This window comes from Malus sylvestris, chromosome 16, assembly GCF_916048215.2.
Source record: "Malus sylvestris chromosome 16, drMalSylv7.2, whole genome shotgun sequence".
NCBI lineage: Eukaryota > Viridiplantae > Streptophyta > Magnoliopsida > Rosales > Rosaceae > Malus > Malus sylvestris.
The window spans coordinates 32,647,526-32,791,704 of NC_062275.1; the positions used below are offsets into that span (position 1 = coordinate 32,647,526).

Below are 144,179 nucleotides of genomic sequence, written 5' to 3' on the forward strand. Positions count from 1 at the left end.
GTTACGAGATACAAAATTCATTTGCATAAAAGAAATGCTTGCAACATTTTTGCTTATTGTTGGACACAATAGTAGGTATTGTCTACTACGTGATACGTTTCGGCGATCACATTGGACTGTCAGTAGAAATTTTAGCAAAGTTTTGAAGGCCTTGGACACAATAGCACTGGAGATGATAGCCAAACATGGATTAGCAATGCCATCTAAAATAAGGGAAAGTACGAGATTTTACCCTTGCTTGAAGGTACGTATAGTGTGTCGTATTTTTATTTTTTGATTTTGTATCATTCTAATTTATTCCAAATGATAAACTTAACACTCTTTTAGGATTGTATTGGAGATATTGATGGCACACATATCCCAGCATCAGTGTCCAAATGCGATGTAAGCAGTTATCGTAATCATAAGGGTGTCATATCACAAAATGTATTAGATGCTTGTAACTTTGATTTGGAATTCATGTACGTCCTTAGTAGGTGGGAAGGACAGCTCATGATTCAAGAATACTAAATGATGCTTTAACAAGAAGGAATGGGCTTAAAGTGCCACAAGGTATCAAATTATTATTTATCATTTTTATTATTATTTAATTTCTCATTAATCCATTGAGTTGCATACTAAAATATATATTATCAGGTAAATGTTTTATGGTAGATTGTGGATTTCCAAATATTTTCTTCGCAAGGAGTGTAGATCGGATGAGTTTCCTATTGAACCAGATGATGAATCTTCTTCGTCTCCACCATTTTCAGTTTTTGAAGGGGATCTTGACCAAGATTTTCAAACACAAGAACAACAACGGAATATTGCTAATGAATGGAGATATAATATAGCTTTAGATATGTGGAGAGATGCTCATAATGATAACAATGTGAATAGAGAATAATGAGTCACAAATAATTCTAGTGTGGTAGTGATGAATTTCTGATGATGTTCTTGTAATGTTAGGTTTTGTGGTTCCGTTCGAGAAAGCAAAAAAGAAAGAAGAAAATATTACTTGTAATGATGAATTTTTGACTAATATAAGGTTTTTGTGGTTGTGTTTGAAACTTGGAATTTGGATTTTCATCTGATTGCTTAGCTACTACGATTACATTATTATTCTGTGTATTTGAGTTCATGATTGTGCTTGCTAACACATCAAATTTATTGTTAATGGATCTCCTTTAATTCAAAACGTTTATGTTTCTTGTGCATTATTTCATTTTATATTATAAGATTCAACTAATAAATCCTAAGAAATCCAAGAAAGAAATCCATACAAATCCATACTAATCTATAATAGAAATCCATATTAATCTGTCGAAATCCATATATAATTGAGAATCTTTTAAAATCCTTTAAAATCTATCACTTAAAAAAAGTCTATTAAAATCCTGTAAAATCCAAATCGACTACACCCCCCCCTTAGATTTAGGTCATTTATATTTTGGTACTCCTCCTTCTTGTTCAGTTAGTTTTATTTGTGAGAATCAACTTGGAATGCCCTGGTCTAGATTTATTATTGAGTAGGTTTGTTTGGGCTCTTGCTTTTAGCCCTGTTTTTCAACCAAAAAAAAAAAACATTAGGCTTGACAATTTCTAACACGACACGTTAACCTGACATGAAACGACATGAAATTAACAAGTTTTCAAGTCGACATGATAACAAATTAGATCATTATCGAGTAACCCAATAAGCACCTGTTAAGATAACGGGTTGATCTAAGTATACACATTGGTAACCCCGTTACGCGATAAGAAAAATATTAATTTAATAAGTTTATACTACTAACAAAATACTATAATTAACAGCAATAAGATTTAATCCTGAACCAAACAGAAAGTTAATATATATTAAATTAAATTTAGAAAATTGGTGACTGTAAGATCGGTTGAGATTTAACTCCCAACCGTCCAATGTTTTTCTCAGCCCTAAATCAGACTATCTCTCTTATTCTCGAAGGCTCGAATCAAAGCAGCCGCTATTTTTCTCTCTCTCGAATTGAACGCTCGAATTTCAATCTCGAACTTCAATTTCGGCAAGCCCCGAATCCACAACCACCCTCTCTAGTCTCCCTCCACCACACTATTGTCACCACATATGACCTAGTAACCGACAACCAGTTGATCTGCTACTTTTGCCTCTAATCTATCTCTAGATTGAGCGAATCTCGAGCCCTAATCGAGGTAATTGTTGAAGGATTTTGTAAAAAAAAAAACAACATGCAAGCTTTGAGTTTCATTGGCAAGGTTTTGACTTCTGAGAAAAGCTTTACAACCTTGAAAAGAAAAACTTCTTCATTTTGCATATCCTGCGTGTTTGTACCATACTTAACCAATCCCGAAACTACTGAGCACCGATCAACGTTATACCGTCAAGGACCTAGAAGAGTTTCCCTCCAACCAGGAGGCCAATCACAGCACGACACGTGTCAACATCAGAAGCCAATCATAGCGCAACACGTGTTAATATCAGAAGCCAATCACAACACGACACGTGTCAATGTCAGAATGAAACTAGAAACTCTCTTCTATAAATAAAGATCATTCTCTCACAATATTTCCTAATGTCATTTGTACTAAATCATTCACTAGTACTCACTAAAGGAGAGCTTGAACCTATGTACTTGTGTAAACCCTTCACAATTAATGAGAACTCCTATACTCCGTGTACGTAGCCAATCTGGGTGAACCACGTACATCTTATGTTTGCTTTTGTCCCTATCCATTTACATACTTATCCACACTAGTGACCGAAGCAATCTAGCGAAGGTCACAAACTTAACACTTTCTGTTGTACCAAAGTCCCCACTGATTTTGTGCATCAACATTTGGCGCCGTCTGTGGGAATGACACTTATTCCCACTCTCTTCAGCTTTGTCAAGCTGGTTTCCACCATTCATACACTCTCTTTTGACCAGGCATCCCTCTCCAACATGGGAAGCGAAGGAAGCCACAACACACAGACTGACACCCCTCTTGCACCTAGCGCGAAGCAACGAAAGAAGGAAGGAAAGAGGGTTGCTCTTCAAGCTAAAGTCGATGAGCTAAAAGCTCAAAACAACAAGATAGCAATGAAGAATGAGGTTCTCCAAGAGCAGTATGAGAAGCTCTTTGAGATGCTCCACGAAACTAGGCGTACTCAAACACTCGAACTCGTTACCCTTATGGACATCAACCATCATCTGGATGCCTCCCAACAAGGAGGGTCACCTTCCTTTGACATGGGTATCCCTGATGAGGAGTGGGCTAATCATCAAAACATTGATCAACATGAGACTTCTCTCAACCCAGCTGCTTCGACCCGAAGCAAGAGAAGTGGAGGAAGACACATCATTGCAGAAAGGTTGGAAGGATCGAAAGCCGTTTATCGTGAATGTCGAGACTTCCTAAAACAACATCGAGAGAATCCCCTCCACATAAGTTTGAAGATCAATGACCCAAGGGTTTCTGAAAGACTCGGTCCCCTCCCACGTCCCAGGTCGGCTACCAATTTGAGGAAGGGGCAACAAGTCCTAAAGAAACACGAAGGTATAGGGGACTCAGAGATGTTTCGACAGACATACCTTGAAAGTCAGTACAGCAAGTCCAAGGGAAAAATCTCAGTGGTACATGACTCCACTCAAGACCCCCTTATCCTACAGCTCCTTGAGAAAGTAAACAAGTTAAAAGCCAAACGTCAGGCCGAGATACCTGACTGGAACCAACCCAGGCCTGGCCCTCTCACAAGGAGGATCCTTGACACCCCCCTTCAAGCGAAGACAAAACAAAAGCTTGGTTTACAACTCTATACTGGAAAGAAGGACCCAATTGAACACCTTAACCTCTTTGAGTCTACCATGGCATATCGGATGCACACCGACAAAAAGCGACGTCTTCTCTTCCCCTCCACCCTCTCTGGCGGAGCTCTAAACTGGTATTGTCGTCTTCCACCTGAGACAGTAGACTCATTTGAGGAACTGAGGAAACTGTTTGTCTCTCAACACATCTTCCAGACCAATCGCTTGCATTCTGTAGATGACTTGTACACTATTCCCCAAAAGCCAGACGAGTCACTACAAGAGTATGTTGGTCGTTTCATGCATGAGTATTCTCGCTGCGCTTAGACAGATGACAAGACCGCCCTCAAGGCCTTCACAGTAGGCCTACGTGATTGTTTCTTCAAGTACATGATCAATGCCAACACTTGGAAGACTTACTCTGAGGTGATGGCACAGGCTTACAACCATGCATCCGCCGAGGCAAGGACATATCAAAGGAAACTCCCCACAACCATCCCTTATTAGCAAGTAGGGAGTGGAAGCCAGATCCAACCAAATGAGAAGACCTTGACATTCCAAACGACAGCAGTGCCTCCCTATACCTTACTTAATACTTTGCCAAGTCAACAGAAATATCAATCTCAGGGCAAAAGGAAAGATTTCCATCCTCACCAATCTCATTTTAGTAAAAGGAGTAAGGGACACTACCACGATAACCAAGGGTATCGCCATGATAATCCCCGACCCCAGGCAGTTAACACAGTGGGTCAAACACATGTCAGGACAGCCCCTACCCCAAGGTATGAGGCATACACACCTTTGAACGCCACATGCGTGGCCATTTACCCTAGCATAGCACACTTGATACCGAAGCCAAAGTCGAGGCACTCAGATTACAAGCCCACGAAGAACACAGGCATGTTTTGCTGCTACCATAAGCATATCGGCCATGACGGCGAGAAGTGTATCACCCTTTGTGATCATATTGAAGCTTTGGAACGTGAAGGAAAAATTGATCAATTCCTCATTCACCCTCCAAGGGTTAACCGTAACCAACGCCAGGTAAATGTGATATATTCCATAAGTGGTGGCACACCCATATCTAAATCTTCCAACAGGGCCATGAAAAGTAGTGAACAAGCTTTAAGGTCTGGCCACCAAGTGTTTCACGTGGAAGACATCAGGGGAGGTAAGTATCAAAAGCCTAACTAGGATCCAATATGTTTCTACCTTGAGGAAGAAAGAGGTATCATCTACCCTCACAACGACTCACTGATCGTGGAAGCTCACATAGCCAACTTTGAAGTACGACAAATCATGGTAGACACGGGGGCTTCGGTCAATATCATGTTTACTGAAGTTTTCAAGGCACTTAATGTAGCTAAACACTTGCTCGACCGCTCAATTTCCCCTCTGATAAGCTTCTCCGGTGATATTGTGTAACCTTTGGGGAGCATACACTTACCTTTCATCATTGGTACAGGCCCTTATACAGCTACCATTACCACTAACTTCCTGGTGGTTTATTGCCCAACGGCATACAATGTCATCTTCGGACGCACAGGCATCACTGATCTCAAGGCCATGGTATCCACACATATGTTGTTGATGAAATTTCCAACCCCCTATAGCAATGGTTACATCAGAGGAGATCAACTTAGTGCACGATTATGTTACAACACTTCGGTCAAGCAACAACACATGCATGTGCCCAAGGAAACCCTTTCTATACATGACCAAGTCATAAAGACCAGCCCAGACGAAGCCAACTTAGATCTTCATGGTGGCAACAGTCAACCCGACGATCCTCGAGATGACTTTTTCACCCAGCAAGCACAACCCTTGAAAAGTTGGAGAATGTCTCTATCTCAAAAGATTATCCGGATCGCATGGTGAAGATTGGTACCACCTTGTCACCACCCATTCGGTTGGCATTGATCTCTTTTTTGCAAGAGAACATTGAGGTCTTCGCCTGGTCATACGAGGACATGCCAGGCATCTCTCCCGATATAATCTATCATCGCTTAAGTATTGACCCCAAGACCAAGCCAGTGAAACAGAAGCGAAAATCTTATGACGCTGAACGGTACGAGGCAATGAAGGCAAAAGTTGAAAAACTCAAAGGCATAGGCTTCGTCCGCGAAGTCAATTATCCAACGTGGGTAGCAAATGTTGTCCTTGTTAAGAAGAATCCGACCAAGGAAAGTCTCCTGCTCCAAAAGGTCTTGTGGAGAATGTGTGTCGATTACACCTACCTAAACAAAGGATGCCCGAAGGATAGCTTTCCTCTTCCTCTCATAGACAGACTTATAGACTCTACGGTAGGGTGTGAACTCTTGAGCTTCATGGATGCTTACTCAGGATACAACCAAATCCTCATGAACTCTCCAGACCAAGAACACACAGCCTTCATTACTGACAGGGGACTATATTGCTATAAAGTACTACCCTTTCGGCCTAAAGAATGCAGGAACGACTTATCAGAGACTGGTCAATTCAATGTTCGCCGAACAGATTGGAAAGAGCATGGAAGTTTACGTTGATGATATGCTAGTCAAGAGAAAACATGCTTACCAACAGATCACCAACCTATCTGAAACTTTCACCATTCTGAAGAGGTATCGAATGAGGTTGAACCCCAACAAATGTGCCTTCGGTGTAGGCTCTAGCTAATTCTTAGGCTTCATGATAAGCCAACGAGGCATTAAGGCTAATCCAGAGAAAATCAAAGCAATCCTCGACATGAAGAAGCCAGTAACTTCAAAAGACATCCAGAGCCTTACTGGCAAGGTGGCAGCCTTAACTAGGTTCATCTATAAGGCTACAGACAGATGTGCTCTTTCTTCAAAGCACTGAAGGGAAGTAAGAAGTACATTACATGGATTGATGAATATGCTGAGGCATTCAAGAACCTTAAAGACTACATGAGTAAAGCCTCTTTGCTCTCCAAACCTGAGGTTGGTGACACTCTCATTATCTATCTGTCGGTATCGGCTTCAGCAGTAAGTTCCATTCTCATTCGAAATGATAGTAATGTAGAATGGCCTATCTACTACGCTAGCAAGGCCTTACAAGATGCGGAGACACGATACTCCAACATTGAGAAATTGGCTCTAGCATTGGTCATGTCTGCTCGAAAACTTCACCCTTACTTCCAAGCACACTTCATCATCGTGCTTACCAATCATCTTATTCGACAGATACTCCAAAGTCCTGACATTTCCGGACGAATGATCAAATGGGCGATAGCATTGGGTGAGTTTGACATCTCTTACCAACCAAAGCCAGCTAAGAATTGCCAAGTAGTGGCAGACTTCATCGTCGACTTCACATATCTTGTTGACATTGTTTCTACGCCTAAAGAAGTGGTTTCATTACCCTCGGAAGCTTAGAAAATAGAACCAACAGCCCCAACATGGAGTCTATATGTTGATGGCTCGTCCAACCAACAGGGTTATGGAGCAAGACTAATCCTTACGACCCCTGACAAAGTGGCGATGGAGTATGCTCTTTGTTTCAAATTCAAGGCGTCAAACAATGAGGCCGAATATGAAGCCTTCCTAACAGGCTTACGTTTGGCCAAACACCTTAAGGTTAAACAAATTGATATCTTCAGTGACTCCCAATTGGTGGTTAACCAGGTCACTAATAACTTTGATGCTAAGGATAGCTTTATGGCAGCATATCTAGCACAAACACAATTGTTGCTCAAGCACTTCCACTACCAGATCACCCAAATTCCTCGAGTGGCAAACAGTCATGCAGATGCTTTGGCTCGCCTCACCTTAGCAGTGGAAGACAAGATTGGGAGAAAGATTCAAGTCGAATTATTGGCAGCACCAAGCACCATGGCTGCGGAAGTGTGCAACTTACAACAAAGAGATAGTTGGATTACCCCGATTTATAGATTCCTTGCTCATGGCACCCTTCCAAATGATAAAGTCCAAGCTAAGCAGATTCGATACAAGGCTACCCATTACTTGATCATTAATGACCAACTCTACAAGCGGGGTTTTAACCTACCATACCTAAGATGCCTTACGCCCACAGAGGTGGAAATTGTCATTCGGGAAATATATGAAGGAGTCTACAGAGATCATGCTGGATCTCGATCCCTAGCACACAAGGCTTTTTACCAAGGATATTATTGGCCAACACTTCACCAAGATGCCATCAGAATATCCCGCTCATGTGATAAGTGTCAACGCTACGCAACTATTCCTCACTCCCATCTCGAGCCGCTCACTCCTATGATCAGTCTTTGGCCCTTAGCCCAATGGAGACTTGATTTGATCGGCCTAATGTCTGCAGGGAAGGGCAAGGTTCGCTATGCAATCGTTGCAGTTGACTACTTCACAATGAAGGGAAAATTATGAGTTTAACAAAAGGGATTTCTAAATGACTAGCATGCATATACAATTCAAAATTTATATACATGAGCAACGGAAGCAATTTATCAAATAAAATCAAAGCTATAGTCATGCAAATCCCCTTCAAGGTTCATAGGTTTATATATAATGCATCAAAACATTTTAGTAAAGAACAAAGTGAAAGTTTAGACTTATACCTCTTGATCTAGACTTGAGGCCAAGGATGGACCACCTCCAAGCCCTTTGTTCCTTGAAGTCCTTGAGTCTAGCCTCCCTCCTTGCCTCCTCCACTTTGTTAGTAAGAGTGCTCCAAGGTTCTCCTTTAGTCTCCAAAGGAGAAGACCTCTAAAGATCCACACCCACTAGTGTAGTGAGATGGATGAAGGAATAACCAAAAGGGTGAAAGATTGTTAGTTAATTCACCCTCTAGGTGGCCGGCCTTTGTGGTTTTAGAGAGCTATTTTCTTTTGCCTCTTTGTTGTTCAAAAACACACAAAAACCCTAATGAACTTTGTGCAATAAAGTTCCTTATATAGACAAAAAGAAACCTAGTCAACAACTTGACTAAATATCTCTCCCAAACCCTTTAAGTGGCCGGCCCTTTAGTGTTTGGTTTGGGCTTTGGGCTTTTATTATTTCAAGTCATCCTATGCAAGAATAAAAGCCCAATGGGTTTAGGCCCAATGGGCCCAATTAAACCCGAACGTTTCTTTAAGCCCAAAACGATCTTTTATCGCTTTTATGATTTCTTTAGACTTTCTAAATTAATCACAACACTTAATTAATCCAATTAATTATTTTCATCATCCATTAATTACTCACTACAAGAGTGTATCGGTGTACAATCATTTTAGGTTCTAATTAGCAAGGCAGTGAGGTGATTGACATCAATCAAATTGATTATATTTAATCCAATCACTTAGTGAATTAAAACTTCATTTTAATTCACCTTTCTTCTTTGATGACTACATTTAATCATCTAGAAGAACTCACAAGCTATGAGTGACATCTAACCATATGTCATAGCTACCCAAGCTAATGTAGAAGTTGTTCGGAGAACCTATTCAGTTGGAATTACAATGTAATTCGATCTTTCTCTAAAACAATACTCTCAATCACATTACTAGGGTATGGATATATTATGTCAAACCCCTAATGTGATTATTCCTTCTTATATGATTCTATTGAGTCGTATAGGAACGCTTTCCTTTATTACGCTCGATACTTCGGCCGAAGATTCCCGAATCATATCTTAGAGTATTCTTCCTCTCTAATCGAGGATTAGAGATTCCTTGTTGCGCATTCACTTGCCTTCATGACTAAGTGGCTTAACCCCAATTATGCCGTGGACATCTGCGAATGGGGTGACTTTGACATAATCAAAGATTAAGTACTTAGCCACAAGACAACGACGATGCCTTAGGTCAAAGGACTACTTACATTATTCCAACCATTAGAGTTACTTGCTTGACATGTGAGTAGACCTCCATGCAAGTACTCTCGTTCGATTGTGTTCAGTGAACTCATTCTCTTAATGAGCACCTACATACTTGTCTTAGTGTCACAACACGAATGGGATGAGACTTTCCATCCTTCCATTTGAAGCGGACATAGTATGTACCGGTCTAAGCATTGTCAGTTTCCCTCCGACAATCCAATGACTAGGAACCTTTTGGACATAATGGTTATGTGAAGAAGGTCTCTGTAGTCTAACATCATTAGATTACTTCTTCAATCGATCCATTATCCATGGATACACTATTTAGGACATATATCGTTTATTGAGATAGTCCTAATTCGTGTCTTTGCCATTTGATGTATAAGAGTCATCCATACATCGATTCATTTGTCCTGAAAGGCTTCTTCCAAAGATTGACTTTCAGGGCATATTTCCAACACACAAAGTAGGCCGAAGTTGAACCCTTGGCAACCATTACTGAGGCAAAAATAGAAGACTTTGTATGGAAGAACATCCTTTGTAGATTCGGCATTCCCAATGCAATAGTCACTGCCAACGGGTGACAGTTCAACAACAATAAGTTCAGGATGTTCTGCTCTAAGTTCAACATCAACTTATGTTTTACCTCCCCAGCTCATCCCCAGTCTAATGGACAATTTGAAGCTATCAACAAAATAATCAAGCGAACTTTGAAAACCAGCTTGGACAAGGCTAAAGGTTGTTGGCTAGAATTTGTACCCCAAGTTCTTTGGTCATACCGCACTTCATATCAGACATCAACAGGAGAAACCCCATTTTCACTTACCTTTGGTACAGAGGCAGTTGTCCCAGTTGAGCTTGAGCAAGCAACGTTCAGAGTCCAGAACTACGTGCAAAGTGAAAATGACAAACAACTTACCCTCATTTTAGATCTAGTCGAGGAACATAGAAACTAGGCTCACTTGAGGAATGTCGCCTACAAGCAGTGCATTTCCAACTACTATGACTCAAGGGTCAAACCTCGTTCTTTCAAAGTGGGGGACTGGGTATTGAAGAAAAGATTACTCTGCGACAAAGTCCTGAGTGAAGGAACACTTAGTCCAAACTAGGATGGACCGTTTGAAGTTGTTGGCATCAGTCGCCCTGGCTCTTACAAGCTTAGAAGCTCCGATGGCAAGACCCTTGGCCATCCATGGAACACTGATCACTTGAAGTACTATTACAAGTAAACTCACATTGTACAAGTGTTAAGCTTCAGCCATTCGGCATCCTATGTAACGAAGACTATTTGGCATGAATTCAATAAAGAGGTGATTTAGACAACTCGGTCCTAATCCTCTTACATTCCTAGCAATGAAACACTCGGGTTCAAAGCTTCGACATGAATGCTTCCAACATGAAACAAAGTCTAAGTATATGTCAACAAGACTATACAAATAAACAAACAGTTTCACAGTATATTCGTTCAATCATACATTCCAACACATTCCTACATAAACCAACTGTGCTTTGAAAGGGTTCAACATCCTTTGTGTCATTCGACACTTGCTACAATATGCCTAGACACCTTGCCCTTATTCTCACCAACCAGGTGATGAAATGCGAAGAAGGAACTCATCTTCATGCCACCAACCAGGTGATGAAATGTACAACCCGTACTCTCCTTCATGCCACCAACTAGATGATGAAATGTAAAACCCTTACTCTAATATCATTTGGCAACTTGCCACTCATGCCACCAACCAGGTGAAGAAGGAACTCATCTTCATGCCACCAACCAGGTGATGAAATGTAAACCCGTACTCTCCTTCATGCCACCAACTAGGTGATGAAATGTAAACCCGTACTCTCCTTCATGCCACCAACTAGGTGATGAAATGTACAACCCGTACTCTAATATCATTTGGCAACTTGCCACTCATGCCACCAACCAGGTGAAGAAGGAACTCATCTTCATGCCACCAACCAGGTGATGAAATGTACAACATGTACTCTAATATCATTTGGCAACTTGCCATTCATGCCACCAACCAGGTGATGAAATGTACAACCCGTACTCTCCTTCATGCCACCAACCAGGTGGTGAAATGTACAACCCGTACTCTAATATCATTTGGCAACTTGCCACTCATGCCACCAACCAGGTGATGAAATGTACAACCCATACTCTAATATCATTTGGCAACTTGTCATTCATGCCACCAACCAGGGGACGAAGGAACTCATTTTCGTGCCACTAACTAGGTGATGAAATGTGATGAAAGGTGATGAAGGAACTCACCTTCGTACCACCAACCAAGTGATGAAAGCAACTTACCATTCATTCCACTTACCAGAAGACGAGTGGTACAACTTGTACATATGAACTCCTAGCATTCACAAATAATAAAAAACCCTCAAGCTTGACAACTTAACTAGGGGAGCACTTATGCCCAACAAGAGTTATAGTCACCAACAAAGTCTTATTGCAAGCCAACAACAACTTCAATGCATGGCATACGAAGATTAAGCTATTCAACCCTCTTGCATCTGCTTTAAACATTTCCCCTCTATAACAATGCAAACACTACAACTCGTAGAAAGCTTCACACACTCTTGATCAAGATAGTGTGAAGCAAAACCAATTTATGGTGCCAACAAGAGCTTCATCAAAGGAGTTCAACCACAATTCTCAAAAGTTTCACACACTCTTGATCAAGACAGTGTGAAGCAAAACCAATTTATGGTGCCAACATGAGCTTCATCAAAGGAGTTCAACCACAATTCTCAAAAGCTTCACACACTCTTGATCAAGACAGTGTGAAGCAAAACCAATTTATGGTGCCAACAAGAGCTTCATCAATAGAGGGCAACCACAATTCTCAAAAGCTTTACACACTCTTGATCAAGACAATGTGAAGCAAAACCAATTTATGGTGCCAACAACAAGAGCTTCATCAATGGAGGGCAACCACAATTCTCAAAAGCTTCACACACTCTTGATCAAGACAGTGTGAAGCAAAACCAATTTATGGTGCCAACAAGAGCTTCATCAAAGAAGTTCAACCACAATTCTCAAAAGCTTCACACACTCTTGATCAAGACAGTGTGAAGCAAAACCAATTTATGGTGCCAACAAGAGCTTCATCAATGGAGAGCAACCACAATTCTCAAAAGCTTCACACACTCTTGATCAAGACAATGTGAAGCAAAACCAATTTATGGTGCCAACAAAAGCTTCAACAAAGGAGTTCAACCACAATTCTCAAAAGCTTCACACATTCTTGATCAAGACAATGTGAAGCAAAACCAATTTATGATGCCAACAAAAGCTTCATCAATGGAGGGCAACTACAATTCTCAGACCTTGAAGCAAATTCAATTTATATGGTTCATCCAAACCTTCGACTACTACAAGGTGTGGCTTGCATCACAATTTCTTGCTCAATAGTGTGGAAGCAAAATTTGTATATGTTGTCTCTCTCACATTTTCAAATTTCTAGTTTCCCAAAAAAAAAAAAAAAATTGGGAAATTCAACAAAGCTTCATCAATGGAGGACAACTACAAATTCTCAAAAGCTTCACACTATCTTGATCAAGATAGTGTGAAGCAAAATCAATTCATGGTACCGAACAAAAGCTTCAACTCCAAAGCTTCACTTACAAAGCTTCAACTCCAGAGCTTCACCAACAAAACTTCAACTCCAAAGCTTCACCAACAAAAGCTTCATCAATGGAGGACAACTACAAATTCTCAAAAGCTTCACACTATCTTGATCAAGATAGTGTGAAGCAAAATCAATTCATAGTACCCAACAAAAGCTTCAACTCCAAAGCTTCACCTACAAAGCTTCAACTCGAAAGCTTCAACACAAAAGCTTCACCCACAAAAGCTTGACCTACAAAAGCTTGACCCACAAAAGCTTAACCCACAAAAGCTTAACCCACAAAAGCTTGACCTACAAAAGCTTTACCCACAAAACCTTCACCTACAAAAGCTTGACCTACAAAAGTTTCACCCACAAAACCTTCACCTACAAAAGCTTGACCCACAAAAGCTTGACCTACAAAAGCTTCACCCACAAAAGTTTTACCCACAAAACCTTCACCCACAAAAGCTTGACCCACAAAAGCTTGACCTACAAAAGCTTCACCCAAAAAAGCTTCACCTACAAAAGCTTCACCCACAAAAGCTTCACCTACAAAAGCTTCACCCATAAAAGCTTGACCCACAAAAGCTTGAACCACAAAAGCTTGACCCACAAAAGCTTGACCCACAAAAGCTTCACCTACAAAAGCTTCACAAACAAAAGCGCTTCACCCACAAAAGCTTCACCGACAAAGCTTCAACACAAAAGCTTCACCTACAAAAGCTTCACACTATCTTGATCAAGATAGTGTGAAGCAAAATCAATTCATGGTGCCCAACAAAGCTTCAACCTCAAAGCTTCACCTACAAAGCTTCAACATCAAAGCTTCACCTGCAAAGCTTAAAATATATATATATATATATTCGAAAATTCAAAATTTCGAAAATTCGAAAATTCGAAGAAAAAAATTCCAAAATTCGAAAATTAGAAAATTAGAAAATTAGAAAAAAAAAATTGCCTAGGCCTCCTCTTCTTTGGGGCCTAACAACTTTCATAACAAATATATACGAATGAGGAGTTTTGGGCTACCACTTAAAAAGGAAATGCCTCATTCGTCAACTCCCTCGACAGGAGACTTGGGGAACACCTACCATATGCTACTGCACCTTGATACTCAGAAGTCTCACGACCACTCAGTGACTTATATTTTTCAAGTCTCCAACCGAAAAGTTTTCCTCACTCGGGAAATTAAGGGAGCACTACCTCAACATACATGTTTCACTCTCAAAGCTTCAACATACAAGCTTCAACAAAAGAAAGAATTCAAAGAACTTAGTGAAGAAGGCCTTGGTGTATTAACACAATACGTTGAAAAAAAGCAAAGCTTGTTTATTGATATCTCTGATAAGTTACATATATGTACATATACATGAATCAAAATAAACAAACAAGAGGGAGCCTTCACAAAGGTTGCTCATGAGAAGTCTCAGCAGTCGGCAAAGCCCCAGAAAGAGTAGGCACCAGAGGGTGATCATTCGGAGCCTCAGTACTGAGCAGAACTCCAGAAGAAGGAGGCACCGAAGGTTGATCATTCGGAGCTTCATTACGTAGTACAGCCCTAGAAGACGAAGGCAATAAATGCCTTTGGAACAAACCCACAAACCTCTGATGATCAAGCAAAATCTGACCATCAGATTCCTGCAGCTGGTCAAGCTTCCTCTTCATGTTTGTAGCATAGTCATGTGCAAGCCTGTGCAACTGTTTATTCTCATTCTTTAGCCCTCTGATCTCCTGTTTGAGACTTATCACTCAATCGTCAATGATTCAAATTGGCGGGTTCGAGCAAATAAGCGTTGGGCCATATTATACACAGAACTTGCACACTGAACACTGAGAGCCAGATAATCCTTAACAGCCAACTCATCAGACCGTTTGGAAAGTAGTCTGTTATCTTTAGAAGTGAGAAGGTTCCTGGCCACCACCGCAGCGGTCATATCATTCTTCATCACAGAGTCCCCAACGGTAAGAGGACCAGTAAGGGATAAGAAGGATGGGTGCCATATGTTGTTTTGAGAAGGCATGGCTGCCTTTTCACCAAAGTTCAAGTCAAAACGACGGTCGGATGGGCCAGACATTCTTATAAATGATGAAGGAGAAATGAGGTGCAATAAATCTCTGAAGTAAGGGGAAAATTCCTACAAGTAATAACTCTTTGAATGTACTTCTTGTACACAATTGGTGCCCTTATAAAAGAAAGGGCAACATAGCCGTTGGTTCAAAAATCGAAGAGGCACCACTTTCCACACGCAACATCAGTTCCTCGGGTACCACAGATAACTTTGCCAAAGATCTCTGACAAAGTTTAAACACATAAATTTTGAAGGTCCAGCTACCCTACTATTACCCACAAGGGTAAAGGAACAACACCACTGCTTGATAACTAGAAAGTCCCAATGTGTGTCAACTGTGCTCCGTGGCAAGGCAGACTGGCAAAAATGCCCCACCTTTACTCATATTCGAGAAAACACTCCCAACAAGATTGCTTGCTCAAAAATCGAAGAGGCACCGCCCTCCGAATCTCGAGAGCCAAACTCCCAACAGGATTACTTTCTCAAAAATCGAAGAGACACTGCTCTCCGAATCTCAAAAGTCAGAATCCCAACAGGATTGCTTTCTCAAAAATCGAAGAGGCACCGCTTTCTGAATCTCAAGAGCCAGACTCCCAATAGGATTACGTGCTCAAAAATCGAAGAGGCACCGCCCTCCGAATCTCAAAAGCCAGACTCCCAACAGGATTACTTTCTCAAAAATCGAAGAGACACTGCTCTTTGAATCTCAAGAGTCAGGCTCCCAACAAGATTGCTTTCTCAAAAATCGAAGAAGCACTACTTTCCAAATCTCGAGAGCCAGACTCCCAACAGGATTACGTGCTCAAAAATCAAAGAGGTACCACATTCCGAATCTCAAGGGCCAGACTCCCAACAAGATTACTTTCTCAAAAATCGAAAAGACACTGCTCTCCAAATCTCGAGAGCCAGACTCCCAACAAGATTGCTTTCTCAAAAATCGAAGAGGCACAGTTCTCTGAATCTCGAGAGCCAGATCCCCGACAGGATTGCTTGTTCGAAAATCGAAAAGGCACCGCTCTTCGAACTTCGAAAGCCAGATTTCCTTGGATAAAGCTTATCTGCAATCTTCACACGCAACATCAGCTTTCCAGATACCACAGACCACTTTTTCAAAGTGTTCTGACAAAGTTAAAACACGTGAAGCTTGCAGCTCCCACTACATTGCTATGACCAAGAAGGGTAAAGGAATAGCACTACTACTTGTTGTTAGGGAAACTCCTATATATGTCGACCTCCATCCTCCACAACTAGGCAATCCTGCAAATAAAAAAAATGCTCAACTTTTCTTCACATCCTAGAGGGCACTCTCAGCAGAGTCTCTCGAAATACTCAGCTTCTTTTCCTCCAAATAATACCTCTGCAAACAAGCCACACCAGAGCAAGAGTATCTCATATCATCAAGGTTAAAAGCAAGAGTATCCCATATCATGCTTTTTCCCTGTCTTTTCCTTTGGCCTTGTTCTTACCTGCAAGACAAGGAGAAAGAAAGCAATCAGTCAGCACTTGGAATCAAGCTTCCAGTCAGGAACTGACTGCCTGGAACCCCTTGCTTGATTACTTACCTAGCATTGCTCTCGAGTACTCATCTTCAACATCTTATGCTTCCAGAGAAGATATCACATCTGCTTGAGGAAAGATAGGGCAAGTGAGAAGGATACAAGGAAGCATGTGGAGACAAGCGTAACAGAACACGTGCCGATACATCCACTACTTTGTCAACAGCAAAAGTATCCCATATCATCAGGGTCGAACGTACTCTAGCTTTGATGGACTTGTTTTGACCCTCAAATTCTTGAGTCAGCCTTATACTCTGGAGGAAACCAGAAAACCCTCCAGCCCAGTTCAAGAATAAGCCTGTGGAAAGTTACTTCTTCAAAAGAAAAAGTATCTCATATCATCTCTTCTCCATTTGCTTCTACTTATCCTTGGTGCTATTTACGACACAAGGAAAAGGAAAACAATCGACCGAAAGCCGAAGTCGAACCTCCGATCCAAGTTGCTTGCTTGGAAGTCTGATTGCTTACCTTGTCTGTTACCTCCTTCGGCAAATCTCCTAGCTCGGCGACTTGGGGGACTCCTACTATAGGGTTTTGTATCGCACTTGACCAAGCCCGAAACTACAAGTAAGCTTCAAGTGAAATTGATACATTACCTTGTGCATCTTCATCAGTTAACGATATCACCCCTGAATGGAGGAAAAGTACTTCCAGAGAAGATGCCACATCTACGTATGAGACACATAAGGCAAGTGAAAATGATACCACACTTCGGTACTTAGAAGTTTCATGATTACTCAATGGCTTGGATCTTGCAAGTCCCCAACCGAGGAGCTTCCCTCACTCGGAAACTTAGGGGAGCACTGTTTGTACCATACTTGACCAATCCCGAAACTATTGAGCACCGATCAACGTTATACCGTCAAGGACCCAGAAGAGTTTCCCTCCAACCAGGAGGCCAATCACAGCGCGACACGTGTCGACATCAGAAGCCAATCATAGCGCGACACGTGTTAACATTAGAAGCCAATCACATCACGACACGTGTCAATGTCAGAATGAAACTAGAAACTCTCTTTTATAAATAGAGATCATTCCCTCACAATATTTCCTAATGTCATTTGTACTAAATCATTCACTAGTACTCACTAAAGGAGAGCTTGAACCTATGTACCCTTCACAATTAATGGGAACTCCTCTACTCCGTGGACATAGCCAATCTGGGTGAACCACGTACATCTTGTGTTTGCTTCTCTGTCCCTATCCATTTACATACTTATCCACACTAGTGACCGAAGCAATCTAGCGAAGGTCACAAACTTAACACTTTCTGTTGTACCAAAGTTCCCACTGATTTTGTGCATCAACACTGCGCATTTGATATTTTATGTTTGAAGTAGTATTTATGTGGCAATGTGGTATGTGCAAATTTAGAGAGAAAAAAAAATTCTTAATGGGTCATAACGGATCGAGTCATTTTTACTTGTTTGTTAAGAACTCGTTAAGTTAATAGGTGTGACACGACACAACCCGTTAAGATAATATGTGTTACACGAAAATGACACAAATACAGCAAATATGGCCTATTTACCAGGCCTAAATAACATAATGACCACACAATGATAATATAAGGATGACATGATAAAAATGGTAAGCCTTTAAAGTGAAAGGCATAGTGTGTCTTATTGATTTTTTTTTGTTTTTTTTAACAAACAATATTATTTAGCCTCACAAGGCTAGGAATAATGCAGTTCAAATTCATTTTTTATAAAAATTAAATCTAAGACCTCTCACTTATAAATGAAAAAAAATAATACTATTAGACCGTAGTATTAAGTAAGGGTGGAAAAAATTCCCAAAAATCCCGAACCAAACTGAAAAAATCCGGATCCCAAACCAAAAATTTCCCAAACTGAAATTCCTGAAATTTTCGAGATGCTATCCCGAACCGATCCCGAAATTTCAGTACGGGATTCGGGATTGGCTCCTCGATGTTTCGGGAATCCCATACCGAACCAAAAATATATAATATTAATTATTATTATATATATATTTATACATATATATTATATATATTATTCTTTTATAATTGATGCTAGTAGTTTCTAATTCATGCTTTGCAACCTGGAATGCCTTACACCTTGCATATTTTTCATGTTCTGTTTGATATTCATTTGGATTTTATTATTGCTGCTACAATGACTGATGATTTTAGAAGGCTTGATTCTTTTGTCTCTTAACAGATTGCAAAAAGGGTTTAATTAATTTGAATTTTGAGACTGATAAAAACAGTTAGGCATGCCAATGTTCGATTAAATGGTAATGTGAATAAAATGACATTCCTAGTTCATGAGTGTGTTCTTGAATTATATATTTGAAGAACAATTCATAATTTCATATTTCAATTTGGGATTCCTAATTTGTCCCGAAATTCCAAAAATATTTCGAGATTTCCGAAATTTGGGATTCCCGAAAATTTGATTTGGGAATAGTCTTCAAATTCCCGTCCCGAAAATTTTCGGTTTGAGATTCGGGACACTAGTTTTGGAATGGTATCCCATACAGAACCATCCGTAGTATTAAGTTGAGAAAAATGAGAAAATGGGCATCATGCGATCCAAGACTTATTGTTGAGGTCCGAATTCTGAAGCAAAAATGAAATTGTGGAGCCCCGATCCATTTCCTGTTCGGGTAATCTTTCTCCCGTCAGCCTTCTCTAATCATCTTCTTTGTCTTCATCGTTCTTTCTTGTTCTAGAGTTAAGCTCAGCTGTCGACTCCGGACGGACTCCGAATCACCAACCAACTGTTTTCGCCGCCTTGGAATCGGATGGCTGAGCTCGATTGATTGAAGTAACAAGTAAGGTAAATTCTTCAACCTTCCTTTGTGATTGCATTTTGGTTGAAGAATTGTCATTATTTAATATGGATAATGAATATTTTGGATTAATTTAGGATTTAACTGGATAGATCAAGGAGTAGATACTCTTATTAGGAGTTAGAATCCTAACCCTAACCCTAACCCTGATTTGATGATATACATAATATGAACACACTAGATTGAGTTAATACGTATTACTTATTAAGATGTATAATTCAGGTAGTAAGAATTATTTTGTTGGAATTGTGTTTGTTCTGAATGAGATTATATAAATTTGGACTAGCGTTCATGATTAAATGATGAGAAACTGTTATACTATATATATGTATTATTAAGATTGAGGTGGTTCAGATTAGTAAGTTTGACAGGTAATACGAATAGTAATTTCGAGATATTTATGCAAGAAGCTCTGGAATTCATCTTTCATTTGATGTTGTTGGTTCTCTTTGTATTTGTATCTGACATATAAATTGCAGTAAGAAAGTCTATTTTTTTACTACATGCATTGTTCCCAACTTCAAAAGACTGGGATGTGTAGTTCCTTAGCTGCATATTAGGTCTGAACTATGTGTATTTGTATATCGTGGTCATTGATCCGGTGATCGGCAATGAGGAGCATCTTGCATTGACATATGAACTCTTTATGTATGTATATGTATGTACGAGTATGAAATAGGCACTGGACGCAGTTCTTTTGCTGTAGGTCTCTTTGGAACAAATAACATGTCTTGTAGATTTTGCAATGATTTTGCAATTATTGAACATTTACTAGGGAAGTAATAAGTCATGATAGTTGTGAAGGAAATCTCAAGCAAGAGAATTAACATCGCCGCACACACATACATGTATGCCATGCTTCAGGGTGGTTCTGTAGCTTACTCTATACTTATGTACTAACATTCAGAGATTGATGCTGATCTATGGGGAATGAGCATAGAAGGAGTGGTTTCGATTCTAGAATCTGTACATCCCAGATTACTCGAGTGAAACGAATTGAATCATCAATTTACCCATAAATCATCCTCATCCTTCCATTATCTCAATCACTGGGGTGACCTTGCAAAGAATTGCTAGGCCTAATAACAGTTCTATGGAAGTTGTCTTTAAACTATTTGGATTCTTTTCTTGCATAGGATAAATAGTTTTCATTCTGTCCATCATGTTTCAGTTTTAATATGTGTATCTATATCACCACCATTTTTCATTACTTTGTATGTATGATTTGGGAGCAGCCTCTCCATAAATGGGGGTAAGGCTAGCCGACATTCACCTCTCCCAGACCCTGCGTAAAGCGGGAGCCTTGTGCACTGGGTACGACCTTTTTTTGTATGTATGATTTGTTTGAGTGATCCTCAACTTAATAAAGAATTACACTTATTGAAAGAATGCCTGAGAAGTCAGATCAATATTAGCGGTTACTTCCTAGACCTAACAGAGTCAAAGTAGGAGACCAACAAATTATTATTTCATAGCAAACTTTAAGCATTACATGAATGCAATTTTTAATTGTTAGTTTTTTATGATGAGTCTCTTCTTCATTTTCCTTGATCATTGTGGCGTGAGTTGTATGATTTCTGAATATTTCGTGTACTTTGTTTATTTATGGACTGCTTTCTTTTATTTGCTATTGTCAATTTGCTGAGTTATGCAATCCATATATTTATTTTAAGCACCACATGATTTCAGGTGTTCCCCATCTATGCGGTAAGTACTTGATGGCAGACATAACAGTCTATATGCGTGCTTGCTTGCACACTGGAAAACTTGCTGCCTTGGCAATTTTGGTCTCTGGAGGAATTGTATTGCAAATTTTGGTGGGTAGTGCTTCTTATTGTCAATTATGCTCAATTTATGTGTATCAGTAAGCTTCTCTCCATTGTAAGGTTGATAGTCATACTAGGTTCTCATCTATCATGTTTTTCGATGCAGGCATGTGCCTTGTACAATAATTGGTGGCCAATGCTAACTGGTAGGTTTTGAACTGTTTGATGTGCTTGTAAGACGATAAGTATGACAGTACTAATAAAGATTTCAATATTTTATTCTTTAGCTCCTTTAAGAAATAATCTTTAAGGGTTCTATTCCTTTTTCCCAAAATTATTATTCCTTTAATTCCCATAACTCAAATCCATAAAATAGATCTGAATATGTTTTATTTTATATTTTAATTTTTTCATATTTGTCTTGACCTGATTAGAAACAAGAGCCTTTGAGCCTTAGGTCAGGTGGTAAAAGGATAGTGATATGGTTAGATGGTGGCTTTAAATGACATCTAGCAACATGTACGAAGATAGGTTCAGGAATAAATCAGGGTTGGATATTTCTGCTTTCTTGTATATGGTAACGGTTTCGATGATTCTGCACAGCTAACGCTTCTATTCGATTAATGGTTTAAGGTAATTAGTAATTCTGCTATATATGCAAAAGCTGTCATTAGAAATAATAGCTTTCTGAGCACTATAATGTGCGAGGAATGGAATTCCACGATCATATCATCCACTTATTTGCTGGTATCAGAGTCGTGTGTTACATGGTCATCATTGGGCTGTTCAAACATACCTTTTTTTTAATTACTAAAACAAGATAAATATTACATTTCTCAAGAATCTTAACTCCGTCTAGTGAACATCCACTGCAGGTAGGTTTTTATTTTAATGATTTGCATGAACCCATGCACGCTGATGGTGTGGTCATCTCATGATGTTTTGCAGTAATAATGTATGTGCTCCTTCCCATGCCATTGCTGTTCTTTGTGGGATCCGATTCTTCTATATTTTCAGAATCTGAAAATGGGTTTGTCTCTCTCCCCTCAACTTACATACTGAAATATGTATCGTTTAAGTCGAAAGCTGCATCAACAGTATTCGTGTTCTTAATCACTTAATAAATAGCGGATGATGAAACAGCTGGGTAAATGCAACCAAGTTCCTGACTGGAGCTTCAGCTATTGGAAGCATTGCAATCCCTGCAATCTTAAAACATGCTGGTGTTATTGGTTGGGGAGCCTTGGCAATGGAGCTCTCATCCTTTTTCGTATTTATACTGGCAATAATGTGTTACATTCGGACGATTGATGGTGATGACAGCTACAGTATCATCTGAGACATGGTTCTCCTGCAGTCCTGCCAGATTTTTGTAAAGACGTGTTATTTTCCCACAAGATGTTTCTACTTCTTGGTGAGCATTACCTCTAATATCAGCTTGATTTATAATCCGAAAACTGTCTTCCCCATTCCCTTTTTTCCTGTTTCAGTGTAATTCTTTATCCGTGTAATTGAGTGTATATTGTATTAAATATGTTCTCCGTCGTTAAGAGTTCTTCAACCCGGATTTAGGATTTCTTAACAAACACTTGGTCTAGTGGCATCGCTCTTTCTGACTAACTGCCCTTTTTGTCCAGTAGTATTATCCACTTACAAGGGAAGAGGTATAGCACTAGATCGTAATGCTAAGTGACACTTCGGTATCAGAATTAAACATGAAGTTTGAAGTACCTTCACTTCCTTACAATCAGTAACTATTGATCTATGCCGCTACACATCATCAAAATAGGCGAGATCATCGAAACCCCGCAACGTACTGTAATTTCAACTCAAGTACAAGTAATAAGTAGCATGGCCGCTAATCGAACAAATTTCAAGTCGCATGCATTCGTCTACCGTTGAGGTCAGAAAGCTGAGAAAAGTACAAGATGCCTCAATGAGATATACGTGGTAAAAATGTGTGATACATAAAAAAGATTAGGATTTTTATTACAACTGGTTCCTCAAATTTACCTTCACCATCAAGATGATCATTAAAATTGAAAATCAATTAATGTAGTTTCCGAAAATAGGTGTCGCAAATTAATGTGGTCCTTCCGTCATAATTTTGTTAAAAATTCCATTATGTACTGATGTGGCGCATAATGAGCCCCACAAGATTTACGGATTTTTATCACAAATGGTTCCTAAAATTTACTCACACTATCAAGATGGTTCTTAAATTTGAAAATTAATGAATGTTGTCCTTGAAAATAGGTGTCGCAAATCAAAATCATCATTCCACGACAATTCTGTAAAAAAAAAAATTGTTATGTGCTGATGTGGGTTTAATAATTAATTAAAAAAAGTTGTTTAAATACCTTTTTGCACAATAGAATTTTTTTCTTATAATAGAACATACTCCGAAGAGAGACCATTTCCATAAATTCTCAAAGGTACAAGGCTTAACCAAGGGTTAAGAGGGGGTTTGAAAATAGTTTTCAATCAACAATAGACACAACTTAGTTATATCTTCATTATCTCAATGGAGACCTTGCCGTTCTTTGAGTTACCAGACCACTAGGGAAGCATTGAGCAAGCTCCCCAAAATTAAGGTTGTGAGGATGTTGATCACCTAAATGTTAACGATGATGTCATAGAAGTCATTGCCAATCAGCTAAACCGTCACCAATGGTGATCTCGATCCAGGTTCAGTTCGGTGAAGAGTGTTGAAGTGCGTAAAGATGGATGTATTGAGATTTTTTTTTTATATATAATAGACAGCAAATGAGGTAGAGAAATGTAGACTGGGATCGGAGGTGATTGTAGGACTGAGCTTTTGGATTCACAATTTTTTATTAACTATTAAATTATTAAACCCATTTGTAATTTATTTTATTTAATTAGACTTATGTGATCTATTTATGTGTCACACCAGCATATAACAGAATTTTGGACAAAAAAACTACATTGATTTGGAACACTTACTTGCAGGACTATAAACCATTTTGATGTCGTTTGTCAATTTCAAGGACTATTTGTGAGAGAAAAAAGCTTATGAGACCCCCTTTATGTGCCATATCAGCACTTACGAAATTTTTAAGTATTGATTTGCGACACCTATTTTCAGGGATTACATTGATTGATTTTCAATTTCAGGGACCATCTTAGTGGTGAGGGTCAATTTTAGGGACCATTTGTGATAAACCCTTTTTATTATACAATGTACTAAAATAATCATTATTCAAAAAATCAAGTGAAAAAATTATATGTAAGCACCTATTAGGACTGACCTAATTACCTCCTCGTCTTAGCTATCTTGGAAGCCAGTGCACAAAAGCCGTCGCAAAACTATTATTTCACCATGAAAGAACTTTTACAACTGCACCCCCCGACTGCACTTGGATTTGTAGTCACCTGAACATGAAACCAGGATTCGATTAATTGTACAGGAAATCCTCGTGTGAAAGATGTGATATTATAACTGCACTTCTCTAGCGGCCTAGAGGCTATTGACTTTGATTACACTACTTCAGCATCATAAAGTTACGACCCAAAGACAGACATACAGGCAATCGCATATCATACAAGATGCTTCCTCTTGAGGCATCAGACACACTATAACCAACGAAAAGCAAATACAGAAATAAATTGCTTCCGTGGATCTTCAATCTTAATGAGTTACAACCAAATTCTAGGCTCTAGCTTTATTACTTTGCTCCATTCCACAAGACCAATATACTAATGGAACAGATGGATTTGTGCTTCAAATTCAGCAGAAGACTACTAGAGTGAGATTGCTATTTCTCCCAGTTAGACGGTAACACATTGACATCCAAACACTCATCAATAGTTCTTAGCAAAAGTAAAACTTATATAGTTAATATTTTAAAAAGAATTAACTTCGTGACATGATACCTCTTAGTATTAAAGAGTTTTTTCTGAAGAGAGCTGAACGAGTAGAATGTATAACAGGTCTACTTTGAGTACTATAATGGTGTATTTGAATGAGGGGTTTCCAAGTGCCAAGAGATTTAGGCTTCATTAGTAAGAAATGCACTATGGCACATGACATAAAGGGAAGAAATGCAGTACAGCATTACAACGGCCACTAAACATAGAATTTTCAATTCACTCCCTTCAGGTAGTCTTGGGAGCAGCCTCTCCATAAATGGGGGTAAGGCTAGCCGACATTCACCTCTCCCAGACCCTGCGTAAAGTGGGAGCCTTGTGCACTAAGTACGACCTTTTTTACTCCTTTCAGGTAGTCATTTACAAATCCCTCTAAGTGCATTGCATCTAGTCGTTTCAAATCCCTCTATCCAATGCTTTGTAGTGCATTTTTACAATTGTAGCCTAAATCCCTTGCTACTTTGGAAATCCCTCATCCAAATACACCATAAGATTCTTGTCCTACCAAATTTAGAAGCAATTCAGCAGATTTCAGACTTTAAACATCCCCATTTGTTTGACCAAACCCGTAATGGGTACACATCAAATCTAAGCAACCACACACAAGGGCATAGCCATGTTAAAGGCACCCCTGTTCTATAGCTCCTCCTAATCCCACCTGTAACATAGTCCACTCATTTAAAAGAACAAAACCGAAAAACCCAGCTTCCATATCCCAACTAAACTTACTGCAAGATTCTTCCATTCCTTATGGCTCTTCCTAATCAATTACCTCCCACTCATTCACATTCAAAAACGATCTCTCAATTCTTACAAAAGTTTCTTTATTGTAACTCCCCTCCCGAAACGAAAAGAACCCTTGTTCTCCTTGACCAGACAACACCAGTAACAACCAATATGTCGCATGACAGAAGAGCACTGCATTGCATTGTCAATTATCTCTCATTTACTGCAACCTAATTAGAAAAAAAAAATATAGGAAGTGATCCAAATGAAGGAAACACCCAAACAAGACCACTAGTGTACCACAATAATATGTTCCTTGCATGGTAAACACGCTAACTGAATTATTGGATAAATCGTCAAGGGAACCATTATGATATTTTCTAACATGACCACCAGTGTACCAAGGTGAGCCAAGACCTACACAAATATCTATAATTGTTATATTTGATACACAGAATACCATTATGCTAGATTTTTATATCTAGCACATGGTTCTTACTTATGCACCGATGCTCACCATTATATGCATCATTTAGCTAAAAGAAAATATTTCAGCAGATCTTCAATTATAACAGAATGTATTTCTAATTGTCAGAAAAGAAGACCACTGGCAGATGGTCCATACTTTTCTTATGCTCATCAAGATAGGCATAGTTAACAGAAAGAATTTCAAGCACATCTTCAATTCTTAAGAATATAATTATTGATTACTTATTCTAGTTCACATATCCCGAACCGAGAAATTACATGCGGGGTCATGTGTGTAAAATTTGATGTGCACCACGGACAAGAATATTTAAAGAATAAAGCATGAAAATGGAATGAGATAAATTGACTCACTTGGAAAGCGGAGCGAATCAGCTCCTCAACATAATCAACAGTTGCTCCTTTCACAAAATCATATGAAATATTGTCGACCACCAACTTTACTCCTTCCTTCTCAAATACTCTATTATGGAATGTATGGGTCCCCAGTTAACCAAGCACACTTAATAAGCAAAAGCGTTTTTAATCAAGAATTATTATTACAGAGATGGACTATAAATACCTGTCATCTGGGTGGTGTTTGTCGTCAAGATCAAAAACATATTGGAACCCAGAACATCCACCAGTTTCTACACTCAAACGTAGCATCTTTCCCTCTGCTTCACTGGCTTGCAGCTGTTTCATTCTCTGCAAGACAGTCGTTGAGAAACCAAGCCCAACACAATATTCGTTGAGAAACCAAGCTCAACAAAACAATTCAGGATTACAGACGCAAAATGTCATAGGTTGCATTAAACTCTCTTCACCAGAAAACAGCATATTACGAGCATGATAACCGATTCAATAAGAACGAAAAACAGATATGCTACTCAAATTATATGCTAGAATAAAACCGTTTAGCCGATTAGTCTTCGTGCATCCACTAGAAATTTTGAAGAAAAAAATTCCAATTAGCACAACCCATTTCATTTTTTTTCTAGTCTGTGTTTCTATTTTGTGATTCATTCATAAAATCATCGAAAATGGTTAGCTAAGCAACAGAATTAAAACCATTACAGATTAATAACCCAAAAATAAAAGTGGAAAATACATGCAGCCCAAATGTCAAATCGCACCGAAAAAAATAAGCGAAGGAGAGGGAGAGAGGGATTACTTGAACACAGGTATCGGTCATGTGAACGGAATCGAGGTCGAGGGCCGGAGATGGAGAAGAAGAAGAGGCTTCTTCGACAGCGGAAGAGGAAGAGGAATAGAAGAAAGAAGAGGATAGAAGCCTCTGGTTCTGCCTGATTCGAGCTGCAAAGTAGGGCGCGAGCCGGTGAAGAATCAGAGATCGCGGTGGACCCATCGCCTAATAACGGACCTGTTGGGATTTTGGACTACAAGATTTGGGCGGTTCGGGTGATCGTCGGCGAATACGGGGGTCCGGGTGGGGGACAGCGGGAGGGGCTGGCTGGGCTGTGGTCGGGATGAGGGGCAGAAGGGACACGCTGCAAGGAAAGGGAGAGGGCCTGGTGAGGGAGAGGACTTGTAAGAACGGATATAACGTCACGTGTCGCTCGTTATAATTAGTTTTTGAAATTTCTTTGTGCTCACCTCGGTAGAAATATCAAAGAAATCACTTAAATTTTGATTGAAATCGACAGATTTCGTCAATCTTTGTTATATATCGGTTAAATATTGACAAAATGTCATATGATATTGTCAAAGTTTCATTTTTAATTCTGCATTTTTTAGCAAATTTACATTATTTTTATCAAAATGGATGATATCGATATTTTCATAAATTGCATATCGCTATTTTCACCGATTTCAATACTTTAACCACTGCTTATAATAATATAAGACCTACTTTGGTGGACCCAAACCCAAATATTTAAGTCCACTAAAAGACATAATTTAAGCCTTTAAACAATGAATGTCACCCAACCATCCAAACCTAAATTTCAGGACCTAAAATGTGTTAATTGTTGTAGATGGCTTTAGCCCTATTATTTTCAGTAAGGATTTTTTTTTGTAACTTTGAGTTATATTATCGTAATTTAAGTTTACAAATGTTTAACCTAAAAATTTAAATTCCGACAAAACTTTCAAAACCGAACAAATCACACTAACCAACAACTTGAACAATAATAAAAAAACATAAATGATAGTTCATAACATAAATGATAGATCATAACATAAACTAAAAACTTGAACAATAATTGAAAACATAAAATGATAGTTCATATAAGCTAAAACTATTCACCTTTGTCCTAGTGATGGGATTCAAAAATAATCGTCGGGATAGTTTGCAACACTTGAACCTGAATCTTATGCATTATGAGTCTTCATAATTTCATCTTGCATGTCAACATAATACTTCTTCTTTCTTGGAGTATATTGGCTGAGGTTCTTGGACAGGATTGAGTCCTCATAAAAAAAAATTCTCCAACGTCATTTGCTTGTCAATGAGATCCATTTTTCTTCTTCTATCTACCTCATAGTTACCCCATTCTTTGCCTCTGAAACTTGACAATGTGATCTAAATAAGTGTGGCGCACTTGACATAGGGTGGTTGTGTCCTTCATTGAAAACTATTACACCAAACTTTTTCGGATTAGCGTCCACCCTCTTCTTGTCTTGTTTGCAACAAACAAATTATTTCCTTAACCAAGATTCACCATCACTGGACTTTGTACTACTATGATGCTCCCGAATGCTAAATCTGGTTGCAAGTGCGTAATTGTTGTAAAAAGTATACCCTTCATACAATGACTCAAATTCCATTTTCAATTTCGGTTTCAATTCATTGTCTACCGTTGGAAAAACTAATTCAACCCTCCCTGCACTAAATTGATCCCCTACATCTACATCCTTTCTTTCCACCACAATTTCTTCTATTCCTAACTCACCCCCCCCCCCCAATCGAATTACACTTCTATGTCTACCTGCTACAAATCTACACAACCCAGCACAAGTTTTGCACCTATATATCTAAAATCCAATTTTACGATTTCAGCCACGTCCAGTGGTAACCATCCACCATTGTGGATTCAAACCTAGAATTACAACCAAAATGGAATGGAAATGGATTATTATAGAGGTTCTGGATTTCTTCATAAACTAGCCTTCACGTTCTTAGTTTCCTCAGACCTTCTAGATAAACCCCCATTGTCAACTCCAACCCAAGCACGTCTTTAATCCACACCAAATCAAGATATCACACCCCTGATCAGCTCTTTCTCTGCGTCTCTTTCTTAGGGAAGACAACCCCAATATCTCCCTTTTCTCGAAGACAAAAACATACCCAGTGAACCAAAACAATTAAAGGTACAAGATTACCGGGTCACTGTCGCAATGCACCTTCAATTCAACTGAAATCGATTCCTCACCCCAACTCCCTCTGTCTACCGCTCTTTCCCTTTTCAGCACACCAAGAATCCCTCAGCTACCCACCTCCTCCTTACTCTCTGACCAAAATATGACCAATGCAAAAAAAATTTAAAATTTTTTAATTGCGCTAGGTCATAACAACCCAGTTCTATCGTGAGCTCAGCAACTTCTAACCGTCCGATTTTCATCTGCACCTTATAAATGCCCATCTTTGATAGCTACTAGTTTTATGTGAATCATGTGGGCTATTTGTTTTGTGATCAGCTTATTAACTATTGAAGGATATAGGTGGCCCTTGTTATGATAATTGTGAATCAAAATTATGTAGTATTGATTCTTTAATTTAAGTCTTTTGATCTTGGACAGACATGTATCAACTTTAATTCATATGTTGTTGGTGGTGCTTTTGCTGCTATAAATCTTGATGTGAAGTCTAAACTTTTGTGTTTGGCTTTCCTTATCAATATTGTAATTGTACCACACATGCTCCAATTAGTTTTTAGAATATCTCCTTAAGGGCTTTTGTTGTTGGGAATAAGTGTTCAAGGTTGTGGCACATCATCTCAAAGGTTTGTTCATGCATATGCATTTCATGTTTAACTTACTGATGCATTTCGACTAGTAACCTTGTTTCGTCAAAGTTGCTTGCTGCTGACACCTTTTATACGAGATTGAGCTTTTCACCATTGATCTACTTAGATTGCTTGTACATTTAAAAGTCTTTTTGTACCTTGTTTGCAAAAATCAAAGGTTTTGTTTTAATAGGGTTAGAAGATTTCATTTCCTCTTTGGAGAGAGTGTCTAACCCTCAACTAGCTGCCTCTTCCTCTAGCACTCCTCGCAAACCTAGAATCTGCTCTAAGAGCTATGTCCCTAGTTGGGAGAATCCTTTTCATGTTCCCGCTGAAGGAATTATTTTGAGAAAACATGTTCATTTGAGCAACATCATATAGCATGCAATTAACAATTAAAGGCGGAATCATGCTTGTATGTACTCAAAAACAAAACATGACCATGAAATTCAAAGCCTAGTAGATTGGTGAACCAATAATCAACTCAAAAATATAAGTGAGTTGAAATTAATACCTTTGTAGATTCCTCTTTGCATAAGCAAAGGCTAATCACCCAAAGAGATAGGGGCCTTCATTCCTTGCTTCTTAGATCCATGGATTTGGATGGAAGAATAGGTTCTCCAAGTTCCCAAAATTGAGAACCTCTAATTTTCGACACCAAGGTTCGATTGTAGAAGAAATGAGTGACCTTGGAGTAGTAGGATTGCTAGATGTACCCTCCAAGGTGTTGGCCTCTTTAGAGAGAAAATGGAGAGACAATTCTCACCTATTTTCCCCAAAAATAAACCCATTTTTCACTTAATGAATATTTGGCTATAAAGTCATTTATATAGTCACTTCTTTAAGTGACCTAAATAACCAAACAACCCTAATTCATCTAATATGGCCGGCCACCTTATGGGATTTGGGCTTTTGGGCTTTAATGAATCTTCATTCATTAAATTGTCATACAACTTAACTTAATGGGCTTGACGTTCGAAGCCCATTGGGCCTTAAGGTCCAAAACTATCCCGAAGTCTTTAACGAACTTATTCGTTTGATTAATTAACATATTAATTAATCCTTGCCATAAATAAATGATTAAACCATTTAATCATTCTTACTCATTTCCGTTTAATCTCCAATCTCCACCTTTCACGGTGTGCGATCCATTAGGTTCCTTTTAGCGAGGCAGTGGGCGATTAAAACCATTTTACATCGATTGTGAATTGAAACTATTTTCAATTCTCCCTTTAGTGATTATACACGTCTAGGGCTTCCACAAACCATGAGTGACACCTAGCAGCATATCATGGTTACCCAAGCTAATCAGAAGAGGTTAGAGAACCTATTCAGTTCGAGATTACAAATGCAATACGGTCCTTCTCTAATCTAATACTCTTGACCACATTGTTTGGTTTGATAGTTTATTTTCTCATGTCTACTATCCAATGTGTGCCTTGTGCTTATATGATTACCTTGAATGTGATTAGGAACACATTCCCTAATCTCATTCATACTCTGGCCAGAGATTCAAATCATATCAGAGAGTATTCTCCCTCAAACGGTTTGAAGGTTAGAGATCCCTTGTTGCGCATTCATTTGTCTCCATAGCTAAGCGGCTTGACCCCAACGATGCCGTGGACACCCTCCTGGTGGGATGACTTTGACATAATCAAAGATCAAGGTCTTAACCACAAGACAACTATGATGCCTCAGGTCAAAGGACTACTTTGCATTATCCCAACCATGAGTTCTCATGTGACATGGCATATGAGAACTCTTCGTTGATCGCGTTCAGTGAACTCATTCTCTATTGAGCACCTACCGTACTTGTCTTGATGTCACACACACCAATGATTCGAGACTAATCACTCTCCCTGAGAGAAGACATAGTACGTACTGATCTTAACGGACTGTCAACGCCCAATTGGCAATCCTATGATCAGGAACGTTTAGGATGTATCTACGAAAGAATGGTCTCAAGAATCTAACTTCATTAGATTACATTCTCCCAATCACATATTCCTTGGACTTTATCGTTTAAGCATATAACATTTATATGAGACGGCTCAAACAATAATCTATGCCCTTTATATGTTAAACTAGATTAGTTTAACATGTGAAATGTCCGTAAAGTATCATCACATGATTGGCTTTAGGGCACATTTCCAACAATCTCCCACTTGCACTAGAGCCAATCAGCTTGATCATCAATGATGATATCTCTTCTGTAGTCATTTCATAAATGGCTGAATAGTAGGCCTAGGCAGTGGATATCTATATGTGTTATCCACAGAAGCAACCTTGAGAATAACGACGTCACCATTATACATGATTCTCAATCATGTGGTTCAGTCTCTCATTCGTGTTCGGATCTTTGATGAGACCTTGATTCCCAGGCTTGAGCTATCGCCCCATTAGTGTCATACACTTTCTGGTTGGAACCGAATAGAGAGTTCATAAATGAACTTTCCCATCCAAACAACATTGTTGTAAACTTCTATATGGCAATATATCTTGCATTCATAATGGAACACACTAAAGTCATTACTTTAATGTTTCCATCCAAATATCTCTTTAGTCATAATAAAGAGATATTCGTTTATCTCTTCATTCATAATGAAGAAACATCCAATGATGGATTAGATTCATAATCTAATACATTTACGCTTCCTTTACGTTACTTTGATTCTTCCTCGATCTTTGAGGAATTTATCCTTTAGTATTTCTCAAATACTTAAGGACTAACTTGACAGTTGCCATGGTTCTGATCCTGGGCTTGCACTGATATCGTCTTGTACCGTTCTAGGTACAACTCATATCAATGTTTTTCATACAATATGAAATACATAAATCACCTTTCTGCTTATGCATAAAGGATTCAATTTACGCATTATTTCTTTGGGAGTCAAAGGGTACATTCCCTTTGAGAAGGGCAACTTGCTAGTCTCACTAGAATCGTCCTTCTTATTGAAATTTATCATCATATGAGAAACTTCCTAGCATCCATTGTCTATTATTAGGCATTGATATAATCCAATTATATCATGAAATATATCATTATAGATTTCCATCCCATGTATATAGACTATATCTCCCAAATACATTCTATCTTCATATAATGTATTAAAGTCATGACTTTAACGAAGAAGTATTCTTTTCATTTCCAAAATTAATATATCATATATATTTAAATTTTTAGGAACATGATTAACTCCCACTAATCTTTTGTAAAACTAGTAAACAAAAGATTCATTTACATCTTTATGAGAAATCAAACGATTTGAACCTTTTCTCATAAAATGCAAATAGCTCCCACTAACTTGCTAAGATCCATGATGGATGGATCTCTACAACTTACATGTCTTGTGATTTATAGTTTTAGACATATATTATCAAGACTATCTTAATAATGGTTTCGGAAACCCATATTATGTCAAAACATTGAATCACCATTTAGTTGTAGCTAACAATCTTCGAATTAATTGAAACTAAGACTACGTCAAAAATGGTTCCTTTAAAGTCAACCATTCTATTTGATTGTAGTCACCTTAAGCTACCAATTAGCTTTGAAGGTTTCATTATTTCGAGTCAAATGGTACTTTACCATTTCCTTGAGTATATATCGTATATGCACTCAATGTAGTCATAAGGATTTTCATTCTTATTTCTTTCGAATTAAGAGGTGCAACTCTATGACATAGTCATAAAGTTCAAAACCATTCAACTGAGACGGTTTATAAATCCTTATCGACTACCTTGAAGCTTGTGGTATAGGAACTAGGTTGTTATATTTGTTGATTACTTTCTTGTCTCTCAGAGAACCCATTCTTTGAGTTCTATCTCTCGTTCATTTGCTTTTAGGCAAATCACATTGTAGAATTACAATGAACTACCCAACAAAACAACATTTGTTAGTTGGTTTATAGAAGCGATATCCAAAAGTTATTTTAAGGATATCCTACAAGATTGTTATCAAACAAATATTGCTTGTTAGCACACAACCCCAAATCTTTAACATGCTTAAGATTTGTCTTTCTTTCCAACTACATCTTATGGAGTCATGAAAAATATTGGAATATCTTCTCATTGACAATCATATTGTTTTAGAAGTATATATCCTATATATGGGTAATAGATAATATCTAACGAACTAAATCTTATTCAAGTTCGTTCTTCTCCTAATGGAGAAATACATTATCTTATGATGCTATTTTCCTTGATATCTTTCAAGGAAACTTATCTAAAGTGTTACCTTTCCTTGGATCAAATCTAAGGAGGTAAATACTTTAGATGTCTTACTCATCAACTTACATTACTTGAATTCTTTGAAACATTTTGCAAAGTATTCGGACTTGTGTTTATTCAAAATAAACTATAGTCCAACCGAGAGTGATCTTCGGTGAATGTTATCCAACATGAGTAGTATTATGTTTGTGGACAAGTGCCACTAACATTTAAGTGAATTAACATCAACAACTTTGTGATTCTTTCTTCTTTCCAAAAGAATAAAGATTCGAACATTTCGCCTCTATACAATTTTAACAAGAAGGTATTGGATCCGGATCTAACGATCCAAAGCGTCCATCTATTACCAACTCGTAATTTATGTTTTAGAGGTATCACAACTTTAGTTGGGATTAGTCACTACCTTGCAACCTTTTGGGTTTTGAGCATCATTATTTTCTAAACAGTTAACACTACCATATTATCTCTACTATAGAGATAATTAATTAGATTACCATAATCCAATCATTGATTAATAAAGAACTTTGTTTTGTCAAACAAAACATTTATCCATTTCACATAGTGACGGAATTTAGTTCCTTAAAATTGGAATACAAAGACAATCTATGTTTTTCCAATTTCTTTGGTAGTTCATATGAGGAAGTAAGTACCATCTGCTTTCGCAGAGATCTACATTTGATTCACGTTTCCGAATGTGAAGCACCTTCTCTTCTCTCATATATCTTCTACTTCTTATTAGTCACACTTTTACAACGATTGTAAAACTTTGTTACTAATACGGAATCATGCATTCAAGTAGAAGAACCAACTGTTTTGAACTATTCAAGAACAATTTACAACACCTTCGAAAGGTGTGTCCTTGACACTTGCAAGACATTTCTTGCAAATACCCCTTCCAATATCCATCCTTTCATAAAGAAAGTTTGTTCCCTTTGAGTTATTTATCTTCTTTATTTGACTTTCACCTTTGACTACATTAGTCATGGTCCCTAAACTCCCACTATCTCTCTTGAAACCTTTTTCAATTGTGTTATACACATCAAACATTTTGGAGAGCATGTGGTTATTTTTCACTACATAGTTTATAATAAACTTAGTGAACGATTAGGATAGGGAAACAAAGGTGAAGTCCTTGCCTAGTTTCCGTCTCGTTAAGTGGTTTATCACTTCAACATTCAATGATTCAAAATCATCATAAGTCCATGTTAATGGACTATTTTTGTCAACCAACCATTATGTTCTAAACATAATTACAAACCTTCAAGAGTTGTACAAGGCAACTCTCATTTCTTCATACAACAATTTGTAAGTGAAGAAACATGGCACATAAAGTTTTCATGCCTTTGTGCTTTCTTCTCAAGTTCTTTGTTCATTTAACAAAGAAATAAGCACTAGTGTTTGCATTGACTAAGAGTTGTTCAAAGCAACTCCTATTTCTTCATACAACAAATTGTAATTGAAGAATTATGACATTAAAAGTGTTGTCCTCTTTATGATAGACCTTTTCTAACATATTCTTCTAATGATACATTATCAATAGTAAGATTGTGAGGATGAGACTACTTTGGTACTTTTACAAGCCATTAAAGACAATCTATGGTTTTGTAGTACCAAGTCCGTAAACTAAACGTTCGGTTTTGTCAAGTGTTGGATAGCGTTTGCAAATATATTGGTAATCAAATACTTAACGAATATAGATTGATTGATTTTAAGCCATTTGATTTGGGTCTTTAAATCAAATAGCACCACCCACTATTTTTGGCAAATTCCATATCCCTCATAGGAATTCGAGAGTTTTGGATGAAACTCCTAGTAGGTTATGGGAGGCTCACTATTACCAAGCCCACCTCACGATGATACGATATATGGCTAGCAACAATAATAATGAGAGAGTACGCTTACTCATTTGCAACTCATGCAAGTACCCATCTTATTTGGCCTCTAGAGAATGTAACCTCACAATGATATGATATTGGTTCCATTGCACTTAGTTAAGTTCTTCCCACCATGCTTAGTGTGTGAAGGGGTTCAAGAATAGCCTCACGATGATACGATATATAGCTATCCTCGTTGCCTACACTCACCTCATCATATGTATATGGATTCCTCCTGAGTATAAGCATGCACTGTGTACTCCCCCATGATAGGGTGAAGCCGGTGTACAAGTCATAAACGATTGGATCCCACCACGGTGGAAGGCCACGAAGAGATATTCTAAACATCTCTCGCTTATCAACTTAATATTGGTTTGGTTGAGGGTTTTGTGTCTCATCACATATAAACATACATTTTAATCTCTATTAAAACTATTTTGGTCCTATTACAACTATTGGTCCATCTCATTGTTTTAGTTGTACATAATACTCCCACTATGCTTTTAAAACGATTTTAAAGCAAGAGTATATGATACTACTAACATAAACTTTGCATTCATTTGATGGACTACATAGTTGTCTTAGGGCCTAAGGATGATCATGAACCTTTGTTTAGATTCAACACGAGCCTTGTGTTGAATCTCGGTCTAGGAATGAAGATTGATTTTAGTTACGCGTTTAATCACATTAAGGCGTGTTGTCTTATGGGCGTTGGACCCAACTACTTCATTTTCATGCATATCATATAAAGCAAGAAAGAAGTACTTCAAAGTAAAGGTGAGCTTATGCTCATTACAACATTTGCATATAACAAATTACTTTAAAGTAAAGAAGAGCTTAAGCCCTTTTACAACATTTGATCAAATCAAATTACAACCAAAATCTAATCTACACATTCCCATGGTTCAAACAAATTTGAAACGCCTTTCACATAGCTCAATTATATTAGGCTTAGGTTCATAATCACCCTTTAATTAATTAACACTTTAACTAATTAATGAATGCAACATTTTCATTTGGTTTTTGTATCCATAAGATTGATTTAAATGGAGCTAAACAAAATGAAAATCCAATTCTCATTTAAAGAGACAAAACAATTTTGTTCTCATCCTATTTGGGCCATCTTGCAATTAACCTCAACTTTTGGGCCATATTGCAAATACAAAAACTTTTGGGGTCACTTTGTATAATACACAAAAGTCACAACTTCATGTAAATACAACTAGAACCCAAACTTTTAATAATGCAAAAACATCATTAAAGGAACAAAACAATTTGTCCTTTAGCGTTTTTGGACCTAAACGTAAAAACGTAAACTTTTGGGCCAAAGTGCAAATACACAAAAGTATCAAAACTTTATGTAATTGCATAAAAGCCCCAAAAGTACTCCCTTTGAGGGAGTGGCCGGTTTTAGGGAAGATAAGGTGGGAGTGTGTGTTGATTTGTGAGTTTTGTCAAAAACAATCATGCAAGTGTATGTAAGATAAGTTTTTGAAATAATTCAATCACAATTATTTCAATCATCATTTATACAAATATCTAACACTTTAAATACATAATAAATCATTTAAAAACATATCACATATACTTTATGAAATAATTCAAAACTTTGAATCAATACACCAAACCTTTTTGTTCTTGGCAAGAACATCAAGAACAATGAAGAACATCCATGAAAAACCCAAATTTTTTCATGAACTTTTTCCACCCAAAAACATTCCAAAACCATTCTTACTTAAGGGAAATAACATCTAACCAAACTAGGGTACTTAGGGGTTCCAAAGAACACATTAAAACACTTTTAACAAGTCAAACAAGAACCCAAAAATTCACCCTTTGATTTTGGCCGAATTTTCCCAAAAGCATGGCACCAAATTTTAGCTCCAATATTCATGCTCATATGAACAACATCTACAACATTTGAGATAGCAAATTTTCCAACAAAATTTACTTTCAAAGAAGCAAGAATAAAGCTTGTAACAATTACAACTTTTAGATCACAAACTTATGAACTACAAAACACAAAAGGATTCACCAACTACTAGACCTAGGCTCTGATACCACTTGAAGGAATTATTTTGAAAAAACATGTTCATTTGAGCAACATCATATAGCATGCAATTAACAATTAAAGGCGGAATCATGCTTGTATGTACTCAAAAACAAAACATGACCATGAAATTCAAAGCCTAGTAGATTGGTGAACCAATAATCAACTCAAAAATATAAGTGAGTTGAAATTAATACCTTTGTAGATTCCTCTTTGCATAAGCAAAGGCTAATCACCCAAAGAGATAGGGGCCTTCATTCCTTGCTTCTTAGATCCATGGATTTGGATGGAAGAATAGGTTCTCCAAGTTCCCAAAATTGAGAACCTCTAATTTTCGACACCAAGGTTCGATTGTAGAAGAAATGAGTGACCTTGGAGTAGTAGGATTGCTAGATGTACCCTCCAAGGTGTTGGCCTCTTTAGAGAGAAAATGGAGAGACAATTCTCACCTATTTTCCCCAAAAATAAACCCATTTTTCACTTAATGAATATTTGGCTATAAAGTCATTTATATAGTCACTTCTTTAAGTGACCTAAATAACCAAACAACCCTAATTCATCTAATATGGCCGGCCACCTTATGGGATTTGGGCTTTTGGGCTTTAATGAATCTTCATTCATTAAATTGTCATACAACTTAACTTAATGGGCTTGACGTTCGAAGCCCATTGGGCCTTAAGGTCCAAAACTATCCCGAAGTCTTTAACGAACTTATTCGTTTGATTAATTAACATATTAATTAATCCTTGCCATAAATAAATGATTAAACCATTTAATCATTCTTACTCATTTCCGTTTAATCTCCAATCTCCACCTTTCACGGTGTGCGATCCATTAGGTTCCTTTTAGCGAGGCAGTGGGCGATTAAAACCATTTTACATCGATTGTGAATTGAAACTATTTTCAATTCTCCCTTTAGTGATTATACACGTCTAGGGCTTCCACAAACCATGAGTGACACCTAGCAGCATATCATGGTTACCCAAGCTAATCAGAAGAGGTTAGAGAACCTATTCAGTTCGAGATTACAAATGCAATACGGTCCTTCTCTAATCTAATACTCTTGACCACATTGTTTGGTTTGATAGTTTATTTTCTCATGTCTACTATCCAATGTGTGCCTTGTGCTTATATGATTACCTTGAATGTGATTAGGAACACATTCCCTAATCTCATTCATACTCTGGCCAGAGATTCAAATCATATCAGAGAGTATTCTCCCTCAAACGGTTTGAAGGTTAGAGATCCCTTGTTGCGCATTCATTTGTCTCCATAGCTAAGCGGCTTGACCCCAACGATGCCGTGGACACCCTCCTGGTGGGATGACTTTGACATAATCAAAGATCAAGGTCTTAACCACAAGACAACTATGATGCCTCAGGTCAAAGGACTACTTTGCATTATCCCAACCATGAGTTCTCATGTGACATGGCATATGAGAACTCTTCGTTGATCGCGTTCAGTGAACTCATTCTCTATTGAGCACCTACCGTACTTGTCTTGATGTCACACACACCAATGATTCGAGACTAATCACTCTCCCTGAGAGAAGACATAGTACGTACTGATCTTAACGGACTGTCAACGCCCAATTGGCAATCCTATGATCAGGAACGTTTAGGATGTGTCTACGAAAGAATGGTCTCAAGAATCTAACTTCATTAGATTACATTCTCCCAATCACATATTCCTTGGACTTTATCGTTTAAGCATATAACATTTATATGAGACGGCTCAAACAATAATCTATGCCCTTTATATGTTAAACTAGATTAGTTTAACATGTGAAATGTCCGTAAAGTATCATCACATGATTGGCTTTAGGGCACATTTCCAACACCCGCTGAACATCTTTACCATGGAGTGTGGTGTGACTCACGTTAAAACCTACTAATGCTCGTCCATCAAAGTTGAGCATATGCTATCTAGGCTCTCATAGGGAAGATGTTCAGTCAAACCCTTGACTCTCGCTTGATCAAGTGGAAGCTAGGGCTGTATGGAAGAACGAGGTGAAGATCACCTTCTATTTGGACCATTTTGGTAGAAAGTTGTTTGCTCTTGAATTCATGGATGAGGATGACTTAAAATTCGTCATGAAGAATCGACCATGGTACATTCGTGGACAAATCTTCCACTTGGAACGGTGGACAACAAACTTCAAGGACACGGACGTCATTACCAAGTTGGTTGTTTGGGCTCGGCTATCTTGAGTCCCTGTGTAATACAAAAAGGAGAAGATTATCATGGATATTTCGTAGCCGCTAGGTCATGTGATCAAAGTGGATGAGGTAACTTTGGGTTTAAACAACCTGTTTGTTAAAGTTCTTTTAGAAGCTGACTTACGTTTCCCCCTGAAGCGTGTCCTCATTGTTAACCATGAGTATGACTACCCAATCTTTATCAGTTATGAAAAGATTTTTGAAGTCTGTTTTTACTGCTGGAGAATGAGGCTTGAGGGGCATGTGTGCCCTGAAATTGAAGCGGATGGTGGTGTTTCATGATTGACAAGGTTTTTTATGATGACCCGTCTGTTTATCTGGAAGACGTGGTTGTTGATAATGATGTTAATGCTAGTTTGCAAAATGATGTGATGCTCTGTTTTCCAAATCCAACAATTGTCGAGGAGTACACGAAAGTTGAGGAATCTGGGCAACATGTTGAGGATATGAGGCCTGAAGATGAGGGTTGGACTATAGTTGTACCAAGATGGAGGAAAAAAGTGGACAAGAGGAAAATGGGTGATAGTTCTAAGGATGACAGGTCGTATAGAGAAGTGGTTGCTAGCCCTAAGCCAAAATGGGTAGCAAAGGCTAATATCGTGCATGATTGGAGAAGGGCTGGGAAATCAAAGCAAAGAAAGTAGCAGGTAAGTGGGAACAAAGATGATTATCGGGACAATGCAAATCATTATTCTCAACTGGCTACCGATTATATAACTGATTGGAATCTGTCTGATTTACAAATGTTTGATGATTTGGTTGAGCTTTTGTTTCCATTTGAGTCTTACTATAATAATGATCTTAGGCTAGGCAAGGTAAATTTCTTTGATGCTATGTGTGTTTTGTTAAAAAATCAAGTTATGATGATGTCAAATGTGGGAAGTTGTGAGTCCAAAGCTAGGGAGAACTCAGGAAGCTTTGTTGCAGTCGTGCTTGTGGCTGAGGTGGCTTCCGTGAGTGCTAGGCCAACTGTGGGAATGATGAGTCCAAGAAAATGTGTCCGTGAAGAGGAAGCTGTTGAGGCTGGTCCATCCGCTTATGTTGAGGAAATAAACTGATGAAGGGTATTGTTTGGAATTGTAAGGGTTGGGGAAGACTTGATTTTACTAGTAATTTTAGCTTTCTTAATAGCTTGGTTAAGCTAGACTTCTTTTGTTTTGTATAAACAAAATCTAATGTGGATAAAACCCCTATTAGTTGTTTTAGAAGGTTGTTTTATCAATCTTTTGGTTTTAACCTTGAGGGGAGATCGGGTGGCATATTTATGTGTTGGAATCAATGTATTAAAAGCGTGTGGGTGAGGCGTTCGAGGGATAACCCAGCCTAGGCATGAGGCAAAGTCTCACGAGACTTAAATTTTTTAATATATATACTGAGTGTACACATATATTATATTAAAAAAGAAGAAGATTATTAATCAATAATCACTCTGAGTACACATATATTATAAATATACACACACACAAATATATATATATATATATACATATATTATATTATATATATAATAGACGATGTAAAGCATCGTGAGCACACATATAGCAATGCACGAAGACAGTAAACACCTCTATTATATAAAAAAAATAGGGAGACGATAGTGCAAGGAAGAGGTATGAGGTAGTTAAAACTCTACCCAAAATTTGGGTTTGGGAGTTTGGGAAAAAAAAAAAAAAAACCCTGAGGCGCCCCTAGGTGGCTCCGGCAAAGCCTTTCGCCCACTCCAGCAAAATAGAGGCCTTCGTCTTAGCGCCCAGCCTCAAAGGTGCCCTAGGCGTGCCCGGAGGCTAGTTTTCTTAAAACATTGGTTGGAATGATAGTGCACTTAATCTGAATGTGATTGATGTTTCTCCTAGACATATCCATGCTCTAGTTAAAGATGTGCGTGCAAACATTGAGTACTATGCTATTTTTGTCTATGTCTATCCTAAAAAATCTCTCCAAGATAGTTTGTGGGAGGAGTTTTTATCCTTAAACCCCGGCGATAAGCCCTGGATGTTGCTAGGAGACTTCAACAATATTACATGCATTCAGGAAAAATAGGGTGGAACCAAAGAGTCAATGCTCGTATGACTAAATTTGTGGACTTCTTGAACAATGATGGGCTTATTTTGTTACAAGCTTCGGGTGTTCCTTTCACTTGGACTAACAAACACAAGGATGACTTGCTTATTTTTGAGAGATTAGACAGGGTCATTGCCAATTCCTATTGGTTTGAATTGCACCCAAGCTATATTCTTCACAATTGTCCTATCCTGGGGTCTAACCATAGTCCTGTGTTTATTGATACCGTTGGTTCTCAAGTTAGTCGAAAAAGAAAGTGCTTCAAATTTGAAGCCATTTGGAATCTTCACCCTGAGTTTAAACAGTTTGTTAAGGGGGCTTGGAATGCAGTAAGGGACTTCTCCCTCTTGATCATTTTAGAGGTTACTTAGGTACTTTCGCGTTTCTTGTTAAACGTTGGAATCGTGCTATTTTTGGGTCAGTTAGGGAGAAAAAAAGATAAAATCTTGAAGGAGCTTGACACACCCCGACCGAGATCAAGGCATGCTGGCCGTTACGTGAGAGTGACGTAGCCATGTGCACAGTGCGGAAGCAATAAAGATAGCAACTATACGAATAATTAAAAACCAGATTACTAGAGTGCACTACTAAACGAAAATGATAGGAGTTAGTTACAACAGTGAACGTTCCTAATCAGAGCATAAAGTCTAGGTGCAGTCCAGTAAGACAAGTACTAGTTACGCAGTACCAAGAATGTCCTACTATTATTCAAATAGGTCAGAACTGCCGACGATCCCAAGCCACCAACAGCAAGCTTACTTAAAACCTAGAGGGGCGCAAAACAGAAAATGTGAGTGGGCAAAAACAAATGTTTTACAAAATCGTTTTCTTATCAACATATCTAACCCCTCGTTGTAAAACATATATAATTTTTCCTAGAATCAGAATGTAAGCATATGCATAATATATATATACACACACACACATATATACATATATAGGAATTCATATCAATTCAATTCATGCTTCACATAATCATATTTAGATATATATACCATGCCCATATATAACAGAGTAAGCAATTTAGGTAAAAATGAATTCATAGAAATATGATATGTTAGCCGAAACCCCTGTGGTAGTTTGTACGGCTGAATTCATAGCTCAAAATCAATCTAGTCAGAGTCACTACAATGACTTATACGGCAATATATTGCACATAAATCAGAACCCCTACAAAGGTCTGTACGACAAGATTGGGTGTAATATAATTATGCTCAATTTTACTCTCTCATAATAGCCGGGCGATAAATCGCTAGTCACATACGAGTCGGAACCATAAATAAGGTATGTACGACAAGACTGTGTACTTAAGTTGGATCCAATATGAGCATATAGTGCGGGAGGTGACGTAAATAAACAGGCCTGTACTTTATATCTCTGACTAAATCATAAACACCCTAGGTGCAGTTTTATGAGCTCAACATTACTTAATTACATATCACATATCACATCATCGATGATTCACGCAATCAAACATAACTTACCTGCACTCACTTGTGCCTCCACAGCACCTTATTTATACATATATGCAACCATGCAATGCATATTCAAAATATAGAAGCATTTGGCATATTATTTCAAAGCATACTTTCCTTAAAAATGCATTTCTGGGAAATATACCAAGTATATAAATATATACTGAAAACAAAAGTCCACTCACTAATATGTCGAAGGGTCGTAGCCCTCGAGTCACCCGTGGATATGCTCGTCCTCGGGATAAGCTTCACCTATATGCGAATTAACTATAAAACATAGGCAATACTAGCTAATAACTTCTCATACATTGCTCAAAATAGGTCTATGAATATACCACATTGATCTACATAACCTTAGGATCATACCCATATTTTTAGAAATATTTTTGGACCTCCCACGCGCCGCCACACGTCGGCGGGTGCACGGCAAGACGCGCCACCACGCGCAGGGAATCCTGACGGATTCCTTAACTGCCGTTAGGAATATTCCTCAGAATATTCCATTAAAACCCAATGGAAACCGTCCAAATTAACTGACGCCATGAGAATATTCCGTCTTCGTCCCCGACGAGTCACCAGTCGCCGGAAAACTGGTTAAAACTTTAAACTCACTATTCTCACTCGTTTCTTTACCATTTTTCATGAAATTTGAACCAAATGAAAGCTTAGAGTGAGAAGAATGGCATTATACCTATTTGGAGCTTCAAATCTCATGAAATCACATGGGGAAGCTTCGAAATTCCGACCAAACCTACAACTCTTCGTTTCCCGCGATCCCGACGTCCAAATTCTTCAAATGAACTACCCCAAGACTCATGAGAACCTCATTAAGCTTCCTATGAGCTTAGAATTCCTTGAAAATAACATATTTACGTGTGCATGAACAATGCACAATTCGAGGGTTAGGTTTCACGGGGTTTTCGAAGGTTTCAGGTTCTAAAACTTGTACCAATGGACTCCTGAGGTCAGAAGGAACACGAAATTGCTTACCTTGGTTTCGATCTGCAAGGTTGGAGATGCTTCTTGGATTTCCCATACGAAAATGCCGAGAGGAAGAGAGAGAAAAGTCCACGGGAGAGAGAGAGAAGGTATGTGTGTGGTCCAAAAGCCACCAATCAAAAACCAATAATTCCCTTACTTCCAATTGGGTCCAAAAACTTAGGGAAAAATAACAAATGGGTCCAAATCCAACTTAAATCACACAATACACTTTAACGTCTAAGGGTAAAATTGTCATAAAAAATAATCTTTCGAGACGGGCTGTGACAGAGCTGGACTGTGTCTAGAAGGAACTTATATCTTTCAACTATAATGCTAACTCCTCAAACAATTTCAGTGAAAAAGTTCACCTAGAGGCTCAAATTAATGAAAGTCTTGCTCAAGTCCTTAAGGAGGAGGAAATGATGTGGGCGCAAAAAACAAAATCTAATTGGTTAAAGCATGGTGATAAAAATACAAGACTTTTCCAACTTTGTGCTACAATTAGAAGAAAGAAAAACAAAATTAATAAAATCAAAGATGGCAATGGTATTTGGTGGTATAGAGGTAAGGGCCTGGAGCAAGTTTTTGTGCAGGAATTCAAAACGAGATTCACCAATCGATCCAACCCCCCTCCTCACTGCTGAGCACACCAACTTGATCTCTCATGTAATAAAACCATGCATTTCGAATTATCATAATACCATGTTAATTGAGGCTCCTTCAAGTGACGAGATTTGGAATGCTATTAAAAGCATGGAGGCTCTTAAAGCCCCAAGGGCGGATGGTATCCATGCGAGTTTCTTCTAGGAATGTGGGAGGAGGTAGGGCCTTCAATGTGCAATGTGGTGAAAGACTTTTTTGTAATTAACACAAGCCTAAAGTTAATCAACCATACCAACATTGCCCTAATCCCAAAAGTGGAGAATCTGGAAACAGTCAATAATTATCGCCCAATCAACCTCTGTAATGTTAGCTACAAAATTATAACAAAAGTAATGATCATCAGGTTAAGGCCCCTTTTGCAGGAGTGTCTTTCGCCCAACCAATGAGCCTTTGCTTCAGGTAGGTCAATACAGGATAATATCTTTATTGCTCATGAATTGTTCTCAACTTTTAACAGGAAGAAAGGTAGAACTAGGTAGCTAGCTATCAAGCTAGATTTGGAGAAAGCGTATGATCTCTTAAACTAGGACTATATTAAATGTGTGTTGGAAAGGTTTGGGTTTTGTACTAAGTGGATTAACCTAGTTATGGAATGTATATCTTCAACTTCTTTTTCCATTAACATTAATGGTAAGTCTCATGGACATTTCAGTGCAAGTAGAGGTATTAGGCAAGGGGACCCATTATCCCCCTATATTTTCATCCTTTGCATGGAACCCTTGATTAGGAAGTTGAATGAGTTAGCGTATACCCCAAAATCCCATATTGGCCTACTCAGTTCCCTGTTTGGCTACAAAGTTTCTAATCTTGTTTTTGCAGATGACTGCCTTATCTTTGCCAAAGCATCTCCATGGGTACCAAAAAGGTAAGGCAGTCAAGTGATTCTAAATTGTTTTGCAAGTGCTTCGGGTCAACAAATAAACTTCAACAAGTCTTCTTTATACTTTCCCTCTAATACAACTAACCAGTTACGAAGTGAAATTGTTAACATTCTTCATATTCAACATAAGATCACCATTGGAAAATATCTCGGTATACACAACATTGTGTTTTGGAATGACCATTTAAATGGGAACGAGATAATTAGGAGATTCAAACAAAAACTTGCTGGTTGGAAGGCCAACACCCTTTCAAAGGATGGTAAATCGCCAAAATGGTCCATAAGATTTGCATAACTCATCACTTTGATCCCTGAGATTCCAAATCGATAAAAGTGGTCCCTGAGATTGTCCACCATCCATCATTTGGTCATTCTGTTAAAAACTCCGTTAAGTGTCCCGGAGCTCTTAGCCAAAAGTTTGGGCAATTTTCAAAGCTTCATAACTCAATTGTTTCTTAACCAAATTCGACCCATAATTTATCAAAATGAAGATAGAAAAGTGTAGAATAAGATTATACCTATTTCAAAGTTGAATGGTTGCCAGAGATGGCAGGAAAATAGCCTCAAAGTTGACTGGTCCGAGTGAAAACTTGAAAACTTGCCGGAAACTAGGTAAACTTTAAACGTTCATAACTTCTTCAATACTCAACGAAATCAAGTGATTCAAAAACGAAAATCATACATCTCGACGATAGAAAGAGAATGGTACCCTTTTTGATGGCTAACTCGCCGTAGTTTGGCCGTAAAACGGCTTGAAAGTGGCTAACTTGAGACTAAGACAGCCACTTTCGAGCTGGTTTCTGGACAAATCATAGTGCGTTAGCCATCAAAAAGGTACCATTCTCTTTCTCTCGTCGAGATGTATGATTTTCGTTTTTGAATCACTTGATTTCGTTGAGTATTGAAGAAGTTATGAACGTTTAAAGTTTACCCAATTTCCAACGAGTTTTCAAGTTTTCACTCGGACCAGTCAACTTTGAGGCTATTTTCTGGCCATCTCCGGCACCATTGGGCTTCAACATAGGTATAATCGTATTCTACACTTTCTTATCTTCATTTTGATATATTATGGGTCGAATTTGGTTAAGAAAAGATTGAGTTACGAAGCTTTGAAAATTGCCCAAACTTCCGACCAAGAGCTATGGGACACTTAATGGAGTTTTTACTGGAATGACCAAAATGATGGATGATGGACAATCTCAAAGACCACTTTTATCGATTTGGAATATCAGGGACCAAAGTGATGAGTTATGCAAATCTCAGAGACCAATTTGGTGATTTACCCTTCAAAGGCAAGAAGACTCACTCTTGTCCAATCAAACCTTTCAGGTATGCCTAATCATATTATTTCTTGTTTTAAATGCCCTTTAAGTTAATAAGCAAATTAAACAGGGATTGTAGGGATTGTAGACAGTTTTTATGGGGCAATAGTCATAAATGTAATCCTGCGAGTTGGAAGGAAATTTGTAGACCAAAGAGTGCGGGTGGCTTAGGTATCAGGAACCTAGACCATTTGAATAAGGCTTGTCTTGCTAAACTAGGTTGGAAAGTGCTTTTTGATAAGGATAATTGGTGGGCTAATATAGCCAGACGAAAATACCTTAGATACATATGATGGGTTTCTAGACACCAAAACTAAGCAAAACCACTCGCTTGCCTAAAATCCTGGGGTCCCGAGACATTATCAGTAGGGGTATGAGGTGGGTGATGGCAAGGACATCATGTTCTGGACTTTCTGGACTCACAACTGGGTTTTTCCTCACCCTCTCTTTCATCTCATCCCAGAAAATCAAGGACATGAAATTCAATAGGGAGATCAAGGTTGCTGATTTTATTGTTGACAGGCACTGGGATAAGAATAGGTTAAATCAAGTAATAGACACCTATACAGCAAATAAAATCTGTAATATTCCTATTCCTATTCATTCTTCCAAGGATGCAGTTGTCTAGGGGCCTAGTAATAATAGTAAGTTCACGGTAAAATCTGCAACTTGGTTTCAAATGGAGGATCTTGGCCATTCCCCATCTCAAAACCTTATAAATAGAGTGTGGAAGCAAGTCTTGCCTCCCAAACTAAAGTTATTTGCGTAGAGTCTCATCAAAGGTAAACTTCAAACTAGAAAGAAGCTAAGCAGGTTCGTTCCCAATATAAATACTCAGTGCCCCATGTGCAACAACCAAGAGGAAGATATTGATCATCTGTTCCTCCACTGCCAGTATGCTAAGTAGGTTTGGAGTTGTGCCACTGATATGTCTTTATCAAATTTTGATATCAACCTCAAGATAAGTGATTGGCTTGTGAACCTCTCTCACAAAAATTCGAATGCTGTAAGCAATTTTAGCAAAGCTATTTCTATTTGCTGGCAGATTTGGAATGGTAGAAATGGATGCATTTTCAGGAAAGAAAGGCATATCCATACCAGAGCTTTTATCCGGGCTATGGCTATGGTTAATGAGTATTTCAAGGATAATGTGAAGAGCTGGGAAAATACGCTGGTAACAAGTGATGATAAAGTGATCAAATGGAATTGTCCATCGTACCCATATGTTAAAATAAATTTCGACGGTTCGGTGTCAAACTCCTTGGCGGCGGGAGGTTTCATTATCAGGAACTGGAGCGGTAAACCTATTCTCGCTGGTGCTATGAGTTTGGGGTCTTCTACCATCAATGTTGCTGAGGCCATGGCGCTGTGTGAGGCACTAATCTGGGCTAGGAGGAGAAACTTGACGCATGTGTGTGTGGAGGGTGACTCAAAACTTACCATTGATGTTGTTCGTGGTGCTTGCGAAACGCCGTGGAACTTGAGGTCTATCATTGAAGATATCAGGTGGTGTGCCTCTTTCTTCCAGGATATCAAATGGGGGCATGTTTTCAGGAAGACGAATTTTGTTGCAGATGCTATGGCGTCTATTGGGCTGAAAATGGATAATCTTTGTATATGGGATCCTTGTCTTCCTGTCGAAGCAAACTCAGCCCTGTTATTTGATTGTAATGGCTCCGGCTGTGTGAGGGGCTTCTCTCTTTAATGAAGTTTTATTTTTCCATAAAAAAAATAATTAAAAAAAAAAAGAGTTAAGTTCTGCTGTGACTCTAGTTTTATGGACAAGTAATTTACCCAGATTCAAAAACATTGTGTTTCATCTGAGAAATGTGACTCTAGGTTTTCATACATTTTGCTGATGCATTTCCTTAGTTGACACGACAAACTTTTTTCCGGGAGATTATTGTGCCTGTATAGTGAACAAGAACTCTCAAGTTTGTTAATAAAGATGAAACAAATCGTAGGCGAAACTGAAGAACAAGAATCTACACATCAACAACTAATTTTTGTGACTTGTGAACTGGGAACATGCATCAGTAAGAAACAATGTAAAAAGAAAACAAATTATAAGACGCATTCAATGTTTTCGCACTTCTGGATTTTTGTCTGCGCCTTATATTACATGTCTAAGAATCATACAAGCTAGGGAAGACGCCGTTCTCTACATTTACAGGTTCAATCCACCGCAGTGACAACAAGAATAACAGAAAATATGTAAGTCAGCATAAATCCTCATCAACATAATAATTCGGTCAGTTTTGGTTTGAAAAAGGAAGTTGATCACTAGGAGCTTCCAAACCCAAGAAACTGGTCTACTAGTTTTGCTACAGACTTTGCCAAGCTGTCTGCTGCATTCTGTGTGGATGCCTCCGCATATACGCGTATAACATCTTCTGTTCCTGATGGTCGTATAAAACATCGGCCTCTAGGGTATTTAACCGCAATCAACAGGGAAAATCCTCAAAAATTTGTTTGTAAATTGTATATACCAGTAAAATTAGGAAAAATGGCAAATTTTCCTGTGCAACAAACAAATACTGCTAATCAACTTAACGGTGCAGACCAATAATCAACACGGATATCGTGCAGAGCAAAGGACTGAACTGTATGAAAAATAAAAGGAGAAATCTACTTACCGGTTTCAGCGTCAATGGCTTCTTGAATGCCAGGGGGTGTCACAGCCACAGTTTCTGCATTTTCTGTAACAACAGCAGTTCTGTCCATAACCTTGACCTGATAATTGTGAAGCAGAAGAATTAGATTCTAGGCACGTTGCGTCCAACAAGAATACGGAGGAAACTCAATTAATTTTCAAAACAGATAACAAGAAAGCCCGAAAAGAAAACAACCATAAAGACAATAAACTGACCATAAGATAGACAGATGACCAAGGAAACTTGCCTTAAGCTGCCTACTGGGTAGATCCTGATAAAGCTCATTCCACCTCTGTATCGACCACCCCATATGTTTCAGAATGACCTCAACCAAGAGTACCCCACTCAACGCGTCCCCAACAGCCTGGTTAATTAATTCACTAACAGCCAAGATTCTCAAAGCTGCCTTATGCTGTTCTGAACCTGAAAAGAAACAATCATGTTCTTCATTTAGATAGGTAATGGACAATCATGTCAGCACTAATGTAGTGGATAAAGACTGCTTTAACCTTTAAATGCATCAGAAAGCTCAGTAGTCCTGGTCTCTAACCAGCGTAAGTAATGTTCTGAGAACAAGATGGTGCCATGACCATTTGCTTCAAAGTAAATCCCAATATCATACTTGGCAGCTTTCTCATGAAGGTATTTCACTCCTGTAGGAGTAAAAGTGACTTCTAGGCCTAACTGTTTGAGATAATCCATGGATGATAATCATTATTTCCATTAACATCTATTTCCTTACTCTAAATGCTTAGTTGCTCCTTGATGAATATAGCAAACAAAGATAAAATCTTGTCCCCATCGACGAGTTCAATCTTATTACTACTTCTAGATGGCACAATAAAATATACAAGCTGATCAGCATCACCATCCAAACTAGCACACCTGAAAAGCTAGAACCATCCATACAGTTAGTCCCTGCCTTTGACATCTAATGTAACACTTTAGATCAGTAGTTGAGCATTACTAATTGACCAAATAGAAAATTTAAGTAGTTTGAAACCCCGAAACAATGGTTGGATATTGCACACTGGCATCCTTTGGTACCAAACTAGTATTGGGGTAAAAAATATTTAAAATAAAACCAAACTTGTATCGTAGCCAACAAATGTTTGCATCAATGAAAAGATACATCCATTGTAAGCAATCCAACAAGTTGTTAAATCGGATCAAAATTCAAGTTTTCCAATAGTAGTATGCTAGTACGACAAACTTTAGTAATGTTTTCCAATGTGTTGCAATAAAGCATACGATAATAATAACAAATCAACAAGCCACCAAAATTCAGGGTTTCTCCCATCTATCTCATAATCTCATTAACGTAGTATATGTACTTGCATCCATATGTACACAACAGAATTTGTCAGGATAATGCAATCATCAGTCATTCTCCAGCAATATCTCTATGATGCAGGCATTTCAAGCAAGTTACTTTAAGTAACTGATAATCAAAATTCATTTCACAATCCACAGATAACTGACCTAATCCCAACATCCTGTGAACCAAAACTACAAGGAACGACCTTTTCTTTCTGCACATGATCAGCACCAACTCCTTCATTCAGTACACCAGCTCCTTCTTTTCCGGAGTTCCGAATCTCAATAACCAAACCAGTCAACATCGTCTTCAAAAGTTCCAAGTTTTTCTCCACCAACACCATTTGCCCCATCCACAACCAACTTGTCATCCACATCACTGGGATGAGTTCCACTAGTAATCAAATCTACCAAGCACCTAACCAGCCACACAAAACACTTAATGAAGGCATTCAAACAACAATGAATTTTTTTAAAGATCAAACTAACTCATTACACAAAACTCTAGCTCCAACTAACCTAAATGAGCTTGAAAACTGCTTGAAGTAATCGTTGTCTGATACTTTCAAACCCTTATTTCTAGCACGAACCATCCAGTGTAGTTGTGGAGTAGTTAAAATTCCCAAGTCATGGGCAACCGCTCCAATAATTGAACTGATTCCCTTTAAAGGAACAAATGCTAAGAAATGAGGAGCGTAAAACGATTTAGAAACTGCATGGTATGCAATGGTAAAAGAGAAGATACCTGTTTAGCAGCCTCAACCAGAGATTCTCCACTGGATCTTGTATCTCTTGCCAACAATATCTCCACGGATTTTGCTCCATCGACTGCGATTTTTTCATTTTCAACAAATTCAGCTATCAACTGTTCAAGAGTTCAATCAGCCTTGTACACAAATTCACAAGAAGAAAAGAAAGGAGTGAGCACGCGCACACACACAGAAAGGCTATATAGAAAAAGAAAAACAGACATGAACAAGCTGTTGGGGATCACGAGCATTGGTGAGGGTATCAGCGAATGGCTCCCAGTCTTGAGAAAGCATTCCACCACTCGGGTCAGCAACTTTGACTCCATTATCAGAGACTTTGTTGTGAGATGCTGTGATCATCAGGCCGATCACTGATTGGATCTTGAGGGCCCTTGGAGCAGCCAAAATTCCCACCCTGTAAAGTGTGGATTGGAGGATTGAGGCATCAGCTCTGAAGCCAGCCGTTCCATACGATAGTTTCACACCTGGTGTCAACATCTCAAAATTAACAAACCAGAAACCGAATTCCGTTGAGAGGAAAGGGAAAATGCGAGAGAGAGAGAAATGTGGACCTTGTGGAGGCGGGAAGCGAGATGAGGAGCTGAGGAGGAGTGAACGTTGGTCTTTATTCATGGTTTGTTAATCCTGATTGAAACTAACATCAAAGAGTTTGAGTTTCAGGCATATAACTAGCAGTTCCCGCGTTGCTGCGGGTCTTAAAACTACTGGACATAAAAGAAGAAAACAGCCAATGCAAACTTGTAATGGATAGTTTGTAATTAATAGGTTTTTAGTATGTTCATGCTATTTAAACACAAAAAATATAATAAGAAAAAGAAGTTGAGTGTTGGCAAAAAGTGATGTAATTTGTGGCATACCTGTAGTCAGGTCTGTGTAATCGATTTAGTTGTGAACACTGGTAACATGTATAACTCAGAGAACAAAAAATAGCAGAAACTGAAGAAGAAAATGATGTGCACAGAGAATATACTGCAGTAACTATAAATTAAGGTTAGAAGTGTTTTAATTTTGATATAAATTTGTGGTCGAGAATTATGCATAAGAGGATAACTGCTTTTATGAGTGAGCATATAATAAGTCAAAACGATTATTAATAATTAACGAAATGTTTGAAGTAAAAAAAATATACATTTGATGTTGAAATTCGATATCATAATGTAACTGTAACTTATTAGAAGGGTTTAAATTGGCATTAACTGGTCTATAACAGTTTGTCCAATTATATTGAATATCATTAGACCATGTTGTGATACGATGTTACTGGAAAACGAAGAAAAAATTATATAAGCTATTAGAAACAATATACAATTGTAAATGTAAAGTTGTGTAATTTGATTCTTAATAAGCATGCATATATACCGTTTGGATATGAAGAATTAAAAAACATATAGAGCTGTGCACTTAGTTGAGGTAAGAGTTTAGATGATGGGAATCCATGCTGATAATTTGTTGAGGAAAACAAAACTTTAGTTTGATGTTCAAGCAGATGGGAACAGACAGAAAGAACAAAAGGTACAATACATAATAAAAAGAAGATGATGTCCAAAGATTGGAAAAGCAGGTTAAGAAGTAAATTTATGTTTTATACCGACTAAAATGATTGTCAAATTTGCAGCAAGCTATCTTTGAATGAATAAAAAATAGGGTAAAAATTGTAGGCAAATTTGATCAGGTGAACTGGAGAAAATTGAAAACCAGTATTAAAAATGCATCACAAATGAGAATATGGTGTAAAATGATATGTAAGCCAGTTTTGTACTGATTCTAATGTAAATATGGGAAAAAGGATGTTCAAAGATGGATCCGATAGAGCTGATTAGGTGTCTCTGTGTAACACAGAGATACTATTTGCTCAGTTATTTCAGCTTTGATCATTTGGATAAATAATCATCACTTCCATATTTTCCCTTCAGTGGGATGATCTTTTTGTTTTACAATGTTATCTAGGAAGAAACTCATTGGATCATGCAATAACAAATAGAAAAACTATTTAAAAGAAAAACTAAGTGGGGTCGGCTATATGAATCCTAGAATGTCATTGCGCTCGGTTTTGTGTCATGTCCTCCTTTAGATCCAAGTACTCTAAGTCTTTTCTTAGGGTCTCTTCCAAAGTTTTCCTAGGTTTTCCTCTACCCCTTCGGCCCTGAACCTCTATCCCATAGTCACATCTTCGAACCGGAGCGTCAGTAGGCCTTCTTTGCACATATCCAAACCCATTTTGTGTACGTGTTGATGTTTCACCGCCCAACATTCTGTGCCATACAGCATCGCCGGCCTTATTGCCGTCCTATAAAATTTTCCCTTGAGCTTTAGTGGCCTACTACGGTCACACAACACGCCGGATGCACTCTTCCACTTCATCCATCCAGCTTGTATTCTATGGTTGAGATCTCCATCTAATTCTCCGTTCTTTTGCAAGATAGATCCTAGGTAGCGAAAACGGTCGCTCTTTGGTATTTCATGATCTCCGATCCTCACCCCTAACTCATTTTGGCCTCCATTTGCACTGAACTTGCACTCCATATATTCTGTCTTTGATCGGCTTAGGCGAAGACCTTTAGATTCCAACACTTCTCTCCAAAGGTTAAGCTTCGCATTTACCCCTCATGAGTTTCATCTATCAACACTATATCGTTTGCGAAAAGCATACACCAAGGAATATCATCTTGAATATGTCCTGTTAACTCATCCATTACCAACGCAAAAAGGTAAGGACTTAAGGATTGTTGATGCACAAAATCAGTGAGGACTTTGGTACAATAGAAAGTATTAAGTTTGTGATCTTCGCTAGATTGCTCTGGTCATTAGTGTGGATAAGTATGTAAATGGATAGAGACAGGAAAGCAAACACAAGATGTACGTGGTTCACCTAGATTGGCTACATCCACGGAGTAGAGGAGTTCTCATTAATTATGAAGGGTTTACACAAGTACATAGGTTCAAGCTCTCCTTTAGTGAGTACAAGTGAATGATTTAGTACAAATGACATAGGTTCAAGCTCTTGTCTTCACTTGCCTTATCTGTCTCATAGGTAGATGTGGCATCTTCTCTGGAAGTACTCTTCCTCCATCCAAGGGTGGTATCTTTAACTGGTGGAGATGCACAAGGTAATGTATCAATTTCACTTGAAGCTTACTTGTAGTTTCAGGCTTGGTCAAGCGCGATACAAATCATGTAGTAGGAGTCCCCCAAGTCGCCGAGCTAGGGGATCTGCTGAAAGAGGCGACAGACAAGGTAAGCAATCAAAGCTCCAAGCAATCAGTCCCAGAACAGAAGTTTGATTTTGAGTTCCGGCTGATTGTTCTCATTCTCCCTATCTTGCAGGCAGCATGAAGGATAAAGAGAAGAAAATGAGAATAGATGATATGAGATACTTTTGCTTTTGAAGAAGTAACTTTCCACAGGCTTATTCTTGAACTGGGCTGGAGGATTTTCTAGTTTCTTCCAGAGTATAAGGCCGACTGAAGAATTTGAGGGTCAAAACAAGTCCATCAAATCTAGAGTATATTCGACCCTGCTGATATGGGATACTTTTGCTGTTGACAAAGTAGTGGATGTATCGGCACGTGTTCTGTTACGCTTGTCTCCACATGCTTCCTTGTATCCTTCTCACTTTCCCTATATGTTTCTCAGGCAGATGTGGTATCTTCTCTGGAAGCATAAGATGTTGAAGATGAGTACTCGAGAGTAATGCCAGGTAAGTAATCAGGTACGGGGTTCCAGGCAGTTAGTTCCTAACTAGAAGCTTGATTCCAAGTGCTGATTGATTGCTCTCTTTCTCCTTGTCTTGCAGGTAAGAACAAGGTCAAAGGAAAAGACAGGGAAAAAGCATGATATGGGATACTTTTGCTTTTAACCCTGATGATATGAGACATTCTTGCTCTGGTGTAGCTTGTTTGCAGAGGGATTATCGGGGGGAAAGAAAGCTGAGTATTTCGAGAGGCTTCGTTGGGAGTGCCCTCTCAGATATGAGGAAGGGTTGAACATTTTTGCAAGTCTGCCTGTCCGTTGAGGATGGAGGTCGACATATATAGGAGTTTCCTTATCAACAAGTGAAGGGAAAATTATGAGTTTTCACATATAGGAATTTCAAAATGACTAATATGCATATACAAATCAAATTTAATATACGAAAGCAGCGGAAGCATTTATAACAAATTATCAAAGCTATAGTCATGCAAATCCCCTTCAAGGTTCATAGGTTTATATATAATGCATCAAAACAATTTTAGAGAAGAACAAAGTGAAGGTTTAGTCTAATACCTCTTGATCTAGACTTGAGACCAAGGATGGACCACCTCCAAGCCCTTTGTTCCTTGAACTCCTTGAGCCTAGCTTCCCTCCTTGCCTCCTCCACTTTGTTAGAATGAGTGCTCCTAGGTTCTCTTCAAGTTTCCAAAGTAGGAAACCTCTAAAGATCCTCACCCACTAGTGTAGTGAGAAGGATGAAGGAATAACCAAAAGGGTGAAAGATGTGTTAGTAAAAACACCCCTAAGGTGGCCGGCCTTTGTAGTGTTAGAGAGCTATTTTTCTTTTGCCTCTTTGTTGTTTTAACACTTCAAAAACCCTAATGAACAATATCTCTATAAAGTTCCTTATATAGACAAAAAGAAACCTAGTCAACCACTTGACTAAATATCTCTCCCTTTCCACTTAAAGTGGCCGGCCTCTTGTGTTGGATTTGGGCTTTGGGCTTTTATATATTTCAAGTCATCCAATGCTTGAATAAAAGCCCAATGAGTTTAGGCCCAATGGGCCCAATTAAACCAGAACGTTTCTTTAAGCCCAAAACGATCTTTATCGCTTTTATGATTTCTTTAGACTTTCTAAATTAATCACAACACTTAATTAATCCAATTAATTATTTCCATCATCCATTAGTTACTCACTACAATAGTGTATTGGTGAACAATCTTTTAGGTTCTAATTAGCAAGGCAGTGAGGTGATTGGCACCAATCCAATTGATTATATTTAATCCAATCACTTAGTGAATTAAAACATACTTTTAATTCACCTTCTTCTTTGACGACTACATTTAATCATTTAGAAGAACTCACAAGCCATGAGTGACATCTAACCATATATCATGGCTACCCAAGCTAATGTAGAAGTTTGTTCGGAGAACCTATTCAGTTGGAATTACAATGTAATTCGATCCTTCTCTAAAACAATACTCTCAATCACATTACTAGGGTATGGAAATATTACGTCAAACCCCTAATGTGATTATTCCTTCTTATATGATTCTTTTGAGTCGTATAGGAACGCTTTCCTTTATTACGCTCGATACTTCGGCCGAAGATTCCCGAATCATATCTTAGAGTATTCTTCCTCTCTTATCGAGGATTAGAGATTCCTTGTTGCGCATACACTTGCCTTCATGACTAAGTGGCTTAACCCCAATTATGCCGTGGACACCCGCGAATGGGGAGACTTTGACATAATCAAAGATTAAGTACTTAACCACAAGACAACGACGATGCCTCAGGTCAAAGGGCTACTTACATTATTCCAACCATTAGAGTTACTTGCTTGACATGTGAGTAGACCTCCATGCAAGTACTCTCGTTCGATTGTGTTCAGTGAACTCATTCCCTTAATGAGCACCTACATACTTGTCTTAGTGTCACAACACAAATGGGATAAGACTTTCCATCCTTCCATTTGAAGCAGACACAGTATGTACCGGTCTAAGCATTGTCAGTATCCCTTCGACAATCCAATGACCAGGAACCTTTTTGGACATTTGGTTATGTGAAGAAGGTCTCTGTAGTTTAACATCATTAGATTACTTCTTCAATCGATCCATTGTCCATGGATACACTATTTAGGACATATATCGTTTATTGAGATAGTCCTAATTAGTATCTTTGCCATTTGATGTATAAGATTCATCTATACATCGATTTATTTGTCCTAAAAGGTTTCTTCCAAAGATTGACTTTCAGGGCATATTTCTAACAACAAGTAGTAATGCTATTCCTTTACCCTGCTTGGTCATAGCACGGTAGTGGGAGCTGCCAGCTTCACATGTGTCAGAGCACTTTGAAAAAGTTGTCTGTGGTATCTGGAAAGCTGATATTGTGTGTGAAGATTACAGACAAGCTTTATCCAAGGAGATCTGGCTCTCAAAGTTGAGAAATCGGTGCCTCTTCGGTTTTCGAACAAGCATACTGTCGAGGATCTGGCTCTCGAGATTCGAAGAACGGTGCCTCTTCGATTTTTGAGAGAGCAATCCTGCTGGGAGTCTGGCTCTCGAGATTCGGAGAGCGGTGTCTCTTCGATTTTTGAGAAAGTAATCATGTTGGGAGTCTGGCTCTCTTGATTCGGAGGTGCCTCTTCGATTTTGGAGCAATCAATCTTGTTGGGAATGTTTTCTCGAATGTGAGTAAAGGTTGGGCATGTTTGCTAGTCTACCTTGCCACGGAGCATAGAGGTTGACACATAGGGACTTTCCAATTATCCAGCAGTGGTGCTGTTCCTTTACCCTTGTGGGTAATAATATGGTAGCTAGACCTTCAAAATTTATGTGTCTAAACTTTGTTAGTGCTGTTTCTTTGCTATTATTTTGCCCTTCTTGGTCATAACGATGTAGTGAGAGCTGCAAGCTTCACATGTCTAAACTTTATCAGAGATCTTTGGCAAAGTTATCTGTGGTACCCATGAGCTGATGGTGCGTGTGGAAAGTGGATGATTGAACAGTAAGATTCACATGCTTTCTACTTCACCAGAAATCTTCAACAGAATGCCCGTAATTTCAGCAAAGCTGAGTGTGCATGTGACAGGTGCTGACAAGGCTGAGAAAAGCAGGTGCCTCTTCGATTTCTGAGATTGGCCCTCGTGGTCTCTGAGCAGCCTAGCTTTTGAGAAAGCAAGCGTCTCTTCGATTTCTAAGATCGGCCTTCGTGGTTTTTGAGCAGCCCAGCTTTTGAGAAAGCAAACGCCTCTTCGATTTCTGAGATCGGCCCTCGTGGTCTCTGAGTAGACCAGCTTTTGAGAAAGCAAACGCCTTTTCGATTTCTAGGCAGGCGCCTCTTCGATTTCTGAAGCTCCGTCGAGTGCAGATTTTTATAGAGGTTGGCATTAAGTTCCAAAGCACACTTGAATCTTCACCAGTAGAAGCTCCATTCTTGCACTTCTAAGATCTTGATTTGTCCGACCTTTTCTCTCTTCAACACCTTTGAAAATGTCTGGCCCCTTCGACCGTCGTTTTGACTTGAACCTTGTTGAAGAGGCAGCCACGCCTTCTCCAGACAACATATGGCGCCCATCCTTCTTATCCCCTACTGGTCCTCCTACTGTTGGGGATTCCGTGATGAAGAATGATACGACTGCTGCGGTGGTGGCCAGAAACCTTCTCACTCCCAAAGATAACAGACTACTTTCCAAACGGTCTGATGAGTTGGCTGTTAAGGATTCTCTGGCTCTAAGTGTTCAGTGTGCAGGTTCTGTGTCTAATATGGCCCAACGCCTATTTGCTCGAACCTGCCAAGTTGAATCATTGGCGGCTGAAGTGATGAGTCTCAAACAGGAGATTAGAGGGCTCAAGCATGAGAATAAACAGTTGCACCGGCTCGCACATGACTATGCTACAAACATGAAGAGGAAGCTTGACCAGATGAAGGAATCTGATGGTCAGGTTTTACTTGATCATTAGCGGTTTGGGGTTTGTTCCAAAGGCATTTATTGCCTTCGTCTTCTGGGGCTGTACCGCGTAATGAAGCTCCAAATGATCAACCTCCGATGCCTCCTCCTTCTAGGGTTCTGTCCAGTACTGAGGCTCCGAATGATCCCCCTCCGGTGCTTTCTCTTTCTGGGGCTCTACCGACTGCTGAGACTTCTCCTAAGCAACCTTTGTGAAGGCTCCCTCTTGTTTGTTTATTTTGACTCATGTATATGTACATATTTGTAACTTATCGGAGATATCAATAAATAAGCTTTGCTTCATTTCAACGTATTGTGTTAAATACACCAAAGCCTTCTTCACTGAGTGGGGTCGACTATATGAATCATAGAACGCCATTGTGCTCGGTCCTGTGTCATGTCCTCCGTTAGATCCAAATACTCTAAGTCTTTTCTTAGAGTCTCTTCCAAAGTTTTCCTAGGTCTTCCTCTACCCCTTTGGCCCTGAACCTCTGTCCCGTAGTCGCATCTTCTAACTGGAGCGTCAGTAGGCCTTCTTTGCACATGTCCAAACCACCGTAACCGATTTTCTCTCAATTTTCCTACAATTTCAGCTACTCCTACTTTACTTCAGATATCCTTATTCCTAATCTTATCCTTTCTCGTGTGCCCACACATCCAACGAAGCATCCTCATCTCCGCTACACCCATTTTGTGTACGTGTTGATGCTTCACCGCCCAACATTCTATGCCATAAAGCATCGCCGGCCTTATTGCCGTCCTATAAAATTTTCCCTTGAGCTTCAGTGGCATACGGCGGTCACACAACACGCCTCCACTTCATCCATCCAGCTTGTATTCTATGGTTGAGATCTCCATCTAATTCTCCGTTCTTTTGCAAGATAGATCCTAAGTAGCGAAAACGATCGCTCTTTGGTATTTCCTGATCTTCAATCCTCACCCCTAACTCATTTTGGCCTCCATTTGCACTGAACTTGCACTCCATATATTCTGTCTTTGATCGGCTTAGGCGAAGACCTTTAGATTCCAACACTTCTCTCCAAAGGTTAAGCTTCGTATTTACCCATTCCTGAGTTTCATCTATCAACACTATATCGTCTGCGAAAAGCATACACCAAGGAATATCATCTTGAATATGTCCTGTTAACTTATTCATTACCAACACAAAAAGGTAAGGACTTAAGGATGAGCCTTAATGTAATCCTACAGTTATGGGGAAGCTTTCGGTTTGTCCTTCATGAGTTCTTACGGCAGTCTTTGCTACTTCATACATATCCTTTATAGCTTGGATATATGCTACTCGTACTCCTTTCTTCTCTAAAATCCTCCAAAGAATATCTCTTGGGACCCTATCATACGTTTTTTCCAAATCTATAAAGACCATGTGTAAATCCTTTTTCCCATCTCTATATCTTTCCATCAATCTTCGTAAGAGATAGATTGCCTCCATGGTTGAGCGTCCTAGCATGAACCCGAATTGGTTGTCCGAAACCCGTGTCTATTGCCTCAATCTATGCTCAATGACTCTCTCCCAGAGCTTCATTGTATGACTCATTAGCTTAATACCCCTACAGTTCATGCAATTTTGTACGTCGCCCTTATTCTTGTAGATAGGCACCAAAGTGCTCTTTCGCCACTCATTTGGCATCTTTTTCGTTTTCAAAATCCTATTGAAAAGGTCAATGAGCCATGCTATACCTATCTCTCCCAAGACTTTCCACACTTCGATCGGTATATCGTATGGGCCCACTGCTTTTCTATGCTTCATCTTCTTCAAAGCTACAACCACTTCTTCCTTCCTGATTCAACTATAAAAGGAGTAGTTTCTACACTCTTTTGAGTTACTCAACTCCCCTAAAGAAGTACTCCTTTCATGTCCTTCATTGAAAAGATTATAAAAATAACCTTTCCATCTGTCTTTGACCGCATTCTCTGTAGCAAGAACCTTTCCATCCTCATCCTTGATGCACCTTACTTGGTTTAGGTCCATTCTCTTCTTTTCCCTTGCTCTAGCTAGTTTATAGATATCCAACTCTCCTTCTTTGGTATCTAGTCGCTTATACATGTCGTCATAAGCTGCTAACTTAGCTTCTCTCACAACTTTCTTCGCCTCTTGCTTCGCTCTTCTATACCTTTTACCATTTTCATCGGTCCTGTCCTTGTATAAGGCTTTACAACATTCCTTTTTAGCCTTCACCTTTGTTTGTACTTCCTCATTCCACCACCAAGATTCCTTTTGGTGTGGAGCAGAGCCCTTGGACTCTCCTAATACCTCTTTTGCTACTTTTCAGATACAACTAGCCATGGAATCCCACCTTTGGCTAGCTTCCCCCTTTCTATCCCACCCACACTAGGTGATTACTTTCTCTTTGAAAATGACTTGTTTTTCTCCTTTTAGATTCCACCATCTAGTCCTTAGGCACTTCCAAGTCTTGTTCTTTTTTCTCACTCTTTTGATATGTACATCCATCACCAACAAGCGATGTTGATTAGCCAAGCTCTCTCCCAGTATAACTTTGCAATCCTTACAAGTTATACGATCCCCTTTCCTCATTAGAAGAAAATCTATTTGTGTTTTTGACGACCCACTCTTGTAGGTGATCATATGTTTTTCTCTCTTCTTAAAGAAGGTGTTGGCTAAGAAGAGATCATATGCCATTGCAAAATCCAAGATAGCTTCCCCATCCTCGTTTCTCTCCCCAAAACCATGGCCACCATGAAAACCTCCATAGTTGCCTGTCTCCCTGCCCACGTGTCCATTTAAATCTCCTCCTATAAATAACTTCTCTGTCTGGGCAATTCCTTGCACCAAGTCTCCAAGGTCTTCCCAAAATTTCTCCTTCGAACTCGTATCCAACCCTACTTGAGGTGCGTACGCACTAATCACATTGATAAGTTCTTGTCCTATTACAATCTTGATTGCCATGATTCTATCTCCTACCCTCTTGACATCTACAACATCTTGTGTCAAGGTCTTATCCACGATGATGCCAACACCGTTTCTCGTTCTATTTGTGCCCGAATACCAAAGTTTAAACCCTGAGTTTTCTAGATCCTTTTCCTTAAGACCAACCCACTTAGTTTCTTGTAGGCACATAATATTTATCCTTCTCCTCACCATAACTTCCACTACTTCAATAGATTTTCCCGTTAAGGTTCTTATATTCCACGTTCCTAAACGCATTCTACTCTCTTGAACTCTACCCTTCTGTCCTAGCTTCTTCACCCTCCCCCGTCCAATAGGATCAAAGTACTTCTTTTGTGTGTCCTGTGTAAAGTTGATAGGAGCATATGCTCCCAAACAACTTTGAGTGGAGTCGTTCGAAAAGAAGTTTCTATGGCCCCCTTGCTCATTTAACACTGCATCCGGGTGCCGATGGAGATACAGCGACCCTTGCTCACTTATCACTGTGCTCGGGCCACACAACGCGCCACTTACGGGTGACGCCCTAGCTTTAGCGCGATTTCGTTCTGGATTTATTTTCATAAGGATTCGATGTAACTGAGGAGTGCCGGATGTCGACTACCTGACGCCCTCCCCCTCCTCCTTTACCCGGGCTTGGGACCGGCAATGTAAGATAAACTTACACAGACGGAGTTAAAAACTATTTAAAAGAATAACAAAGATAATTTTTGCAGTACATGGAAAATATAAACTTGTTTGAATAAAAAGCCTAAGATGAAAGGGTCATATTACGTACCTGAAGTACAAATGGTTTTAAAGGCTGTACATTGAAGCTGCAAAAAATAAAGAGCATCACATGCTGAAAACAAAAAGAAAACCAAATTGTTAGCGTAGACAGAGCAGGCAAAACATAAAAGAAACCAAAATTTGAAAAATTGTTCCATGCAGACACCAAATGTTTCAAAAGGTTATCAAAACGGAACAAAATTGGTTAATTTGTTATGTAAGCAAAGCAAAGAAAGGAGTTGGATTGAAGCTGATTTAAGGATTTTTCTGACTTGGCCAACCTATGTGGCTAGGGCTTCAAACACTAAAACCCCGTACAATGCACATAAAAGTAACCACCGCCGGGTAAGCAAACATAAGTTACTTTCATAAAAAATTAAAACTAAAAACATAAACTTCAAACAGGCAAAATCTGACAACCAGCATATCAATCCAAAATAAAAACTTCTACCACCAACAGCATAAACAAATTTAAAACCACAATTAAAACTAATGTTGACTGTCCTCCTTTCCATGTTTGTGTTCCCTCTGCCGGATAAAAGCGACGAAGACAAAGCTTTCCAAAATTCTAATAAGTCTACATATCATCAATTTCCCAACAAAACACATAGGTTCCAGCACTAACAACACAAAAAGTTTTAAAATTCTTCCTCTCCCTGTTCTTAAGACAGAAAGACAAAACTTTCCAAAATTCCAACAAATCCTCTCATTTCTTCCCAAAAATTATAAATCCATTTTAATCCTACAATTATTAATGCATTTCGAAACTGTAAAAAAGCAGGACATAAAACTTACCCAGAATATAAGAGCAGCGTCACAGGTGCTAGCAAATGTCAGATTTATTAACAGAGCAACCAAAATGCAAAATGCTCTTTTAGCCGGGAAAGGCCTAACAGAGCACCACAACTGAAAGAACAATGAAATCGTTAGGTTTTTTTTTTTCCAAATAAGCAAAAATCCAAAATAAAAATTGAAAGACAACCATTATAAAATATACCTTAGCTGAATAACATCTGTTCTGCAGCGATCTGATGACGGGCCGCGACCAAAACGGGTTGAAAATCGGCCAAAGTTCAGCCACAACCCAAAAATCTTAGGCAGAAAAAAAAAAAAGAATAACACTCTGAATTATTGACCCCCCGATCGCAACTTTGGAAACCTTGGAAACCACTTTTTTGTGGGGAAGAAGACTCTCGAAGTCGAGAGAATAAGGATGGCGGACACGCGGACAACACGGGTAAAAACGTCATTTCAGCATACGAAGCAGGCCAGACAAAGGAAAACAAATGATTGACCCAGGGGCAGTTCCGCCCTTTCACTATTTATGAACAGTGCCGGTTTCAACTAAGTTTTAGTATATATAATGTATACATTCACATACAGTTAAATATACATACATACATACATATACATATATATAAAATCTCGTTACTGAAACCTGCAACCATTCTTTCTAATAAAATAATCAACAGATGAAATTTTGTTCTTTCTAATAAAATAATCAACAGATGAAATTTTGTCCAATCAACCAAAATTTACCCAAAGATAATAACTATCCAGATAGAACAAAACCCAATTAATTAATTTTCACAAATTACTGAATCCAGATCAGTTTACAAGAATGATTTCAGGCAATACTAAGGGTTGGTTTGGTATTGCTGTACTTTGAAAAAAAAAACTGCTGTGAGAATAAGCGGTTGTGCTGTGAGAATAAGCGGATGTGAAATAAATCAGCGGAGTGTTTGGTAAACTTTTTTGTAAAAGTGCTTTTGGAAAAAAAAAACAATCTGATAGTGGGTCTTTTCATTAAAGGAGCACTGTAGCTCCGTGTACTTTGAAAAAAAACCAGTTTTCCAAAGCTGCAAATAGCAGCTTCAGCTTTTTCCTTTGATTTCAGCTTATTCTCACAGCAGCTTTCAAAATAAGCCTTTTTTTTAGTTTACCAAACATCTAAAACCCTCACAGCTTTTTTTTATGGATGTTTTTTTTTTTAAGCACCTTACTTCCAAACCAGCCTTAATATGCAGAGAGAGATGCACAAAATCGGATTACAATCAAACACTTACCTGCACCTGCAGTATCAATGAACTCCCTCATTTTGCTCCAGTTGAAGGCTTGAGACTTCTCAGAGCGTTTAAATAGCCAATGGCATTTCCGTAATTTCGTGGATTTTCAAGCCCAATAATATTTCCTTTGTTCTTAAAAATCCTACCTGCGCGGAGTGTGGATGGATATGCCGCCAATGTTCCCAAGCAAAGCATCAAAAACTCCATTTTACCCCACAATTCACAACAAGAAGAGCAGCAGCGACAAAGTCCAAGGGGGAGCGATGAGTCTGCTCTCGTGGTGGAAAGGGAATGAGTCTACACCCCTAACCAAGACCAGCCCGGATCCGAAACCGGCCGAACCTGCTCCCGGCATGAACGGCGCCGTTGAGGTGCCTCGACCCCCCGCCGCCGCCAACATCACCGTCTTCGAGTTCGGATCAGTCGCGGCTTCAGCCGATAAGGTCACTCTCGCCGGGTACTGTCCGGTCTCCGAAGACCTGGAGCCCTGCCGCTGGGAGATCCTCCCCGCTAGTGGCTCCGACGCGCCCCAGTTTCGAGTGGTCTTCTAAGCACTCACCCCTGTGTCTCTGTGTATGTGAGCAGTTAATCATTGTATGTTCAGACTCAGTAGTGTAATTTCCAGCTATGAATGATATGATGAGAATTTCAGTTGAGGTTTTGTCGTAGACAATTTCAAGTTTTTGGCTTTGGATTGTGTTCATGGATGGACAATTTAGAGGGGGGTGGTATTCAATTTGGATTTTTAGAGAGTTTCAGGGAATTTAAATCTAGAATTTGAGAGAGTTTGAGAGAAAAAAAAAAGGAATTCTCAGAGATTTTGAGTGAATTTTACATGAATTGTGAGATAATTCTTTACATGGGGTTAGAGAATTGCAGAGAATTTGATCAACAATTTCCTTCTCTTTACGAGCTAAATTTTCATCCTACTAACACCTGAAGGTGACGAAAGTCATTAATTAATACAAAAGGTAAGAATAAGAAGTAAATATGATTGTGAATTTAAATACAATGAGTTAAAAATTTAGAAACGTGTTCAGAGCATACAACTAACTACAACTCTAAAAGAATTAATATAAAATTAAATAAATAAGAGGATGTAGGTCCTAAATCGAGAGGACTCGAATATGCCAATGCGAAAGCATTGACGTAGGGATCGTATGTCTCGATTCTAAATCCTGAAAGGAGGCGCAAAATAAGGGTAAGTGGACTAAGTTTATATACATACATAATATAAAAACAGGTATAAACATACTAACCCCCAAAGTTTTAATAATAAAAAAACTACTAGCATAATAAATGATAGGTTTCTTTGAAAACCCTAGCATGTTATCAACATCTCAAAAGACACATCGCGGAAATCAAAGCATCAATAGTCTCACAAATTGTCTCGTAAGCGAAGTGTGTTGCCATTAAGATCACTGAATAATAATACTCCCGGCCCAATGCCTGCACCTAAGTCTCTGTGCCTGTAGCCAGTGATAACTCCCTCTCGGCCCAATGCCTGTCTCCATGTCCCTCAACCTTTTGCTAGGGATTATTTCTAACAGCCTAACTGCCAACACCAGATCCTCACCCCAGGTGGCATAGTGTCCACTAGGTACGCACAAATAGTTACGCCTCTCATAAATAATCACTTCATAGTATAAAGTCATCCATCGTCTATACTATAAAGAGGGATTTCTAAAACATGTTCTAGCATCATATTGTCATCCATCAGATAGTTTACCAGTTCATGGTTTTTATAGAAAATACGATATATCAAACTATAGCTCAATATAGGCCAACAATTAATTCTTCACTAAAAACATGAGACGAAAATCAACAAATTCAATAAACATGCTTAACATAAAATCAAATTATAAACTCGTAAGACATGCTATTCATTTATGCAGTTGAACCAAGGAAGAAAATATCGGTAATATCGAAAATATCGGTAGTCCGAAAACACGGAAATATCGATGGAAATATCGGGATAATATCGATATCGATAAAAATTACATGGAAACCACGGAAATTGTAAGAAAAACTTGGAAATTTTTATTGAAACTTTGCAGGATGTTTATTTAGTCAATTATCTATTAGTTTATCACAAAAAATTGGAAGGAAATGCATTGCATGATGGATTTAACCGATTTAAGTTGATTATATAGCGAGCTGGCAAACATTGTGAGTGTAAAAAATATGTAGTAATTAATAAAAGAAGTTTAAACACACCATAATCATTTATATATTATGAATTAGTATAACATTTTACACTTTATACATTGCATGGTATGATACATGAGTGACTTATTACCCTTTATTTATTTATTTAAGAATTATATGGTTGTGGGGGTTTTATTTAAAATTTATATTGAAGATGCTCTTAAATTATGTAAAATTGTAATAAAAAACAATAATTTATAATTTATATAAGATATATATATGTATATATATATATATTCCACTTTATAAACCGTCCACCTCACCTTGCTATTTCCCATCACCCATCCACCTTGGGTGGTTTTCATGATTAAAACCATCTCAAAGTCCATGGTTTTCAATTTTTAAACTATCCAAAAACGTCAACATCTGCTATCTCACATTACCCAATTTTTTGTGTCCTCAACTTGCACAACCACCGCATATTATTCACACTCTTTCATCTCTGCTCTCACTCACTCTCTCTCTCTTCGCACTCTTTCACCTCCGCCTCTGCCTTCGCACTCTTTCACCTCCGCCTCTGCCTTCGCACTCTCTCATCTCTGCTCTCACTCTCTCTCTCTCTCTCTTCGCACTCTTTCATCTCCGCCTCCGCCTTCCTCACTGATCCCACCGACGACAACCCCACCTCTGTCGTTGACTCCAGCGACGACCACCACGACCCCCAATCGCCCCCAAACCCCAACCTCAACCTCCACAATAACCACCCATTCTCCTCCCCCCCGGAGCCCACCCCGCCGGCGCCACGCTCGCCTCCGTCTCTGTTCCACGTCTGCTTCAACCAAGACCACGCCTGCTTCGCCGTGGGGACAGACCACGGGTTCCAGATCTACAACTGCGATCCGTTCCGCGAGCTCTTTCGCCGCGACTTCGACAACGGCGGCGGAATTGGCGTCGTTGAGGCGCAGATCTTAGGTCTGAGTCTGCAATAGATCTGGGTAGTGCGACGACGCAGCCTTGGCTGCCTTTCCGACGAGATTGTTTCGATAATATCGCATATATCGCGATATTATCGATATTATTGATAATATCGCGATATTTTGACGAAAACCATTTGGATACCTATTTAAATATCCATTGCGCGAAAAACCGATAATATAGGCGATATTTCGCTGATATTATCGGCATTTTCTTCCATGAGTTGAACTATAAAATCATGTAGTTTTAGAAGAGGTCTACTCACAGATACTCCTTAGCAGTAGAGTTGTGCGAATAAGGATTAAGAATTTCCTCACTAGCAACTTCATATAAGCACAAAAAGGTAATAAATAAATAAAAGGGTTTTCTAAGACCATCTCCAACCCTTGGGCTAAAAACCAAATTTTTTAGCCCGAAAAATTTGGCTTTTAGCCCAGAAACATTTTTTCTGCCCCAACCCTTCTGCCCTAAAATTTTAGCCTGTAATTATTAAAGAATGAACTTAGGCTAATTTTTTTCTTAAATCAATTTAAAAAATAAATAAATATGTAGATTATTGTAAATTAATTTTATGAACATTTTAATCTAAAAAAAATTTAAATTCCGATAAACATTTGACATTTAGCCCGGGGGGAAAGCTGGGGGGTATTTGGCCCAGAAATAACATTTGGCATTTAGCCTAAAATTTTAACATGGGTTGGAGAGTGTTTTGGGGGGGGGGTAATTTGGCTTTTAGCCCAGGTTTGGAGATGGTCTAAAGGATTTGGGTTGGATGGTTAGAGCCTAATGGGTTTAGAGTAAGGGTTTTGGGCTTAGAGTCCCAACATAAATGGCCCAAGGGCCTCATTTTAAAAAAATTGTAACAAAAATAATTAAAATAAAAATTGGAAAAGGAAAGGGTTTGGGCTTGGATCCGGATTAGAGCTTAGGTCTTAAAGCCCAAAGGTTTAGGGTTTTGCTCCACAGGCCGAAGGCCCTAGTTTTCCCAAGGCCCGAAGGCCTGTTCTGAAAGGGTTTAGGATTTCAGGGTTCTCTGGGCTCAGCCCAGACCCACACAGCCCTAAGGCTTGATTTTGAGAAGGTTTTGGGGTTAAGCAAAATGGGCTTAAGGCCCTTGGCCTTTTGAGAACGGCCTAAAGGCCTGGTGCTCACCGGAGAAGGAGACCGGAGCTTCTACAGCTCCGACCGACAGCAAACACATGACTTAGGCTCTTAATTAGGTACCAAAACGTAGAGGAAGGTAAGAGGAGTATTTCTATACCTTGGGTTTGCCATGAAAAGGCCGGAGGTGACCAGAAATCCCCTTGACAGCCACGGGCTCATCAGAGATGGGTTTAGCACACTCGAGCCAATTTCCTTTAAAAACCTTGTAAAATGACGAGTTAAAGCTTAATATATCTCAACCACGCAACAACCAAGACAAATTTAAGGTAATACAAAGCTTACCTAATCAGAAAATCAAGGGAACTCGCCGGAGAGTTCCTGGGTTCCACAGTCCCAGCTGCGCCTAGAGAGAAAGGGAGAGAAAGGCGAGGTTGATGGTGATGATGCCTTCTTCGCAGGTGATGCAGCTGTGAGTGTGTGTTCACGGGAAAGAAAATGAGAGAGACGAGAGGGTTTAGAGAGAGAGAGAGAGATAGAAGTGCAGAGAAAGAGAGAGAAGGAAAGAGGGGTCACGGGGTGGGGGACCGAAGAAAGAAAAGGGAGGTTAGTTAGGGTGCTGCCACATTGCAGTTTGAGGGAGTTTGAGAATCAAGATAGAGGGTCCATATTTGGTTAAGAAAGGGGACTAAAATGATAAATTAAATAAAACTTTGGAAAATTATAAAATTACATATAAATTCGCGGGTGGGGTTTAACAGTTTTCAACTAGCTATAAGAGTTAATAATAGCTAAGAATATGCTTATGAAACCAGTTTAATCAAGACATGGTTAAGATAAGTACTAATTACTAACCTTAAAATAAGGGTAAAATCTTGTACTTTCTTTTATTTTAGTTGGCACCATGGATCTAGGTTAGACCATCAAATCTGGTGCAATTGTGTTCAAGGCCTTCAAAACGTTGTTGAAATTTTTGCTTGTTGTAAAATGTGACCACCGAAATGTGTCTCGAGTTTGGCAATATCGAGAATTTTGACCAATAATGAGTAGAAATGTAGCAACCATTTCTTCAATACAAATAAATCTTGTACCCTTCAAATGCGTCTTTTCCGTAAAGACGTCACATAGCTTTAAGAAAACATTCGGATACATCCTATATAGCACTCGAAATTCTTGAGGATCCTCATTCAATACCTTGTTAATATAATCATATCCAATTCTACTAATAGGTCGTCGAGCCAATGGACGTTCAATATGATCATCATGTATAATAACCATTAACGCATTTAGCACTTGAATTTTTGCTTGTACTGCCATCAATAGTAACTTAATGGCTTCATGATATTCTTCATCTTCCCTTTCCATTTCCTCTTTAGACATGTTTTCAGACATTATATAAAGAATCACCTAAAAAAGCAAAACTATATCTATTAGAACATAAGACCAACTCCAATGGTTGGGCTAAAAGCCAAATTTTTTAGCCCATAAAAAACATTTTTAGCTCCAACCATTTGGATTAAAATTTAGCAGGAACTTTAATGAAAAAGGCTTATAGTAAGTTTATTTTAACAAAAAACCATGCTATAAACTTTATTTCATGAAAAAGAACTAAATTTTAATAAAAAGGACAAAAAAATTAATTTTTAATGAAAAGAACACAATGTATAATAATAATAATAAAAAAAAAACAAGATGCGAGTAGTACCTCTACACTGTTTATGAAACTGAACACTATTTATGAAACTACACTATTTATGAAACTTACTACACTGTTTATGAAACTTACTACACTATTTATGAAAACTTACAACACTATTTATGAAACTTACTACATTGTTTATGAAACTTAACTTATTACACTGTTTAAGAGGCACCGTCGTCACATCCATCTGGGTTCTTTTCTTCTCAACTTGTACTCTACTTGGATCAACATGGTTAGTATCGATCTCCAGGTAAAAATATGAGCCGGTTTGAGGTCCATATGAGATAGGCATAGCTAATCCAAATAGTAAAAATTCAGTTTGATAACTCCACTCTTTCAACAGGTAAAAATATGAAGTGCAGATGTATGGGTATAGAAGTTTACTTGCTTTTAAAGAATTTAAACTCTGCAAGCAGAAAGTGTAGCAAGCAGCAAAATATAACATCTAGGAACGATGACGAGAGAAAGAGAAAAATTGGACTACTAGGATAAAACAACAAAAGAACAGATAAGAACATAGAGAAAAACCAAAAGGAAGAAAAAATATAAAAGAGTATTTTCCCACGTTCATCACCCTCGTAGATTGACCCATACAAGAATTAGAAATTAAGTAGTAATTTCATGATAATTGCTCTGCAAATGTCAGTTCTGGCTCGTAATTTGGGAACGGTTGCTAAAAAAACCCTAGAAAAAGAACTGAACTTTTCGATTGAGCATGAAAATATTTATACTTTCTCGTGTGTTTTCTCGACAAACAAACAAGTTGATGTAAAAATTAAAATTTCTTGAGAGAGAGTACGGACTAGCAAGTTGTAGGCAGAATGCTTTCTATGGAAGTTCTTCTCCGAATCGATTTCCATGGCTTCCATGGCGGGAAAATAAGAAAGAGTCAGGGTTGTAAGTGGTGGATCATGTATTGACAGAGGTGCAGGGCTTGCATGTGTTTTGTTAGGTATTTTTTAATTGTTTTTCTTTCTCTTGTCCTTATCATTAAATAGAGTTAGTGGGTGCTTTTTGGTTAAAACTTAAAGTTTTGAAACCTTTTTCATTAGTTTTCCTTTTAATCCCGGAATCATTAAAGAATGAATTTAAGCTATTTTTTTTCTTAAATTAAATTTAAAAAAAAAATATGTGGACTATCGTAAATTAATTTTATGAACATTTTAATCTAAAAATATTTAAATTCCGATAAATATTGAAAAATCACTAAATTTTCCACAAAGCAAGCCTTCAACTTTCCACCAATCTTTCAACCTTGGGCTAACTTTCAATTCACCAACAGTTCAACACCAAATTTTCAATTCACCAACCGTTCAACACCAAACTTTTAACTTTCATCAATCATCCTCTATATAAACATATGTCCAATATTAGTTGATCACACAACCTTTCAACCTTCAATCATCCTCTATATTCACCAATCTTTCAACTTTCAAAGAGTTTTTGTTTCCTAAAAATCCTCAACATCTCATCAATGGGTGATAGAAGAAGGCATAGCATGACAATGTAGATGGCACAAAACCAACCAAGGAATAATAAGTACAATAAGGCATCTAGATTAATAGAAACAATAATTAATAAGACATAAATTGAATAAAGTACATAAACCACATAAACTTAATACAACCGATAATTCATAAACCACATAATTATTAAACTACATAAACTTAATACAACTGACAATTAATAAAGCAACATCTTCGCTAACACAAACCCATGCCAAGCATAAAGCAACATATTCCTCACAAGTCCAATTACGACCTTTAATATGCTCTATTGCCATGTTGAACAATTTGGAAATGAAAAGAAATGGTAGAAAGATAAATTGGAAGAATTGTAGGAGAAAATTGAGTTTTGTGTGAATGTTTGAACAAATACATAGGTATTTATAGAGTTTTTGGGTGAATTTTGTGTTAAATATTTTTTTTTATAATTATTTTAGCCTTTGGATTTAAATTTGGGCCGTTAGATATTTTTTTTACCGTTAGATTTGATTATATTCGATCACAGCCGTTGAATTCAATAATATATAAATATAAAATAAAAAAATTTGAATCTAAGCCATTGGATTAACCAACGGCCTGATGATCATAGCCATTCGATCGAAAGAGCCGTTGGAGCTCTGGGGAACAAGGCTGACAGGCCCACGTGGGTGGGTCCCGGTAGGTCGGAAGGAGCGCGCATTTGGCGAGTCCACAAGCTGGGTTTGGAGCCTAAACGCTGAAAACCACTCTCTTTGGTGGGGCACACTCCGATTTTGGGCTAAATTTGGGCGGTTTCTGGCCTTACTTCCTTTTTTAGCATCTAGCCCACATTTTCCCCTTGGGTTGGAATGAGTGCCGGGGGGGAATTTTGGGGGGGAATTTAGTATTTAGCCCACCATTGGAGGTGGTCTAATAGAGAGAAAGGTAAAGAAAAAAACTACTTCTCATGCAAATAACTCATTCTTCTGCAAGATATCAAAAGATAAGCAGTGGGGAAATATCGAAGTACGATACATGATTTTGCTTTCACAACACGAATCAAGCAACCAACTATTCAACATCGTAGCTTTTAATGGTCGAGCATTCATTTAGTATATAGTCTCTCTTCATTTATTAGCTAAGGAAATACAGAACGAGATAATTAAAGCCAATTCAAACTAGTACCACACCTTGCAATATCAAGTGCAAGTTTTACAGCTATGAAATATACTCTTCGTACTATTTCGAAATACAGAAAAATAAGAACTCAGGAAATAACCGAAACTTATACAAACCATGGCATTAATATTCCATATTAAGAATACCAATGGAATGGGAAAATACCTTGGGCAAATAAACAAACTACTTCTTCTATCATTTAAACCAAAGTCAACTTATTATCAAACAAATTAGATACTCCAAGATCAAATTTGAAATAACCAAACCAAAGTCAACATGTTATCAAACAAAAGTAAATACTCCAAGATGTAAACAAATCTAAAATAACCGCATTCACTCCATATTGTATTTTCCACTCTGAGCGTTCTTCTGGTGTCATTTTCAAGAACTCTTTTTTCATTCCCAATTTTTGAACCAACGCAACTACTTTGTAATGACTAGGAGCATCCAAGTTTGGAGTCTCTTTGATAGCATCCCACACAATGTTGATTTTCTCCTCTTCTTTTTTCTCCATTTCTTTTTTTTTCTCTATCTTTTTCTTTTTTCGCCATTATGCTAAGAATTCCTTGAATTTCAGTGGCAATTGCAGCAATCGAATCCATTTAATTTGGTTCGGACATAGGTTGAGATCTTTTCCTTGGAAGTAGCTTTTCTATGGTTGTAGCAGCGAGAGCCTCAAAATTTGCATCTAGGAAAGATGATGCATATGATGGCGTTTGGAATAATGGATCAAGTTGCTCGACGTTCTCATCAAAGGGAGGAAATTCGTCTACTCTAACTGGCCTACTTTCTTCAACTCTATATGTTGTGGCATCAGTATCATCGCCCAATCCAATCAAGTTATTTCCTTTAGCTGTTCCATCACCAAAAACAGTCATCAAATCTTCATAGTCTGCAAATGTCTCTTTGCAAATACCTTGACTCTTTGGGTGAGACTAGCAAAAACAAAAACATAAATTGTTAAATACCAAATGTATAAACATGAAAGATCATCATGTGTAAATAATATATTCTTTAAAGAAAAAAAAAACTGACCCTAAGGAAGCCTTCCCATACTTCATCACTAGCTGTGAACTTCTTTGTGATAGGGTCCTAACCAAATCCAGAACTATGTCCAAAAAGCTGGCAAATTGATTGAAATCGACCCTTCAATGTTTTCATATGGTTCTTAACATGATCTTTAGTTTTTTTACACCCAAGTTTTTCATTGAGCATGGGAACAATTTTGGCTTCTATGGTCTACTTACTTATTATGCCATTAGCATCACACCATCCATTGTTTACCGCCTCAACAAGTAGTTGTAACAACATGTTGTTCTCTTGCACGGACCACTGATTATAGTTTTCTTTTGTCTTTTCTTGTTGTGAATCTCCCATTTATAATCTTACTAGATGATGCATTATAATAAAACAATGAGATATGATAATAAAAGCATAACATGATAATGGGGATTACAAGCATAAATGACTATAAAAAGGATTGGAACAACAGATTGATATATTATTAACGTAACAAGTATAATGTGACACACCCCGATCCGAATTAGGGCATGCTGGCAGTCACGTAAGGGTGACGTAGCCATGTGCATAATGCAGAAGCAATAAAGATAATAGAGAAAACGAATAAATGAAAACCAACTCATAAGAGAACTAGTTAAGACAAGTGCTAGAATATGTGTGAATACACAATCAGAGCGTGAGTAGCCTAAGTTCATTCCAGAAAACAAGTACTAATTAAACGACACCCAAAGATCCCTACATTTGTGATAGTCTATCAGAACCTCCAATCAATCCTCGTGAGCCACCCACAAACAAGCTTATCTAAAACCTAGAAGGGCGCAAAACAGAAACTGTGAATGGGCAAAAACAAAGCTTTACAAAACCATTTTATTTATCAAATGCTCTAACCCCTCACCCTAAAACATGTATAACTTTCCCAAAAATGGAATATATATATATATATATATATATATATATATATATATATATTTCAAATCATGCTTCACATATCCATATTCATAAGTATGCCATGCCAAAATATAAAACAGAATAAGTAACTCAGGTGAAAATAAATTCATGGATAAATAACATATTAGCTGGAACCCCTGCAGAGGTATGTACGGCTGAATTCATAGCTCATTAGTCAATCTAGCTGGAGTCATCGCAAGTGACCTATACGACACTACATTGCACATGAGTCAGAACCACTGCAAAGGTCTATACGACAAGACTGGGTGTAATATAGTTATGCTCAATGCTACACTTTCATGATAGATGTGCGATAAATTGCTAGTCACCTACGAGTCGAAACCACCTATGATGGTCTGTATGACAAGACTGTGCACCTAAATTGGATCCAATGTGAGCATATGGTGCGGGATGTGACATTATAAATAGGCATGTACTATATCTTTGGCTAAATCACAATCACCCGAGGTGCTGATTTATGAGCTCTCAATCACGTGTCACATTATCAATATCTCATATAACAAAACAATACTCACCTGGTACTTACCTGAGCGCCTACATCACCAATTCATATTATGCATTATATACTAATTCATATGCTGAATATAACTTTATATGCATGGCATTTCAAAGCATACTTTTATTTAAACGCATTTTCTGGGAAAATATCAAGTATATAAATTTATACTGAAAACCAAAAGTCCACTCACTGATATGTCGAAGGGTCGTAGTCCCGAGCCGCCCTTGACTGTGCTCGTCCTCGGGATAGGTCTCACCTATATGCGAAATAACTGAATAAACGTTATTTAAAGCACATAGACAAAACTAGTTAATAACTTCTCATACATTGCTCGAATGAGATGTTTGAATATACCAGCGTGATCTACACAACCTCATGAACATCCCCATATTTTTAGAAAAAATTTCCGACATCCCACGCTCCTCCACGCGTAAGGAATCCTAACGGAATCCCTAACCGCCGTTAAGAATATTCCGTTAAAACCTTAACAGACGTTAACGGCGTTACCTTTTTCGTTAGAATATTCCGTCAGACTTGACGGAATATGCTCCTTCGTCTTCCTCAGCTCGTCGGAGTCCGGCGCTTGTGACCTCTGCGTTACCGGTTTCTGGAAAATAATAAAACCTTCATTTCTCACTCAATTTTCCACCAAATTGAAGCTTAGGACGAATAGAAAACAACCATACTTGTTTTGGGACCTAAAATCCACAGAAATTTGCAGAAGGACCTTCGATAATCTGGTCAAACTTTAAATGCATCGATCTCGACTTCCTGATGTCCAAATTATGTCATTTTTCTTCTCCGAGCTTCGTTAAGAGGTCCCTAATCTTCCTATAAGCTTGAAATCCTCTAAAAATCATGCATTTACGACTGCATGAATAATACCTCAAAACTGGGATCTTGGGTTCTTGGGTTTTCTAAGCTTTCCTTTCCTATAAATGGTATGATTGGACTCAGAAGCCTACAATGAACTCAAAGGTCATATTCTCCTTGTCGATCCGTGCCTAAATGGAATGGTTTGAGAATTGTTCGTACGCTTGTACTGACGTTGCAGAGAATTGAGAAATGGAGGAGAAAGAGTGTACACAGGGAAAGGGATAGGTGTGTGTGTGGTCCTAGTTGGTTACTAATCCACAAAACAAAGTAACAAGCCTAAGTCTTTTTCCAAGAACTTAGAATATATTAGAATTGACCAACTTAAGTACATAATACACACAACACACTTTAACATCCAAGGGTAAATTAGTAACTTCCACGTTTGAGACCAATTAATATTACAACATTTCGGAACGGGTTGTGACAATCTACCCACCTTAAAAATTTCGTCCTCGAAATTCATACACAACAATACATCCACTAATAACCATAAAACAATCGTGGATACGTCTCTCTCATTCGATCTTCTGTCTCCCAGGTAGCCTCCTCCACAGAGTGATTTCTCCATAATACTTTCACCAGATGCACTGTCTTATTTCTCAGAACCTTATCTTTCCAATTCAAAATCGTCACAGGCTCCTCATCATAAGTCAAATCCGGATTAATTTCCAAAGATTGAGGAGGAATCACATGTGAAGGATCTGCAATATAATGACGAAGCATAGAGACATGAAAAACATCGTGCACTTTGGACAACTTTGGAGGCAATTCAAGTCTATAAGCAACTTCACCGACTCGCTCGGTGATCATATATGGTCCAACGTACCAAGGACTCAGCTTGCCTTTCTTTCCAAACTGCACAACACCTTTCCAAGGTGATAACTTCAGAAATACCTAATCACCTACATTATACATCCAGTCAGTGGCATGTCTGTCTGCTAGACTCTTCTGTCGATCTTGAGCCGTTTTCAGGTTAGACTTAATCACCTGAATATTCTGAGTAGTCTCCTCCACTATCTCATGACCCACTAAAACTCTTTCACCAACCTCTAACTAACATAAAGGTTGTTGGAAATGTGCCCTAAAACCAATCATATGATGATACTTTACGGACATTTCACATGTTAAACTAATCTAGTTTAATATCAAGGGCAAATATTATTGTTTAAGCCGTCTCATATAAATGTTATATGCTTAAACGATAAGTCCAAGGAATATGTAATTAGGAGAATGTAATTTAAAGAAGTTAGATTCATGAGACCATTCTCTTTCATATACATATCCTAAACGTTCCTGATCATAGGATTGCCAATTGGGCATTGACAGTCCATTAAGATCAGTACGTGCTGTGTCTTTTCTCAGGGAGAGTGACTGGTCTCGAGTCATTGGTGTGATTGACACCAAGACAAGCATGTAGGTGCTCAATAGAGAATGAGTCCACTGAACACGATCGACGAGGAGTTCTCATACTCATGTCACATGAGAACTCATGGTTGGGATAATGCAAAGTAGTCATTTGACCTGAGACATCATAGTTGTCTTGTGGTTAAGTCCTTGATCTTTGACTATGTCAAAGTCACTCTGTCAGAGGTGTCCACGGCATAGTTGGGGTTAAGCCACTTAGCCATGGAGGCAAGTGAATGCGCAACAAGGGATCTCTAACCTTCAAACTGTTTAAGGGAGAATACTCTACAAAGTATGAATGAGATTTAGGAAGTTGTTTCAAATCACATTCAAAGTAATCATATAAGTAAATGAATCACATTGGATAGTAGACATGAATAAACTATCAAACCAAACAATGTGGTCAAGAGTATTGTATTAGAGAAAGACCGTATTGCATTGTAATCCTAAACTGAATAGGTTCTCTACCTCTTCTGATTAGTTTGGGTAACCATGACATACTGCTAGGTGTCACTCATGGTTTGTGGAAGCCCTAAACGTGTATAAACACTAAAGGGAGAATTGAAAGTAAGTTTCAATTCACAATCAATTTGAAAAAGTTCTAATTGCACACTACCTCGCTAAAATGAACCTAATGGATTGTACACCATGTAAGGTAGAGATTGAAGAAACAACGGAGATGAGTAAGGATAATTAAATGGTTTAATTATTTATGGCAAGGATTAATTAATATGTTAATTAATCAAACGAATAAAGTTCGTTAAAGACCTCGGGTTAGTTTTGGGCCTCAAGGCCCAATGGGCTTCGAACGTCAAGCCCATTGACTTAAGTTGTATGACAACTTAGTGACTAAATATTCACAAAAGCCCAAACAGCCCAATAACACCCTATGGCCGGCCATATTGATAAAGGAGTGGGTTTTGGACTTATTACAAGTTTGCCACTCCAATGAAGGTAGGTATAAATATGACTTTATAGCCTTTTCTTCATTAGGGTTTCTTTTAGAGAAAAGATGAGAACACAATGTCTCTCCCTTTCTCTCTAAGAGGCCGGCCACCTTAGAGGATTTTAGCTAGCAATCTTACTTCCTCTAGGTCACCCATTTCTTCTTCAAGTCCTTCCTTGGTGTGGAAAAATTAGAGGTTTTCAATTTTGGGAACTTGGGGAATCCTTTCAACCATCCTCATCCAAGAAATCCATGGATCTAAGAAGCAAGGAATGAAGGCCCTCTCCTTGGGTGATTAGCCTTTGCTCATGCAAAGAGGAATCAATAAAGGTATAAAATCTCTCAACTCACTTTGTTCTTGAGTGGAGTCTTGGTTCACCTTTCTACTAGGCTTTGAATTTCATGGGTAATGTTTTGTTTTTGAGTGCATACAAGCATGATTCCGCCTTTAAATGTTAATTGCATGCAATAGATGTTGCTCAAATGAACATGTTTTTTCACAAAATTTCCTTCAAAGGTGTGAGACAAGATTTACCATAAAGAGCCTTGAAAGGTGACATACCAATACTAGAATGAAAACTGTTGTTGTAGGCAAATTCCATCAAATCCAACCGCTTATGCCAAGCGTCACCAAACTACAACACCGAAGATCTCAACATATCCTCTAACATCTGAATAGTCCTATCAGACTGCCCATCTGTTTGAGGATGATATGCCGTACTATAAAGTAATCTAGTACCAAGAACTTCCTGGAACGCTACCCAGAACTTAGAAGTGAATCTAGGATCACGATCCGAGATAATACTAATTGGAAATCCATGGTACTTCATGATCTTCGATACGAATAATTCAACTAATCGGCTTAAGGAATACTTCTCCCTCACAGGAATAAAATGTGCTGACTTAGTAAGCTGATCAACTATCACCTAAATACCATCATAACCATTCTGTGTATGAGGAAGCTTGATGCGATGAAAGTTAACCATTCTGTGTATGAGGAAGCTCGTTGGGCAATTGTCAGGGTTGTAACTAGAATGTTTAATGTCGAGGCTCTTTGATCCATCATGATGACGTGTATTATTCTCCATAACATGATTGTTGAAGATGAGTATGATTATGATGTCGTCGATGAATACGAGCCGGATCTAATCAACAACTCACGAACACATATCTACTGTGCTCATGACAATACCGAAGATCCCGTGCAACACGACCCGTTGGAACAGGATGGACATTACAATGAATTGATCGTTCAGCGGTACACGAACTTGCAAGAGCCATACTGGCACGTAACCCGCCAAAATGACTTGATTGAGCACCAGTGGGGATTGCAAGAAGGTGAATATAATTAAAATGAGGCTTGTGGTTGAAGAATAAAGTGTATTTTTTTTTTTAAGTTTATGTAATTCTATGTAGTGTGTTTTGTTTTTAAGTTTATTTGGTGAGTTTATGTAATCTTATTTGGTGAGTTTATGTAATCTTATTTCATGTGTTTAAATAAAGTACAAAAATAAATAAATAATTACATTAAAATTGCATAATAAATTAAATAAAAATAAATAAAGTTCTAAAAATAAATAAGAAATAACATAAGAAATTAAATAAAGTTCAAAAGAAAAAAAGAAAAAACATAAAAATTACATAAGAAATTAAATAAAATTCTAAAAAAAAAAAGAAATTACATAAAAATTATACAAAGTCTCTGGAGCTAGGATATGTGGTGCTAGGATCTTGGTTGCTATGATTTGTGTAGCTAGAACCCCCTTGACTTGTTTCCACATCTCTTGCACGCCTCATTCGCACAACATCTCTTTTTTATGATGTCCAAAAATATTTTGAATTCGAAGACAGTCCTACTAGAGACTTGCTTATAGTGTCACGATCTGCTTGAGCCATCATTTCTTCTCTAAGCATTTCATTTTCTCGATGAAGTGCTTGTCTAACCAGCTCGTTCTCTCGATTAACTATTTCTCTTTGTCTCTCAGCAGCCGCATCACGGGTCTTAGTAGCTGTTATTATTGCTGCCATAGCAGCAACTTTTTCCTCATCTCTTGCCTTTTCTCGTGCCATGTTCAGTTCACCTTGGCGAGCAAGTTCCTCCATATATTTAGTGTAGTCATTTTTGGAAGAACTACCTTTTTTCTTTGATGCCTTTTTACCTTGAGGCCTGAGGGATTGACGAGTCGGTTGGGTCTCGGGCACTTGTTCAGGCATCCCTTATGTGTCTTGAAATGTGTCGACTTCTTGTTCAGCCGTGTCTGGTTCTGGCGAACTATGTAGACCCATGCCGTGCATGACAACTTCTGGACCAGTTGCCACAATTTTGTATTTAGGGCAATCTTTGACAATTTCCCAACATTCCCATTTTTTGAATGATTTGTTCTAGTTCTTTGAATTGTAGAATGCTTGAGCTTGTAGTGTCTATAAAAATGTGGGATAAGATAGTGTTAAAAAATGCAGGTGTAACACAAATAAATAAATTAAAATATTGATGTGGATGGAATGCATATAAATTACATAATGACATAAGAAATTAAATAAAATTACATAAGAAATTAAATAAATTAAAATTTTGATGCGGGTGGAATGTATATAAAAATTACATAAGAAATAACATAAAAATTACATACGAAATTAAATAAATTAAAATATTGATGTGGGTGGAATGCATATAAATAAATAAAAATATTGTCACTTGATCCGCTAAACTTGTCCCACTACGCAGGTTACCGGAAGCATGAGAGATGGCGTTTTTCCAACAAGTAAATGATGCGTTGAGTTTTTTCCAACGGCCTTGAAGACCTTGACTAGTTCTGGCGTCTTTTCCATGTACATCGCAAAACGCTTTCGCAATTTTACTCCATATTTCTCGCTTATCCATCTCATTACCCGTAATCGAGTCATGAGTAGTGTGAACCCAACATTCACACAACGTAACATCTTCAATGAGCTTCCACGAAGACATTTTTTCTCTCTTAAAGTGTAGAAAATATTGAAATGTGGTGTAAGGTGGAAGATGAGGGTTAGGTATTTATAGAAAAGAAAAAATAACTTTTTTAATATTTTACTGTATTTAAAAAAAAATTGTATTTTTTTATAATTTTAATTAATTTTAATGTAGTTAATTAATCTGGACCATTGGATTTGAAAAATATTCAAATCCAAGAGCCAAGGATCTAACGTGGCCAACGGTCATAAATCTGACCTGTTGATGCACAAAACCGGAGGTCTTGGAACAACGTAAATCTAACCGTGAATCTGCAAGTAATGTAAATAACACATGATGTATCATGGTTCACCCCAAGGTTTGGGCTACGTCCACACTGATTATGTATTTATCTAAGAGGTGAGGGGAGTGAGGGAGCTCTGTAATGTGAGAGCTTTGAGAGGATGAAAGAGCCTTAAGAAATGACTCCCCCTAATTGTGAGGGTGAGGGGTCCTTTTATTGAATAAGGACTTCTCACTTATTACATATTTGCCCATTGCTTTATCACATAATTACATTTAAGTCCCCCGAGTATTTGTACGAGATCTAAATACGAGGCCCTAAATATGGTATAAACAGTAGTCCCCCAAGTCTTCAGTCAAGAGAGTATTTTGGCTGGAGACTTGAAATTCAGTCCATGTGTGGGCCGAAGTAACTAGATGTTGTCTTGAACTGATGCTCGATATGAGGCGGTGCTCAATCTGAAATGATGCTCAACTAGAAGTAGCATATGCTGCGAAGCTGCTCGACATATGGCTTATGTTGCCTTGGTTGGCTCAGCTTGTGGCGTTGAAGGTGAGGGAGTCCTTTTTATAGAATAAGGGCTCGCTCCTCAATACATAAGTGATGGGCTAAGAGTTGATGCTCGCGGCGAGGCGGTTGCTCAGTTGGCGGCGATGCTCTTCTAATGATGGTAAGGGAGTCCCTTTTATAAAATAAGGGCTCGCTCCTCAGTACATAAATGATGGGTTAGGAGTGATGCTCGCGGCGAGGTGGTTGCTCAACTGGCGGCTATGCCCTCTAACGAAGGTGAGGGAGTCCATTTTATAAAATAAGGGCTCGCTCCTCAATACATAAGTGATGGGCTAAGTCCCCCAAATATTTTTCATGAGTGCTCTCTAATGAAAGTGAGGGAGTCCCCCGAGTATTTTTCATGAGGCCCAATTGAGGCCCAATATATGGTACATAATGTAGTCCCCCAAGTCTTCGGTCAATAGAGTCTGTTGGCTGGAGACTTCAAATTGAATCCATGTATGGGCCGAAGTGGTGGTTGTTAGGAGGTGGTATTTGTATACCCTGCACTGAAGCTTTGTAAGTGACGCTTTACAAGTGAAGCTTTGAAGCTGGAGCTCTGTAAATGAAGCTTTTGAAGTTAGAGCTTTTGTAAATGGAGCTTTTGAAGCTAGAGCTCTGTAAATGAAGCTTTTGAAGTTGATTGACTTGAGTGATGCTCATGAATGTTTATGTATGATTGGATGAGTGATGCACATTAATGTTTATGTATGATTGATATGAGTAATGCTCATGAATGTTTATGTATGATTGACATGAGTAATGCTCATGTATGATTTGAAGTACTGGATGTACTTTTGATCACCTGGTTGGTAGCATGAAGGAGAGTACGGGTTGTACATTTCATCACCTGGTTGGTGGCATGAATGACTAGTTGCCAAATGATATTAGAGTATGGGTTGTACATTTCATCACCTGGTTGGTGGCATGAATGGCTAGTTGCCAAATGATATTAGAGTACGGGTTGTACATTTCATCACTTGGTTGGTAGTAATAGCGGCAGGTTGCCGAATAATTTTTGGAGTACTGGGCATACTTTTGGTCACCTGGTTGGTGATAATAACGGTGGGTTGCCGAATAATTTTAGAAGTACTGGGCGTACTTTTGATTATTTGGTTAGTGATAATAGAGGGCCTGGCTCTTTTGGGCATATGGGCCTTCGCCCTCCACATAACATTCCAGCCCATTACTTTGGGCTTTGCCTTTTTTTTTTATTTTTATTATTACCTTCTGATAGGGTTTATACAGATGTTTCCGAAAGATATGAAAAATAAATTACATCATACAAAAACAAGAAAAGTAAACTACATCATTCTGGTGGGGTGTTTATTCCTTGCTTTTGCCTGTGTTTTTTTTTTTTTTTTTTTTTGCTGCACTCTCTCTGTCTATTCATCTGGCAAACATAAGGAATCATAATAATACGAAGATCTTTTTTTTCTTCTTTTCTCTCTATTGCGTCTCTGTCTTTTGCTTTTGTGCCGCAGCTCACTTGATTGTTTTTCTTTATGCTTTCTTCTTTTGCTTTTCTTTCTCTTTTCCATTTCCTGCATGTACCACCCACTTGCTTTCTTTTGCTTTTCTCTAAAGTGACAAATGCTTGACAATTGATATTTCAGTGGTAATAATTGCAGCCAAAGTGACAGCTGCATCCCCTTCTCCACCTGTTTCCTGCTCCTTTCGCCGCTGATCTGCAGAACCCTCCCGTCTTCCATCTCCATTTTCACCTCCTCCTTTTTGATCATATGCCATGACCATCTCCGTCAAATGGAGAATAGAAAACTTACGTGCCATGACCATCTCCTTTAAATGGAGAAGCGTGGTCCAGAGAAGCCAAAGAGATATAGGGGATGTTGGCGACGGCGGAGCTAATGGCGTCGAGCTCGTCACGTGAGCTGCAGCAGACCACCATGGGCAACCCCGGACGTCGACCCGCCATGCCCAATAAGTCCATTAAAGTCTCTATCTTGAACTGGTGTCTGTCGACGGCGAGGTAGAAATGGCGTTGCGGGTTGAAATGGGAAGAAGGGGAGTAAAACAGAGGAGATGGGGTTTCCAAAAGCTGCATCCATCACCATGGCTGAGGAGTCGGAGAATCTGCCGAAGGACTTGGCGACGGTGATATAGGCTACGTCCAAGGATATGAGATTGAAGAACAGATTCTGATGCACAAAATCAAGCTTCGTCGATCCGACCTGAGAGGTCGTCGATCCGACCCGAGAAAAAAGGTAGGCCATGGTGGACAGATTCTGATGATGCGGTCCAAGTTGATTCTGAACTCTAGGACTGGTGGACAGAGCTTCGCAATGTAGGCCATGGTGACAAGAAGAATGAACCATGGTGGCTTGGTTAACCGCCAACTCTAAGCCGACACTTCATGCCTGAGGTAGACACGGTGGAGGAGGTCCCCAGCAGCCTCATCAACGCCCTTTCCAAGTCCTTACCTCTGGGGTCTTCGTCCAGCTCGTACATAGTGGGGTTGATACCCAGGTCGCAAAAGAGGGGCTTGACGACATGGCACATGCAGCAGCTACTTATACTGAAACTACCGCTTCTTCTTGCAGGGCTGCCAAACCTGAGACTTCGTCACGCTCATTCCTCCCAGCTTCTGAACGCCATGTGGGATTAAGTTGTCGAGGAGTTTCGAGTAGCAGGTTGAGCATTTTGGCTGAGTTGCCGAGGAGTTTCGAGTAGCAGGTTGAGCATTTTGGCAGAACGACCCAAATCGTTGCAGTAGCACAACGTGCCACACATTGAAGATCCCACGACCCAGCTGTCTCTCTGGGCTGCTTTTTTTTTTTACTGGTTTTCTCGGCTGCCAAACATTGACTGGAAATAGAGTTTGATTTGTTGTTTTTTGGGTTCTTTTTCTCTAGGAAAGCTTGAGTTGTTGGGTTTTTGCAGATTTTGTAGATTTTGCAGATTCACGGTGGAGGTGAAAAAATGAAAGAGAACCGACATAGTTTTTTGTGTTGTTTCCCACAGACGGCGCCAAATGTTGATGCACAAAACCGGAGGTCTTGGAACAACGTAAATCCGACCGTGAATCTGCATGAAATGTAAATAACACAAGATGTATCGTGGTTCACCCCAATGTTTGGGCTACGTCCACACTGATTATGTATTTATCTGAGGGAGAGAGAGCTCTGAGAGTGAGAGCTTTGAGAGGGGGTGAGAGGGCCTAGGAATTGGCCTCCCCTTTTGTGAGGGTGAGGGGTCATTTTATAGAATAAGGACTCCTCACTTATTACATATTTGCCGTTTCCTTTATCACATGATTATATTTAAGTCTCCCTAGTATTTGTACGAGATCCAAAGAGGATTAAAGGATTGATGGGTCCTCCCTCATAAAGCCTTTCCTTCTCACCCCCCTCTCCTTTCTCTCTTAACAAACTCTGAAACTAGGATGGTGCTGATGACGTGAAAGCTTTGCTGGGAATTTGGGAAGCGTGGAATATGGAAACTAATCTTATCCCAAGTTAAAGTTCCCAAAACCCAATAATATGACCGATCCGAACTTTTTAACTTCTGGCGCTTTTCGTTTGCTCAAAGGGCCTCGTATTTAGATCTCATACAAATATTCGGGGGACTTAAATGTAATTATGTGATAAAAGAATGGGCAAATATGTAATAAGTGATGAGTCCTTATTCTATAAAATGACCCCTCACATTCACAATAGAGGAGGCCAATTCCTAGGCCCTCTCACCCCCTATCAAAGCTTTCACTCTCAAAGCTCTCTCTCCCTTAGACAAATACATAATCAGTGTGGACGTAGCCTAAACCTTGGGGTGAACCACGATACATCTTGTGTTATTTACATTTCATGCAGATTCACGATCGGATTTACATTGTTTCAAGACCTCCGGTTTTGTGCATCAACATGACCGTTGGGCCCTTTTGGGGGGGGGGTGGGGAACATGGACCGTTGATATGTGATCGGACGGTCCAATTTAAAAGTAAAATTTAAATTTTTTTAACTGTTGGAAATCCAACAGTCTAGAAAAACTAGCCGTTGGAAATCTAACGGCTCTGAGCATGCCACGTCGTTGACTACATCTAAGGCACAAGTAGGCTGACAACGCTTGCCCCCTTGTCCCCTACTTGCGGCCACGCGTGAGTGTTGTGCACGCACCAGCCAAATAGGTTGGCTCTTGGGTCTGTAAAAAATGGGTTGGTCTGTTGCCTAGCTTGGGCTAGGTGCCATGCAACTTTGTAGGCTGGACTAAATGGACTGACCCTCAACTTGATATTTGGACTAGGTGCTGGGCAATGTTGACTTCGGTGGACTTGCTCTTAAGATCTTGGGTTACATTGGTTTTTGCATTTGAATACTCCTTTTCGAAATTGCTTATATAAAAGAAAATTAGAGTTTGTTTGGAGTCTTGAAAAACTGTTGTTCATTTTATGGAACCAAAACCATTGTAAAATCCTTTTGGTATGTTGTTTTAAAAGAATAAAGAATGAAAAACAGAAAATATAATATTTAGCCTAGCTTGGGTACAACATCATATTGGTTTTTTGTGTCTTTCAAGAATGACTTCCAAATAAAGTAGAAAACACATGTATAAGATAAAAATCAAAGTTTAAGGCAAGCCTGATGGAGAAGCCAAACAATAATCGTCTGGCCCAGCTGACACACCCTGACCCGAATCAAGGCATGATGGTCATCACGTGAGGGTGATGTAGCCATGTGCACAGTGCGGAAGCAATAATGATAACAGAGAATATGAATAATTAAAAACCAATTCATAAGAGTATTAGCTAAGGTAAGTGCTAGAAAATGTGTGAATACACAATCAGAGCATAAGTAGCCTAAGTTTAGTCCAGAAAAAAAGCACTAATTAAACGACACCTAAAGATGCCCTACATTTGTGATAGTCTGTCAGAACCTCCAGTCAATCCTCGTGAGCCACTAACGAACAAGCTTATCTAAAACCTGGAGGGACGCAAAACAGAAAGTGTGAGTGGGCAAAAACAAAGCTTTTCAAAACCATTTCATTATCAAATACTCTAACCCCTCGCCGTAAAACATGTATAATTTTCCCATAAATGGAATATAAATATATAAGTATATATACACATATATTTCAATTCATGCTTCACATACCCATTTTCATAAGTATGCCATGCCAAAATATGAAACAGAATAAGTAACTCAGGTGATAATAAATTCATGGAAAAGTAACATATTAGCCGGAACCCTTGCAAAAGTCTATACGGCTGAATTCATAACTCATTAGTCAATCTAGCCAGAGTTACTGCAAGTGACCTATACAACACTACACTGCACACGAGTCGGAACCACTGTAAAGGTTTGTACGACAAGATTGGGTGTAATATAATTATGCTTAATGCTACGTTCTCATGATAGCTGTACGATAAATTGCTAGTCACCTACGAGTCGGAACCACCTATCATGGTATGTACGACAAGACTGTGCACCTAAACTGGATCCAATGTGAGCATATGGTGCGGGATGTGACATTATATACAGGCCTGTGCTATATCTCTGGCTAAATCACTAACACCGGGGTGCAGGTTTATGAGTTCGATGTTTCTCAATTAATCACAACCGTTATTCATATTCACAATTCATAAACTCACCTGGGGCTTACCTGAGCGTCCACAGCACCACAATTATATATATATATATGCAAACATCATATGCATATTCTAAATGTAAAACATTTGGCATGGCAATTTAAGTCATAACTCATTTAAATGCATTTTCTGGGAAAGATACCAACATATACATATATATTTAAAACTAAAAGCTCACTCACTGGTATGTCGAAGGGTCGTAAGCCCCGAGTCACCCTTGACTGCGCTCGGCCTCGGGATAAGTCTCCCCTATATGCGAAACAACTATAAAAATGTTAATTTAAAGCACATAACCAATATTGGTTAATAATTTCTCATACATTGTTCAAATGAGGTGTTTAAATATACCAACGTGATCTACACAACCTCAGGAACACGCCCAAATTTTTAAAATAATTTTTAGAGCCCTCACGCGCTGGCAAGGGCATGGCCCTACTCGCCCCCACGCGCGGACAAACCTTAACTGAGGCCTAACGGCTGTTAGGAATATTCCGTTAAATTTAAGGAATATTCCATTAAATTTAACTAACACCGTTAGTTGTTATTAGGAATATTCCGTCATCACCTACATTCGAACTCCGGTGACCATCGCCGTCGTCGAAAATTGAAAAATCTAAAAATTCTTTTAACTTCTTCATTTTGCACCAAAATTCATGAAACTTAAACCAAATTGAAGCTTACAACGAGTAGAACACATTCTTACCAATTTCAAGCTCTAAAAATCACGGGATCTCGCCAGAGAAGGCACGATAATTCCAGCCAACTTTCAAACTCGACTTCCCGATGTCCAATTTGCTTGGTTTTTCTTCTCCGAGCTTCGTGAGAATGTCCTAAAGCTTCCTATGAGCTTAAAATCCCCTAAAACATCCATAATTACGACCACATGAACAATACTCAAATATAGGGTGATGGTTTCTCGGGGTTTTGAGGGTTTCATGATCTAAAAATGGCATACATGAACTCAGAGACTTGCAAGGAGTTCGAATCTTACCTTCTTAACATCGATTTGTGCGTGAAATGTGAGTTTGGTGTTCGTCCGTACGTTTTGTACGAAAATGGTAGGAAGGCCGAGAGAGAGAGAGAGAGAGAGAGAGTGCATGGGGTTGTTTTTGTGTGTGTGTGTCTTCACTTGATCATCAACCAAAACAAACAAAAGTTTAACTTTTAATTGAGTCCAAAACTTAGGAACTCAACATATTGGTCTACATCCCAAAAGCATGTCACACACATCACAATCTCAATGTTCAAGGATAAAACCGTCATTTCATACCGTCAAAACTAAATATTTCGGGATTGGCTGTAACACTAACGACCTGTCTATGTGATGCAAGATTGACATCATCATGACATCAACCACAATTTAAATTACTAAAAACTAATTAAAAAATAAAAATTATATATTTTTCTATAAATACCTAACCATGTTATTTTAGTTTACACTACATTTTAGGGATGGGTTCGGTTTCGAATCGGTTCGATTTTTTGTAAAAATCGAAACCGAACCAAAATTTCAGTTCAGTTCGGTTCAAATTTTTTTTTTTTTTTTGGTTCGATTTTTTTCCCTTTTTTTTATATATATTAAATCTGGAGCATGAAGCAAGCATGCTTCCTGCCTTGAACAGAAATCAACCTGCAACTCTGCAACATGGTTTGGAAGAATAGCGAGAGAATCCAAGTATAAAATAAAATAAAAGAAAAAAATAAAATAAAGAGAATTGTGGATGCAAATTTTCTCCTCTTCGATCTTGGACGATTTTGCACCTACAAAACAACTAGGACCTTAGGTTAAGGCCAAGAGCCTCACGCGCCCACGATGAATTGGGGGCGGCTTTGGCCGAAGAACCTCCGATGCCAAAGTTAGAATTTTAGAGAGAAATAGTGTTTAGAATATTTGGGATTTTTTGCAAGAGGTTTGGAATGAATTTTTGGTGAGAATAGGTGCCTATTTATAGGGGTAGGCTTTGCCCCATTTTGAATAATGGGAACCGGCCATAAGGTTTTTGTGGGGGTCAAATTCATGTTTAATTAGCCAATTTATTCTAATTAAATATGAAAAGAATAAATGGATGGTTATAAAAATGAAGGACTATTTTAATAAGGAAAATGGGAAAGATGAGGATGTGAAAAGTGGGGGGCCGGTTTTGGCTATTAATTGGGTGATTTAATTGACTATTAAGGATGATTTTAGGAGATATGGTAGACATATATTATTTAGCTAATTGATTAGCTAAATAATGAAATAGAAAATACTAGGTCTTGGAAATACCTTATAGAAAGGATTTTGATGAAAGAGGTTTTTAATTGTTACCTTTTTTGGGTACTTTTGACTTGATTGAAAGATGATTGCCCACTGCTCGCGCGTAGGAATCCTGGTATGCCTCGAGGGTATTTTTGTCCTCTTTTGTCCAAAAGTCCACGTGTCGCCTAGTGAATATATTTGGCTCTACAAATGCCCCCACACCTGTTGGGCTGCTTGCAGAAAATGGCAACAGGTGTAGAGATTTTCTTGCTTTAGGAAACTTAAGATTGCTTCCTATTTTGATGTTGATTCTCTCTTTAAATGGAAATTAGATCCTTCTAGGAAAAGGAAATAAATTTCTCTCAAAGCCTATTTAAGTCCACCTTAAGTGGGTTATTAAATCAACTTTGGAGAGCGATTTATTCTACCCTACAGGAGAGAGATAGCTTAGAGGATATTTGTTCCCCCTCCTCTAGCAATCTTCTACATCTTGCCCGTGCAAAGAACCGTCTTTCGTTGCTTTATTCGTCTTCTTCGTGCCGCACCGATGCAAGAAAACTTTAATTTTTCTTGCCTTATTCTTGGATAGTGCTATTGCGGGGTAGTCGTCGGGGTGGTGCGGCACATCGGCTGGCAGGGGCCAGGAGCTGGCTCGGCATGGGCTGAGGAGATGTCGTGGCAGGGACCACTGCTTGGGTAGCTTGGCTTGGCTTGAGCCAAGGGCAGCTTATGCAGCTGGGGTCGAGGATTGTGGCGCTGGGGCGCAGTGCTAGGCGAGCCGCATGGCTCATGTCCTTTGGGCTCTTGGACCTGACTTAGGCCAGGCTGGCGATTGAGAGAAATAAGGAGATTGCGGGTCTCATGGGCTGCTGGAATGTTGGGCATGCAGGCCTCCTGCCTGCTGGAATGCTGGGTTGAGCTCCCCTGCTGAGTACCATGAATGTCGTTGGATGTTTAGTCCTCTTTGCTGAAAGAAAGGTGGGCTGCTCCGGAAAGAGGAGGTAAAGAGGATCAAGGCGGATGCATTGGCTCGTCTGATCGTTGTCGTGGAGCTTACTATGAATGAAGATGGAAAGAAGAGATCTTCCCCGCCTGCTCATGAGATGCCAGTTAAGAAAAAACTGAAGACTTCTTCTGCTGCTCATGAGGGTCCGCTTGCTACCGAGAGGTATGTGATTGACATGACTTCTTCCAATGGGAAGAAAAATAAGGCTGCTAGATCTGAGCATGTGGCGTCTTCCATGTTGAGAATGGCTAGTACAATTGTGGATAAGATTGCTCAGCGTAAAGGTTTTATCATGCCCCCAGTGCCGAAGTCTGTACCAGGACGTTCTTTGGGAGCCAAGTCCAGTTCACTTTTGTAGAGACTTGCTATTATGAAGAGTGGTAAGGTGGATTCTGTTGCTAAAGTGGCGCCAAAGCCTGCTCCCTTTGCTGCCGAGATTGATTCGCCTCAGATTCAAGATCTTAAGTTTGCAATTTCTGAGCTTCGTTTTGCTGCTTATGCTAAGAAGGGAGTGGATAAGCTGCAGCGCGTCCGTGTTAGTCTGCTTAAAAAGAATGCGCAGCTGAAGGGTGAGAAGGATGGGCTTGAGGTTTTAAGACCTTCTCTATTTCTCCAGAAGACTTGCTTGCTTTTACTTTTAAGGCTTTCATTGGTGAAGTAGTTGGAGAAGTTAGTGCCCATACTGGGGCAGCCGGGGGTGAAGCGCCAGATGATGCCGCTGCTAAGAGCGTTACGGCTGTTGAAGGTGTGGCAACCCAGTAGTCGTGGGATGTCCAAGCTGCTGTAGTGTAGTATTTTAGGTAGCCTTTAGGATTTTCTTTGTTTTTCCTTGTAGCTCTTGTTTTGCTTGAACTCCTTCGGCCTTTGCTAGTTGTTTATAAACATGTTTTCCTTCGTTTTTCTTTATCTTCACTTCTTTTGTTCATGCCCTAACCTTTAGACTTGATAGACCAGTGGCAGGCATGCTACTTTTTTATAAGCAGACAAGCTCGCGTAGCCTATGCAGCCGTAGGTGTTGGTGTAGAACTTTGCAAAGTTGTTAGCCATAGGGTTGGCAGCCGGATGCCTTACTTACAGAAGCAGACAAGTCCGCGTAACCACTAGGCTGTTAACCTTGACTTTCTTCAATTCCGTAGGTTGCGTAGCAAGTATCACAACACTTTAGGACTTGGTGTAGGTTGTTCCGCGCTTGGCAGAGGTGAAGCTTATCGACTACGTAGCATGTCGGCAGTGGATAAAACTTCGTATATGCGCGCTAGCTTGTTTAACCTTTCACAAGAATGTGCGGTTGTATAAGTCTAGTGCGGCTTTACTGCTCGAAGGGCAAGCCGTAGGCAGTCTTCCAGAATCCGTAGGCTACCTTAGTGCACTCGGTAGCAGCTTTAGGATTCCAGGGCAGCCGTCCATCGGATGTACTGCGTAATGTGCCCTCTCCGTCTCTAGGGCCCGGTTCCCCACGGATTAGGCCAAGAGACCCAAAATCCTTCAGTTAACTAAGCCTTGAAAAAGACCATTGCGGCTACTTCTAGGAATCACGGCGCAAGCCATCGTGCATCTAGTTATACTAGGGCAGCCAGGCTCATCCACGTCTGGATATTCGGAGTGTAAAGTTTATCCTCCCGTCTTGGAGAGCTGACCCATATGGGTGTCGGAGAATTGGTTTACCCTCTCGCACTGGAGAGCATGGTTGGTCCCTCGGGGGGCGCAATTCCTGCGATGAGTCCCTAAGAAGGGCGCAGTCTTCTTTTGAAGTGCAGGAGTGATTAGTTGTTGTAAGCATGCAGCCAAGCCAAGTTGTGATTACTTCTAAATTCCTCATTGAAAAAACGAGTGAAACGAACAAGAACTTTAGCTGTAAGGTAGGAACTGCATAACAACTGGATAGTCCTCAGCTTGTGAGGTGGTGCCCGTCGAGCTTATTGAGTCTTCGGGTTTTGATGTAGCGGGAGGTCACACATGGTACTTCTTCAGATTGTAGGCCATCCATTACTTTTCAATCTTTTTGTCGCTTCATGGTGGCGAGGGTGTAATTACTCTTGCCCCCTACTCTGCTGATCTTGTACGGACCTTCCCAGATGGGATCCATCTTTTTGGAGCCTTCTCTGCCGGCAGTGATGAAGGCTTTTCTGCGCCGTCGACATGCAAATGCCAGAAGTCTCCATCGGGTGGAGTAGGCGCAGCTAGAGTGTGCTCGGCTACTTCTGAGGCATCGTTAGGCCGCTCTGTTGCGTCACCTAGGCCCGGTGTGAAGGCGTAGTAGGGAGCTGTGGAGATGGGTCCATGTCATACGCAGCAGGAGATGCTCAACTACCGGTATTGGGCCACTCTAGAGTTGAATCATTGAGCAAGGGTCGGTTAGGGCCTTGTGATGCGCAGCAAGAAATGGTACTCAATTGCCAGTACATGTTGCTCCTATGTAGAATCTTTTAGGGTGACGAGGACAAAACTTGCTTTCGAGTGTGTCCTTCCAGTGTTGCGTTCGTAAAAAAACTTTACATCCGCCAGGGTCTACGCCTTTATCGTCGCGCGTCTGGTTTGGGCAGAATAGTACGTCATGAGGATGATTACATGCGTTTGAAAGTAAAACTTGTGCTTCTGGGTTGCAACAACTATCGCCAAAGTTAGCTTTTGAATTTTTTAATAACATCGAGGAGAGCTTTTGAACTGTAGAATACAGGTAACTGTGGAATACAGGTAGTCGGAACCCCATCTCTTCTCGCATGATGGTAGAGCTTATTGCTACTTTAGATACCGTCAAACATGTGAATAAGTCCTCCGCTGCTTCTAGGGAGGTGATGTCGGGTACTTCTTCAAGTCCTTGAATGTGCATTGGCGAGCCTCATCCCAAAGTGCATACTTCTCTGCCAAAGCAAAAGAGTCTGCCAGAGTTAGATCTTCTTTCATGATCAATTTTCCGAATAGCGGGTGGTCTGCTGGAAGTCCTTTTTGGAAGGCTGCTCTAGCTATCGAGTCGTTGCATCCGACTATTTTTGCCTTCTCTACTTTGAACCTCCTCACATAGTTGCGAAGCGACTCATTTGGGTTCTTCTTGACGTTGAACAAATGATCAGACTTCGTTTTTATCGAGCGATAGTATGAATATTCTTTGGTGAAAACCAAAGAAAGTTCGTAAAAATTCCGGATGGATTGTGGCGGCAGGGTGTAGAACCAATCTTGCGCCTCGTCTTGTAGAGTGGTGGCGAATATCTTGCACATGAGATCATCGTTGTTTCGATAAAGGATCATTGCGCTTTGGTAACGTTTTAAGTGTCTCTCCGGGTCTTCATCCCCTTTGAAAGATGTGAAATGTGGCATGCTGAACTCTCGTGGAGGCTCTGCCTGCTCGATCTCGTCCGTGAAGGGTGACTTGCTTATGTTGGTCATGTTCCGTCGTAGCGCCTCGTCGGTGACCTCGTTGCGTTGGAAATCATGCAATCGCTTGGTCAAGAGTCTCTCTACTTCTTCCTGAATTTGCCTTTGTTGGGGTAGCGGAGCTCTCGGCTGCCCCCAGCCATAACTTGCTGGTCTAGGCTGCTCTTCCATGTGTTTGGCTCGTCTATGTCGCAGATGCAGTGCATGTGGTGCGTTCCTAGCAGGCGAGCGAGTTCTTCGCAGGCTGCTGGTTGAACTTGAGCTGGATTGAGTGACTGTTTCTCCCCGTCCGTCGTGCTGCCTACTCTGATGTGAGGTGGATGATGCTCCTTGTGGGCTTAGCCGTGAATGAACACTTTGTCCGGAAGGTTGCTCATGTTGACTATTGGAATGTGACCCCAACCGTGAATGTATGCTCATCCGTGGGCCTAGTCGAGAGTACACGCTCCTCCGCGCGCTAAGACGGGAGTATACGCTATCTCGGGGGCCCAATCGGGAATGTACACTGCCTGAACGTTCGGCTCGTGGCTGGTCGAATGGCTGCTTGCCGGGACGCTGCTGGAAAGGTTCGTCTGCCCTTGTCCTACTTCGGGATACCTCATCTTGGGCACGTTGGATCCCGATGCGTTGCAAAAGTTGATTCACCAAAGTTGCCTGTTGTGCAAGGGCGCTCGTTAACTCTATGACTTGTCGAGACAAGTGTTGTTCGCCATTTGGATTGGAAGAGCTTGGAAGGAATGCGCCTTCTTGGGCAGTAAAAGGGTGGTAGACTTCGGGCGCGAGATTTGAGTTGGGAAATGTCAAACCCGCGAAAAAATGTGGTGAGAATGCCCCCGGCTCGATGGTAGGTCCGGATGGTTGAGATAGTCTTGGGCCGACTTGGGCTGCTTGGAAAGCCACTGGAGCATGATAGGCAGTGAGAATGGGCTGCTCGATGGAAGCAGGCTGGACCACGGGAGTGGGCTGCTCGTCGGGAGTAGGCTAGGTCATGAGAGCAGGCTGCTTGGCAGGAGCAGGCTGGGCCACGGGAATGGGCTGCTCGACGGAAGCAGGTTGGGCAACGAGAGTGGGCTGCTTGACGGAAGCAGGCTGGACCATGGGAGTGGGCTGCTCGTCGGGAGCAGGTTGGGTCACGAGAGCAGGATGCTTGGCAGGAGCAGGCTGGGCCACGGGAGTGGGCTGCTCGACGAAAGCAGGCTACTCAATGCGCGGTGCATGTGAATGCGAGGCTTGAGCTTGGGTCCACGTAAACTTGGATGGCACGGCTTGGGTCGTGGTCTTGGTACCGTGAGCCTTGGATGGCACAGCTCGGGCCGTGGTGAAAGCTCCATGGACCTCGCCGTGGGTGGCTACCGAGGTAGCCACCGCAGTGGTTCCCATGGTGGAAACTTGTGGTGGTGATGCCGCTCCCCTTATTATCGCATTTTGCCTCACGGATCTCCGCAATCTCATTTCTTGTATATTAGAATTTTCACTTATGGAATTTTCTAAATTTCTAGCCATTATATTTTGCTTATACGTTTTATCAAAGAACCTTTGCAAGTAAAAAATTTTAACAATAAGAACGTATGAAAAATATTCAAATGGACTAGAAAATAAAGAAAAAACCTTTTTGTGCGAGAGTCTTCTACGAGTATGGATTTCAACTCTCAATGAAAGCACCAATTTGTGGATGCAAATTTTCTCCTCTTCGATCTTGGACGATTTTGCACCTACAAAACAACTAGCACCTTAGGTTAAGGCCAAGAGCCTCACGCGCCCACGATGAATTGGGGGGGGCTTTGGCCGAAGAACCTCCGATGCCAAAGTTAGAATTTTAGAGAGAAATGGTGTTTAGAATATTTGGGATTTTTTGCAAGAGGTTTGGAATGAATTTTTGGTGAGAATAGGTGCCTATTTATAGGGGTAGGCCTTGCCCCATTTTGAATAATGGGAACCGGCCATAAGGTTTTTGTGGGGGTCAAATTCATGTTTAATTAGCCAATTTATTCTAATTAAATATGAAACGAATAAATGGATGGTTATAAAAATGAATGACTATTTTAATAAGGAAAATGGGAAAGATGAGGATGTGAAAAGTGGGGGGCCGGTTTTGGCTATTAATTGGGTGATTTAATTGACTATTAAGGATGATTTTAGGAGATATGGTAGACATATATTATTTAGCTAATTGATTAGCTAAATAATGAAATAGAAAATACTAGGTCTTGGGAAATACCTTATAGAAAGGATTTTGATGAAAGAGGTTTTTAATTGTTACCTTTTTTGGGTACTTTTGACTTGATTGAAAGATGATTGCCCACTGCTCACGCGTAGGAATCCTGGTATGCCTCGAGGGTATTTTTGTCCTCTTTTGTCCAAAAGTCCACGTGTCGCCTAGTGAATATATTTGGCTCCACAAGAATTAACAGAGGCGGATGAGCATGAGTCGAAATCGTAAGAGATCCATCTCGACATGATTCACACGCCGTAAAAATATTATTATTATTATTTAAGTTTTCAGTTTGGACCCTACCCTGAAATCCTCCGCATATAAACCCAGTTGTTCGCCATTTTTTCTTCCTCTGTTTACTCAGTTCGGTTGCGCTCGCCGCCAATGGTGACGGAAGACAATAGCGAAAGTTGCAGGAGTAGAGCGCTGGGAGAGATCGGAAGGAGCGGAGGGAAATTCATGGTTTGGAAGAAGGAATCTGCGACCGCGAGGATAGGAGAAGACGGGAGAGAGTGCGATTTGGAGGAAGAGAGGAAGGAAAGAGAAAGACTGAGGAAGCAGAGAGGATGAAAGCAGCGGATTGGAGAGAGAGCGAGAGAGATTTTGAGAAAAGCAAGAGAAAACTAAAATGGGAGTGACGGCTAGGGTTAGTACACTTTAGAAATTTATAAAGCATTAAAGATTAGAATACTTATAAATATTCCCAACCTGGAGGAAAGGGGCTTGAATCCTCATGCCACTGGGAATTTACATATGATTTTCATAAATCAAATCGGTTCGGTCTGGTTTGGTTTTCAGACCTTAAAAATCGAAATCGAACCAACAAAATTTGTTCAGTTCGGTTTGATAGTTGCAGTTTCATTTTTTTCGGTCTTGGTTCGGGTTTCGATCCGATTTTTTTCGATTTTCGGTTTTTCCAACCCATCCCTACTACATTTCAATATTTTCAAACACTTTTAACCAATTTTTAATTATTATCTAAAAATAAAAATATAAGTTGTTTTTTTATTATTTTATAAAATAAAAAATATACTAATATTTTAATACGAATTATTTGACTATTCACTTTATGAGTGGAAATGCACTTCGACATTTACCATTCACTACGGACCGTTACTGTTTATTTAAAGAAATTAAGTTGCCTGAGGCCTTTTTACACTGGAAGATAGATTTATCTTTATTTACTAGATTTGAAAGATAAAGGAACTTGCTGCTGGTTTGGAAGCGAGACTTGTGGTTAAAAGAGGTTGGAATGCCTAGTCTTCTAGGTAATCGTTACTTGCTATGAGTTATCCTTTTTTTTTTTGAACCCCGGGGGGGGAGGAGAAGGATGAAGGAACAGGTCATCGGGTGCTCCAGAGGGTAGTGAATTACTTCGCTGTGTCGGCGGATAACTCAACAGGTAATTCCATTTCCACTAGGAGTTGAGGACCAAAGTCATCAAATTTCTACTCGAATAGAATGCCACTGATTTGCCACCACCTTTCCTCTTCTTCCTCTTCTTCCTAATTATATATAATCTCCTCCTAAATTCTCTCCCACTCACTCTCTCTCTCTCTCTAGCTTCCGCAGATTCTCTCACTACTCTCTAGCACTCACTACCACTGTGGGGGATGCAGAGCGAGAGAGAAGTTCAAATACAATAAACCCACTTGAGAACTCTCTCACACAGCTTTCTCACCAATTTTCAGGTAACCAATTTGATCTGTGCTTGCACTTGCTTTTTCTGGGGGTCTCTGGAAAAACAGTGCATCTGTTTTTGGCTTAAAAGTTTTCAGATTTAAATTTCGTTGTTTGTTCTTCTTGCATTCATATCCAAAGTTGTTTTCTTTTTTTTGAGTAAGATCCAAAGTTTTGTTTGAGGTGAAAAGGATTCAAAATTTAAAGATCCAAAGGGTGAGCTCCATTTGAGGAAATAGGTTTAATGATGATGATAAAATTTGTTAACTGATGGGAATTTAATCCTATGACATACTTAGAAGCAGCAATGTCTTTAAGTTTAAATTAACTGGTGGAACATGATATGGGTTTGATCCCACTTATTCGTCACTCCATTTAATCCTATTGTGATTGCAAAATGCAAACTCACACTCTTTTCAGCAAATCTAGTTACTGCTGATTTCTGCAAGTCCTTAACTAGTTAACCATAACAATGTATGCACAGTTGCCTTTAGAAACGTACCGTATTTGGGAATCCATCCCCGTTCTCATGTCTCAAACTTTGTACAGTGGTGCCATCTGGATTTCTTTTACTATCATCCAGGATGTTTTATGTTAATTAAGTACTTCTTGGTTCGTATGTGAAGATACACACACACACACACACACACATATATATGTATATACTTGGAATTTGTATTTTCAAGATTGGCTAAATGTAGAATGAGCAACAAGTTATCGTTGTGTAGGTTATTTATACCAGAAGCCTTTCGAATTGAAAGCCTGATGCATATTGACTACAACTTTAGCTAGAGAAAATTAACGGTACTTACTTTGGAACAAATAGTCGAGTTATTCTTTTTAAATTTTAATAGGCATGCGTATTATATTCTTCGATAAATAGCTGTCTACTTAATACTGTTCATGAATTTGCCCTTCATTACATTTTGGTAGGGCTTGGCTTCATCTTGTCAACCATTGATCATTTACTTCAAATACCTGCCTCTCAATTTTCTATTAATTGTGCAGGTTTGAGGGAGTTATTGCAAGAATATCATGGGCCCCAAGCATAATTCTTCAGGAAACAGAACAAGAAGCACATTATCTATATTTGTTGTGATTTCTCTTTGTTGTTTCTTCTACCTTCTTGGAGCATGGCAAAAGAGCGGTTTTGGAAAAGGTGATAAGATAGCATTTCAAGTTACCAAACAGAAAGATTGCAATGTCTTTGCTGAGTTGAACTCTGATTTGAACTTTGAAACTCATCACAATGTCGTGGAGATAGTTGAACCTTCTGAACCTAAAGCCAAAGAGTTCAAACCTTGTCATGTGAAATATGCTGATTATACCCCTTGTCAAGAGCAAGACCGAGCAATGAAATTCCCCAGGGAAAATATGATATACAGGGAAAGACATTGTCCACCAGAAGAGGAAAAATTGCATTGTCTTATTCCAGCACGGGAAGGGTATATGACTCCATTCCCCTGGCCTAAAGGCCGTGACTATGTCCACTATGGAAATGTACCTTATAAAAGCCTCACAGTTGAGAAAGCTGTACAGAACTGGGTGCAATTTCAGGGAAATGTTTTCAAATTTCCAGGTGGAGGAACAATGTTCCCCCAAGGCGCAGATGCATATATTGATGAACTTGCATCAGTTATTCCAATTGCAGATGGCTCTGTCAGGACAGCATTGGATACCGGTTGTGGAGTATGCTTGTTTTCTAAATTATTTATGTGCTTTTATTATTGCATATGCATGTCTACATTAATTTCTCCACTCTGCGATTCTATCATTTGCATTCAGTTTGAGCTTTTTACCTTCCTCCAGTCAATCCAAGACTGACAAGAGCATTAGCTTTTCACCCTCCAGAGAATATTGAAGAACCTGTCACTTCCGACCAACCTGTCATTTAAAAAAGCACTATGCATATACTGACTGCAAATGCACATTCAATCAGTACCTATATACTTGTGACTAGATGATTTATGTGCATGAGCAGTGATCTATAATAGTGTACATGTTCACAGAGAGTCAGTTCATTCATTTGGTTGTGGTTCCGTACTAATGAGGCCAAGCATAACCCAGGTTGCAAGTTGGGGTGCATACTTATTGAAGAGAAATGTATTAGCCATGTCCTTTGCACCGCGGGACAATCATGAAGCCCAAGTGCAGTTTGCATTGGAGCGAGGAGTACCTGCTGTTATCGGTGTGCTTGGATCGATTCGTCTTCCATACCCAGCTAGGGCCTTTGATATGGCCCAGTGCTCTCGGTGTTTAATTCCATGGACTGCAAATGGTAAGATCTTGGAGTAACCAACATTAAGCTTGAGCAATCACATTTGATATCTTTTGTTTTGTATTATATACTGATAAAATATAGTTGAAATTACAAATTCTAAATAAGATATAAAAAGTAGAAAAACATATCTAAATTGCTAAACATTTATACTTGATTTCTATTTGTATAAGCAATTACTGATTTGCAAAGTTAACCATTTTCCTGAAACTCTTACATGTCTGGCAGTTAATTTAGTTACCAACCCTGCTAATTTCCCTTTCCCAATTCTCTTGTTTGATAATGAATTCCCCCCAGTTGACTTCTATATAAAAGAGGGATTCTCATTGGAGTTCCATCTTCTACTTTGTTTTCCATGTTTTAACATGCAAGAATAGTTTATTTACTGAATATGGTGAAATTTTATGATTCAAATATGAATGCCTTTGTGTAGATGGAATGTACCTAAAAGAAGTTGATAGGGTCCTTAGACCTGGTGGATACTGGATATTGTCTGGACCTCCAATTAATTGGAAGACCTACTACAAAACGTGGAAGCGGTCTAAGGAGGACGTGCAGGCAGAGCAAAAACAGATTGAAGCACTAGCTGAAAGTCTTTGCTGGGAGAAAAAGTATGAGAAAGGAGATATGGCTATCTGGAAGAAAAAAGTTAATACAAAATCCTGCAGGAGAAAGTCTGTCGATGTATGCCAGACAGAGGATACTGATGATGTCTGGTGAGTCTCCAGGCACTATGGTTGCTTGTGATATTACTTTGGTATTTAATAACCCATTTTTTTAGCCTTGTTTAGTTGTTTTAAACCTACCCTAATCATGTATATAGATAATCTATAGTCATCGATATGTAAACCTCCCACTAAATTTGAGGTTTGGTCGATCTTTCTGAAGTGGTACAGAATCAGTTAGGGGAAAGAGCCCCATGCCTTTGCAGCAGATGACAGGATAGCGCAAGAAAAACATTTTTGAAAATCTCAAATTGTATGATATTGGGTAACTTTCGTCCAGCAATTTGGTTTACTTATCTAGGAAAATGCTAAATATAACACAAGTTTTACAAGCAGAAGTAGTTGAATTGGCATGCTGCATATCCCACATTCCCAATCCTATGTACGGGTGCTCTACTGCTACACATGTTTGCATTGTTTAGTCTGCTTGTTCAGTATTAGACTTTTAGCCAAAATTCATTGATATAAGCGGAATGATTGTATAACTTAACATTCCATTCGTTAAAGTGAACATTTTTCTCTTTTTTACTTTGTTACAGCCATCCTAATTGTTACTTTTATGTGGTCTGTTCCAGGTACAAGAAAATGGACACATGTGTAACCCCTTCTCCTGAGGTAACCAATGCAAATGAAGTAGCTGTAGGGGAGTTGAAGTTTCCTGCAAGGCTTTATGCAGTCCCTCCTCGAATAGCTAATGGTTTAGTTGTGGGGGTTACAACCAAATCTTACCAAGAGGACAATAAACTTTGGAAAAAGCATGTAAATGTTTACAAAAGAATCAACAGATTGATTGGCACTACAAGATATCGGAATGTGATGGATATGAATGCATGCCTTGGAGGATTTGCAGCAGCCCTTGAATCACGAAAATTGTGGGTTATGAATGTTGTGCCTACAATTGCAAAGAATACTTTAGGTGTTATTTATGAGAGAGGTCTAATCGGCATATATCATGACTGGTATGTCCTTGATAATCCTCTCTCTCTCTCTCTCTCACACACACACACACACACACACACACACACACACACTAACACAAACACAAGCACATCAGTGTTTACCGAAGTGTATGAGTGTCCTTCAGGACTCGTTAACCTTTATGCTTTTCCTATGAAGACTTTCAGTATTTTCGTTGATTATAATTTACAGTGCTGAGACCTAGGTAGCAAATACATATTTTCTAGTTACTAGTCCATGTCATGACCAGAAAAAGAAACTTGTTTCAGGTGTGAAGGCTTTTCTACGTACCCAAGGTCATATGACCTTATTCATGCTAGCGGTGTGTTCAGCTTGTACAAGAACGAGTAAGCCTCATCATTTTCTTCCTGTGTATCTGTGTGCCTATATCATACTTAGTGTTTGCACCATTAGATTATTTTATGAGATAGCAATAAAATCATGAGATGCAATATCTTGTCGTTAAGATTTCTAAAACCTTCATATTTTAGACCTCATTTGTACAAATGTGTATAGTTTGGTAAACATCAAGATGGAACAATCTTTGATTCACTAAATCCAAGAACTCTTTTAAGTAATTTTCTCAAGGACTATTTGAACAATGGTGGATTTTTAGTGATAAAGTGAAAATATACTAAGCTAAGCAATTACGGGCTTCCTTAATGACATAAAGTTTTTTCATGCATAAATCTAATCTAATAGTAATAACAAAAGTAATGTAGTTTACCAATTTTCTAAACTTACAGTAATACAGTCACTCTTTTCTGTTTTATTCTAAATTGAGATAATTGGTCTTGAACTTCAGTCCCTGAATTGAAAATCCGTAAGTAGTGGTCCTTGGAACTTGTCACATAGTGGTTCAATGGTGCTTTTCCGGTAACTCCTCCTTAAGAACTTCTGTCCCTTATTTTCCATTTACAACCTTTTTTCTAAAGGAAAACTAACGAAAAGTCCAAAAAAAACTTCTCTTTTAACGAAAAGCCCTTTTTAAAGGTATAGTGAATAGTGACAGGTAAAGGTAAAAATGTGGTTTTTCGTTAAAAGTGAACAGTATCGGGAGTGTTTTATTAAAACTCCCTTTTTCTAACTCTACTAATTAATAAAACACTCATTGTCAATCAAAATCATATGAAATTATCAGTTTAACCCTCTAATTAAAACAAAACATTAATAAGAAATATGAGGTAGAAATATAATTTTACGCAACCAAATTTTGTTTTTTTTTTTTTCAAAGCCTCACCCACATATAATATTAACATATCTCTAATTACAAAAAAAAAAAAAAAAAAAAAAAAATCCCACTCCCACATTCTCTATCACTTTCTTCCTCTCTGCTTCTATTTCAAAAACAACAACAACAACAACAACAAAGCCTTTTCCCACTAAGTGGGGTCGGCTATATGAATCCTAGAATGCCATTGCGCTCGGTTTTGTGTCATGTCCTCCATTAGATCCAAGTACTTTAAGTCTTTTCTTAGGGTCTCTTTCAAAGTTTTCCTAGGTCTTCCTCTACCCCTTCAGCCCTGAACCTCTGTCCTGTAGTCACATCTTCGAACCGGAGCGTCAGTAGGCCTTCTTTGCACATGTCCAAACCATCGTAACCGATTTTCTCTCATCTTTCCTTCAATTTCGGCTACTCCTACTTTACCTCGGATATCCTCATTCCTAATCTTATCCTTTCTCGTGTGCCCACACATCCAACGAAGTATCTTCATCTCCGCTACACCCATTTTATGTACGTGTTGATGCTTCACCGCCTAATATTCTGTGCCATACAGCATCGCCGATCTTATTGCCGTCCTATAAAATTTTCCCTTGAGCTTCAGTGGCATACGACGGTCACACAACACGCCGGATGCACTCTTCAACTTCATCCATCCAGCTTGTATTCTATGGTTGAGGTCTCCATCTAATTCTCCGTTCTTTTGCAAGATAGATCCTATGTAGTGAAAACGGTCGCTCTTTGGTATTTCTTGATTTCCGATCCTTACCCGTAACTCATTTTGGCCTCCATTTGCACTGAACTTGCACTCCATATATTCTGTCTTTGATCGGCTTAGGCGAATACCTTTAGATTCCAACACTTCTCTCCAAAGGTTAAGCTTCGCATTCACCCATTCCTGAGTTTCATCTATTAACACTATATCGTCTACGAAAAGCATACACCAAGGAATATCATCTTGAATATGTCTTGTTAACTCATCCATTACCAACGCAAAAAGGTAAGGACTTAAGGATGAGCCTTGATGTAATTCTACAATTATGGGGAAGCTTTCGGTTTGTCCTTTATGAGTTCTTACGACAGTCTTTGCTCCTTCATACATATCCTTTATAGCTTGGATATATGCTACTCGTACTCCTTTCTTCTCTAAAATCCTCCAAAGAATGTCTCTTGGGACCTTATCATACGCTTTTTCCAAATCTATAAAGACTATGTGTAAATCATTTTTCCCATCTCTATATGTTTCCATCAATCTTCGTAAGAGATAGATTGCCTTCATGGTTGAGCGCCCTGGCATGAACCCGAATTGGTTGTCCGAAACCCGTGTCTCTTGCCTCACTCTATGCTCAATGACTATCTCTCAGAGCTTCATTGTATGACTCATTAGCTTAATACCCCTATAGTTCATGCAATTTTGTACGTCGCCCTTATTTTTGTAGATAGGCACCAAAGTGCTCTTTCGCCACTCATTTAGCATCTTCTTCGTTTTCAAAATCCTATTGAAAATGTCAGTGAGCCATGCTATACCTATCTCTCCCAAGACTTTCCACATTTCGATCGGTATATCATATGGGCCCACTGCCTTTCTATGCTTCATCTTCTTCAAAGCTACAACCACTTCATCATTCCTGATTCGACAATAAAAGGAGTAGTTTCTACTCTTCTGAGTTACTCAACTCCTCTAAAGAAGTACTTCTTTCATGTCCTTCATTGAAAAGATTATGAAAATAACCTCTCCATCTGTCTTTGACCGCGTTCTCTAAAGCAAGAACCTTTCCATCCTCATCCTTGATGCACCTCACTTGGTTTATGACCCTTGTCTTCTTTTCCCTTGCTCTAGTTAGTTTATAGATATCCAACTCTCCTTCTTTGGTATCTAGTCGCTTATGCATATCGTCATAAGCCGCTATCTTAGCTTCTCTCACAGCTTTCTTCGCCTCTTGCTTCGCTCTTCTATACCTTTCACCATTTTCATCGGTCATATCCTTGTATAAGGCTTTACAACATTCTTTCTTAGCCTTCACCTTTGTTTGTATCTCCTCATTCCACCACCAAGATTCCTTTTGGTGTTGAGCAGAGCCCTTGGACTCTCCTAATACCTCTTTTACTACTTTTCGGATACAACTAGCCATGGAATCCCACCTTTCGCTAGCTTCCCCCTCTCTATCCCACACACACTGGGTGATTACTTTCTCTTTGAAAATGGCTTGTTTTTCTTCTTTTAGATTCCACCATCTAGTCCTTGGGCACTTCCAAGTCTTGTTCTTTTTTCTCACTCTTTTGATATGTACATCCATCACCAACCAATGATGTTGATTAGCCAAGCTCTCTTCCGGTATAACTTTGCAATCCTTACAAGTTATACGATCCCCTTTCCTCATTAGAAGAAAATTTATTTGTGTTTTTGACGACCCACTCTTGTAGGTGATCACATATTCTTCTCTCTTCTTAAAGAAGGTGTTGGCTAAGAAGAGATCATATGCCATTGCAAAATTCAAGATAGCTTCCCCATCCTCGTTTCTCTCCCCAAAACCATGGCCACCATGAAAACCTCCATAATTGCCTGTCTCCCTGCCCATGTGTCCATTTAAATCTCCTCCTATAAATAACTTCTTTGTCTGAGCAATTCCTTGCACCAAGTCTCCCAGGTCTTTCCAAAATTTCTCATTCGAACTCGTATCCAACCCTACTTGAGGTGCGTACGCACTAATCACATTGATGAGTTCTTGTCCTATTACAATCTTGATTGCCATGATTCTATCTCCTACCCTCTTGACATCTACAACATCTTGTGTCAAGGTCTTGTCCACGATGATGCCGACACCGTTTCTCATTCTATTTGTGCCCGAGTACCAAAGTTTAAACCCTGAGTTTTCTAGATCCTTTGCTTTAAGACCAACCTACTTAGTTTCTTGTAGGCACATAATATTTATCCTTCTTCTCACCATAACTCCCCGTTAAGGTTCCTATATTCCACGTTCCTAAACGCATTTTACTCTCTTGAACTCTACCCTTTTGTCCTAGCTTCTTCACCCTCCCCCGTCTAATAGGATCAAAGTACTTCTTTTGTGTGTCCTGTGTAAAGTTGATCGGAGCATATGCTCCCAAATAACTTTGAGTGGAGTCGTTCGAAAAGAAGTTTCTATGGCCCCCTTGCTCATTTAACAATGCATCCGGGTGCCGATGGAGATACAGCGACTCTTGCTCACTTATCACTGTGCTCGGGCCACACAGCACGCCACTTACGGGTGACGCCCTAGCTTTAGCGCGATTTCGTTCTGGATTCATTTTCATAAGGATTTGACGTGACGTAGGAGTGCCGGCTGTCGACTACCTGACGCTCTCCCCCTCCTCCTTTATCCGGGCTTGGGACCGGCAATGTAAGATAAACTTACACAGGCGGAGTTTCTATTTCAAAAACAAAAGTAAAAAATTTTATCACACATTTTGTGTGTGCCCATATGCTAGTATATATAAAGTGAGAAGGCAAAAAATGAGAAACATTCAAAATGGCAAGAAATGCCCTCCCCTAATTAAGAATTTCAAAACAAAACAATTTAATTAATAAGGGTAAAATGGTAAACTACATCATTTTGAAGATTACAAACAAAGCACCCACTACATGGGTGGTTACCTAATAAAATTAATACTAATATTTGACATAAAAAAAAAACTAATACATAAACATAATAAATAAAAAGCCAAGGGGCTAGTTTTGGATAGAAATTTGAACATTTTTACCCATAAGGACCAATACTCACGGATTTTTAGTTATGGTGAAAGCTCCAATCGAGCCAATGTTCCAATTCTCTTGTAATTTAACAGCTAATTTTGGATAGGGTTCCGTGTAAGGTTCCACATTGTTGCATGAAGCATTTAACAATCACTTGTGTGCTGAATATTTATCAAATGGATTAAGCAGGTGCAAACTGGAAGACATCCTTTTGGAGATGGATCGCATTTTGCGGCCAGAAGGGACAGTCATCCTCAGGGATGAAGTCGATGTCCTTAACAAGGTTAGGAAGATTGTCGGGGGCATGAGATGGGATGCCAAAATTATGGATCACGAGGATGGGCCCCTTGTTCCTGAGAAGATATTGGTCGTCGTTAAACAGTACTGGGTTGCCGGCAGTGGAAACAGCACATCCAGTGATGAGTAAAACCGGGTGATCATTTGGTTCTGAATAGACAGAATATAGCACAAGGAAGGGCCGGCAAAGTCGAGCTTTCTTGGTCACAAAACCAGAACTCAACCTAACTCAGTCCGAGTTCGAACGGAAATCACCTCACCTCTCTTTGGCCAGAAGTTTATAACACAAAGAATTCTACTAAGGGAGACAATAGAACCTTTAAAGTTTCTCTTAAACTTTGAAAACATAAACCTTCAAAGTTTCTCTTTAAATTGGCGTGTTCTACCACTCAGTACTATGGTTTGGTGTTATTTCTCTTTACTTGGAAGTGAGAGGTTTTAGGTTTGAATTTTGTGGATGGCGTACCAAATTAAATTGTTCATTGTGTGGTTTAACCGAACTTCCGTTCATTTCTAGTGTAAAAATATATTGATGTACAACAAAAAAAAAAAAAAAAAAAAAAAGAAGAGAGAAATTGGCGTGAGTCCAGACTGGAGCCTGGAGGCCATGGGAAACTTGTTACTTATCTACAAGGAACAACTACAATCAATCATGAAGATGATGTAGCTTTGACTAAACAAAGATGAACAACGTTGAGGTTTTAAGGAATAGGGCCTTTATAACTACTTTCATTTTAGTAATTTTTTTGAAATGTTATATGCTGGGACCTCTCCCAAGAAAGCTTTTTGCATCCACAAGGGCTTGAAACCGGGATCACTTGCTTAAGCGACAAGAGCCCCTTCCACTCTGACCAACCTTCATTGGTACCGTTTTTAATTTTTCATCTACACTAGAACTTTAAGCAAATTGTCAATGTGGTAAACAAATTTTGCAGGCACCAGAAGGGATGCCACGTGTACTAAAGTAGAGTCAAGTTACTCACTTAACTTTTACAAGGGTTAAGAATTAATGAAGGAGGGGACGTCTCCCCATAAATTACGTCTGGTAGAGGTGAAAAGTCAACGTGTTCTCCATGTCACACGTGATCGACTCACATAAAATGATGTGTCGGGCCACACCCACTCAGTAGAGTAATTGGGCTCAGTTGGCCTTGCAAGGCTCAAAAAGGATATTGTGAGCCCAGTTGGACTCACAAATGAAATTAGACTCAGAAAGACTAAATAAGGTAAGATCCAGTAGAATCTTCAAGTGATAGTCATCCCTATAATCATGACGCAGACATAGCTCACAATCACTGATGCTGTTAAAAATCATCCCTAAATGAAACTCCTCATTGGTACCCTTCATCATGTTTCCCATGTCAATTGTTGTTGGCTAAATGGGCGGGATTACATGGGGTTCAATCCAACCATTTAGGTAGCACCACGCGAGACCTAATAAATCATCTTCAAGCCCTTGCATGCCCCTATATAAAAGCATGATCATTTCCATGAAAAGGTAATCATTCCTTAGCCAAAAAACTTGTGGACTATAGCTTGATATTCTTCCTACAATTAAGTCTAATTTAGGCATTGAAGAGCCTTTGGTTCACACCACACCGATGTGACAGGGTCTCACTTGTCTTGTCTTTCTTGGTTGCATGTACACCAGAGTAGTTCTAGGCTTGTGTGAAATTCGTTCCCCACAATCATCCAGATCTTGAAATTCTTAATTTGTAGATTTGATAACTTTCATATAAATTGTACTTTGCACTTTAATTTCATGACTTGTATTTATAGTTAATTTAGACTTTTAAGTAATCTTTGGTCATGATCAGACAAGTGGTATCAAATTATATTTTTGGTATCAACTGCCCTAAGTGCTACCATCTTTTGTAAAATCATTTAAGTGCTATTAATAAAATTTAAATACTTTGTGTAACTGATTTTAAACAGAATCATGGCCTTCTCTGCGATTTGGACATGTAACTGTTACACCCACATCATTGGGCCTCGTAACTCCCTTCCAGCCCACACTTGTTACCTGTTATTTTGACCTTTGACTCAAAGCCCAGGCTGTTAGGATGACACCCAGGATTGCGTTTCATCCTTCTAGCTAGGGTTTCCTTTCATCTGAATACAAATAATATGGCTGTACTATGTAGAGGGGCATGATGAATGAAATGAGCTTTCTTTTCCCTTGAATCTCCATTTTCTTCCCTAACTCTTTAGAATTCCTGCATTGTTTATTTCAATTTTTGCTATCTGAACCGATTGGGCGTACCAATTGGTATCAGAGCCCTTTGTTCGATGGGTAAAAACACCCAATCTGCCACCTCTTCCGACCCAGATGGGGGTAGCCACCGCGATGGATTCTCGTCATGAGCACCTGTGCACTCAAGTGGAGGGCGTCTGTGACTCCATGGCAGCCTTGGAAACCCAACAAGCTACTCTCCAAAAATCGTTCGATCACATGAACACGCCGACCTCCACCTTTCAAAACCACATGACATCCCAGTTCGCAGCCTTTCAATCTTTGCTGCTCGACGAACTTCGTCTTTTGAAATCAGCCAACCCCCCAACAACCCAACCCCAACCCCGGTGCTACCCCGTCCATCCACACCTATTCTCGCACCGTCTTTTCGTTCCTTATTCGCTCCTCCCCCCACCACATTCTCAGGTTTGGGTCTCTCTAACCCTCCTTCACCGAACCTTGCCCCTCTTCCCCCCTATTTATCCGCCACCTGCACCACTCCATCACCCACCACCATCCACAGTCCCCCATCCTATTCCCCACACCAAACCGCATCTTCTTTTTTTTTTTAACCCAAACCCACTTTCCCCAACTCCTCCCCAACCCCCATCCTTCCATATAACTCATTCTACCACCCAGATTCCCACACAACCCATCCCACCCATCCCAACCACACCACATCACACGCCCTCGAATTTCAAGACCATCCAAATGGAACTACCTCGTTTTAATGGGGATGATCCATATGGTTGGTTAGCCATGGCAGAAAGGTATCTGGACTATTATGAGGTACCACCACATCAGTGGGTGTTGGTGGCAACCTGTAACTTTGGGGTTGATGCCTCTATCTGGATGAGAGGGTTCGAACAACGTTATGCCCGAGACAATTGGGGTCTCTTTGTGGATTTATTGTTGCAGCGATTTAGGGGTGGGGATCGAGCAAACATCGAGTCCCAACTCACCCACTTCCAACAAATAGGCTCGGTGGATGAATACATAGCTGATTTCACTAAACTCTCATGTCGAGTGCTCGATTGGACAGAAAGCCAATTGAAACATGTTTTCCTTGGAGGTTTACGAGACGACATTCGTCATGATGTCCTTGCTCTCGAACCTGATTCCCTTCACCAAGCCCAAAAACTAGCCAAAATATTTAAGTCCAAAAACCAAGCCAAACGTTCTTTCCGTCCTAGCTTCGCTCGCCACCTCCAACCTTCGGCAATTTCCAAACCCCCTAATTCTCCCACTTCCCTACCACACCAAATCCGTCCGTCACCATCCCCCTACCCCCATGCTCCCTTCAAATATCTAACCCTAGTTGAGGTACAAGACAAAATTAAAAAAAAAAAAGTGTTTCCATTGCACAAAACCCTTTACCCCAGGTCACAAATGCAAAACCCCCATGATAGTGTTATTGGACATTGATAACCAAGATGACGAACCCACTGAGTTCCATGACTGTCCCTTTAAGGAAGACCCCACTACTGACCACTCGTGCCATATGCTTGAACTATTTTCCATTCCGGGTCTTGGCATGGGTCACCCCATGTGCCTGCAAGGCTCTATTGGATCCACCACTATCCGAGTTCTTATCGATTCGGGCGCTGCATGCAACTTGTTGAGCCTAGACATTGCACAAAAATTGGATTTAGCCATCGAGAATATCAACCCAGTCCAATTCACTACAGCTTCCCACAAAAAATTCCATGCCCACATGAGAGCCCACAATGTTACCATCAACCTACAAGATTACACACTTCTTGGTTCATTTCTCCTTTTAAACATCCCAGGCTATGACTTGATTTTGGGTGCGAAATGGTTAGAGTCACTCGGATACATCGAGTGGCATTTTCGGAACAAAACAATGCTCTTCACAGTGAATAATAAAACATACACCCTGCAAGGCCTCATTACGACCCAACCCACATTCCACACATGCACCTCAGCCCATTCTAGCTCCCACTACCCCCACCCATACTTACAACCGACTACACCACCCATACTTTTTTTCTCCACCACTCATTTCTCCTACTGACAACCTCTCTACCCCACTGAAATCTTATCCACCAAACACGATTATTACCCCACCACAAACACTCCCCGTCGACTTACCCCACCCCTTATTACCCATCCCGTAATAACATCTCTTTTGTCTCAATACTCTTACCTGTTCACTACCCCTCTTGGTCTTCCCCCCAACATCCAATCGACCATAAAATACCCCTCCTCCCCAAAACAGCACCCATAAACGTACGTCCATATCGTTACCCATATTTTCAGAAAGCAGAAATTGAACGACAAGTGCATGAACTCCTTGAATCTGGAGTAATTCGTAATAGTAACAGCCCATTCTCTTCCCCCGTCCTTTTGGTCAAGAAGAAAGACGAGTCATAGCGCCTCTGTATTGACTACAGAGCACTCAATGCTGCCACCATCAAGGATCACTTCCCAATCCCTGTGGTAGATGAGTTGTTAGATGAGTTACATGGCGCATCCATTTTTACCAAGCTTGACGTTCAATCAGGCTATCACCAAATACGCATGTGCCCAGTAGACATTGTAAAAACGGCCTTTCGTACACATGACGATCACTTTGAATTTATGGTAATGCCTTTTGGTCTATCAAACGCCCCATCTACATTTTAAGCTTTAATGAATTCAATCTTCCGTCCGTACTTACGTAAGTTTGTCTTAGTGTTTTTTGATGATATACTTGTGTATAGCCCTTCCTTGTATACTCACCTTTCCCATTTGGAGCTTGTTTTCAACATTCTATCCACCAACAGCTTGAAAGTGAAACTCAGCAAATGCTCATTTGGCCAACACAATATTGATTACTTGGGACACTTCATCTCGGGCCAAGGGGTTTCAGTGGATGCTTCCAAAATCCAGGCCATCATAGATTGGCCACAACCTGCTTCCATTAAGAGCCTGCAAGGATTTTTGGGTTTAACAGGGTATTACCGTAAATTCGTTCACCATTATGGTCTGCTCGCTAAGCCCTTGACAAAAATGTTGCAGCATGGAAATTTTTCTTGGTCTCCAGAATCCACGCTAAGCCCTTGACAAAAATGTTGCAGCATGGAAATTTTTCTTGGTCTCCAGAATCCATTGCTGCCTTCAAGAAACTTAAACAAGCTTTGACATCTACTCCAGTACTTGTTCTTCCAGATTTCACCAAGACATTTGTTGTCGAAACCGACGCTTCGGGGCTAGGCATAAGGGCCGTGTTATGCCAGGAAGGCCACCCAATTGCCTACCTTAGTACAGCTTTGTCTGGACGAAATTTGTCTCTCTCCACCTACGACAAGGAACTGCTAGCCATTGTCTTTGCCGTGCAACACTGACGACCTTATTTGCTTGGACAACACTTTCGAATTGTTACGGATCACCAGCCCATCAAATACTTCCTTGAGCAACGTATTTCCACACCTCAACAACAGAAATGGCTCGTCAAACTTTTAGGGTATAACTACTTAGTGGAATACAGGCCGGGTTCCCAAAATGGTACCCTTGATGCCCTCTCCCGCAAAGCTGAGTTGCTGCCTCTCCTTGGCGTTTCATCTCCCATTTTTGAGTGCATTCCTGCCTTTGCACAATTCTATACCACGGATCCCGTTGTCAAAGATATATGGTCGGTCTTGCTGCTTTCCACGGAAACAACTATTCGAGGATTTTCCATCATTAATGGCGTCTTCCACTACAAGACCAGAATATACGTCATTTCCAACTCAAAATGGCGTCCCACAATACTCGAAGAATTCCATTCTTCTCTGCAGGGAGGCCACTCTGGTTTCCTCAGAACGTACCACCGACTGAAATCCAGCTTCCTCTGGCCCGAAATAAGACGGGACGTGAAACTTTTTGTTGCACACTGCACTGACTGCCAACGATAAAAGCATGAGACCATCCACCCTCCAGGTCTCTTGCAGATATTACCAATTCCAACCGGCATTTGGCAAGATATTGCACTCGACCTTGTTAAAGGGTTACCCTCATCTAATGGATACACAGTCATATTGGTAGTTGTCGATTGATTAACCAAATATTGCCACTTCATCCCCATCAAGCATCCCTAAACGTCAGTTTCCATTGCAGATACATTCATCAAGGAGATTTTCCAGCTACATGGCATGCCGAAGTCTATCGTATCTGATCGTGACCCAACATTCCTCAGCAACTTCTGGAAAGAATTTTTCAAACACCAAGGTAGCAAACTTTGCGATAGCATAGCATATCACCCTCAATCCGATGGGCAATAAGAAGTCTTTAATCGGACTTTGGAGCACTACCTCTGTTATTTTTCCACTGACAAACAGAGCAAGTGGTCCACTCTTATCCCCTGGGCCGAATGGTGGTACCACACCACCTTCCAATCTGCTATCAAGATGTCACCCTTCCAGGCTTTGTACGAGGTCCCTCCTCCATCAATTCAAACTTACTTACCAGGCACAACAGCCATCCAATCCATTGATGCTGCCTTGCAAGACCGTGACAGGGTACTTCGCCTTTTACGGACTAACTTACAGCTTACTCAAAACTGTATGAAACAAATCTATGACAAGGGCTGAACTGAGCGTGAATTCATGATGGGTGATTGGGTCTTCCTCAAGCTGCAGCCTTATATGCAACAATCTGTAACCAAGGGCCATTTGAACAAACTTTCGCCCAAGTTTTATAGTCATTTTCAAATTCAGGAACGCATTGGCTCTTTGGCTTATTGCCTTCTGCTCCCACATGACTCGAAGATTCATCCCGTTTTTCATGTGTCTTTACTAAAAAAGAAGAGTGGTGACGCTGTGTCTCCTAACCCCACCCTTCCACCATTTGACTCCACGGGTCTATTTACTTGGCAACCTGAAACGATATTGAACAGAGGCATGTTTAAGAAGAAGAACACTACAGTGACTAAATGGTTGACCAAATGGGCAGGGCTGCCAATTGAGGATGCCACTTGAGAAGAAGCTGACGACATCATTGCCCGTTATCCAGATTTCTAGACCTGAGGACATGTCTCATCTCAAGCAGGGAAGAATTGTTACACCCACATCATTGGGCCTCGTAACTCCCTTCCAGCCCACACTTGTGATGTGAAAAATAAGTTAACACACAAAATTAAACCCTATTTTTATCAAATGTAGTAAAGTATGTAAGTAGGGATCGTTCTAGGCCGGGGATTAGGAGGGATTGCTAAACACTTGAAAACTGACTTAAAAACATAAAAACAAAATTTAAAACACTAAACTAGACTCAAATAATGCAAAACTATACTTTAAAATACTTAAACAAACATAAAACTCAAAACAGCAACCTAATGACTCAAAACTGCCTAAAAACCACTTTCTGGGCAGTTTTGAGAACCTAACAAGAACTTGGACGAAGTTGGATGAAAACTTGAATCAAAACACTTAGAAACACAAATCAAAACACTTTCTAACTAATCTAAGACTTCAAAATAAAGGGGGATTTGTTTTGGACGAAAATTGAAAACAAAATAGAAACTTTAAAACAAAACAGATTGTAAAACGTTTTTGGATGAAAAGGATGGATAAAAGGCTAGTTAGGAGGTTCTTCTCCACACATGACACACTTGCAAACAAAATGATTTTCAGTTGTTCTTTCAATAAATTATGAAACTCAACACCCCAAGTTAATTAGATACGCTTAAATTAACCTTCAAGTTCTCCTTAAGTTAATGAATTGGATGGAAAAACGCATACAACAATTCAAAGCATTCCTCAAAGGTTCCTTACGTGATGAGCACAATAAAGATACAATCAAGAATCATGAAGCACAATGAGAACTATAAGTGTTGACGAGGCATTCGTTACTATGATGAGCATGAAACTAGTGCCAAGAATTCATTCAACGCGATCGTTTTCAAGCGACCTTCACTACTTGTGATTATAAGATTGTAACTATTAGGTGAAACTCCCTCATAATCTAGCATCATATTCATGCATGAAAACTAAGCGTGCACTCTCAATCAACATACACAAATAAGTTATCAATCAAGTAGATGAACGAATTGAATTCGCAACTTATGAAATAACAACTGAATGTAATCAAATCATATTGCAAGCATGTACATGGTTTCGAATCACCCCCCAACTAAGGGGGTTTAGTTCCTCATTCTTGCAATACAAAGATACATAAAATTAGACATTAAAATCAAAGGAAAGAAAACACCTAAAATGCTCCAACTTGGAAAGCAAGTGCATCAATGGATCTCCCTTCCTCCTTGTTGCGGCATGAAGCTTGTGGACAGATTTTTGGGTGGATTTATGGTGTAGAATGGATGGGGAATGATATGGAGGGGTTTAGGGTGAGTGTGGAAGAGTGTTTGATGGTTGGAAGGTGGTGGAGAACTAGGCAAAGAGGGTGGAAGAAGGTGGAGTGGCTGTTATGTTTTCTAGGCACTAGAATGGTGTTTTTGGGGTGTTTTGCTTCCTAGGGTGTGTATGGACGAATTTCTGTGATAAAATGATGAATATGGGGGATTGTTCTTTGGCCAAGGGGTGTAAACATGTATTTATAGGCCCCAAAAACCTTAGAAAATCAGGTTAGGCTAGGGATGAAATGCATTGCAAGTTGGTGTGTGTGGTGTGCAATGGTCCAAGGGTGAAAATGAAGTGATGATGCAAAGTGTGAAGGGTAAAATGGAGTGGTGTTGCAGCTAGGGAGCATAAATGATTGTGTACATTGCATAGAGATGGAAAGGGAGGTGAAATGTGTCAACAAATGGGTCAAAGGTGCAACAACATGTGTGACACATGCCCTTGGATTCCAAATGTGAATGATGGAGCATCAATTGGTGCATGTAATGGATGTAAAGGTTGTCTAAAATCTAATGGGTGAAGGGAACAAGAGGTATCAAGCAATTGAGTGAAATAATTAAATGAATTAAAGCATGAAATCAGAAATTATGTAGGGGACAAGAGTGATCAAGCATGGCATGGGAATCCAAAGGGAATTCTATGTGTTTTGCATGGCAAGGAGTGTGCAACTTGGAGTGACAAATTTTTGGGCTGAATTCTTTATCTTTTGGACACTAATTCTTCACATTCTTGGCCTCTTTAGTTCTCAAATTCATCCATCCACTTTGGCCCATGCATTTGCTATCCATTCCAAGCCCGAAACATGCTCCAAAGGCCTCCAAAATGCATCTTCTTGCATACTTTGTACTTAGAGTCTTTCACTTTGCATGTGGGCTTCTTTGCATGTGTATGATTTGTCATTGTTTATCCTTGCAATTACACACACACACTTGCACACACATATGCCCAAAACGTCCATCCTCATGCATGCAATCCATTTGAGCCCAATATTGATCCAACATGCACCAAAATGCACTTTTCTTGCCAAGGTTGTTATTAAGACCTACAAACAAATGAAAATGGCTTTAAACACTAAAATAACTAAAGAAACACAACGTAAACGCACAAGAACAAGCCAATTAAGTCGCATAAATATGCTCCTATCAAATTCCCCCACACTTAGCTTTTGCTAGTCCTCGAGCAAAACAAAGAAATAAAACGAAACAAAACAAATAAAACACAACCTAAACCTTCCAACATTTGCCTCAGGGATTTCCAATGCACATGACATGTTAAAAATCATTATCCCCACATATTTGAGTCATCTTTACACTTAAGCACATACTTAATCATAGTCACCACTTACTAGTTCACAATTAATCAATTAAAACAATGTTTTTGATGTAGTAACATGCCTTAGAGAATTCGCTCAATTCCTTACAAGATATGCACTCAATTTTCACTCAGATTTTCCAACTACACACCCTATACTAGTTATATGTGAGAAGATTGATGTAGATATGAAAACGAATGCTCACATATATGTATCACAAAGAAAGCAATTTTTGGAGTTAATAAGCATGTTTAGATATGATCTCATGAATGGAATGCTATTACTTAGATGCGAGAACCAGTGACACCATATGCTCATACCAAATTCAAACTCCACAAATTGAAACACATAACACTCAAGATTGAAGTCAAAGGTTGTAACGGGCTTGGGGTGTTGGCTAACAAATGAAGGATAGGGATAACAAACGTTCTTAAAGCAATAGCAAGAAAAGTAATGAAATGGAAACTTAGAATTCACTTAGATTGCAGTAATCAACTTTTAACACGAAGGGAAGATTCAAGCAATATTTAGGGCCGAATTCAATGTTTTGGACCCTTTCTTCAACAAGCAACACTTTAAAACTCTTTTTCACATATTTTTCAACTCCTTTTCTCTTCACAGCTCTTCTTCTTTTCATTCTATTTTTCACGAATCTTTCTTTTCTACTCGTGCCTTATGAATGATTTTGGCATACACACACACAAGAATCACTTCCCCCACACTTGTTTTCTGCCATACATTAATCAAAAGGAATTCAATTTGACTCATACTTTACTATGCTTCAAGAACAAGGGTATGGATGGTCCTAAACTAGGCTAGGTAAGGATAATGTGGTTTAACAAAGAATGTAGGCTATCAAGGCTCAATGGGGTTAACTTAAACATATAACGATATGGGATACATGGCAGTTTGGCTTTGGTGGTGGTAACTACACAACTTCATCTTGAATATGTGTTATGCAAATCAATAACATGCTTTGAATGAAATAGGCATGAGTTCTAGCATTTGGAACTAAATGATGAAACGCCTTCTAAGTAATAACCAAGCAAAGAATAATGAGATCATGCAACGACTTTAGAAAACAATAATGCACAGATTTTAACTCTCCAAATAAACATTTAGGCTCAAGTCTCACAAGGTTGTAGCGTTAGTTTAAGTTCTTTCCTTCAAGCATGTTACAAAAAAAAAAAAACTAATTTTTTTCTTTTATGATTACATGTGATTTCATAAGTTATAACCACAATCACGCATAAATAAAGAGTAAATCAAACTTTCATCCATGTTTATAACTCTCTTTAACAGTCATGCAATTACAAACTGAATCCTCATCATTGTGTTGGAAGGTACCCTAAGACACAACTAAGCACACAAAAACAACTCTTTTTGGGATTTTCAAAAACAATTTTTCAAATTTTTATGAATTTTCGGATTTTTATATCAAAACACACTGAAACACTCCAAAACAGCTTAAAAATACTTAAAACAGCAAGGAACAACACTAGAAGTAATGGGTGATAATTTTCTACGAATTTCATGTAAAACACTAGTTACCCCCCCCACACTTAAATCAAACATTGTCCTCAATGTTTCAAGCATAACTCACACAAAAAAAAAACAAACAAATAAACAAACAATGAATGAACATGACAAATATAGCAAGGTAAAAACAAGAAGGAGTAGAGTTTAGGAACGCAAATCTGGTTATGGAGGTAGATGATCTTGTTGCCTTTCCACAGCTTTGATCTTGAACTGGTTTGGAATTCTGAGCAGGGAATATCAAAGTGCAGTCTGCATTCTTCTCTGCTTATTTCTTCTGCACGGCGGGCAGGCACGAGGGAGAGGTGTTGGTCTGTTTCTTTCTTCAATCTTTCCAAGTGCCCACCTCTTGCTTTCTTTCTCCTTGTCCCTAGTTGAGGATGAATCAACACGTTGTCTCCACATGCTTCGAGGTATCATCTTCACTTCCCTTATACGTGAGAGACGAAGAGGAAACATAAGATGATGAGTACTCGAGAGCAGGTGCTGGTTGGAGAAAGGACAGGGAGAAAACATGATATGAGATACTCGTGCTCTCAACCCTTATGATATGAAATACTTGTGCTCTGGATGGGTTGTTTGCAGGGGTATCCCAGGGGATGAAAAATACAGAGTGACTCAAGAGGGTTTCTTGGAAAGCCATTTCAGAGAGATGAAGAAGTGCTGAGAGGGTGTGCCTTTGCTGTGGAAGGCGAAGGTAGATACTTATAGGGTTTTTCTTCACAACCGGAACTATTCTCTCACTCATTGTCGGCAGCCGGTGGATGGATGAATAGTACAAATTACGCGCTTTCTGACAAAGCTGCCCGTAATTTCCGCAAAGCTGCAAGTTGCATGTGACGAGTGACGACACGTCTGGACAAATTGATCTTTTGAAATCCGGGGTTCGGCTCGTGGTTTCTGAGCAAGCCCATTTTTTGAGAAATGAAACGCCTCTTTTGAGAAAAGAATCTGGCTTTTGAGAAAGGAGCCTCGACTCTTCGATTTGCGAGAGGACGCTTCTTCGATTTCTGAGGAGCGCCTCTTTGATTTCTTCTTTTTATAGAGGCATTAATTTTGTTCCACAACACACTTGAGCTCCCTCCTGTAAACACTCCCTTCTTGCACTTCCGAAATCTTAATCTGTCCGATCTCTTCTTTCTCCAAAACCTCTGAAAAATGTCTGGCCCTTCTGATCGTCGTTTTGATTTGAACCTTGGTGAAGGTGCAGCCCCGCCTTCTCCAGACAACATATGGCGCCCGTCCTTCATATCCCCTACTGGTCCTCTCACCGTTGGGGATTCAGTGATGAAAAATGACATGACTGCTGTGGTGGTGGCCCGGAACCTTGTCACCCCCAGAGATAACAGACTGCTCGCTAGACGGTCTGATGAATTGGCAGTTAAGGAGTCTCTGGCTCTTAGCGTGCAGTGTGCGGGTTCTGTGTCCAACATGGCCCAACGCCTATTTGCTCGAACCCGTCACGTTGAATCGTTGGTGGCTGAAATACAGAGTCTCAAATAGGAGATTAGAGGACTCAAGCATGAAAATAAACAATTGCACAAGCTTGCACACAGTTATGCCACAAACATGAAGAGGAAAATTGACCAGCTGCAGGAAACTGATGGTCAGATTTTACTTGATCACCGGAGGTTTGTGGGTTTGTTCCAACAGCATCTGCCTTCGTCTTCTGGGGCGGCACCGCGTAGTGAAGCTCCAACTGATCAACCTCCGATACCTCCTCCTTCCGTGGCCCCACCGACTGCTGAGACTCCGCCGACTACTGCAACTCCGCCGACTACTACGACCTCTCCCAAGCAGCCTTTGTGAAGGCTCCCTCTTGTATTATGCTATGTTTCTTTATTTCCTAGTTTGCTGTTCATTTCCACGAAGTTTAATGTTAAAATCCTTTGCATATTTGTTAATGTTTCAAAATAGAAAGTCACAACCAAAAATAATTAAACAAGTAATAAAATTGACAATCAAGCAGAATAAATGGGTTGCCTCCCTTAAAGCGCTTGCTTTAACGTCTTCCAGCCGGACGATGAACACAATTACTCGCCACTGGAGCCCACGGCATGCAAGGGAATGTCCTCCACAACATGCTCAACAAAGTTCTCATAGATTACATCCTTGAACGGAAATGGATAGTGATGTTTGTTGATGGGTGCGTTGTGTTGCCTAAGGTTCATGTTCATACGCCCACCATCGGGGATTTGCTTGGGTACCTGCACCAAAGAAGGGAACCACCTATCAACTTTAATGGAAATTGGATTTGGATTAGGTGGCTTACCTATGTGTTGTGATGAAGTGGCAGCAATGTGAACATTCTTCCCCATGGTGCGTTCGGCCAATTTGAGCATTTTGAGAGCAGTGGCCGTATGGTCCTTGTGCGCCACTCCAATTCCCTCGTCTTGCATGGTTCTTGATGCATCCTTTGTGCCTGGTGCTGAACGGTCCAGTCCTATCTTTTCAATTTTATCAATGGCACAACAAGAATGAACAACATTAGGAGTCTCAATGGATTCAGAAATTTTGAAACTAATCATGTCACCAACAAATGCCATAGTGACCAATCCTTTGGCCACATCAATCTTCGTTTGAGTCGTTTTCATGAATGGCCTTCCAAGGAGGATGGGCAATGAAGGGGCATGGTCCGATTCATCCATTTCGAGGACATAGAAATCTGCCAGGAAGATTAAATGATCAACCTGCACTAAAACGTCTTCCAAAACTCCCTTTGGATAAGCATTAGATCTATCGGCCAATTGTATGATTACACCATCATTTTTCAATGCTCCTAAGTTCATAGATGCATAAATGGAATATGGCATAACATTTATAGAAGCACCTAAATCAAGCATGGCAGATTTGAAACGGGTATTACCAATGACACACGGAATTGTAAAACTCCCCGGATCTTTGCATTTGGGGGGTAGTTTATGTTGCAAGATGGCGGAGACATTCTCACTTACATGTACCACCTCTTTCTCCCGGACACGTTTCTTTGTTGTACAAAGCTTCTTTAAACACTTGGCATACTTCGGGATTTGCTTTATGGCATCAAGGAGGGGAATGTTGACATGCACCTTTCTAAATGTCTCTAGAACATCTTTTTCCTCCTCTTCGTTCTTTGATTGCAAAAATCTGCTAGGAAAGGGGACATTGGGCAGATTAGTGTTCGAAATCACAACATTTGGAACATTCTTACCTGAGGTGGACGGATGGGATGTCTTAGATGGCTGCGGCATGGGTGATGGTACCCTTGCCGTGGGGTAGGTGTTCTCATCTTCTTCGAGTTGTATCTTCTCATCTTCCTTGTTTCTCACCTCTTTTCCACTTCGTAATGTGATAGCCTTTGCAGATTCGAAGCCACCCTTTGGATTGACCACCGTAGTGCTTGGTAACTTACCATTTTCACGGAATTGCCCCAAAAATTCGGCCATTTGGCCCATTTGCTTCTTCAGCTCATTAACCTCCTTTGCTTGGTTCTGCATTCCCTGCGCCATGGTGGTTAGTAACTGATATGTTTTATCATCATTCATAGACGTACCTGGGTTAGTTTGGGAAGATTGTGCCTGAGGAGGTGGTTGTGGTTCCATTGGCCTTGGAAAGAAACCCGGGGGTTGTCGGAATCCACTTTGTTGGCCATATTGTGGTGCATCTCTCCATCTGAAATTGGGGTGGTCACGCCATCCCGGGTTGTATGTATTGGAGAAAGGATCATTCCTTGGTTGGTTTTGATTCCCATAACCCACAGCATTGGCCGATTCCCATCCTCCATTCTCAATTAATTGAGGGCATTGATCAGATTGGTGTCCTTGAATGGAGCATACACCACAGATTGTAGTTCCTTGCATTTTGGGGCCTTCAACCAACTGCGATAACATAGACGTAAGGTTAGCCATTTGGGATTGTAACTCAGAAATAGAACTTACCTCATTGACATGATGTGGCCGTGGGGTGTCTCTTTGCCCAACACCTTCATATTGTTGTGCATTGAGTGCTCGATTCGCAATGAGAGTTTTGGCATCCCTAGGTGTCTTATCCACTAGAGCTCCTCCCGCGGAAGCATCCAACATTTGCCGTTCAAGTGGTAAAAGACCTTCGTAAAAGTATTGAAGAAGTAACTCCTCCTTCATCTGATGCTGTGGACAAGAAGCAACAAGTGATTTAAATCGTTCATAATAAGATGGAAAAGATTCACCTTGGCTTTGCTGAATTCCACTTATTTTTTTACGAAAAAGAATGATGCGAGAAGTTGGGAAAAACTTCTCCAGAAACGCCCTCTTCATACTCTCCCAAGATGTAACTGTACCGGGAGCCAACTCGTATAACCAATCCTTGGCTTTGTCCATTAAAGAGAATGGAAAAGCCTTCATCTTTAAAATACTTCCGTCAACGGTAACCGGAGTCATACTTGATTACACCACTTCAAATTCCTTCAAATGTTTGTTCGGATCCTCCATGGAAAGCCCATGGAACTTTGGAATGTGGTGGAGCAAACTTGACTTTAACTCGAGCTCTTCGGTTTTACCTTGAGCAGCCATGGGATATTGGATACACAATGGTGCGGCATTATCCAAACCCGAGGCGGCAAGCTCCTTGAGCGTACGGTTGTCCATGGCTATACCTTGCTATTCTCCACCCACTTGTGTCGTGGCCTTCTCTTCAACCTCAACTTCTTGCTCTTCTAATTCAGGCTCGGGACTAGGAGGATTAGACTCTTGCAATTTCTTTTTCCTTCTCAAAGTCCTCTCAAAATCACCGTCAAAGTCGGAGATATGCTCACGAACAGGTTGTGAGCTACGGGTCATAAACTAGTACCTAAAAACAAAGAAAACAAAACAAATCAGCAACTTAAACAGAAACTTAAACAAAATACAATAATTCGAAAGAAAACAATCCAAGAGATTAGCAAAGTTGCTAATCCCCGGCAACGGCGCCAAAATTTGATGTGAAAAATAAGTTAACACACAAAATTAAACCCTCTTTTTATCAAATGTAGTAAAGTATGTAAGTAGGGATCGTTCTAGGCCGGGGATTAGGAGGGATTGCTAAACACTTGAAAACTGACTTAAAAACATAAAAACAAAATTTAAAACACTAAACTAGACTCAAATAATGCAAAACTATACTTTAAAATACTTAAACAAACATAAAACTCAAAACAGCAACCTAATGACTCAAAACTGCCTAAAAACCACTTTCTGGGCAGTTTTGAGAACCTAACAAGAACTTGGACGAAGTTGGATGAAAACTTGAATCAAAACACTTAGAAACACAAATCAAAACACTTTCTAACTAATCTAAGACTTCAAAATAAAGGGGGATTTGTTTTGGACGAAAATTGAAAACAAAACAGAAACTTTAAAACAAAACAGATTGTAAAACGTTTTTGGATGAAAAGGATGGATAAAAGGCTAGTTAGGAGGTTCTTCTCCACACATGACACACTTGCAAACAAAATGATTTTCAGTTGTTCTTTCAATAAATTATGAAACTCAACACCCCAAGTTAATTAGATATGCTTAAATTAACCTTCAAGTTCTCCTTAAGTTAATGAATTGGATGGAAAAGCGCATACAACAAGAATCATGAAGCAAAATGAGAACTATAAGTGTTGACGAGGCATTCGTTACTATGATGAGCATGAAACTAGTGCCAAGAATTCATTCAACGCGATCGTGTTCAAGCGACCTTCACTACTTGTGATTATAAGATTGTAACTATTAGGTGAAACTCCCTCATAATCTAGCATCATATTCATGCATGAAAACTAAGCGTGCACTCTCAATCAACATACACAAATAAGTTATCAATCAAGTAGATGAACGAATTGAATCCGCAACTTATGAAATAACAACTGAATGTAATCAAATCATATTGCAAGCATGTACATGGTTTCGAATCACCCCCCAACTAAGGGGGTTTAGTTCCTCATTCTTGCAATACAAAGATACATAAAATTAGACATTAAAATCAAAGGAAAGAAAACACCTAAAATGCTCCAACTTGGAAAGCAAGTGCATCAATGGATCTCCCTTCCTCCTTGTTGCGGCATGAAGCTTGTGGACAGATTTTTGGGTGGATTTATGGTGTAGAATGGATGGGGAATGATATGGAGGGGTTTAGGGTGAGTGTGGAAGAGTGTTTGATGGTTGGAAGGTGGTGGAGAACTAGGCAAAGAGGGTGGAAGAAGGTGGAGTGGCTGTTATGTTTTCTAGGCACTAGAATGGTGTTTTTGGGGTGTTTTGCTTCCTAGGGTGTGTATGGACGAATTTCTGTGATAAAATGATGAATATGGGGGATTGTTCTTTGGCCAAGGGGTGTAAACATGTATTTATAGGCCCCAAAAACCTTAGAAAATCAGGTTAGGCTAGGGATGAAATGCATGGCAAGTAGGTGTGTGTGGTGTGCAATGGTCCAAGGGTGAAAATGAAGTGATGATGCAAAGTGTGAAGGGTAAAATGGAGTGGTGTTGCAGCTAGGGAGCATGAATGATTGTGTACATTGCATAGAGATGGAAAGGGAGGTGAAATGTGTCAACAAATGGGTCAAAGGTGCAACAACATGTGTGACACATGCCCTTGGATTCCAAATGTGAATGATGGAGCATCAGTTGGTGCATGTAATGGATGTAAAGGTTGTCTAAAATCTAATGGGTGAAGGGAACAAGAGGTATCAAGCAATTGAGTGAAATAATTAAATGAATTAAAGCATGAAATCAGAAATTATGTAGGGGACAAGAGTGATCAAGCATGGCATGGGAATCCAAAGGGAATTCTATGTGTTTTGCATGGCAAGGAGTGTGCAACTTGGAGTGACAAATTTTTGGGCTGAATTCTTTATCTTTTGGACACTAATTCTTCACATTCTTGGCCTCTTTAGTTCTCAAATTCGTCCATCCACTTTGGCCCATGCATTTGCTATCCATTCCAAGCCCGAAACATGCTCCAAAGGCCTCCAAAATGCATCTTCTTGCATACTTTGTACTTAGAGTCTTTCACTTTGCATGTGGGCTTCTTTGCATGTGTATGATTTGTCATTGTTTATCCTTGCAATTACACACACACACTTGCACACACATATGCCCAAAACATCCATCCTCATGCATGCAATCCATTTGAGCCCAATATTGATCCAACATGCACCAAAATGCACTTTTCTTGCCAAGGTTGTTATTAAGACCTACAAACAAATGAAAATGGCTTTAAACACTAAAATAACTAAAGAAACACAACGTAAACGCACAAGAACAAGCCAATTAAGTCGCATAAATATGCTCCTATCAACTTGTTACCTGCTATTTTGACATTTGGCTCAAGGCCGAGGCTGTTAGGATGACACCCAGGATTGCGTTTCATCTTTCTAGCTAGGGTTTCCTTTCATCTGAATATAAATAATATGGCTGTACTTTGTAGAGGGGCATGATGAATGAAATGAGCTTTCTTTTCCCTTGAATCTCCATTTTCTTCCCTAACTCTTTATAATTCCTGCACTGTTTATTTCAATTTTTGCTGTCTGAACCGATTGGGCGTACTAGTAACAAAGTAAAATGTGTAAGTTTTGGAAGACCTCAATTTATAGAAGGCCTGACACATGGCATGCGAGCTGGTCTGAGGTAGACTAGGTTGTTCCGCACATGTAGGAAGAGATGGCGTAACTCAACCGGACTAAGCCCATAGATTTGTCAGGTTGTGGACTACGTTAATACACGTGTACGAAAGTACGGTAACGTGACATAAGCATATATAATCCAATTTACATACATGATTAGCGGAACATTGGATTCTGTTTAATCTTATTAAATTTGTTTGTACCATACTTGACCAATCCCGAAACTACTGAGCACCGATTAACGTTATATCGTCAAGGACCCAGAAGAGTTTCCCTCCAACCAAGAGGCCAATCACAGTGCGACACGTGTCGACATCAGAAGCCAATCATAGCGCGACACGTGTCAACATCAGTAGCCAATCACAACACTACACGTGTCAATGTCAGAATGAAACTAGAAACTCTCTTCTATAAATAGAGATCATTCTCTCACAATATTTCCTAATGTCATTTGTACTAAATCATTCACTAGTACTCACTAAAGGAAAGCTTGAACCTATGTACTTGTGTAAACCTCACAATTAATGAGAACTCCTCTACTCCGTGGACGTAGCCAATCTGGGTGAACCGCGTACATCTTGTGTTTGCTTCCCTGTCCCTATCCATTTACTTACTTATCCATACTAGTGATCGGAGCAATCTAGCGAAGGTCACAAACTTAACACTTTTTGTTGTACAAAAGTCCTCGCTGATTTTGTGCATCAACATTTGGCACCGTCTGTAGGAACGACACTTATTCTCACTCTCTTCAGCTTTGTTAAGCTGTTTTCCACCATTCCTACACTCTCTTTTGACCAGGCATCCCTCTCCAACATGGGGAGCAAAGGAAGCCACAACACACAGAATGACACCCTTCTTGCACCTAGTGCGAAGCAGCGAAAGAAGGAAGGAAAAAGGGTTGCTCTTCAAGCTAAAGTCGATGAGCTAGAATCTCAAAACAACAAGATAGTAATGAATGAGGCACTCCAAGAGCAGTATGAGAAACTCTTTGAAATGCTCCACGAAACTAGGCGTACTCAAACACGCAAACTCGTTACCCCTGTGGACATCAACCATCATCTGGATGCTTCCTAACAAGGAGGGTTACCTTCCTTCGACATGGGTATCCCTGATGAGAAGCGAGCTAATCATCAAAACATTGATCAACATGAGAATTTTCTCAACCCAGCTGCTTCGACCCGAAGCAAGAGAAGTGGAGGATGACACATCCTTACAGAAAGGTTGGAAGGATCGAAAGTCGTTTATTGTGAATGCCGAGACGTCTTAAAGCAACGTTGAGAGAATCCCTTCCACATAAGCTCAAAGATCAATGACCCAAGGGTTTCTGAAAGACTCAGTCCCATCCCACGTCCCAGGCCAGCTACCAATTTGGGGAAAGAGCAACAAGTCCTAGAGAAACACGAAGGTATATGGGACTCAGAGATGTTTCGATAGACATACCTTGAAAGTCAGTATGGCGAGTCCAGGGAAAAATCACATGCTCTTGATCAAACCTTCCTACTTCCAAGAGGAGATGGAGATTTACGAAAGAAAGCTCTAGTGGCACATAACTCCCCTCAGGATCCTCTTGTCCTACAGCTTCTTAAGGAAGTAAACAAGTTGAAGGCCGAACGACAAGCTGAGATACCTGATTGGAACCAACCTAGGCCTGGCCCTCTTATAAGGAGGATCCTCGACACCCCCTCCAAGCAAAGACAAAGCAGAAGCTTGGCTTGCAACTCTATACTGGAAATGAGGACCTGATTGAACACCTTAACCTCTTTGAGTCCACCATGGCATACCAGATGCACACCGACAAAGAACAATGTCTTCTCTTCCCCTCCACCCTCTCTAGCGGAGCTCTAAATTGGTATTGCTGTCTTCCACCTGAGACGATAGACTCATTTGAGGAATTAAGGAAACTGTTTGTTTCTCAACACATTTTCCAGACCGATCACTTGCATTCTGCAGATGACTTGTACACTATTCACCAGAAGCCAGACAAGTCACTACGAGAGTATGTCGGTCGCTTCAGCCATGAGTATTCTCACTGCCCTAAGGCAGATGACAAGACCGTCCTTAAGGCTTTCATGGCAGGCCTACATGATTGTTTCTTCAAGTACATGATCAATGCCAACACTTGGAAGACTTACTCTGAGGTGATGGCACATGCTTACAACCATGCCTCCGTCGAGGCAAGGACATATCAAGGGAAACCCCCCACAACCACCCCTTATTAGCAAGTAGGGAGTGGAAGCCAGATCCAACCAAATGAGAAGACCTTGACCTTCCAAACGGCAGTGGTGCCTCCCCCTGCCTTACTTAATACTGTGCCAAGTCAACTGACATATTAATCTCAGGGTAAAAGGAAAGACTTTCATCCTCACCAGTCTCATTTTAGTAAAAGGAGTAAGGGACACTACCACGATAACCAAGGGTATCGCCACGATAATCCCCGACCCTAGGCAGTCAACATAGTGGGTCAAGCACGTGTCAGGACAGCCCCTACCCTGAGGTATGAGGCATACACACCTTTGAATGCCACATTCGTGGCCATTTACCCCAACATAGCACACCTGATACCAAAGCCAAAGCCGAGGCACCCGGATTACAAGTCCACAAAGAACACGGGCACGTTTTGCTACTACCACGAGTATAACGGCCATGACGGCGAGAAGTGTATCACCCTTCGTGATCATATTGAAGCTTTGGCACGTGAAGGAAAAATTGATCAATTCCTCATTCACCCTTCAAGGGGTAACCGTAACCAACGCCAGGTGAATGTGATATATTCCATAAATGGTGGCACACCCATATCTAAATCTTTCAACAGGGCCATGAAAAATAGTGAACGAGCTTTAAGGTCTGGCCACCAAGTGTTTCATGTGAAAGACATCAGGGGAGGCAAGTATCAAAAGCCTAACTGGGATCCAATGTGTTTCTACCTTGAGGAAGATAGATGTATCATCTACTTTCACAACGACCCACTAATCGTGGAAGCTCACATAGCCAACTTTGAAGTACGATGAATCCTGGTAGACACGGGGGCTTCGGTCAATATCATGTTTGCTGAAGCTTTCAGGGCACTTAATGTAGCTGAACACTTGCTCGATCGCTTGGTTTCCCATCTGATAAGCTTCTCCGGTGATATCGTGCAAACTTTGGGGAGTATACACTTACCTTTCACCATTGGTACAAGCCTTACACAGCTACCATCACCACTAACTTCCTGGTGGTTGATTGCCCAATGGCATACAATGTCATCTTGGGACGCACATGCATCAATGATCTCAAGGCCATGGTATCCACACATATGTTGTTGATGAAATTTCCAACCCCTATGGCCATGGTTACATCAGAGGAGATCAACTTAGTGCATGATCATGTTACAACACTTCGGTCAAGAAACAACACCTGCCTGTGCCCAAGGAAACCCTTTCTATACATGACCAAGTCATAAAGACCAGCCCAGATGAAGCCAACTTGGATCTTCACGGTGGCAACAGTCAACCTGACGATCCTGGAAATGACTCTTTCACCCAGCAAGCATAACTTGCTGAAGAGTTGGAGAAGGTCTCTATCTCAAAAGATTATCCGGATCGCATGGTGAAGATTGGCACCACCTTGTCACCACTCATTCGGTTGGCATTGATCTCTTTTTTGCAAGAGAACACTGAGGTCTTCGCCTGGTCATACGAGGACATGCCATGCATCTCTCCCGATATCATCTGTCATCGCTTAAGTATTGACCCCAAGACCAAGCAAGTGAGACAGAAGCGAAGATCCTATGACGCTGAACGGTACGAGGCAATGAAGGCAGAAGTTGAAATACTCAAAAGCATAGGCTTCGTCCACGAAGTCAATTATCCAAACTGGGTACCAAATGTTGTCCTTGTTAAGAAGAATCCGACCAAGGAAAGTCTCCTGCTCCAAAAGGTCTTGTGGAGAATGTGTGTCAATTACACTGACCTAAACAAAGGATGCCTGAAGGATAGCTTTCCTTTTCCTCTCATAGACAGACTTATAGACTCTACAGTAGGGTGTGAACTCCTGAGCTTCATGGATACTTACTCAGGATACAACCAAATCTTCATGAACCCTCCAGACCAAGAACAAACAACCTTCACTACTGATAGGGGACTATATTGCTATAAAGTCATGCCCTTCGGCCTAAAGAATGCAGGAGTGACTTATCAGATACTGGTCAATTCAATGTTCGCCAAACAGATTGGGAAGAGCAAACATGCTGACAAATACATCACCAACCTATCTGAAACTTTCACTATTCTGAAGAGGTATCGAATGAGGTTGAACCCCAACAAATGTGCCTTCGGCGTAGGCTCTGGCAAATTCTTAGGCTTCATGATAAGCCAACAAGGCATTGAGGCTAATCCTGAGAAGATCAAAGCAATCCTCGACATGAAGGAGTCGGTAACTTCAAAAGATATCCAAAGCCTTACTGGCAAGGTGGCAGCCTTAACTAGGTTCATCTCTAAGGCCACAGACAAATGTGCTCCTTTCTTCAAAGCACTTAAGGGAAGTAAGAAGTACATTACATGGACTGATGAATGTGGTGAGGCATTCAAGAACCTCAAAGACTACATGAGTAAAGCCCCTCTGCTTTCCAAACCTAAGGTTGGTGACACTCTCATTATCTATCTGTTGTAATCAGCTTCAGCAGTAAGTTCCATTCTCATTCGAAAGGATGGTAATGTCTAACGGCCTGTCTACTACGCTAGCAAGGCCTTTCAAGATGCGGAGACACGATACTCCAACATTGAGAAATTGGCTCTAGCATTGGTCATGTCTGCTTGAAAACTTCGCCCTTACATCCAAGCACACTTCATCATCTTGCTTACTAATCATCCTCTTCGACAGATACTCCAAAGTCTTGACACTTCCGCGCGAATGATCAAATGGGCGATAGCATTGGGTGAGTTTGACATCTCCTACCAACCAAAGCCAGCTAGGAAGGGCCAAGCAGTGGCAGATTTCATCGCCGACTTCACATATCCTGTTGACATTGTTTCTATGCCTAAAGAAGTGGTTTCATTACCCTCGGAAGCTCAAAAAACAGAACCAACAGCCCCAGCATGGAGCCTATATGTTGATGGCTCATCCAACCAACAGGGTTGTGGAGCAGGACTAGTCCTTACGACTACTGACAAAGTGGCAATGGAGTATGCTCTTCGTTTCAAATTCAAGGCATCAAACAATGAGGCCGAATATGAAGCCCTCCTAGCAGGCTTACGTTTGGCCAAACACCTTGGGGTTAAACGAATTGATATCTTTAGTGACTCCCAATTGGTGGTTAACCAGGTCACCAATAACTTTGACGTTAAGGATAGCTCCATGGCAGCATATCTGGCACAAACATAATTGTTGCTTAAGCACTTCCACTACTAGATTACCCAAATTCCTCGAGCGGCAAACAGTCATGCAGATGCTTTGACTCGCCACGCCTCAGCTATGGAAGACAAGATTGGGAGAAAAATTCAGGTCGAATTGTTGGCAGCACCAAGCACTATGGCTGCGAAAGTGTGCAACTTACAACAGGGGGATAGTTGGATTACCCCGATTTATAGATTCCTTACTCATGGCACCCTTCAAAATGACAAAGTCCAAGCTAAGAAAATTCAATACAAGGCTACCCGTTACTTGATCATTAATGACCAACTCTACAAGCGGGGTTTTAACCTACCATACTTAAGATGCCTTACGCCCGCAGAGGCGGAAACTGTCATTCGGGAAATACATGAAGGAGTCTGCGGAGATCATGCTAGATCTCGATCCTTAGCATACAAGGCTTTTCGCCAAGGATATTACTGGCCAACACTCCACCAAGATGCCATCAGAATATCCCGCTCATGTGATAAGTGTCAACGCTACGCAACTATTCCTCACTCCCCTCCCGAGCCGCTCACTTCTGTGATCAGCCCTTGGCCCTTGGTATACAAAAGCTTGACCCACAAAAGCTTGACCTACAAAAGCTTGACCCACAAAAGCTTCACCAGCAAAAGCTTCAACACAAAAGCTTCACCAGTAAAAGCTTCAACACAAAAGCTTCACCTACAAAAGCTTCACACTATCTTGATCAAGATAGTGTGAAGCAAAATCAATTCATGGTGCCCAACAAAACTTCAACCTCGAAGTTTTACCTACAAAGCTTCAACACCAAAGCTTCACCTACAAAGCTTGAAATATATATATATATATTTTCGGAAATTCGAAAATTCAAAAATTCAAAAATTCGAAGAAAAAAAATTCGAAAATTTGAAAATTAAAAAAAAAATTTCAAAAATTCTAAAATTCGAAAAAAAAATTGCCTAGGCCTCCTCTTCTTTGGGCCTAACAACTTTCATAACAAATATGTATGAAGGAGGAGTTTTTGGCTACCACTTAGAAAGGAAATGTCTCATTCGTCAACTCCCTCGACCGGAGACTTGGGTGACTCCTACCATATGCTACTACACCTGGATACTCAGAAGTCTCACGACCACTCAGTGACTTGGATTTTTCAAGTCTCCAATCGAGAAGTTTTCCTCACTCGGGAAATTAAGGGAGCACTACCTCAACATACATGCTTCACTCTCAAAGCTTCAACATACAAGCTTCAACAAAAGAAAAAAATTCAAAGAACTTAGTGAAGAAGGCATTGGTGTATTTAACACAATACGTTGAAATGAAGCAAAGTTTGTTTATTGATATCTCCGTTAAGTTACAAATATGTACATATACATGAATCAAAATAAACAAACAAGAGGGAGCCTTCACAAAGGTTGCTCATGAGAAGTCTCAGCAGTCGGCAGAGCCCCAGAAAGAGTAGGCATCAGAGGGTGATCATTCAGAGCTTAGTACTGGGCAGAACCCCAGAAGGAGGAGGCATCGAAGGTTGATCATTTGGAGCTTCATTACACAATACAGCCCTAAAAGACGAAGGTAATAAATGCCTTTGGAACAAACCCACAAACCTCTGATGATCAAGTAAAATCTGACCATCAGATTCCTGCAGCTGGTTAAGCTTCCTCTTCATGTTTGTAGCATAGTCATGTGCGAGCCTGTGCAACTGCTTATTCTCATTCTTGAGCCCTCTGATCTCCTGTTTGAGACTTATCACTTCAGCCGACAATGATTCAACTTGGCGGGTTCGAGCAAATAGGTGTTGGGCCATATTAGACACAGAACCTACACATTGAACATTGAGAGCCAGAGAATCCTTAACAGCCAACTCATCAGACCGTTTGGAAAGTAGTATGTTATCTTTAGGAGTAAGAAGGTTTTTTGCCACCACCGCAGCGGTCATATCATTCTTCATCACAGAGTCCCCAACGATAAGAGGACCAAGAGGGGATAAGAAGGATGGGCACCATATGTTGTCTTGAGAAGGCATGGCTGCCTTTCACCAAAGTTCAAGTCAAAACGACGATCGGATGGGCTAGACATTCTCAGAAATGATGAAGGAGAAATGAGGTGCAATAAATCTCTTAAGTACAAAAATAAGGGGAAAATTCCTACAAGCAATAAATCTCTGAATGTACTTATTGCACACAATTGGTGCACTTATAAAAGAAATGGTAACATGGTCGTTAGTTCAAAAATCGAAGAGGCCCCACCCTTCGGATTTCGAAGAGGCACCACTCTCTATACGCAACATCAGCTCCTTGGGTACCACAGATAACTTTGCCAAAGATTTCTGACAAAGTTTAGACACATAAATTTTGAAGGTCCAGGTACCCTATTATTACCCACAAGGGTAAAGGAACAACACCACTGCTTGATAACTAGAAAGTCCCAATGTGTATCAACCTCTGTGCTCTATGGCAAGGCAGACTGGCAAAAATGCCCAACCTTTACTCACATTCGAGAAAACACTCCCAACAAGATTGCTTGCTCAAAAATCGAAGAGGCACCGCTCTCTGAATGTCGAGAGCCAGACTCCCAACAGGATTACGTGCTAAAAAATTGAAGAGGCACCGCCCTCCGAATCTCGAGAGCTAGACTCCCAACAGGATTATTTTCTCAAAAATCGAAGAGACACTGCTCTCCGAATCTCAAGAGTCAGACTCCCAACAAGATTGCTTTCTCAAAAATCGAAGAGGCACCGCTCTCCGAATCTCAAGAGCCAAACTCCTAACAGGATTACATGCTAAAAAATCGAAGAGGCATTACCCTCCGAATCTCGAGAGCCAAACTCCTAATAGAATTACTTTCTCAAAAATCGAAAAGAAACTGCTCTCCGAATCTCAAGAGTCAGACTCCCAATAGGATTGCTTTCTAAAAAATTGAAGAGGCACAGCTCTCCGAATCTCGAGAGCCAGACTCCCAACAGGATTACGTGCTCAAAAATCGAAGAGGCACCGCCCTTCGAATCTCGAGAGCCAGACTCCCAACAGGATTACTTTCTCAAAAATCGAAGAGATACTGCTCTCCGAATCTCAAGAGTCAGACTCCTAACATGATTGTTTCTCAAAAATTGAAAAGACACCGTTCTCTGAATCTCGAGAGCCATATCCCCGATAGGATTGCTTGTTCGAAAACCGAAGAGGCATCGCTCTCTAAACTTCGAGAGCCAGATTTCCTTGGATAAAGCTTGTTTGCAATTTTCACACGTAACATCAGCTTTCCAGATACCACAGACCACTTTTTCAAAGTGCTCTGATAAAGGTAAAACACGTGAAGCTTGCAGCTCCCACTACATTGCTATGATCAAGAAGAGTAAAGGAATAACACTACTACTTGTTGTTAGGGAGACTCCTATATATGTCGACCTCTATCCTCCACAGCCAGACAGACCTGCAAATAAAAAAAATGCTCAACTTTTCTTCACATCCGAGAGGGTACTCTCAACAAAGTCTCTCGAAATACTCAGCTTCTTTTCCTCCCGATAATACCTCTACAAACAAGCCACACCAGAGCAAGAGTATCTCATATCATCAGGGTTAAAAGCAAGAGTATCCCATATCATGCATTTTCCCTGTCTTTTCCTTTGGCCTTATTCTTACCTGCAAGACAAGGAGAAAGAGAGCAATCAGTTAGCACTTGGAATCAAGCTTCCAGTCAGGAATTGACTGCCTGGAACCCCTTGCCTGATTACTTACCTGGCATTGCTCTCGAGTACTTATCTTTAACATCTTATGCTTCCAGAGAAGATACCACATCTGCCCGAGGAACAGATAGGGCAAGTGAGAAGGATACAAAGAAGCATGTGGAGACAAGTGTAACAGAACACGTGCCGATACATCCACTACTTTGTCAACAACAAAAGTATCCTATATCATCAGGATCGAACGTACTCTAGATTTGATGGACTTGTTTTGACCCTCAAATTCTTGAGTCGACCTTATACTCTGGAGGAAACCAGAAAACCCTCCAGCCTAGTTCAAGAATAAGCTTGCGGAAAGTTACTTCTTCAAAAGCAAAAGTATCTTATATCATCTCTTCTCCATTTGCTTCTCCTTATCCTTGTTGCTGTTTACGACATAAGGAGAAAGAGAACAATCAACCGGAAGCCGAAGTCGAACCTCCGATCCAGGTTGCTTGCTTGGAAGTCTGATTGCTTACCTTGTTTGTTACCTCATTCGGCAAATCTCCTAGCTCAACGACTTGGGGGACTCCTACTATAAGGTTTGTATCGCACTTGACCAAGCCCGAAACTACAAGTAAGCTTCAAGTGAAATTGATACATTACCTTGTACATCTTCATCGGTTAAAGATACCACCCCTGGATGGAGGAAAAGTATTTCCAGAGAAGATGTCACATCTATATATGAGACAGATAAGGCAAGTGAAAATGATACCACACTTCAGTACTTAGAAGTTTCATGATTACTCAATGGCTTGGATCTTGCAAGTCCCCAACCGAGGAGCTTCCCTAACTCTGGAACTTAGGGGAGCACTGTTTGTACCATACTTGACCAATCCCGAAACTACTGAGCATCGGTAAACGTTATACCATCAAGGACCCATAAGAGTTTCCCTCCAATCAGGAGGCCAATCACAGAGCGACACGTGTTGACATCAGAAGCCAATCATAGCGCGACACGTGTCAACATCAGAAGCCAATCACAACACAACACGTGTCAATGCCAGAATGAAACTAGGAACTCTCTTCTATAAATAAAGATCATTTCCTCACAATATTTCCTAATGTCATTTGTATTAAATCATTCACTAGTATCACTAAAGGAAAGCTTGAACCTATGTACTTGTGTAAACCTTTCACAATTAATGAGAATTCCTCTACTCCGTGGATGTAGCCAATCTGGGTGAACCACATACATCTTGTGTTTGCTTCCCTGTCCCTATCCATTTACTTACTTATCCACACTAGCGACCGGAGCAATCTAGCGAAGGTCACAAACTTAACACTTTCTGTTGTACCAAAGTCCTTGCTGATTTTGTGCATCAACAAAATTAATCCACGTAATGTAGGCTAGTTGACATGCTTGTGTTCATGCAAAACAATTTTAAGAACACATGCAAAAACTCAAATTAAGTTTAGAATGCAACCCTTAGATTTCACTAGAAAAAGTGCCCGCGAGTTGCCGTGGGTGTTTAAAATATTTTGGAAAGATATCCATAGAGATAACAAAGGTGTCCTATGTTGCGAGTTTCAAAACCGTATAGAACATGTAAAATTGGTAAATGTATATATACGATAGGTGATACTATTCATAACATGTGGAATGCAGAAAGGAAATTATAGTTCTTTTGCTTTGAATCAAGATCACAAATCTAAAACACAATTTCAAGAACCATTTCTAGACAGTTGAACATTAAGAACATTAGTTTTGTCTAAAGTAGGAGGGAAATTGGCACTATTCATATGAATAGTTTTTTGGACCACATTTCAGTTTATTTAGGAAGCTGCCACTGTCTTTCTCTGCCGCTGATTTTCATGCTGCATGTTGATAATCATGGAAAGGCAGGGGTGCGATGGTCATCTTATTCTATAGGGTTTTGAACAGAATGGGTGGGTTAGAGACTTTCATTTCCCTTCTTTCTGTGCTAAAGTAGGACTCGGTGACGCCATGCTGTCCGGAGAGAGAGAGAGCGAGCAAGCAGAGAAAGAAGAGAGGGAGGGAGAGAAAGATAGGGATTTAGTGAGAGGAAGGCATGCAGCTTGCAGGCAGACAGAGTCATAGGGGGTGTACGATTCGAGGGAGAGAAAGATAGAGGATTGAGTGGTGATGCTCCAGTAGGGATACTTCAGGCGGTGCTGCTGCTACTGCTGTTGCCGCTATGACGTTTGAGTGCTTCGCAGCTTCGGGAGGAGGACGATGGCAATCAGTGCTACCAACACACCCATTTCCAGCATCCGAAACTGGAGCAAAACCACGAAATCGGCACTTTGTACGGTGGAAATATGTCGGCGTTTGATGAGGTGTCGATGGTGATTACGGATGACACGTGGCGTGGTCCTGCATCATCGTCCTCCTCACCTTCTGGTTCTTCGGTTTATATCGAATTGTCATATTATATTTTGGAATTTTGATGGTATATCATTATTTGGTTATCCATAATTTGATGGTAGTTGGATGTTTTAGTGTCGATGACTTTGATTTTGGGAGTTTACAGGTCTTCGAGTTTAGAGCTTGGCCCTAATAGCTCAATTCTTCTGCAACATAACCCATGTTTTGTGCTGTCTATAAAGGTTGTTTTCGTTTTAATTTTACCATTTTTCATTTTTTACTGATAGGCTGCTGCCTTTGCAATGCGGAATTCGAAGAATATGCGCTTCTGAACAATTCAGAGGCACTAATCACTCACCGTATCATTTTCCACCAACTGGGATTTTCTTAATTTGAACTATTTTCTTCAGTTTAATTCAAAACTTATAGTTATTTAAAGTGTTTTATCCATTTTTACAATTACTCTCATAAATTGTACTTGATTTGTGGTTCGGTGGAATTGAGGGGATGGGGACGATTCGTGAGGTTGCAGCCACATGATATAAGGGCTACGCGTGAGGTTTATGGGTTTCACGTGGGGACGTTACAGAGGGAGGGGGAGAGAGGGAGAAAGAGGGGGAGTAGGGTTGCTGATTTGCTATATTCAAGTATCTTTTTTTTTTTTAATTTTTTTTTTTTGACAGGTTGAGAATGTGAAAGCTCTGCTGGAAGGTGGAGGTGGAGGTGGAGGTGGAGGTAAGAAGTTTAATTTAATTCATGATTTATTTTTTTTTAACTTTATTTAAACCCTAAACCCTATCGTATCCAAAGCTGCCTTGAGGTATACTTGATAATGTTGTACTTTATGTGCAATTCACTATATGACGTTTGTGCCTTTAATGTGCCTGTGAATATATTTTATTGCACCCACCAATTGGTTTTATCATCATACATCATTCGTGAGAAATGGGATGGTGAGTTTCTCATTACAGTTTTATTTTTGTGCTATTAATGTTTGTAAAAAGTGTGTTTTTATTTAGTTCATTGCAGATTCTTATTCTTTTATTTAGTTCTCCATTCATGCTTTTAAAGATAAGAAGTGCAATGCTCTCTCAGATGTTAGTTTTGGTTGGCAATTGAAAGATACGAGGGTAAACAAAAATACCAAGCAATTGAAAGGATAATCTCAATTGAAAATATTTGATTCACCAATTACTATAGTTTGAGCTTTCGGTATTAAATGTCCTGTTTTCAAAACAAACAGGGGTGACCAGCAGATTGGAGAGAGAGAGAGGGGGGCTGACAGATTGGAGAGAGAGGAGGGCTGCTAACTTTGACTTGGGGAAAGATAGAGGTGCTTCAGTCAGAGTGTCGTTGGGGGGAGGAGGACAGAGGGACTGACAGATTGGAGAGAGATGGGAGCTAGGGGTTTCGACTCAATAAGAGAGAGATTCAGCTAGGTCCTCTGCCAGGACCTATAGGATTTCCTTCGAGAGAGAGGGATAAAGGGGAGATAGGGGAGAAAGCATGGTTGTGTGCAGTTTGTGGGGTCATCCGGTCAGGAAGGGGTGACTGAGGGAGTTATGAAAGAGTTTGATTTTTCGGTTTCCTCTCTTGATTCAAAAGGTAATGTACTATTTTTAATCCATTGTTTAGTGCCAATTCAGCTTTATTTTTCAGTTTATTGTTTTTAATTCATTGTTTACTGTTTGATTTGCCATCTGTTTTATTCAAATTGTCATAGATATTTTTTCCTTCATTAAAGTTGTTATAGATTTTTTTGATTGTTTAGTTCATCAGCAGTTTATTATTTTGCCTGGTAGAAAACCCATATATAGGTTGGAGAGCATGATCATTTTCTATTTGCATATCACAATGTTTGTTTTGAGTACTTCTCACACCATTGAAGCACAAATGTTCTTCCTGCATTAGTTAATTTTCTTTATATCAAAATTGAATAAATATAATTTTCCTTTGTATCCAAAGTGAGAGTGTTGCGTTCTAGGGTTTGAGAGTTGGTTTCGAGAAAGTGAGCGGACCGGAGTGGGGGTAAGGCTTGGGCTGAGTTTGTGGAATGGGGCTTGATTAGTTACAGACAGAGAAGGGGATGAGGGTGTGGAATGTCAGGGAGAGGGAGGAGTGAGGCTTGCGAAAGGGGGGTTGGATTGATTTTTCCTCCTCAAATCAAGGGTTGGTGTCGGGATTGAAGGGTGGATCGAAAGTGGGTATGGTTGTGAGGGAGAGAGGGATGGCAGAGACAGAGGTCATGGAGTTGGGCGTGGGAATTCCACAAATCAAGGGCTGCTGTCAGTGGGTGTTAATATCAGCAATGAGCATTACTGGGATGTGAGTTCTCCCAACCTATTGATTAATTTTTTATATTTTGTCTTTTTATATAAGCTATGTAAATGTTTAATTTCCATTTGAAAACTTGGGGAATTCTAGGTATATTGTTTATGGAAGAAGCTCAGTCTCAAACCCCTCAAACAATCTCTCAATCTCTTCTCCCCCACTCATGGCGAACTCCCTCCTCCCAACCCCGAGAGGTACCGCCGTTGCCGTTACTTTCTATAATTTTTGGGGTTTGTGAAATTATTGAGTTGAATGTAGTTTTTTGTTTTTGAAAATTTGTGTTTTAATTGTTCCTCACTCTTTTTTTTCTTGCAGTAAAAGACTTTGCATGACCCACAAGATTAGTGAAATTATAGAGTTGAAATTGTTAGTGTTTTTCTTTTGTGTTTTGTGAATTATAAGCTTTGTGAAATTCAAATTATTGAGTTGAATGTAGTTTTATTTTTGTTTGAAAATTTGTGTGTTAATTGTGCTCACTCATTGTTTTTTCTTTACAGTAAAAGACTTCACATGAGCCACAAGGTTACTGAAATTATAGAGTTGAAATTGTTATTGTTTTTCTAATGTTTTTTTGTGAATTATAAGCTTTGTGAAGTTATTGATTTGAAGAATGTTGTGTTGGAATGAAAATTTTGATTTGAATTATTAGATAAGCATGGAATATGTAGGAATGCAACCCACGACTAACCAAAAACCACCTCCCTAGGCTGAGTCTGGTGCACTGGGAAGTGGTTCTGAATGACCTTCCGATGCCCTTGCCGCCCTTGCCCTCACATGTATTATTTGTTGTAATTGAAATTTCTAATAAGCAGTTAGAAGTAGGGAAGTTATAGCTTATTGTTTTGTGGAAGTTAAGTCTATCTAGGTATTCTATATTGCCACTGTAACATGCTTAGGCTATTTTGTTGGTTGTAATATCATGTGTGTCATGAAGATTATAAGGAAACGCAGATGGGAGGAGCTCAAAACGCTTTGGTTGTTGGTCCATCTGCACCAATGGCACCGTGAGTAGTTTCTTGCTTGCAGGTGTATTAATGGTTGTCTTCGTGTTTATTTAATATATTTATGTTGCACATGTTTCAACTTATGCCTCTTCCCATATATACTTGCTCCTATCGATTCGGTGACTCACTTTGCAGTTCACAGGGATGACGAGTCTACACGCAGGCACGAAGGTCGAGTCGACTCACCAATGACTATGAGTTCGCAAATCTGTGAAGCTCATATAGCGTGATGTTAAATTTATCCAATTTTTCGATTTTGATTTAGTTCAGAATTTTTGGGTTTTTTACTGTTCAATAGAGCGGTAGTTAAAGCAGACATCTTTGTGTTGTACAGTTGGTTAGAAATGAAAATTGCCCTGCATTATTTGTTAATTAAGCAAACTGTATGCAGGCTTTTAATTATATTGGTTGTTTTGGTATTTCGTAAAATATTTTTTGTATTTTTATAGGTTGGAGCACTAGGAACGTGATACTCAGTCTAAAATCTGAACAGTGTGAATAGCTAAAGCATATCCAACTGCAAGCTGAAAACGAACTGAGAAAGGTTAAAAAAAATGGCTTTGAATTAAGTTGGAGCTGCTAATTTAAATAGAGTGTTATATGCTTATGTTACAGACCAGTTTATCATTTTCATAGAAAATAACTTCAATGAGGAGGAAACATGAAGCTGAGCTGACAGGTTTGTGGCTTCAGCATGAAGATGAGTGAGAAGATGCAG

The 144,179-nt window shown here is 39.7% G+C and overlaps 6 protein-coding genes, 1 non-coding gene and 2 pseudogenes across 13 annotated transcripts; 4 read left to right on the forward strand and 5 right to left on the reverse strand.

The window, feature by feature from the left end:
* The first annotated feature begins 19,319 nt into the window (after positions 1-19,319).
* On the forward strand, positions 19,320-22,974 carry LOC126608261 (vacuolar protein sorting-associated protein 55 homolog). Of its 4 annotated transcripts, none has more exons than XM_050276121.1 (6): positions 19,320-19,436; positions 19,503-19,604; positions 21,312-21,439; positions 21,555-21,594; positions 22,337-22,418; positions 22,532-22,974. In XM_050276121.1, exons 3-6 carry the CDS (start codon positions 21,341-21,343, stop codon positions 22,725-22,727), a joined length of 417 nt encoding a protein of 138 aa, XP_050132078.1. In that variant the 5' UTR covers positions 19,320-19,436; positions 19,503-19,604; positions 21,312-21,340; the 3' UTR covers positions 22,728-22,974. The 4 variants fall into 4 exon arrangements, with proteins under 4 accessions (XP_050132078.1, XP_050132077.1, XP_050132075.1 ...); XM_050276120.1 differs by having other exon boundaries at positions 19,325-19,436; positions 19,503-19,609; XM_050276118.1 differs by having other exon boundaries at positions 19,387-19,609.
* Positions 22,975-23,068: 94 nt separating this feature from the next.
* On the reverse strand, positions 23,069-28,045 carry LOC126608260 (iron-sulfur assembly protein IscA-like 2, mitochondrial). 3 transcript variants are annotated; one of them, XR_007617809.1, is made up of 5 exons: positions 27,645-28,045; positions 27,054-27,178; positions 26,846-26,954; positions 24,669-24,784; positions 23,069-23,300 (listed from the first exon to the last, which is right to left on the reverse strand). XR_007617809.1 is itself a non-coding variant. In XM_050276117.1 (4 exons), the coding sequence occupies exons 1-4, from the start codon at positions 27,837-27,839 to the stop codon at positions 24,722-24,724; spliced, it is 492 nt and encodes a 163-aa protein (XP_050132074.1). In that variant the 5' UTR covers positions 27,840-28,045; the 3' UTR covers positions 24,564-24,721. The 3 variants fall into 3 exon arrangements, 1 of the variants encoding a protein (XP_050132074.1); XR_007617810.1 differs by having other exon boundaries at positions 24,661-24,784; XM_050276117.1 differs by lacking the exon at positions 23,069-23,300 and having other exon boundaries at positions 24,564-24,784.
* Positions 28,046-48,768: 20,723 nt separating this feature from the next.
* On the forward strand, positions 48,769-50,043 carry LOC126606743 (uncharacterized). Its single transcript, XM_050274130.1, has one exon. The coding sequence runs from the start codon at positions 49,122-49,124 to the stop codon at positions 49,896-49,898; it is 777 nt and encodes a 258-aa protein (XP_050130087.1). The 5' UTR covers positions 48,769-49,121; the 3' UTR covers positions 49,899-50,043.
* A 136-nt stretch (positions 50,044-50,179) lies between these two features.
* On the reverse strand, positions 50,180-53,667 carry LOC126606739 (phosphoacetylglucosamine mutase-like; annotated as a pseudogene).
* Positions 53,668-54,731: 1,064 nt separating this feature from the next.
* LOC126609450 (small nucleolar RNA Z103) lies at positions 54,732-54,834 on the reverse strand. The gene has a single exon (XR_007618165.1). It is a non-coding gene; the product is annotated as a small nucleolar RNA Z103 (small nucleolar RNA).
* A 6,937-nt stretch (positions 54,835-61,771) lies between these two features.
* LOC126606740 (uncharacterized) lies at positions 61,772-109,114 on the reverse strand. The gene is made up of 2 exons (XM_050274127.1): positions 108,722-109,114; positions 61,772-64,115 (listed from the first exon to the last, which is right to left on the reverse strand). The coding sequence occupies exon 2, from the start codon at positions 64,065-64,067 to the stop codon at positions 62,931-62,933; it is 1,137 nt and encodes a 378-aa protein (XP_050130084.1). The 5' UTR covers positions 64,068-64,115; positions 108,722-109,114; the 3' UTR covers positions 61,772-62,930.
* On the forward strand, positions 66,436-66,993 carry LOC126606744 (uncharacterized). Its single transcript, XM_050274131.1, has one exon. The coding sequence runs from the start codon at positions 66,499-66,501 to the stop codon at positions 66,886-66,888; it is 390 nt and encodes a 129-aa protein (XP_050130088.1). The 5' UTR covers positions 66,436-66,498; the 3' UTR covers positions 66,889-66,993.
* On the reverse strand, positions 69,051-76,282 carry LOC126609298 (uncharacterized protein At2g29880-like; annotated as a pseudogene).
* On the forward strand, positions 100,083-110,218 carry LOC126606738 (probable methyltransferase PMT14). 2 transcript variants are annotated; one of them, XM_050274125.1, is made up of 8 exons: positions 100,083-100,228; positions 100,390-100,517; positions 101,515-102,195; positions 102,574-102,784; positions 103,218-103,500; positions 104,085-104,468; positions 104,736-104,813; positions 109,608-110,218. In XM_050274125.1, the coding sequence occupies exons 3-8, from the start codon at positions 101,542-101,544 to the stop codon at positions 109,846-109,848; spliced, it is 1,851 nt and encodes a 616-aa protein (XP_050130082.1). In that variant the 5' UTR covers positions 100,083-100,228; positions 100,390-100,517; positions 101,515-101,541; the 3' UTR covers positions 109,849-110,218. The 2 variants fall into 2 exon arrangements, with proteins under 2 accessions (XP_050130082.1, XP_050130083.1); XM_050274126.1 differs by lacking the exon at positions 100,083-100,228 and having other exon boundaries at positions 100,241-100,517; positions 109,611-110,218.
* The last annotated feature ends 33,961 nt before the right edge of the window (positions 110,219-144,179 follow it).

Coding starts and splice junctions, on each gene's coding strand:
- LOC126608260 (XM_050276117.1), bottom strand. CDS start 27,839: ATGGGTCCACCGCGATCTCTGATTCTTCACCGGCTCGCGCCCTACTTT. Junction 27,179..27,644: donor TGACCGATACCTGTGTTCAA/GTAATCCCTCTC, acceptor ACTGTCTTGCAG/AGAATGAAACAGCTGCAAGC. Junction 24,785..26,845: donor TGATTCGCTCCGCTTTCCAA/GTGAGTCAATTT, acceptor TTTCATGTTCAG/GTGACTACAAATCCAAGTGC.
- LOC126606740 (XM_050274127.1), bottom strand. CDS start 64,067: ATGAAAATAAATCCAGAACGAAATCGCGCTAAAGCTAGGGCGTCACCC.
- LOC126608261 (XM_050276121.1), top strand. CDS start 21,341: ATGGCAGACATAACAGTCTATATGCGTGCTTGCTTGCACACTGGAAAA. Junction 21,440..21,554: donor GAATTGTATTGCAAATTTTG/GTGGGTAGTGCT, acceptor TTTTCGATGCAG/GCATGTGCCTTGTACAATAA. Junction 21,595..22,336: donor TTGGTGGCCAATGCTAACTG/GTAGGTTTTGAA, acceptor GATGTTTTGCAG/TAATAATGTATGTGCTCCTT.
- LOC126606738 (XM_050274125.1), top strand. CDS start 101,542: ATGGGCCCCAAGCATAATTCTTCAGGAAACAGAACAAGAAGCACATTA. Junction 102,196..102,573: donor CATTGGATACCGGTTGTGGA/GTATGCTTGTTT, acceptor AGCATAACCCAG/GTTGCAAGTTGGGGTGCATA. Junction 104,469..104,735: donor ATCGGCATATATCATGACTG/GTATGTCCTTGA, acceptor AACTTGTTTCAG/GTGTGAAGGCTTTTCTACGT.
- LOC126606743 (XM_050274130.1), top strand. CDS start 49,122: ATGTCTTTATCAAATTTTGATATCAACCTCAAGATAAGTGATTGGCTT.
- LOC126606744 (XM_050274131.1), top strand. CDS start 66,499: ATGGATATGCCGCCAATGTTCCCAAGCAAAGCATCAAAAACTCCATTT.